The sequence below is a fragment of the Sinohyriopsis cumingii genome, chromosome 12 (assembly GCF_028554795.1).
Source record: "Sinohyriopsis cumingii isolate HCF-2022 chromosome 12, ASM2855479v2, whole genome shotgun sequence".
NCBI lineage: Eukaryota > Metazoa > Mollusca > Bivalvia > Unionida > Unionidae > Sinohyriopsis > Sinohyriopsis cumingii.
The window spans coordinates 121496261-121640439 of NC_142972.1; the positions used below are offsets into that span (position 1 = coordinate 121496261).

Sequence of the window (144179 nt, forward strand, 5' to 3'; positions counted from 1 at the left end):
CTTTAACTACGTGACAGTATTATGAATTAATTCCCCAATAATCCTAAATGTTCTACACAAGTCCAAAAGAACAAAATGTTCGGAAGAATGAATTCCAATAATCTTGAATGTCTTGATGTACCAAGAGTCTCGAATGTCTTGCTGAACCAGAGTGAGAAGGATTTTGAATGAGTTATCAATACTCCCAACGTAGTGTTTTAGTCCAAAAGGTCACTGAGCACTTTGTAATTCCAATAAATAATTTAATTATATCTGAATATATTTGCAAACCCTGATCATAGATTCTCAAAGACTGATATGAAATAGGAATGAATAAGTGTTTACCTAGTCTCCTTTTCACACAGAATGTCACTTGACGCAATAGTATTTTCTGGAAAACTACTGATTTCTATTCGAAAATTAAATCAAATTGCAAATCAAGTTAGGACTTGAACTCAATTTATTTATAAACATATTGTTTAGCACTTATAATTAAGACAAAAAGCAGGTAGCCAAAACATGACAAAAGTCAGGTAAACAATACATAAAAATATGTCGATAGTTGTCTAACTTAATTGCCTAACTTCGGTATGGTGGCATGAACGCATTATTATAAACATAAATTTCAACTTACCGATAAGAAGAAATGTCCATGTTTGCACTGGCTGAATAGTTCAACAAACAAAAGCATATAAAACAAACACAAAAACCCCACGGATCCAATGTATTAATGGAACACAGAAATGCCAGTTAAGTTGAAATTCACTGTGTTAAACAAAGAAACAAAAAAGAGCGAAACCAACAAGTTCAGTAAATTTCAACAGATAATTTATTTCTGTATAATACAAAAATGAAAATTAAAGGAACTTAAATCCCAAATGATCTTCCAAGTTGCATCACAAACACAAAGTACAGATTGTTCCAAGTGAATTCCAGTAATAAGTGTGTTAATGTGTCAGTATATAATCCAGAATGTCCATCAATCATTCAATGAACTCAAAAATAATCCGAAAATAATTATTTAGTCCGTAAGTATATGAGCACTTTGTAATTCCGACGAATAATTTAAATAAATAATCCACTCAAATTATAATTGAACACTACTAAAATACTGATTCTACTAGAACAGATTTTAAAATAGGAATAAATAATTCTATATGAAAATCTAAGTCACAAAAAGAGAACCATGATGTGTGTCATTTTCAAATCAAATTTGTAAACAATTTCGCTTCTAGAACATTCATATTTTTTATTAAAAAGTAGACCTTGTACAAACATCAGTAAACAATCGTTTTTAACTTAAAAGCAATACTAAAAGCAGATACGCCTTCTAGAACCTTCGCAAGTCTGAAGGCCATATCACCATATTTACATTACCCTAAAGTACAATCTACTGTGTAATCATGGATAAAAGTTAGTTATGTAATATGTTGAGTGCAAAATGACGCTTACAATCTGCAATCCTGGACAAAAATTGAACATACACTATAGATGTACATAATAATGGAATAACAACAGTAAAGAAAAGTTTTAAAATTCATTATTAGTTTTATCTGAATTTAAATGCAATGTGAGGAAAGAAATGAGCTATCTCATGCTTCTCTGATGTTTCACAAGAAAACATGAAAGGTGTGTACACTAATGGCACTTGACACATTATTGTCATTTAATTCAACCCCTAAGTATAGGTGCCTGATGCTTATGACAACACAAGAGTCATCCTCAGAAACAGTTAAACTGTTTTAATTGTCCTCGACATTATTTTCATCAGAATTATCTATATAATGTACAGAAGGACCTGGTTGTGTAGATGAAATGATTCTAATCCTAGTTGATTTCATTAGAGCCTCAGATGCTTATTTTGGAAAAATAGGTTTATTTTCTGACTACTTTTAATCCTGCACTTGAAGACCTCACAGATTAGGAGGACCAGTTTTTGACACTCTTACAAGTCCTACTTGCATTGTTTAGGGTAAAATTTGGTATATATTTGTCACTTTTAGAAGCTGTTGATTGCTTTATGAAGATGACAGTCTTCTTCTTTGCTTGACCACCAGCAAAAAGAGGTGAAACAAATTTCGGTCTGGGCTTTTGGTCACCTTTTGTTTTGGTTCTCTAAGAAGTCGCTTAGGTCGTCATCTTTTCTGGTCTTTTGGATTTCGTAACTTCTTACTCGTAAGATGTTTGTGTCAGACTAAAACATAATTACCTGTAGTAAATTCTTTAGGGAAATCTTCAGTTGTTGGTTCAGAGGTTTCAAAAATATTGTCGTACACTTGACTGGCATACTTTATCTGAATGGCAAATGGTGGATGTTCCTACCTGTAAATAAAAATTGTCTTGTTTTGAAATGGATAAGCTCTAATTTGTGCAAAAGCAGAAATTACATTTTCTAGAGACGTTGGCTTCAAGTAGGGTTTGCATATACGTTTTGCGATATCATACTTTCTTGTTTGGATAAAGTTCTTCTGCAAGTACAGTAGCCACTTTCTGTTATGCACGGATTAGAATGATCCATATATACCAATGTCTAGAGATTGGGTAACATGGCGTGTATAGGGTGGAAAAGCAAAAGAAGTTATATAGTGTTTTCCCCTTCTACTTCTTCTTTTTCTTCTTCTTCTTTCTTCTTTCTTCTTCTTCTTCTTCTTCTTCTTATTATTATTATTATTATTAATTATTATCATTAAATTAGATTTTTTTACAGTACATGTATTAAGCTTACTTTTTATGTTGGTGTGCATGCTACGTTTTGTCAGTTTTTGGTTCTTTTGACTAAAATAGAATGAAATAATTCCACTCGCAGCCTTGTTAGGACATGTACGTCACCAGCGGTTTCTGATTTCTAAGCACCAGTTTGCCGACAACACACTGAGGTTATGTCGTAATCGGGACGGACGTACGTGTAATAAGCGTACGTGTAATAAGCGTACGTGTAATAAGCGCAAAGGAGTGTTGTTGGGAGATGGAATTGCACGCACTTTACAAAAAAGTGAAGTTTGGGGTTTTCAGTTAAGACGTACCAGAATTTCAGGTATTTTGGATGAAAATATTAACATGACATATTTGAGCTCTTTTTGGTTATAGCTTTGCGCAGGTAAAATACCACTTAATGGCGTGTGTTCAATTCCTCCAGAAATTTGTTTATATAAACCGTAGTTTTTAAGAAACGAATTTGGTCACTAACCGTAACAGGGTATTGGCATCGCAGTCATTCCTCGAATTGACCTCAGTTTTACACCTATAAATTACTGGCTTAAATATTTATTGTCATCTTGCACATAGGTATATCTCTTTACAGAATGTAAATAAATTACAACTGAACTGCGATTATTGTGCGAAGTGTTATCGAATAAAGTTCATAGCTGTGAAAGAGTTTGAGTATGCTTAGTAAATTCCACCTTAATTGCTCTCTAATACATTTCAAGTTTTGTAAGGAGGCAATCTTTTTGAGTTGCATTGTTTAGGAATGAATATATGACCATAATAAAATTTATGTCGATGAGGAAAAACATTTGCCACTAGAAAAAAAAAACAGGTCGATATGAGTATAAATAACATTAACAATAATACTGAACCACTAGACTAATTTGCCAGCGCAAACATAATTTCGTTTCTTCAAATAGGCTGTTGTATCTGTAAGTTTATTTGCTGGCCAGAGTAATACAAACCTAGGAGCAAATATTTATTGTAGCTGAGTGTGAGAGAGATATGAATGTATGCATCAGTTTTAAGGGTACATCAGCACAAAAATGACTATGATGTAAATCAAAAGTAAAGTTCTAAATATATAAACATGAAAAATTTCCCAAAACCTTTAGGAAGACAAGCCCTTCCAAATCAGTGTCAACACGAAGTACTACAATATTAAAAATAAAGTCAAGATTTAAAAAAAAGGCAAAATGATATATAAAATTCATGAAATTTGTAATATAAACCATATTCCCTGAAGAAAAAAATCAGAGTTTTTCTCAGGTGATAATGAAGTCTACTTATTGAGTTCAGATAAAAGAACTACACTGTCGACGCAAGACAACCACTGGTCAAGTCGACGATCGATGGCAAATCTGATTAATTGACTGATATTTGAATTTTAGCCGTTCGCAATGCAGTCATGTTCTACTATTTTAAAAGTGTGCGCACAGCACACTCTTTAAACACTGTCCGTTCGAGGCCAAGTTAAGAAAAGACATGTCCAGTCACACCAAATAAAGTTTTCCCTGTCATGTCAATTATGTTTTAGCCACATGCTTTCGACGTAATCATTGTAGATAGTTCAAACTGACCTAATTAATATTTTAGATGGTGGGCTGAATCAATCAAAATTAAGTCGGAGTCGAGTCTAGATTTGGAAGACAAAACTGAAAAACCTTAATGCAGTTTTGGTTTTGATGACCCTATGAAAGGCCTTTTGTATGTGGAAGCACTACTCGCATGGCCGGCGCCAAACCCGGCCATACTATCTGGCGCCCTAGGCAAGGTTAGATTCTGGCGCCCCCCCCCCCCGGAAAATATCAGTTTCAAAATTTATAAACAATAAAAAAAAAATTTTAAAAATGCGCCCCCTGAAATCAGCGCCCTAGGCGGCTGCCTAGTTTGCCTATATTCGTTTAAGATGTTCAGAGCAGTCTACGTCTACGCCAGTCGGGGTTCATTCTTGGATTCATAAGGTCATCTATGTATATGTTTTCTGCGTGATTTCATGGTAATCGAACATAATTCAGCAGGCCGAGCTGATTGGTCGGTGAAGAAGACGGTTGATAGCTCCATCAGTAGTGAATGAGGAAACCCAAAACAATGGGACTTCAATGTTAAATTTGATCGTTTGTACCCTACGGACAAGGGGAATTTAGCATGGGTGGGATACTCGACGGACAAGGAAAATTTAACATAGGGAATGTATAGTGACAATGTATTGGGACTGTCTAGGGACAATAGGAATTTAACAGGGGTGACGTTACGGTACTGGCCCCTGACCTCAACAACCGTTGTACTCTACAACCGACTAAAAAACATTTTAGGCAAGAGAGAATATGCATCTTTTCCAGACATACGAGTGTCCCTAAAAAGATCCTCTTTTTGTTGTTGTTGTTGTTTTTTGTTTGTTATATTTTTGTTTGTTTTGTTAACACCATTCAGTTAACATAGGGTGCATCTCACGGGTCTAATACTCTTCCTCAAACTTCGTCTGACATCTGGACCGTAGATTAAGATTCGATTAAAGAAACGAGACATTCATTTTTTCACCACCGAGAATCCCGAAACCAAAGGCAGCATAGTAGAACGTTTTCAACTCACCTTGAAATAACGCATGTGGAAATATTTTACACATCAACACACTCTCAAGTACATCGCCGTCTTACCTCACCTGGTCAAAGCGTACAACCAATCTTACCATCGAAGCATCAGATGTGCCCCCGAAGAAGTGACTCCGGACAACAAAGTGACCGTCTTTGAGCGCCTGTTTGGTACGTCCCCGACTGTGGCTGTCCCCAAGAAAGCTGGAGTGTTGACTACCGGAGATTGGGTACGAATTGGCAAAACCAAACGCACTTTCGACAAAGGTTACTTATCTAACTGGACCACCGAATTGTTTCGTGCCACTGGATGAGTACGTATCCGCCATCCTGCCGTCTATAAATTTGAAGACATGAATGGGGAAGTGCTAAATGGAATGTTCTACTGGTCCGAGTTACAGCGAGTGACCAAACAAGAAGACAAAGTGTACGACATGGAAAGCATTCTCGACCAAAGAACCCGTAAAGTGGGAAAATGACGTGTCAAAGAAGTCAAAGTACGTTGGAAAGGATATCCTCCCAGTTTTGATTCTTGAATCGATCGACGCTTCGCGAGTCATCGACTATAAAAAGAAGTGACCATCATGCCCTTCAACACATCCTCAACAGCAACAGTAACCACTCCTTCTCCGAGTTCTTCTTTGCAAGATCTACAAAAGCAACCCTTGTGGGTGTGGAGTGGAGTGAAACGCAGATCTGTCAAATCGTTGTGGTATATTGTGTGATCGCTAGTGCCATTGCCAATTTGAATTTGCAACAAGGAGACAAACAATTGTGGACCATTTCACTGAGCACTTGCATTGGTTACCTTCACCCCAATCCTTCCCTGAAATACTCTAATGGTAACAACGGGAGTCTTGCGGCCAACGTCAGTCACCCTCCTAACAGTCATCACCAAAACAACGATAATCCTCTTTTGGACACTCATCTGACTTCAAATGACCCCTCGGACAGCAGAACTCTGGATGTGTTTCCCCATAATACTTTGTGCAGTTTTACGGCCAAATTACCTATTTGGAAGTGGCTTTGGTCGAAATAATTCACATACACACATCAAAATCATCACTGAAAATCAAAACACGTTTGAGGTTGAAGTTCTGAACGACCAAGTGTAACAATACTTGAATGAAAACGAAACTGTAGATTCCTCTGTGAAACGACCAGTGTCACCCGATACTCTACGGTACATCTATATGTAAAATTCCTACAGGTTATTATTTTAACTGTCAACATCTGGTGGACACTATTGCTTCTAAATTCAATGCGTTGTTTTGCAAAGCCTTGGACAAAACGAAACGAAGTGTCACCATCGAGTATCATAAAGTGGCTCGTCGCCTGAAATTTTCGGATGCCAAAACGTTGTCCATTATATTTTGTCCTGAATTGTTTGACATTTTGGGTGGAGATCGCAAGATGATCAAGGGTCCACTCATACAACCCATCACAAACAACCTGAATTTATCAAAGTTTTTCCTCACCCTGTAGAACTGAACCAAGGATTAAAACTGATCTTTGTTTACTCTGTGGAGTACGGCGTGGTGGGACACACATCCACACTGTTACTGCGAGTCATTTCTTTCAATGCGGATTCTGACACTATCTGCCCGTCAGTAATTCGTATTTCGACAGTGTCAACACTGGTATAAAAAGAGATCTGAGACAAAATATCCCATTCTCCAAAGGAAAAGTCTCAGTGAAACTTCATTTTTGAAAACGATTCTCTAACGACTTGTAAGTCATGTATCCCGTGTACCGAGGAGTCACTCGACAGCGAGGACATGGTTTAGGAGATATGCTTAAATCTGAGTTTCTCCAAAATGTCATCATCCGCAAACAAAATCCCAAAGAAGCTTTCCTGAGAGCAGGCAAAAATGTCTTGCTTCAAACTTGAGAAGACACAGGGCCGACGAGAAACTCCTATAAATGCAATGGAAGCTACCCAGTCAGGCATTCCTGCTTCCCTGACACCACTGCAAGGACAAGGCAGAAAGAGACGATGAAGACACCCCTCCGGACGACTTCACACACACAGAGCTAGAAAGACCAAGAAAAGAAGAACCGTCATAGAATTAGACATTTTGGATTATTAAACAGAAAAATGACGCACCGAGAGTCTTGCGAATGTTCCAAGTTGGAACTGGATCTGTTTGCCATACCACCCACTATGCTGATTATGAAAGAATCCCATTGGGTTGAATTTCATCCCATCTCCTCTTTGACGACCTCAGCCCCCATCGAATTTGAAATGAAAGGACAGCCCGAATATTACATCGATCTGAATAGCAATCACTTGTGCCTGAAAGTCAAAGTGATCGAAACGGTAGAGAATACCAATCCAGAGGACGACGATAAAGTAGCTCCCGTCAACAATTTCATGCATTCCTTGTTCAGCTCAGTGGATTTGTACTTGAATAACAAACAGGTCAGCAGCAGCATGGATACTTACCCTTATCCAGCGTACATAGAAAATCTCTTGACGTACGGAAAAGAAGCCAAAGAGACCCATCTGGATGATTGCATGGTATGGAAACCTGACACAAATGACAAGTTCACACAATATCGGAATAAAATGTGGGATTTAAAGACCGTCGAAGCAAAATCACACCACCCAACCGCAGTTTAGAATTGATGGACTGCTTGCATTAGGGAGTGTGGTTGCTAGAAAAATATATGCTGAACGGAGTCGATGTCCACCTAAGACTGAATAGAAGCAGTACCGCTTTCCATTTGATGCCTGATGATCCCAATTACAAAATCAAAATCGAGGACGTCAAACTCTATGTGCGTCGCATGGATGTGTACCTAAAGTGGAAAGCGACATCAGTCACACTTTGAGCAGAACGACCGCCAAGTATCCGATATGACGAGTAGAGGTGACAACCTTCACCGTACCCAAGGGACAGCGATCCATGATCGAAGACCATCTGTTCCAAAGACAGTTACCCAAACGTTTAATCATTCGTTTCGTTAGCAATGCAGCCTTCAACGGAGCCTCCGAGAATGAAAAAAATCCTTTCTTCTTTCAAAGTCAGTCTCGATGGCAAGACTTTGTGTACCAGACCATTCGAACCTAAGTCTGCAGAGACGAATTACTTGAGATCGTACTTGTCCATGTACGAAGCAACCGGAAGCCACCGGACAGTTAGGGACCAACACCAGTTACAGCCTTTCGTACGACGATTATGCAGGAGGTTACGCTTTGTGGGCTATTGATTTCATTCCTGACCAAGGCAGCGACGAGGGTCATTTCCACCCTATAAAATCCGGCCAGATTCGTGTGGAACGTCAGTTTTCTACAGCTCTACCCCAGACGGTGATCGTCATCTTGTATACCAAATTCGACAATATTCTAGAAGTCAACAATTTGAGAGAAGTAATTCTATACTATTAGAAGCTGTGGGAGACACTTATCCCTCTTTGAATGGCGGAGCCTCTTTGGAAATGGAATGGGGTGAGTCTTGGAAGCAGAACCAAAAGAAAAAGACGAAGATGCCATGGTATTTTCCAGATGGCCAGAACAAGAACAACATTTAGTCTCCCGTTTTGCTAAACACCTGGCAGAAACAATTACAGGGTTGACCAAGAAACATTGCTATGGATGTCAAAACGATCATCACAGTCAAATTCAACACGAAACATGTCTGATGATGAGCCAAGAAGAACAATTGGACGAGTATCTGGATGACGTTTGGGGTCTCATATCGGAAAAAAGCAGTGTTGCATCAGTGGTATAAAGACTTGCGTAAACCTTCCTCCCCTCAATTGACAGCTCTGGAGATTCGTCGCATAGAATCTCTCTTTGCACAGAATACGCAGACAAAGGTGGTTAAAATCCAAAACCATCATCCCAGTCTCACGAGGAGACACTATTGGTAACAATCAATTTAAAAGCCTTATAAATTATAGCATTTACAGCTCAACACACCGACGGGACGCAGATGTCGAAATAAAGCCATGTCAATTATAGCAGTTACAGCTCAATACATCGACGAGACGCACATGTCAAAATAAAGCCATGTCAATTATAGCATTTACAGCTCAATACATCGACGGGACGCACATGTCAAAATAAAGCCATGTCACTTATGGCAGTTACAGCTCAGCACATCGACGGGACGCAGATGTCAAAATAAGGTTAGAGAACCATACAGAGCACAGAGAGCCAATAAGCACTGATTCAAAATTCAGGCAAGACGACAAAAATTGACGTTTTGAACAAGGGGCAAAATTAATACCAATTAATGTGGATCGTCGCCTGTGGAGTCTTGGGGTCTCTCTTCTTTTCTTTTCCTCCGTTGCTCCATCTGTACCAAACTGACGAGTGAACGGTACTCACATTAAAGCGCACGGGGTGAGGCACTGATTCCCCCCGGTGAGAATAACTTAAGATCCCACGTTGTGGGATTACCGGGTCGCACATGCCCGGATGGACGATGACTACCGTAATTAAAAGACTGTCAGTCAGTCATTCTGGCATCTTAAATGTCAGCCTCTGCCGGAATGCATACCATACCAGTGTCCACTGAGACAGAAGCAGTTTGACGTGAACTGCTTAAAGAAGCTACGACGACTTACCTCCAAGAAATTTTGGACTATTTAAGAGAATGCGGTTTATTCCACAATATTCTAACCACCCTTTAAAAATTCACTGATTTACTATGTATTAACAATTTTTATTTAATATACATTTTACACACGTTTTACCTAATTTTAATATGCTTGCGTATTATATTTTATTTCTTTGTAGTTAATGTTCATGAATAAAATTAATAATGTTCACAGGTGTTATTTTTGTTTGATATTTTCGATACATTTTTCAGAATTTTATCATCTTTACATTTTATATTTTGACAGTAGAACACATTCTTGTCGTCCCGTGAGACAAGTATTTTGACGGTAGAACACTTTCTTGTCGTCCCGTGTGAGAAGTATTTAGACGTGAAATGCTGTAGGAAACTATACAAGGACGTACTAGGGAAGAAAATATTGGACTTTTCAAGATAATGTTATTTATACAAACAATTTTAATCGTGTTTTAATGATTTTAATATTGTTTACTATTAACTTTTTCTTATATACATTTCACAGAATTTTAACATCTTTAAGCTTTTCATTTTTTCTTCTTGTACTCGATGTTTACATTTATTTGGAAGGTTTATCTTTCGGCATTTTTTAAAAAAACGAACAGCTTTTAGATTTTTTTAACTTGACCTTTAGTTGGCACAACACAGTCAGTTTTGTATGTGATCAGGTGTCGTAAAACACTACTAAATACGGACAGGGATTTGAAGTTACATTTATTTGGATGGGTTTATCTGCATGAGTGTTTGTGCAGTTCTCTTTTACATTGTTCAAACTTAAGCTATTTTTGGTACAACCTAGCGACTTTCGTGCCGAGATGCCATCAATACAACTTAATATTGCATACGCGAAACAGGAGCTTACAGAATTGTGGATATATCGTATCAAAGGATGCGTGTCTCTGTCTCTTTATGTTATAACTGACGTAAGTAGCTGACCTTTTATTATAAATATCTAGCTTGTACTGTTTAAGATTTTTGTTGTTTGCTTTTGTTTGCAATTTAAATCTGTGAATGGATAACTTTTCATTATTTAAGCACCTTTTTTCCTTCGTTTGTTAGATCCAACGAATATAAAAGGCAATACCAAACGTCAGTATTTTTTTCCTTGTTGCCTCGACTTATTGTTATTAGGCGCTTGTCCTCAATTTCAAATTGTTTTTGTACCGCTACCTTTTATCCCTTTCGCATATGGTTGAAAAAATAAACATGTCTCTTCTTTAGTGAACAGTATGCTGGAGACGTCAAGATTTAGGATGACATCAGAATTCGTCCTTGCCGTCGGCTTTCTGATTACGCCGTAGGGAAAAGAAGTTCATAAAGCGTGGTCACGTATTTATCATAAAAGATAGCGTTCAATATTTTACCGAACTACGTACGACTCAGAGCTGTATAATGAATATTGGAATGTTGATAAACCAGTAAGCCTTGTATTGATCTACTCGCAGCAAAGATTGATGTGTTGAACTACATATCTAATTAACCAAAGTTATTGGTGAAACCGTGTTATGTAGCTTTTTGTTGCAAACTTTGTTTTCATTCATATAGCCAAACCAATTAGTTATTTACGCCCACCGTTCTCTCTGTCTTCCACAGGACAGCAACTGGGAGGGAAACTGTCAGCCAAGTTTCAAAAGGGTATTTCAGCAAATTATATATGTGAATTGGTAGCTGCCCCACTAAATTTGCAAACTGCACTCACATTTATCATCGTTACCTTTTATAAGGCAATACTTCACGTTTACGCTAACTTAGTAGGGTTCATCGTTCTAACCGTGTATCGGTTCTTTATGTTCGTCTTTTACCTTTTAGTGCTTCATGCTTGCGTTTATTCGGAAGGACTTGTTGAGCGTCAGACCCATAATCCAAAGACCTCTGGTTCGATACCCGGCAAGGCCAGGCCAGGTCTGTTGCTTTCGTGCGTCTTTGGCAAAGGCACTTAATTCAATTACTTTGGCATGATATAGCCAATAATGTGTTGGAGTGCCAATATCATCAGCAATCCAAGCCATATTTGGATGGGTTTGTCTTCTTTTACATTTTTGTGCAATTCTTTATATTTACAATTTTTCGGATTTTAATCGGAAACAAATATCCATGTTTATGTCTGCTGCAAACTTCTAGTTTCATTTCCAATATAACGAATCAACTTGCTATTCTCCATTCCAACCATCTATCTGAAAATTACTGGGACTGGGAAACTGAAAGGTTTGGGCTGACCCGGATATTTCCACAAATTATGAATGTTAAGTGATGACTGCCTCATTCAATTATAAATTTCACCCTATTTTAACATCCTTAACTTTGATCTGGTAGTATATTCGAAAACCTTCCTGACTTTTTATTTTCTGAAATTCTGTATATTCTGCCTTATCTTAAAGTACTTCATTTAGTTGGGAGCGTTTGTTTTCCTAAGATTTTGTGTGCCGAAAAAGCTCTATTGCTTAGACTCTAGTGCAAATGATGTATACTTGACATGGAAGCTCGACCAAGGGCAAGATGGTAAAAGTTGGTAATAATTGTGGTCACCACTTCAAACTGTTGTAGCCTACAAAAACAACGATTACCAAATGGGCCCATCAAGTCAAATTGTGACCGGAAATGTACAAACTTCGATTGTTAAACATCTGACTTAGTCTCATTATGGATGGACCAGGGGAGGCAACTCTCGCACACGCGTACGAAGTAGTTTGCGGTTAACGAAATACCTTATTTTGATTCAAACAAAACTAATATCGTTTACATAACAGCAATCATCTCCAGAAAATATTCTGCACTTCAAGATACAAAACTTAGTTTTGTTCACGGCTTAAGTAAAGCAGCATCTTTGTCATATATGGTAAAATATGTTGCATGAGAACTCGACAGTCCAGCTACGTAATATGAGATTCCACTACTGGATTGTGTCTTCCACCATATAGGACACTGCGATGAAGTGGTATTGTGCACACACACACACATACACATACACACACACACACACACACTGATTCATGCCTGTCTCCTGCAGATGAACCTCGACCAGAGCGCATTCCCTGTCAATGTCCATCGACAGTGGAACACATTTTTGTCGAGTGTGTCGACTTCCACGCTGTGGAAGCTATACAAGGGGCTCAAAATCGATGCAAGTCACAAAATGCGAAAATTGTGACACCATAAAGGAGGTGTAGCTTAAAAATTAACCTGATTCAGATGGGATTAATTTGGTACAATCCTCTGTGGGTAAAGGAATGGTTTTAAAATAAACATATCTGATGTTTGTGTTAAGCGCTATCTTAAAATCCAAATAAAAAATCCATAATTAACAAAAGGTCAAATTTAGGGATGCATGTATCTTCAAATTTCCCATATACTGAAGATATTAGATAGATTTAGTTTCACCATGATACAACTATATATAGCTAGATTTAGTTCCAGCATGGCACAACTATATATAGCGCAGTAAAATTCAGCCTGATTTCTGTTTAAGAAAAAGGTTGCAGGCATTTGAACAGCCTCCGTTGTAAGTCGATGAAATATGTAAGTAAAAAAGCTATGTAACCAATCTCCACTTCATTCGGCCATAACTTCAACAGTAATTTGAATTTTTTCACTAAAATTTTGCTTGTAGCCATTATATATATAGATGTACACCTGGAACAAATTTCATGAAATTCAGAGATGGTCAACCGGGAATCTCTGGGTGAATTGGCCTGGAATGAATATGATTTGTATAATATTTGAAATCAGTGTATGGAATTTTCCATATGGAAACGGGTAACTGACGGAGAGCTTTTGATGTTTTCTTATCCCTTTCATCACCCTTTATAAAAGTACTTGATACTTTTCGAAGAATACGAGCAGATGATGTTTCTGTAATATCTGGGATATTAACATGTTGAGAACTGTCCAAGAAAAAAGGGACGATTTATTGTCTGAAATAAAAGTCTATATCCGTGTGAATGGTCAGCTCTTATTCAGCACCCGTTTAAATCCAACTTAATATGTAGCAAAACTGATTCAATACAAGTCAAAATTCTCTTTTCCTTTTTTTTTTTCCCCTGTCCGTGTTCTGATAAAGGAAAGTTCATAAATCTACACTCGTAAGGAGATTTAAGGTACCTTGATTTATCTTTCTTTAGACTAAATCTCAAATATTTGGTACACGTTTTTGCTGGACTTTGACTCTGACCGCATAGGTTTTGCATTAGAACGCTGTGGTAATCATGCGGAGGAAGATAACCAGAGCATCTGGTTGTTGTTGCTGATGTTTCGGGTCATTTTCATTTGTTGCTGCCATCGCACTGTTTTCATCGACGTACCACACTACATATATATTAAGGAAAAGTCTTCTATTTTACTGTAAGTAAATGTTGTAACCAGAACAGGAGAGATTTTTCATTTACTTTTCAACCTTTTATGTGCAACATTTCTCTGTTCTGGAGCAATCTTTGGTTGTTAGGTAACAAACTTTCACTGAATAACGTGTCTGATGATGGAAAACTGTTTGTTAAAGTCCTTTAATCAGGGACAAGACATTTTTTGCCATTACATTAACGTTAAGAATCCCTTACGATCATCAAAGATTCTTTTTGGACTGAATCTTGCGTAATTAAATACAATTTCTCTATTCGGTTCAAAAAGCAGCCAGAAATGTGCTCAGTCTAAAGAAATCATATAGTGAAACGAATATTCGAGTGTAAATTACGATGAAACCACTGAAGTCATACAATCATGTGCATCAAACCATCTGCTAATTGCTACATTAAAAGGGTCATAATATTTTATTCGAGTATCAACTTTTGTCAAATCTCGAAGATAACTTGAAATCCGAGCTCGAGGGGTGAGAAGTCCGGCACACCCGAGTGACTCAATTGCGTTTTTGCCAGGATAAAACATACATAATCGCTGTTCTTCCATAATGTAAACCAAGCAAAAAAATTAAAAAAATTAAAAACATTTTCAGATGCAATTTAAAGTTATCTGAGCAAAGACGCCGATCCAGAACGCTGGTCGACTTTAATGACTTTTAATTACTGCGCGTGCGCCCTATCATCTGATGTAAAACGGATGAGAGTTTCGCAAAAAGAGCTTTATGTGCTATTAAGAAATAATCCCATCTGTGAATTGTTTAGCATATCTGGCATTTCTGAGGAACAAAGAGACTACCAGATGTCTGGCAGGTAAATTACGTTAATTACTCCGATTCTGGACCCTATTTTGATTTATGCGCAAAAAAGAATGCACGCAGGTTACTTTGGGGCAGACGAGATGAAAATTATCATTTACGTGCATCGCTATTTCTATCGCTCTGGTACCGCTCCGGTGGCCTAGTGATTAGAGCGTCCGCCTCGGATGCGGGAGGTCTCGGGCTCGATCCCCAGCCGAATCATACCAACGACATACAAATGTTACTAGCGGCTGCCTCGCTTGGCGTTTAGCATTAAGATGTTAGTGCTAGGGCTGGTCGGCCCGGTGACAGGATAATGGGACTAGGTGGGACATAATGCTATTTGTCTGCAGCATGAAGCCGCAGTGCTAGACATCACTATATGCTGCCATCGTAGTGATATGACTAAAAAATTGTTAAAGCTACGTTAAAAATCCAAATCTCTCTCTCTCTCTCTCTCTCTCTCTCTCTCTCTCACACACACACACACACACACACACACACACACGCGCGCGCGCATACACTACCGCTCTAGTTAAATATGCTGTATTATGGCGTGTGAATGGGTCTTATTTCTCTACTAGAAAAAACAAGATCTCTTCTGTGCGACTAAAGTTGTATATTTTTATTTAATACAAAGACAATGCGTAATTCTGGGTGAGGCCTGGATAAAATTTGGATATAACAATCCGTCAATGCATCAATTGCTTGTAAAATCCAATACTGATACATGGATATATCCACATCTATATTTGAGAATATTTAAGACTGTCACTCAAGATCTGCCTGTTGACAAATTTAGTAGATTTTACGGCAATATCCACAGTACTCTCTCTCTCTCTCTCTCCAACGGTTCAAAATTATGCAAATATTTTTCCGTCTTAATACATTTTAACTTGAAAACATTTCTATTTACGTAAGAATCGATCGCGTATCATTAAAAAAAAACTTATTTTTAATGATAGTAGATGTAGTAGTCTCGAAGCAATAGTGGTTATAGTAACATGTAATGGAGGTGGGAGTGATGATAGTATCCTACCGATGGCATTTATCAATTCAACATTTTTATAGGATATTGTTAATTACTTCAGATACAATAACATATTTGCGTCATTATTTTTTGAATCACAACTTGTGTTCGTGACCAACCGTGCATCTGTGTCTGTCTACTTTACCAAATGTTGGACATGCCATACCTGTCTTTCTGATTGGGCAGTACTCTAATCCAGTCCGAAATATTGATTTTGTACTTCATATTTTGTTCAGGATCGGTATCAAACGTCCAATAGCGAAGCACGCCTGGTTATATGGTCAAGATATAAAATCCCACTGGCCAACCAATTTGCCTGACTGAAAGCACGAATGCACCCTAGTGATAGTTCAAGGCATATCAAGGTATGGCCACAAACGGTGCCACGTTAAGGCTGTCATCATCCTTTCACATTATGCAGTAAAAATTTCTAATACATAGCTTTATCTTCAACACTGAAACTGCAATATCACTGTTATAAGTCATATATTAAACCTTCAGGATATAAAGTAATTTTATTTTTAACAAATTTTACGAGTTCCCTATAGAAGTAACCAGTGAATTTTTTTGCGACTGGAATATTTACGACTAAAACATTAGTAATTTCAGCAAACGCAACAAAATACAAGATGGAGGAACATTGCTTTGCAAATCTCTCTCTCTCTCTCTCTCTCTCTCTCTCAGCCGTCCATTCTGCGAAATAAATCTTGGGGAAAATTACAACTATTTTGTTATGCAAAGCTGTATTCCCTCTCAATAAAAAGCACCAAATTCGGATAAAAGAATGACACCATTCATTGTCTCTCCCAGTGATTAGTACTTTGCATACTTTTCATAAATGTAAACCAAAGTCACGAACTATGGAGTAATCCACGTGGTGCCACGCACCCGACGACCAGAGATTATTACATGTAATAAAATGGTTTACAGTAGGTTGCTTGTCACGCATGTGTAAGCAAACTGGTGAATAGGTCAGTATGTATCATGCAACTGTGCACATGAAACTTAATATTTTGGACCGAAAGCATGAGAGAGGGTGGAGGGCGATGACTATGCAGAAAAACAATACAGAAAAATCCGAATGCCACGGCACAGTAAGACAAGCAATGAGCAAAATTAATATGATGATATTGTTCAGCAATAATAAATTCGTATTTATTCACATTCCTCACTTAATCAGCATAGATTATACAGCCTGACATATTTAGAACTTAAAGGATGTAATATTATTTGCAGTAATAGGTTATCGTCGGCGTCTCGCATTATGCTGATAATTTAGCTTAAAGATGTGTAAAATGGTTTGTATTTTTTAGCTTTTCAGGAATAGGTTTAATGCTAGCAAAGTGTCTGTGACTCTTAGAAATACATTTAAATCGAAAATTATTGTAATTTTCGTGCAAAGCTAAATTATAACACGTGTGAATAGTTGGGGTTGATCCCAATATATGTCATATAGAATGTAAACAACACCACGCACAAGATGTCTCTGTGGCGCAATCGGTTAGCGCGTTCGGCTGTTAACCGAAAGGTTGGTGGTTCGAGCCCACCCAGGGACGTATTACTTTTTTTTTTTTATCATATATTTTAATAGTGTTTACCTTCTAATAGGACACATTTTTACAGCATTAAAATAGTGTACATATTCTGTTTCATCTTCACTGCCCCAACATAATTCAAACGAAGATCTGATCTATTTGCCTACTATTAAAATGGAGAAGCAAACCGTTCTTTATCCACGACAGAAAGGGCTGTGGATATTGTATATAAATATTATATCGAGAAAGAACGATCATACTTTAATTAAAGAAAGTGATATTCATAAAGTGAACAAAATATCCCACATTATACGATTTCTAAATGTCAACATGAAGACCCACTTCGTGACCTTCTTGAACCTGTAACTCAGAAAATCCTATTTACTGTGTATCTGTTAGAAATCATACAACTAAATACATTATATTAAAGATGGAAATGTATACCTTAAAAAAAAATCTGCATCTTAATCCAAGTTTCCAATTTAGCAAAAAGTTGTCCCACACGTACAAAATCGTCTGCTACCCAACAAGTCAGTTTGCCGCCAGAACGGGATTCTCAAGAAATTTCTCGGCGTATAGTCTGTTTCAAAATTGTTTTGTAATTTTTCCCCATAAACAAGACGCTGTAAACACGTTACATCCTATTCATTGTTGTTTCTCTTCCACATAATATCTTATTTTTATAAAATGACTGATAGATAGATTGACAGGCTTATAGATAGACTGACAGACAGACTTATAGATAGACTGACAGATAGACTGATATTTAGACTGACAGATAGACTTATAGACTGACAGATAGACGGATAGATAGACTGACAGAATGACGGAGAGATAGACTTATAGATAGACTTATATGTAGGCTTATAGATAGACTGACATATAGACTGATAGACAGACTGATAGATAGATTGATAGATAACGAGTTGATAGACTGACGAGAGTTTTGAAAACTGATGTTTTGTTATGCAATAAATAGTTTGATATCTAGAAGACTTGTAAAAAAAAAAAAAAAAAATGCGGATTTTATTTCCTGATATTGAAATCAACTTACAGCGCATATAATTTGGGAAGATTATTTATCAGTTAATAAAGAAAAAATGCTACACAACACATATTCAATTGAATCGGCGGTTGAATTGTTCAAGTCAAAAGTAGTAATTTAGAATTTCTGTTTTACTCTATGTGCTTCGTTTTGTCTTTATGGTAAAAGTGTTAATTTATATATAAATCGTTATTGATCAATATCATACAGTAGTTAGCTTACATTCACTCCATTATTTTCTTTTCTTTCAATATTGGATACAAGAAGTTTTATGAAAAATTGTTCCATAATCAAAGCTCAAATCACCATGAAATGAGACATCAAAATACGGTGGCCCTACAATTGTACCGAATCTAGAAAAGATTGATTTCAAACGGTAAAAACCATCTCCGTTATTTGGCTGTGCATGAGAGGGTGAAAGTGCATGTTTGCAATGTGTTAAAAATATTTCACTTAAGACAACGAGTTGCGATGACACTGTAAGTGGGAGAGGGGGAAACGAATTGAAATTTGAAATGTGAACTTTGTCGTTGGGACAGTAAACTGAATCGACTGTTACGAATCTAGGTATATATATCAGTAGATATCAGTAGATTTAGAATTAGTAGACCGGATTGATCGACATATATGTATGTATGTATGTATGTATGTATGTATGTATGTATGTATGTATGTATGTATGTATGTATGTGTGTGTGTGTGTGTGTGTGCATGTGTGTGTGCGTGCGTGCGTGCGTGTATGTACGTACGTACGTACGTAGTATGTACGTATGTATGAATGTATGTATGTATGTATGTATGCATGTATGTATGTATACATACATACATACATACATACATACATACTACGTACGTACGTACGTACATACACGCACGCACGCACGCACGCACGCACACACACATGCACACACACACACACACACATACATACATACATACATACATACATACATACATACATACATACATACATACATACATACATACATACATACATACATACATACATATATGTCGATCAATCCAGTCCTGATAGATACAGGAAAAGCGGCGTTCACACGTCAGTGTGTTAGTGCTGGTGGGAATTCACTTTGCCTTTACTGCAAATGTTCAATCATTTCACTTGGAAGACGGTAAGAGTTCTGAGAATTATTTAGCATTTCAATCTCATTTTATCACTCTAAACAGTCAATTGCACGACACCTCTACAGGTGTTGAGAGATCTGTGTAGAGCTACCTTAATGGGAATCTCCACAAACCGCCTGGAGCCAGGCAGACTAACAGAGCTAGCTGCACTCTACAAGCAATTGGCATGGGCAGAGTTTCTTTCATAACACTATTTATTTCTGCAGGCAAATTTTGAAGTGACTTTGCTATCAAGAATGATGATAGCTCTTCTGTTAACCTCTGATTCTCATCCGTTCATTTAACGATGAGAATCGACGCCAATTTCCTTGACTGCAAACAGTTCCTGTTTCGATTTACTGGTTGAATAGTTTCTGATCCTTGAGAGACGAGGTCTTCGACTATTGGTTGAGTTTTGTTTGTGTTTTTCCATAACGGAAGAACCTTAATTCGTCACATTTGTTTCCCAGCATCGTCGGGGCCCAACAAGATTTACGCCGTTTGTTCCTCATTGGAAGGAAGTAAACAATGTCGTTTGTTTGTTTTCTTTTGCTAAGAAAAGAAGATGCAAATCTAATTTAACATGAAACGATAACGCACTGTCAATTTATAACTTGTAATGTTTGTTTGGCAAAATGTACTACTGTGTTGATGTCGAATTCCCGAACAGTACAGTTGAACAGACGACGAAATACGAGTGAATTTTATAGTTAGGTTATGGTCTTTAATTAGGTACTTTTGTCATTGTGTTCAGATTCGCAGGTGAATATTCCCACAATTTTTGTATTACTTTGCTATTTTGTATGTTTGACGGTGTGCGAAATATTTGTATATAATATGTTTACTTTAATCATTTCGACATATATTCTGTTAATCTACTCCTTATGATATCTTACAGAACGTATTTGGACACGTGTGACAAAATAAAATTAAAACATGTTTAATCTGTGATATTCCATTCTCTTAAAAGAAGACATTATTTGAAGAAAAATAGTATTTAAGTACTTTTGCAATATTTTCGTTATAAAGTAATATGTTTGCAACGCTACAGGCTAAAACGTAAAAGAAAGACTCAAGAATGGCACCGCAAGATAGTTCATTTTTATGAATGAAAGCAGATGTCGCACATGATATTGCATTTAGAAGTATAGATCGGTGTTTCAGGATATTGACTTAGCTGAGTGGGGCACATTGAAGTGCTAACTTTGAAATACTAACAAATACAGCATTTAGTGAGTGTTCTCTCTCTCTCTCTCTCTCTCTCTCTCTCGCAGTTACATTCATCTATGTGGCGAAATAATATTGAGCGAAGTCCATAGTTTTATCATTTTCAGGAATAGGGTGACCAATAAAACTAGATTTGCAATTTTCACGGTACATGCCAAGTACTTCAATACACTCTAAATAGAATCATATCTCATTAATTAATGATATTTATCCTAGTTACAAAACATGTTTGTATGTCACTAGGCGAGTATATATGTCTATCTATATGTCCCTTTCCTGACCCAATGACATAAATGTAAATTTAAAAAAAAAAAAAAAACATAGCGTCCCATAATGTCAAGTTTCCATTTTACTCCATAGTAGCCAAGAATGTTTATTTCCATAGATTACCATAGTGTTATCCGCGGTGTAAAAAATTCCACAACCCTCTCCAGCATACATTCTATAGTGTTCAAGTTCCATAGTGCTCAGTTTCTATAGACTCCCACAGTGTCATCTGTAATATTAAGTTTAGATAAACTCGATAACATCACAAATCCACCCGTATTGTTCTCTTAACTACTGATTATGATGTCATCCCTATATGCTTTGTGTAAAATGTCAAGTATTGTACTATCGCCAATGTACTTGAAAATCTGATTGAAATCGAGAGCTACGTATGTATGTATGTATGCATGCATGCATGTATGTATGTATGTATGTATGTATGTATGTATGTATGTATGTATGTATGTTTGTATGTATGTATGATTGAATACTTGTATTACATCAGGACATTCAAGATGATTGAATTGCATTCGGACCATTCTATATGATTGGAGTTGTGATAGATCATTTAGGATTATTTGGAATTTAACTGAATTCATTCGGAACATTATATATGTTTGGAGCTGTGATAGAACATTGCAGATTAATTGGAATTTAATTCATAATATCGTGTCTTTTTGAATTTTCATTTTTGTATTGTAGGGAAATTGTTTGTTGATTTTACTTAAATTGTTGGTTTCAATTTCTTTTTGTGTTAGTCTCTCGCGGAGTGTACAATAGTTAAGAGAGACAGAGAGACAAAGAGAGATGATATCGTTGTCATGTATGGAAAATTTAACCTTAAACAGATAGCACAAAGTTTAAGAAACATACCCCTTTCTTTGTGAAATTTGGGACACTAGTGCACTCAATTTCTAAAATATATTTTTCTAAATCATTGAGATGCATGATAAATAGAATTGGCGAAAGATTTTTACCTTGCCTCACACCCTTACTACACTGAAAGAAAATGGATTGCTCTCCTGCATAACTGACACAAGATTTTATTTTATTATACATATTATATATTATTGTACACATTTTCCTGTTAATATTGTTGTCTAATAGTTTCGTCCACAGCCAAATTGCTCAAACCTTGTCGAAAGCGCAACTGAAATCAATAAGAGCACAAAATAATTTTCATCTTGCAAGTTGTTAAAATATTTTATCTGTATATATTCGTTTAATACATTACCATTCGACGGTGTTTTGTTTTTCTTTAGGTTTTCAATAAAATAGATAATTTCTGACTCAACAATTTCTGAATTAAGAATTTCATCATTTGTCATCTATTGTATATTTGTCATATTATTTTTATATTACGTTGTCGGCATTCTTTAAAAAAATATAATTCTTCGAGATTAATATTATGTTTTTGCGCCCCATTTCCTAGGTTATAAATACATACATACATACATCCATACATACATACACACATACACATAAATACACACACACATACATACATACATACATACATACATACATACATACATACATACGTACATACATACATACAATGCATGTAAGCTCTTTGATTTGATTCAGATAACTATATGTGATGGAGTCTAGGAAAACGAATATTTCGAATACAACCATTGGCCGTTTCAAAATATATTTGCCGAGATAGATAACAAGCGAACTATGTGAAAATGACACTTGTTAGGCGATCATATCATACTGTCGGAACGAGGCTAAGTGGACATTAGGTTAAGCTGATAAAGTAGACAAGAGAATACAATGGTTTGGCGTATACGAGCATGGCTTCTGAACGTACTCTACCCACTGGTCCTACTTTCTGCGCCTATAGCCACAGGGTATAGCTCAAAAGCAGATGGTTATGGTAAGACTGGTCAAGACAGCACTGTCTAATTATATAGCTTTTTGTCTGTTTATTTATAGCTTTCTAGTTGATTATTTATGTCAAATAGTCTCGATCAACCAGAATCTCGCGTGGCTTCGTGAGAGATTTGCTATAAGAATGCCTGGTTAAATGTTTCATTGATTTATGTTACTGATAGAAAAAGTTTGTGGTCAAACTTTGAAGAAGTGAAACTTTAAATATATTTATTCGTATCTCAGATATATTTAATAGTACTGTCTGAAATCACTCTAAGCCAAAACCATGTTCTAAGCTTCATTTTGTAAAAATACGCTGATGCAGGAGGCGCCTCTCAATCAGCCAGTGAAACAGTCGCTGTGTACGCGAAAGATAACGTTTTATAATCAACACAACGACGGATTCCGCAATCTCATCTCATCAGCCAATCTGGTCACTTTTCCAGAAGTTATAAAAGCCGCACTATGGTGTTATAAGGAAGAGTTCTGCTTGAAGAAGACAATTTGAAACATTACACATGATCTTCGTCAGTAAACGGTTTACTTTAGGAAATGACACTTAGTCATTTATACAGGATTCTGTATTTCATTCTGTATTTCATAAGTCTGCAATGACTACAAACGTATTCTTGCCAATAAATTTCCTATCAAACACATTTGTTTAATTTTAGTTGAGTATTATTGCAAGTATGTAAGTATTCACAAACATAATTTAGTTGGTTCTCGCTTATTTTTCATTCTGTAGAAAGAAGAAATGTCCGCCCCCTCTCTACACGAGTCGTGAACGGTACTGTTGGCGAACACTGTAGGTGGCCTTGGATGGCGCAGGTGCGTTTCCGGCCTGTAGATCCTGGAAGTGATGCACCAGCTTCGGTTGAATCCATTCCCCTCTGTGCTGGCGTTCTTTTCGATACCGACACGGTCATAACGGCTGCACATTGTCTCCAGCTGTAAGGAAGTATGCTCAGTTAGTAAAGTGTTATGTGTCCAAAATAAAAACATCAACTAAACCTAGAGATTAAAATAACTAAACAGGTAGAAAACTGTACTGATCGTTACTTGTGCCTCTAGCCTTACATACTTTCCAAATGAATATTGAAATATATACGTCATGAAAATGAGGATAGTCAATCGTTTACTCATTAAAGGATCCGATCATTTCATTTTCGAGGAGGGGGCGGCCTGGGATTTTCTTCTCAGCCGAGAATTTGTTCTATCCATTACCTCAAGATAATTAATTTTCACTGACTATTATAATGGATATACTAGATTTTTTGCAGGATAAAGACCACATAACGTGACCGGCTGGTCTTCAAGAAAAAATAACAACGTTTAAAAAAATGTCTCCTACATTCTTTGTGTAGTGAATCTCAATTGTTCGACCAAATTGACTTGATAATTATCTATTAATTGAGTACGAGGTTTTAGTACGGCGTAATCCACTTGACGATTAGATGATTCAAGCGACGAACTCTTAAAGCCCCAGTGCCGCCGTTATATGCAAAAAGTCGTACGTGCCAAATCGTCTGAATAACAAATTGGTCCTAAATATCGTCGGGTGCCATTATTACTAGATAATATCGATGTTTCATCATGTTATAAGCCATACAGTTTCTCCTCCGAAATGAGAAACCATATTTCACATGCATACGAATTACTCCGATGTTGATTGATGATATCCTTGGGTCAGCCGATTTCAGTAGAAAGCTCAAACACAAGATTTGATTACGTCACTGTTTTAAACACAAGAAGCCAACATCCCGCTATATCGGATACGGTAGGTGATCCTTATGTGATACAGTATTCTTATTTTGCGTTTTATATGATTCAGTACCTAACATTCATGAGCATATTCTCTTCAAATGCATAACTAACGTACATTATCTTTGGTAAATCAATGTCGTATGCTTACAAATGAGTATGGAAACCCACAACAGCTGGGTTTGTTTTCAGCCCAAGTTTGTCCTTCAAAGTATTCCAGTGCCCCAGCTGATCACCAGTATTCGCTCGAGCCTCATTTTTATCTAATGCACGCTTTTTCTTCTCAGATCCGATTAAACAGCGAGCCTGCCTGTCTTCATACCCTATCGAATCAATTTGTCAGCCACGTGCAAATATTGTTGTTATTAGATTAGTCATCAATGGGACTTGTCGAATGTATTACATCACTACTTTTGGGAGTACTCCCAATAAAGAGAGGAATTATGAACGACCTCTGAGACTAAATTAAGAGGGGCACCTTCTTATTCTAAACTGAATATTTGAACGTCCTTGAAACCTAACATCATGATTATTTCAGAGAACGGTTAATGCCAGACTGCTTTATTATCAAGTCATTCTTTCCTTCCGAACTTTAGTTAGGTCAAAAGAATTGTGAAATTTAAGAAAAACGGTTGCATTGAGGCTTTAAACAGAAGGGTCTGGCTCAGAATCCTAACTTTTGATCAGCCTGGTCTCTCCTCAGTCATGTTCCTTGGGCACGGCACGTTTTTCTTCTTGCCTAAGCACGATGTAACCGTAAAAAAAGTTGCTGTGCCGCAAAACGCTAACAACCAAAACAGCCAAACCTCGTCCAGTGGGTAGCGCCTTATCGATAAAATAATAAACAGTTATACAGCTATGTAAGCCTCTTTAATAGGGCTCCATTATGGTATCATCTCAAGTCCTTTTCTTTCCATACAGCAACACACATATCCCCGTTCAGTTCGACGTTGTTTTGGGAGAGTTCGATACGCGAGTTAACGAGTCGACAGAAGTGATTATTGATGTCAACCATTATTTCATCCACCCTAGATTTAATACAGAGCACGTTCTCCACGAGGCGACCTCCAACTTTCTATACGGTATTAAAGCTATGATATTTAGAAGATACTATCTTTAAAAAACACTCATCTTTTTTACTTGCCAGTACCGGTAGGAGTAAAGAAACTCAAGCTCCAGTGTTGTTGTTATACAACAATGGTCAGCCGTTAGTGTCTCTGTTATGTCCAAAATTGGTTTCCTCATACGGGTTTATCTAAATTCCCTACTTTTATAAATATTAATTTTCTACTTAATCTATTCAGACAAATACTTTTACTCTACGATTTGTTTTTACTGTATAACTTAACGCGGAGTCGTCTTTCTTTTTCAAATCAGAAGTCATTTTTGGTGTTGTACGGTTTTGGAAATTTCCTAAACTTTGTTCGTGTTGTGTGTTACCTCAATTCACAGCAATAAAAAAAGTTAAAAAATCAAAGAATAGAAGTAAACAGATCGATTGACTTAATAACAATTCACTTACAATTTTTTAAATGATCATTTTTCATGTTTTTGTTTAAATACAGATGACGATATTGCTGTAATCAAGCTGAAAGAAAGACAAAAGTACAACTCGTGTATTTCTCCAGCAAATCTACATGAAAATGGTTCGGATACACTTGTTAGAAAACACTGCAAGATAGCAGGATGGGGCAAGGTGTCTGGTATATTTTTCCTTGTGTACTATATCAAGTTGCTAGCAAGTACCTCGAAATACTGACACTTATATGTTCATTCTTACCATGTGCAATTCTTTAAACTAGACATGTAGGTAACTAAACTAGACATGTAGGTAACTAAACTAGACATGTAGGTGACTAAACTAGACATGTAGGTAACTAAACTAGACATGTAGGTAACTAAACTAGACATGTAGGTAATTAAACTAGACATGTAGGTAACTAAACTAGACATGTAGGTGACTAAACTAGACATGTAGGTAACTAAACTAGACATGTAGGTAACTAAACTAGACATGTAGGTAATTAAACTAGACATGTAGGTAACTAAGCTAGACATGTAGGTAACTAAACTAGACATGTAGGTAACTAAACTAGACATGTAGGTAACTAAAATAGACATGTAGGTAACTAAACTAGACATGTAGGTAATTGAACAGATATTGGACCAATGCCATTATCTTCCTAAATGAAAACATACTGTATACTTACTCTACCTCCATATGTTCCAATATAACACATTTGCCCATGCCTCCATATGTTCCAATATAACACGTCTGCCCATGCCTCCATATGTTCTAATATAACACATCTGCCCATGCCTCCATATGTTCCAATATAACACATCTGCCCATGCCTCCATATGTTCCAATATAACACATCTGCCCATGCCAACATGTACTATATGCTTTAATTACGTTAGTTAAACAGACAACTATTTAAAACTATTACGACTTCTAATTTTAGGTGTACTAAAAAGTTTGTTACTAAACAGCATTAGTTTTGGATACATTATTAGCTGTGTAAAATAAAACGCGATTTCATGGAGAATTGGAAGCACGAAAGTTCGCCTATATACTGTAGCGTATCGATACTATATGGTCGGACAGAAACTTCCACTTACAATGAACTTGAGGATGAAGTAAGAACTTGTCAGCCTAGTCAGGCATCTTCTCAGGGTTATCTCCCTTTTCATCTTTATGTCGATTGCCCCATTTTGCATACACGTGTTTTGGGGTGGGGGTGGGGTGGCGGGGGTTACGTATCATTGGCTCCATCTGTATGCTTTACCTTTAATACTCTGTCGGTACATCATCTTATAATAATGAGGTATGTATAATAAATTTTTATCGATATTTTAAGGATTTTATAACTTTTCCTTGTCTTTGTTCTATACTAAGGAATTTTAACAACTTTATCGTTTACTTTTTCTCTTCTATGACCAGATGTTTACATCTATATGGTTAGATTTATCTTTCAAAAGTATTTTTGGGGAGGGGTGGAGGGGGTACAATTTGATATCTTTACAGTTTTAGAATTTAACTTTTAATCGGCACTAAATAGCCAGTACTGTGCTGGCGTGCCATTAAACCCTACACATGCATACATACATACATACATACATAGATACATACATACATACATACATACATATTTGGCCTTACTTTTGACGAGGGATACAATGACCACCAATTACTACTTGCAAGTTTAATGCTTATTGTTACAAGTACATCGGGGAGCCGCGTTAGCTTAGTTGGTAAAACGCTGGGCTCGTGTTCCAAGGATGTGGGTTCGACACCCTCCCAAACCAGGTGGATCGTTGCGTCCTTGAGAAAGTCACTTCGCTCCCATTTCCTCGGCATGGTATATCCCATAATGTTAAAACTGCCGTTAAATTTAACAAACAACAACAAAAGCAAGAATATATAGACTGCTTCAAACCCTGTTTCAGACATGTAATTTCAGCATTTAGGTGTCTCATATACAATGAAATGGCATTTATCTATTCTTCGTTGATTAGTAGCAATAAATTTTGAATATTCATATTATTTCTGTATTATTTAGAAGAATTTTCTTGATCCTGAACCATTATCGTCTTTAAAAGATAACGAAATGTAGAAATATTGCTCATTTCAAAGAAGACCCACCACCACCACCGCTATTGTTTTGAAAACCGTCTGTAAATCGTGGGGTTATTTAATATTTTCAAAGAAAAGTGGTTTAATATAATCAAGTATTTCATACAACAGACAAAGAAATGCAGTACCCAGTTTTGATGGTCGGCGATGTCAGATTGATCAACCGTGAGGTATGCAGCGATTCTTTACAGCTGAAAGGAGTCCATCTCCCAAAAAATGCCATTTGTTCTTCATCCGATTCAAATGTGGATTCCTGTCATGTAAGTAACTTATTGCACGCCTCAGTTTCCTCAACTTGTCTTAATTTCAGGCATCAACCCGAGACCATTGATTGGTTTATTTCTCATTCGAATCCAGATGTCATCAGCCTGCCATAAAAACAGAAGCGCAGACTTAAGCCCATTGATAGGCGAAGTCACATCGGGCTAATATATTATCCAGACTGCTCTTTAAGTCACATCGGGCTAATATATTATCCAGACTGCTCTTTACGTCACATCGGGCTAATATATTATCCAGACTGCTCTCTAAGTCACAACGGGCTAATGTATTATCCAGACTGTTCTTTAAGTTACATCGAACTAGTATTTTATCCAACCTACTCCATATAAGTCGCATCGGGCTAGTATGTTATCCAACTGTTCCATTTAAGTCGTATTGGGCTAGTATATTTTCCAACTGCTCCAGTTAAGTCACACTGGGCTAATATATTATTCAACTGCTCCATTTAAGTCACATCGGGCTAGTATATTATTCAACTGCTCCATTTTAGTCACATTGTGCTAAAATATTATTCAGCTGCTCCATTTAAGCCACATCGGGCTAGTATATTATCCAAACTGCTCCATTTAAGTAAAATCGGGCTAATATTTTATCCAAACTGCTCCATGTAATTCACATCGGGCTAGTGTGAGAAAGATAGATTTATTAATATTCTTTTATTCCTCCATTTTCTCAACATTTTAAGATAAATTTAAAGAATTGAAATGCAGTACACAAACGTATGGAATGAACAGTTAAAACGTATAAATTAAGTATAAATCAAGACTTAGAAAAATTATAAATAAATACTAACATTAGCAATTACACATGCTTTTAAATATTGCATTTGACTTATACGTATTATTATAGTCACAAATGAAATGTGTTAAATCACTTGCTTTCCCACATCGCGGATATTGCTTTAATTCCTTCCAGCACCAATTAATGTTGCATACTCCAATTTTCTGCCTGCCTGAACGTAAGCGAGTGTCCATAAATTCCTGCATTTTCAGTTCTGGGCAAAATTTAAATATCCACCTAATCCCTCTGACGGATTTTCAATACGCATTTCTTACAGTTTTTCAATAGTTACTTGTCCAGTAACATTCAGTGAAGATAAAGTCGTTGTGATAATCTTGTAAGTCATATCTTTTGAGTACAGTATATTTATTATATATTAAAGAATAGATATGAAGTTTAAAAAAATCAAATTGCCAACAATCCAGAGGAAAATTGTTAGCATTTGAGTTTATCGATGGCATGCACATAAGACCTAAAAATGTAGGTTGTTGCTAATCTATGCGAGCTTCCGTTGTTAACTCATTCTCAAGCATGATGTACTAGATCAAGCTCTACGATCTTTGAAGAAACCCTAGTAGTAGAGTGAATTGGGGATTAAAACTCACATGGTAATGAAATGGGAGAAAAAAATCATAAACCATCAGAAATCCAATCTGAAAGAAAAATATTTACAAAAATCAGAGTCTCAACAGGAGAAATCGAAAGGAATACGAAGATTACTACGACTGGGAGCGGAGAGAAATGGAAAAAGCAGAGTTATCACGGAGAAAACCAACAAGTATTGAAAATGAAACAAACACGTATAGAAAAAACAAGGAAGCATCGTCAGGGAAAACTGACACGATCAGGTGGTGATAGACAAGTATGTCTGAAAGTTGACAAGATCAGTTGGAGTAATGATATAACATACATGCCATAAAAAAATGCATCATTGTAAGATGTCCTCGAAAATGCAAGCATTTTCAAAAATGCAAGTATTTTCACGAAAAGATGATGCAATAAATTCATTGATCGAAAATAGAATTTTTAAATTTGCGCGCATAATTCAAGATGGAAAAAAATTTCACGTGTATCCGCGTGATGAAAATTTTAACGCTGACAGATACGTGGGTAAGTCTAACGTTAATGAGATAATTCCGAGATTTTGTCGGAGAAAACTTACTTTTGATCTTGATCTGAAACCAACAGTTGAAACAGTCAGGGGTTATTTTGAAAAAATACACGGAAAAACAACTATCGCGGAAACCACTAATGGCTATCATGTCACGGTGCTGGAGAAACTTGTAACATTTGAGGAACATCGATCGTTGATGGCGACAGCTGCGCAAGATAAAACTGATTTGGGAGTTGATGTTAGTAGTTAAGTGGGCCACCATAGGGACAATGGGACTTAGCATTAAAAACACCCCTGGGCAACTCTAGGGACAATGGAAATTTAACATGGAGAAAAACGCTGGGCCACTTTAGGGACAATGGGAATTTAACATAGAGTTTGGGTCTGTCTAGGGACAAGGGAAATTAACATGGGAATAGAGTTTGGGTTTGTCTAGGGACAAGGGGAATTGAATATGGGATTTTTTTTTTTTTTTTAAAAGTTTTTTTAAATTTAAATTTAAATTTAGAAAAGGGGTAGGCAATGGAAAGGCTATCTCTTTTCGAGAAATATGGCTGGCCCTGAAAAGGGCCTTTGGGTTTATGTTAATATTAATATTAACATAGATGGCATCTGTCACATCTTCTTCTTCTTCTTCTTAAACTCCTTCTAACTACCGGTCCATACACAAGTACCCTCTTGAGACATCCTTGTCTTTCTATGTAAACTCTCCTCATCCATTGACTAGTATCTGTCCTATCAACAACAGTCCACTTGGACCTGACATACATGAGCATGTCCGTCCTAAACATCATGGAAGACACAAGGGTGGATGACTCAATGAGCGGGTACAAACACAAACACACAAACACAAACACACAAACACAAATACACAAACACATACGCTAAGAAACAATAAACAAATCCATAATCTACTATCCACACAATCGTACGTGAGCGGGTACAAACACAAACACACAAACACAAACACACAAACACAAACACACAAACACAAATACACAAACACATACGCTAAGAAACAATAAACAAATCCATAATCTACTATCCACACAATCGTACGTGAGCGGGTACAAACACAAACACACAAAGACAAACACACAAACACATACGCTAAGAAACAATAAACAAATCCATAATCTACTATCCACACAATCGTACGTGAGCGGGTACAAACACAAACACACAAAGACAAACACACAAACACATACGCTAAGAAACAATAAACAAATCCATAATCTACTATCCACACAATTGTAGGTGAGCGGGTACAAACACAAACACACAAACACAAACACACAAACACAAATACACAAACACATACGCTAAGAAACAATAAACAAATCCATAATCTACTATCCACACAATCTTACGTGAGCGGGTACAAACACAAACACACAAATACAAACACACAAACACATACGCTAAGAAACGATAAACAAATCCATAATCTACTATCCACACAATCGTACGTGAGCGGGTACAAACACAAACACACAATCTCAAACACACAAACACATACCCTCACACTATCTTAAAAAAGAGTTAGTGTTTATATTCACACTACTCTACCTACACATTGGCAAATTGATGGTTATTTCTTTTCTAGAGTATTGGGTAGCCCTGAAAAGGGCTGTTTTTTTGGAACTTCATGGACACCTGGTTAATGGTGGCACCTTCCAGGCCTGGCGCCACATACACATCTTATCCCCCAGTTACTTTTTACTTTTTTGGGGGAGAGAGCAGAGGCAGGATATGTCGCTTCAGAATCCCAATTTTCGCTCTCTGGGATTCTGAAATTTATTCTTCTTCTCTTCTTTTCCTTCTCCTCCTCCTCTTCTTTGTTTCTTCTCTCCTCCTCTTTGTATCTTCTTTCCTCTTCTTCTTCTTCTTTATATCTTCTCTCCTCCTCTTCTTTTTTTCTTCTTTCCTCCTCCTCTCTTATCCTTCCCTCCTCCACAATGGCTTCCGCGGCCAGTTCATTCAACAGGCGCCTGGCATATTCCAGATGCACATGAAGTTCCAACAGTTTAGACAGTCTCGTGTTCATTTTTGGTGTTGATCAATCAACAAGGGTAGCTAGACTGCCCAGCGAGTTTCAATTTATAGTGAAAGCGCGGACGTGAAGGAAAACATCCCCCTAAAAAAACATAAAATTGATGTTACCTACATCATGACCAAAAACAACAACGCGCGGACCTAAAAGAAACACTCACTCACTTTTTTATGCTACCCATCACTATTTTAAAATTTTTTTATAAATCACTTCAATAGACTATCCACATACGCAAAGCAATCCAATCTAACTCCAAATATACACCTCAAACACCAAAAAAAAAATGATTTTAATCTACTATTCATACCAACTTACTTAAGCACTTACTAACACACAAACACATACCCTCACATTTTTTAAAAAAGAGTTAGTGTTTATTTTCACACTACTCTACCTACACACATTGGCAAATCGATCGTTATTTCTTTTCTAGAGTATTGGGGTAGCCCTGAAAAGGGCTGTTTTTTTTTTTGTTTGCTATGGCATTCTTTTTTTAGTTTCTAAGAATGCGATGTCCTCTGAGGATAGACTTTCTGGCGATAGGTCTGCTTCTTCGGAAAGAAAAGAAGAACTCTTTGGTGTCGATACGGCAATCGACAAAGCCTCTGTCAGGTTCAGGTTGCTGCTGCTGCTGCTCTTGTTGTTGTTGTTGCTGCTGTCTCTGAAGTCTGTACTTCTCTGTCCATTCTTCTTTTTCCCTGTTCATTTCTTCTCTGAAGAGCTCTTCTATCAGGTCTTCAGTGATTTTTAACATTCTCACATTCTCTATTTATTCTGGCTTCGGTATCAGACTGTGTCTGACCCTATGCAAATTCACGTAGGCTTCGTTGAGTTTAGCTAGTTTGGAGCACATCTTCTTAGGAGGATGAGTCGACAATGGATGGTTAGACTGGAAACAACCCGGTTCTTAAAGTTAAAGCGCGGACGTGAAGGAAAACATCCCCCACACGGTTTTTGAGTCGCAACGTTTAGTGAGTGTCATGAGAGGGATAGTAAGAAATGAAAGAGCATCAATCCAACATTCTTATAGCTAAACAAAAGACAAAGGCATTTTTTTTTCAAAACACAACATTTTTTATTCAAAAATCACTTAACACTAAACAACAACTCTAACATTTTTAACAATAATCCAACAATATAACATCAAACAATTTTTTTCAAAACACAACATTTTTTATTCAAAAATCACTTAACACTAAACAACAAGAACTCTAACATTTTTTAACAATAATCCAACACTAAAAGTTTCTCCACTAGGTAAAGAGGGATAACAGTCTTCCATGGTTTCTAGTAATCTAGGATGACTTCTCTCAAACTGTTGATTTCTATGGTATTATCGAATTCTGCATACAGGATGACGTTCACCGTTTCATCAGGGTCTCGGTCTTTAAACTGAATTTCCACACGAATCTGGCCGGATTTTATAGGGTGGAAATGTCCCTCGTCGCTGCCTTGGTCTGGAGTGAAATCGAAAGCCCACAAAGCGTAGCCTCCTGCATAATCCTCGTACGTAATGCCGTGACTGGTATTGGTTCCTAACTGTCCGGTGGCTTCGTACAGGGACAAGTACGATCTCAAGTAATTCTTCTTGGTAAAGTCAGGTTCGAAAGGTCGGGTACACAAGGTCTTGCCATCGCGACTGACTTCGATTTTGGACACGCCAAAGTGTTGAAAGTAGAAAGGATTTTTTTCGGCAGCTCCGTTGAAGGCTGTATTCTCGACGATACCAACGATCAAACGTTTGGGTAACTGTCCTTGGAACAGATGATCTTCGATCATGGATCGCTGTCCCTTGGGAATGGTGAAGGTTTTCACTTCCACGCGTCGTATGGGATACTTGGCGGTCGTTCTGCTCAACGTCTGACTGATGTCGTTTCCCACTTTAGGTAACACTTCCACACGGCGTACGTAGAGTCTGGCTTCTAGGATTTTGGTTTTGTAACAGTCACTATCAGCCATCAAATGGAAAGCGGCACTGCTACGATTCAGTCTCAGGCGGACATCCACCCCGTTCAGCAAATACTTTTCTTGCAACCACATGTCCAAATGCAAACGATCCATCAGTTCTAAACTTGTGTCGGCTCCCGTGATTCTCTTTCTTCGTTCTAGAAATCCATCATTGTTGTCTTTCTTTTCATCAGTTTCCAATATTTCAAACTTGGTAGGTTCGTCAGCTTCCCATAGCACACAGGCATTGAGATGAGTGTTCTTGGCATCTATTCCGTACGTCAAGAGATTTTTCAGGTAGACACGATAAGGGTAAGTATCCATGCTGCTACTGACCAGTTTGTTATTCAAGTACAAGTCCACTCCACTGAACAAGGAATGCATGAAATTGTTGACGGGAGCTACTGCTTCATCGTCTATAGCACCTCCAGTCTTATCTAGAATTTTGACTTTCAGGTACAAGTAACTGCTATTCAGATCGATGTAATCTTCGGGCTGTCCTTTGATTTCAAACTCGATGGGAGCGGAATCGGTCAGTGAGGAGACGGGGTGAAATTCCACCCACTGGGATTCTTGCATGGTCATCATGGTAGGGGGCATGGCAAACAGATCCAGTTCCGTCTTGGAACAAGCGCAAGATTCTCGGTGCATCATTTTTTTGTCTCTTTTCTCAATAATCGAAAACGTCTAAGTCTCGAACGGTTCTTCTTTTCTTGGCCTTTCTCGCTTGAAGTCTGGTGAAAGGGCGTTTTCTTCGTCGTCTCTTTCTGCCTTGTCCTTGCTGAATGCTTGACTCGGTAGCGTGCAGGGCATTTATAGGTGTTTCTCGTTGGCCTAAAATGTCTTTGCCCGTTTGCAGCAAGACATTTTTGCCTGCCCTCATGAAGGCTTCTTTAGGGTTTTGTTTGTCGATGATGACATTTTGGAGAAATTCTTTGCCTTGCGTCAGTGCCGCATCTTTCAAGGCGTGCAATCCGCGTGTCACCATCGGTTTCAACACCGGGGCCACCGAACGAAAGGCCGATTTTAACATGTCTCCTAAGCCGTGTCCTCGCTGTCGAGCAACCCCTCGGTACACTGGATACATGACTTAAGAGTCGTGAGAGAACCGTTTTCGAAAATGGAGTTTCACCGTGACTTTTCCTTTGGTGAATGAAATATTTTGTCCCAAATCTCCTTTTATAGCAATGTTGACCGTGTCCAAATACGACTTGCTGACCGGCAAATAGTGAGGATGGACAAATTCGCGGTGGACGTGGTAAGTGTTTCCACCTTCCTCGTCAGTGTTCGTGGCAGAATCCACTTTGAAAGGAATGACACGCAGTAACGGTACGGAGGTGTGTCCCACCACGTTGTACTCCACCACATCGGAATACACGAACATCAAATTCAGTCCTTGGTTCAGTTCTACCGGGGCACGAAAGAACTTGCTAAAAGACTCGTTGTCGTAAACGATGGGTAATTCGTTTTTCTTGAGCATGGTCTTTCTCATGTCCATGTCTCCGCCCAACATGTCAAACAATTCAGGACAAAATAAAATGGACAGGATTTTACTCCGTTCAAATTTCATCAAGAAGCGACGAGCTGCTTTGTGGTACTCCATGGTGACACTTTTGTTGACATGCTCCAAAGCTTTCAGAAACACGACATTAAACCTGGAGGCTATGGTGCTGACCAAATGTTGACCACTAAAATAATAGCCTGGGGGAATGAACAAGTGATAGGTGGTGTACTTTTGTGTACGGGTTTTCTTGTCATATTTGACATTGCTATCCATCCACTGTTGCATTTGCTCGTCATGAACTTCCACATCAAAAAAATTTTGATTGGGAAGGACATTGAGGACTTGGGTCGGGTGAATCATTTCTACTAAAGCCACTTCCCAATGGGCTTCGTGATCTAACTGGATGGCTTGAGGTAATTTGGCCGTGTAACAGCACAACGTGTTCTTGGGAAACACCTCCATGGAACTGTCACTGGGTAAAGTTAAGTAAAATTGGTTTTGGTGACTCATAATTCCAGAGTTCTGTGGCTGTCCGAGGGGTTACTGGACGTCAGAGGCGTGTCTCCGTCTAAAATGGGGTTCTGGTTGTGATTGAAGTGGTGACTGGCACTGGCACTGGACACAAGGTTCCCGGGGTTCCCGTTCGAGGTGAATTTCAGGGAGGGATTAGGAAGCAGGTAACCGATGCAACTGCTCAATAAAATGATCCACAATTGTTTGTCTCCTTGTTGCAAACTCAAATTGGCGATGGCTGCCCCGATGACACAATACACCACGAAGATTTGGCAGAAAAAGACGATTTGCGTTTTAGGCACACGTTCTCCACACCACACCCACAAGGATTGTTTTTGTAAATCTTGCACAGAAGAACTAGGTGAAGGAGGAGTGGTCGACGTAGCTGCGTCTGCTGTGTGAAAGGGCATGATGGTCACTTCTTTTTATAGTCGATGACTTGCGAAGCGTCGATCCAAGAATCGAAACTGGGTGGATATCCTTTCCAACGTACTTTGACTTCTTTGACACGTCGTTTGCCCACTTTACGGGTTCTGCGTTCGAGAATGCTTTCGATGTCGTACACGTCGTCTTCTTTTTTGGTGACACGTTGTAACTCGGGCAAATAAAACGTTCCTTTGAGCACTTCTCCGTTCATGTCTTCCAATTTATAGACGGTAGGATGACGGCCATGCACTCGTCCAGTGACGCGAAACAATTCGGTCGTCCAGTTAGGTAAGTAACCTTTGTCGAAAGTGCGTTTGGTTTTGCCAATGCGCACCCAATCTCCTACGACCAACATTCCACTTTTCTCGGGGACAGCCCTCGTCGGGGACGTACCAAACAGACGCTCAAACACCAACACTTCGTTGTCGGGAGTCACGTCTTGCGGGGCACGTCCGATGCTTCGATGGTAAGATTGGTTGTACGCTTGCACCAGGTGCGGTAAGATGTCGATGTACTTTAGAGTGTGGTGATGCGTAAAATATTTCCACATGCGTTCTTTCAAAGTGCGTTGAAAACGTTCCACGATGCTGGCTTTGGTTTCGGGATTCTCGGTGGTAAAAAAATGAATGTCATGTTTCTTTAATTCTTTTTGGAAAGCTTGGTTCAGAAATTCGGTGCCTTTGTCCGTTTGCCATCGAAGAGGGTGACGACCGCTTTGTTTCAACACCCGTTGCAGGGCTCGCACTAACTCGCTGCTCGATTTGGAAGTCAAGGGTACGACCCAGGCAAATTTGGAAAAGACGTCGATGACACAAAACAAATATTTGTAGCCACGATTGTAGCTGGCCAAATGAGAGACATCGGCTAAATCGGCTTGCCATTGATGATCGATGCCTTCCACTCGGGTGCGACTTCTGGCAAACTTGCGTCGAATGGGTTTGTGTAAAGTGTAGGTAGCTTGTTCTTGTAACCATCGTTGCACTTGAGGTAAACGGAGACTTTTCAGTCGAGTTTTGGCAGCACGATACAATTTTTGAACTCCTGCGTAACCTGCAGGATGGGAGGGATCGTAGTAAATGCTGGCTAAGACTTTTTCCATTTTTTTGTGTTGGTTGGTGTGTTAATAAGACACCCACTCTTGGAGGATGCTACTCTTTTTCTCTTGGGGTATTTGTTGGATTGCAATGCTTTGCGTGTGCGGCCAACAATAGGTGTCAAAGAGGAGAAGGATGTCTGAGCGGGGGATATCGGTTCTTGTTTCACTTCTGTCTTCACTTCTGTCTTCACTTTCTTTTTCTCTTGTGATGAAGAAGGGGTGGCTATCATCTTTTTAATCCATCCGATTCTGGAGGTAGGTGGTGTTGTTAACTTGCGTACCTTTTCTGGTGGAGTTTGAAACCCTTCCTCTTCTTCTCCTTTTTCTGTCTTGGTCACGGGTACTGGTGGTACTGGTACTGGTACTGGTGATGGTGCTGGACTTTTCATCAAGGTCTTAAAATCTTTCAGAGTGGGTAGAGCTGTTTCGTCTAAAGCTTTCTGGTGAAAGAGTTGCAGTCGTTGCAAGAGTTGACCGTACTTTTGCGATTTTTCTGTTTCGGACAAATCTTGGCGATCCATCAAGGACTGCAATTCGTGTTGTAACTGGGACATCTCGCTCAAATGGGGATTGGGAGGTAAATGCGGGGTGTGTTGTTCTTGCCACCGATGGTATTCCATCCATCGTTTGTAAGGCACTAAAGCTAGTTTTCGTCCTTCCATGGGGTTGTCAGGGGTCGATTCTGAGATCTTGGGACTTCCGAAGGCCTTTTTATCTTGCTCCCACCAGTCCTCCCAACATGGTTCCCAAGACTCCTTTCAGTATGGGGCCTAACAAGAGAGGTAAAATACCTCCACGTTGCACTAACATCTTCTTTTTTTGACGAATGGGAATTTTCTTTCGAACCATTTGGCGAAGAACGTGACGATGTTTGCTTAAGCATTGTTTCTGGTGTTTGGACAAAGGGATCGTGCCTTTCAAAACGTTCAAACAACATTCGCACACGGTATCGATGACCTCTTTGGAGGCCGTTTGAATGAGTTTTTTTCGTAGGGGTGGAGAAGCTTTGGACAGGACAGATAACATGTCCCCATGTTTGGCTAAACGTGGTGGCAGTCCTTTCCTTTTCTTTCCTTGGGGTTTTCTGGAGGGTGACATCTTTGAGTCTTCAGGAGCACCAAAAAAACACTGATACCCGACTTGGTCACAGGCCTTTTTTATACTGGAACGCGTCGCCACTGATTGTCTTGACGTCGTATCAGTTTGACGACAGGCATGACACGTCGTGCAGGGGTACGTAACGGACTAAATCGAGCCAGTTCTTGCTTGGACAAATCCAGTAAACTTTGTAACATGCCCGATCTTTCTTGAACTTTGATTTTGGGAGAAGGTACTTTGTGAGCAGCAGCCACTGCCACTAAATTGGAAGGTCCTGCCACTGGGGAAGTTCTTTTGGGGGTCATCAACGGAGAAGTTCTTGGTGTGATCAACGTCTCCAAGTACTCTTCAGTTCTGGGTGTCATTAACGGAGAAGTGGACAAACGTGAAGCTGCCGGAGACGCAGTCACCGCCGTGGCAGGTCGTGGTTTGTGAGTGTAAGGTTGCGTCCTGGCCGAAGTGCCTCTCTTGCGACTAGTTTTCTGTGGACTTTTCTTTTTCTGGGGGCTTCTTTTCTTTTTCCGGGGTGGTGGTGGTGTCTGGTCAGAGGAGGGTCCTGCCACTGGAGAAGTTCTCCTTGGGGACCTGGTCTTTTTCTTCTTGGGGCTTCGTTGGACTTTTGTCTTGGGGATAACTTTGGGGGTATTAGGATCCCATCTTAAGAGTGAGCGAATGATGACCCCTCCTAGAGTACCGCTCCCTCCAGGTTTCAAAATGATTTGTTTTTTGGTTTGAGTGTCGATGCGGGGATCGGCCAGTTGGACCAAAGCGACTTTGTTTCGATCGAAAAAGCGTTTGGTTTGATGAGGAATCTGAATGATTCCTTTGAGTAATTGACGTGCCGTCACCGTGAACCATCGTAAGACTTCTTTGAGACTAGCTTCTAAGACACGAGCTCGTGTTTGTGGATCTTTTTCTCGACTGATGCCATACAAGGCACGAATCAATTTGACGGGAAGATGCGACTGAAGGGACGTCATGTTCGCACTGAGAGTGAGACAGACGAAAAAGGGTCTGAGGTTTTTATAGATTTTTTTATGGGGAGTGAAATGAAGTCGAGGACGGAGACGTGTACAGGACAGGCCCTCCGTCTTGGCACCAGTGGTGAAACAAGTGGATACGAAATCGCAAATCCTCAGGAGTCGTAGGTTTCAAATCGACGAGTAAATAGGCGTGTGGCGTTTGAGTGGCATCGTCGTACGCCTGAGTCAGCCAAGGCGTTCCTAACTGTTTGGCTAAGACTTGCACTTGCGATTTATCTCGAGGGCTTTTAAACAAGACCACGTAATGCGCATTGAGACTGATGGTGCGATGGGCTTTACTTTGTTGAAACAAATTTTGGGTGATGTAAACGACACTGGCATTACGGTGATGCCCTTTGCGCGTGAACCACAGTTTAATTTCTTCTTCGTCTTCTCCTAACATGTCGTCGAAAATGACCAAATGGGTTAGACGGGAGTCAGAGACGATGCCGTCGTCTTCTTTAGGAATGCCTTCCACAAACACGATGGAATCGCCTTGACTTTCTCGCAAGAGGCTGTACGCCGATTGCCACTCTTTGTAACACCACACGATGCGTTGAGGTGGTCGATCGATCAAATGATGTTTATGTTCGATCAAACGTTTGACGAATTCGGTTTTGCCTGAACCGCTAGGTCCAGCAATGAGCATGTTAAAGGGATGGCGAAGATACAAAGCCTCCCAACTGACACGATCTAAGTGTTCGTCGATGACTGTGACAGTAGAGGAAGAGGGAGCAGAGACAGCAGAGGTAGCCATGGTGTGAGAAATGTCACTTGTGACACGAAAAACAAACAAGACAAGAGTTTATATACTTTTTCAGAACACGTTTATTGAATGTTTCAAACATGAATACGAAAGACAAAAATGCATAAAAGCCAAAGGCTTAAGTACAAGAATAAAAGGCACATGATAACCATGAACGTGGAATAAACACAAGTGTCTGTACAACATGTTTTGGGTAAAGTTCTAACCAGTTCTATAGTAGGGGTAAGGTCACACAAGTGTCCTCCCGAAAGGGTCTTTCAGGCCTGTCCACGATAGTCCTGTCCTGGGTGACGGGTTCTTCTGGCACCGTCACTAACACAGGTTGAAAAGTAACTTTTTTCCTTGAATAACTCTCGTGCATACTGGGCCACCTCTTGTGTCCAAGCCTCAAAACCCTGGTCTCGGTGATGTCCAACATTTGACTCCTAACCAATCTGGTTTCTTCTTCGTCAACGACATGGTAAGTTACTTCAATGAACAATGAACTATCGATCTTGCCTAGGGTTCCTTTTCATATACAGACCAATACCGACGTGACCGTACGGTAAGGTGAAGTGATTGGGAAGTCGCACTCGCTTCTGGTATACAATTTGATAGACTTTTTCCAAGGGTCGACTGACGATGTGGTGAGTGGGTAAACGTACAATCTTGTTGGGTTCATAGGTGGTCACTTTAAAGTTTCCATCCTCTCCCGATTGCAAGGCTTCTTTCAATACCCCAAAGTTGACCACTCGACTGGTACGATGATTCAGAGTCAGTCCTTTCACTTTGCACGTCGTGTGCACTTCTCCTTGTTTGTCCCGGTATTCGTAGCCGTAATTTTTGGGACCACCACTGACGAAACTTAGAATCTTGTCGTCGGGATGCTCGTCTGTCCAGGCTCCTAAACGGTCTCCTTCGATGTCAGGGTGCTGTTGAATCGGGTGATGGATGTAAATGCAACTGTCCGTGTCAAAGTACAGGACGCGTTCTTCTAACAGTTCTAAAGCTTCGTACAATTTTAAGCGAGCATGAGCTGTCACGTAAGCCGCAATGATGACGTTTCCAAAAGGGTCGTCTTGTACAAAGTCCAGATCTTCTTCGTAATTGACCAAGATCAAATGCTCGCGAACGACGTCCACGTGTTTCATGTATTTGGTTTTGTCGTGAATCATCTGGAAGTAGCGGGAAGGTTCTGTCAAATATTCCGTCTTGGGTAAACACGGTCGTTGTGCCATTTTACCCCACAAGCAATTTAACATCACTTTGGCAAACGATCGCCTGCCTTCGTTTTTTTCGATGTGGTCTAAAGAGATGCCTTCTTGTGCGTAGTATTTCTCTTTGAATTGTATTTGGTCTTCGGGAGTGTGACACCAGGAAGGATAGCCGCTGGCTTCTTGTTTCAGTTTCAAAAAGGCATCCACGTAGTCGGCGAAAATGCCTTTCTGAGTAGGGTCACCCTTGTGGTACTGTTGTGTCTTGGGAAAGTGGCAAATTTCGTACACTTCTAACAGTTGGTATCCCATGTCCAGAGCTTTGAACAATTCCACGCTGACCCAGGTTCCCGTCAAGGCACGTTCTTCCTGGCTGTGATGGCAAGGTTGGTCCTGGTTGCACGTTTCGGCACAAGTACGGCACAAGGGAAACATCAGTTTGCCTTGACAATGGTGAGGTAAGACGGGATGGTATAGGTTCGTGGGAGGCAAAACTTTACACTTGATCAAGCCTTCGTATTGTCGAATGTTTTTCAGGTCGATGTGTTCCGTGAACAATTGCGGGTGCCCTACAGGAAAGCGACAATATTTGCACACGTAGGGATACAGCGAACACACGTCCAAGTATTTGATTTCTTCTCCTTTCTCTTCGTCGGCTTGGTACAGCAAACAGGTGGCATTGGTCCTTCCTCCGTACAAACTATCCCTCGGGTTCAGGGGGTCCATGAACTGGTAACTTTCCACGAGGCGTTTAAACTCGGGATCGGTTTTCATACGGTGATCGTACTCGTGTTCCCACATTTCCACCACTTGGTAGCCTTGCTGTTCTAACTTTAGGCGTCGCTGACAAGTGTCCTGGTACAAGTCTTCCATGGTTCGTTGCAAAAACTGATTTTTAGTGCCACGGTCAGGGTAACAGACGGGACATCCGTGAAATTAGCAACCGTTAAACTCGTACACGATCTTGGGGTTTTCTAAGTCCCAGCCATCTACCGAATACGTTCCGATGGTCTTTTCGCCTCCTCCGTTGCGGGCATGCTGAATCCATTTGTCTTCCTTGTCGCACAAGTAATGTAACCAACGTAGGGCTTTGACCGAGTATTGACGCTTGACATAGTGGGTCGTTTGAGGACTGATGACAGCCACGGTGTTTTCAGGCATGAATCGTTGGCGGTACACTAAGGAACACGCTTTGGCAATGGTGCAAGCTTCTTTCAAAGGATCGACCCCTCCGTGTTCCATGAACAGTTCTCGAAATTTTCCACAGCAACGCCGTAAAATGTCCACGTCGGAACGACAATACTTTAACATTTCTTCCTGAAAGTCGAAAGGGTCCGAGGCGTGAGCTTGGTACCAAGCGTAGAAAGCTTCTCGTTGTTCGGTACGCATGTTGTCGGGGTCGTAATAGTGAGCCTCAGGCAAATGGGGTAGAACAGCATGTTGATTGGCTTCCGTATTGAAAAAGTGTGGAAAGTACCCTTTAGCCATTTCTGTCATTCCAAACGTTTTAGGCATTCGGCTCAAAGGCATGGCCAAGTAACTCATAGAATCTTTAAACTGTACTTGTCCCACTTGCATGAAAATGATTTTGGCTCCGTTCAAAATCACTTTAGGACGTTCGGTGCCATGTTCCGTATAGTACCTCAAAAGAAACTGTCCATCGTATCCGGAGAAATTGTGAGCCATCACCGTGGCATGACGATGACAATCTCCGTAACGTTCGATGTCCTCTTGGCTCCACGTCTTGTCGATGGGGTCTAAGACCCATTGGGCAAAATCGGCTAACGTGTTTGGTCCCCGAAAGATTTTTTCACGTCCTCCAGGAATCTTGCTGCAGTGAGGGCAATGACTGAAGATAGGTTCTTGAATGCACTTCTCGCACGCTCGATGAGCCACGCACAAATTAGGGATGTGAATGCCATTCTCTTGCATGCATTCGAAATCGAAAAAGATGAAATTACCTTTCTTCTTGTGACCGTCCTCTTTCTCTGGTGGGGGTTGGTATTTTTGCACGTAACATTCGTGTTCCAAGTCCACGATGTGGTGACAAATGTGACATTTTTTATTTCCTCGACATACATGTGCCTTGGCATTGTTGGTACGTATGCCTTGTCTACACGTAGGGCACAATCTCAGGAGTTGACAAGCACATTTCTTCTGTGAACCTTGTGTTTTCAAATGTTGTTGGTAACAGGTAGGGCTGACAAACGTGCGCAGACAAGTCGAACAAGGCACTGGTTCTTCGCTCAGACAGGGTGGAGAGGCCAAACATCCTGGGCATTTCCATCCACAATGCTTGTGTTGCTCTCGATTATTATAACCATAGTCACATTTCTCACAGTAATATCTGTATCCCAGGAATCCGGTGATACTGGTAATGGTATCGAAATGGTCATCGTGATGATAAACATGAATGTATTTTCCGTCCTTAAAGTCTTGGCCTCGAAACAACAGAGACCCGCGCATTTCTTGAGGGTGCACTTTCAAGGTGTAGCGTGGAGCTAGGGCATCTTGCAATTTTTGCATCTCAGGAATGCCACAGGGTGTGTCTTTGGACAGGCCAGCTTGTTGCAACAGGAGTTCTGCTTCGTTTCGTTGTTTGGTTCGGTTCGATTTTCGAATGTTCTCCCAGGTTCTTTTCCATTCTGTCGTGTCGTTCTTGTTGGCATAGGTTCGTCCCACCACGATGGCACGGGCTAAACACATCTGGTCATGAGGATTGTGAATTTGGACAAGACTACGCTTAATGCTGCGAAGCTCGTTCACCAATAACATCTTTTTGCGCCCTGTCCCTTGAGGAAGAGAGACGTGGGCCATTTTCAGTGTGGCTTTACCATCGGTGATGTCAAACTGGTCATTAGATTGTTGTACGTGTTGAATCTTGTCCATGATTTTGGAAGGGGTTAGTTCTGCAGGTCTGGTAAACTCGATCCAAACAGGGGATTTCAAACCGTCGTGATCTATGGATAGTGTCAAGCGATCGTCTTCTTTGGGTTGACATTGTCGCTTGAGTGCGGTGAGCAAAGAATCCCACATCTCGGTGATGAACCCTTCTGCTTTGTCCAAGGGTACGTCGGCCTTGAAATCTTTAAACTTCACCGTGTAGGTGTAAGCCGTGGTTCTAAATTTTCTAGAGGAGCGCTTTTCCGTCTCTCGAATGGAATAGTATTTTTCAGGGTTGACTAAGGGTGACGAACTTGGTTTAGAGGTTTCAAATTCTGGTTCACTCATGTCCTCTTCAAAATCACTGGCATGAATCTGTGCCAAGATTTCAGCCCTGGTACGAGGCGATAGATCACGTTTCTGGCTCTTACTTTCTTCTTCTTCTTTCTTCTCGAATGAATGGGATCGTTTCATCTTGAGTGCAAAACGTCAAATGACTCAAGTTTAAACACCACAGACTAATTTATAGTCTTGGCAAACCAGCGTATATAAAAAGGGTGTGTGTCTTGTCCTTTCACTATTCATTTCACTCTCAAGCTGAGCACAACGATGGAAGAGACTACCCAGATGGAACGTTTCGTCAGAGCTTTGCGAGGGGTCATTAGAAAATTCTCTTCAGACCAGCCTACGGACTACTCTCCTTCCTTTCGAGATAAAAGTCAAGATACTTGCTATATCTGTCAGAAGAAATGGCATTGGTCTTCAGAGTGTCCAGACCGTCAAAAAAGAACAAAAACAGGGGCTAAAAAAGACAAAAGTCAAGATACCTGTTATTATTGTAAAGAAAAAGGACATTGGTCTCCAGATTGCCCAAAAAAGAAACAAGAGGAGTCAGAAGAAAAGAAGGATTCTTCAAAAGAAGAGAGGGATTCTTCGGAAGAAGAGAGGGATTCTTCAGAGGAAGAAGAGGAAGAAAGAAGACAATTCTATTTAAAAGAGGCAAAGAAACAGGAGAAGAAAAGAAGAAGGGAAGAAAATGAGGAAAAAACGGTGAAGAAATTCAAAAAACAGAGAGACTAAATAATGAAAAAGAAGAAGTGTACGAACTTTTTAAAGTGTTCTGTGGTGAATTGTGAATTAGATTGTAAAAAAATGGATAAAAGAATACATGAATGATATAAGGTAAGTGTCTTTGAGTTTTGATTTTAAAATAAGAAGCTACACTCACGCACTCATGCACAGACACGTACTATAAGGGTAAAATGGGTGGGTTTATTTTTGAGTTATTGGCAAATTGAAATTGTATTTCTTTTCGAGAAATGTGGGTGGCCCTGAAAAGGGCCTTTTTTCTTTATGGTGTAGGAGTGAGTTTAACCAATCAACTTTAACTGCCTTAAGCCTTTGCCACGGCCAAGGCCTACTTCTGATGATTGGGTTGAAATCACTAAGGGTGGTACGACAGGCTTAGTCACAGGGTTGGCGTGTTTAGCTCGGGAAGGTCGTATTCTCTTCGGTCGTGATAAAGAAGTCTGATACATTTGTTTCAGACTTCTTAACTCCGCTAAAATGTCCAACAGTACCGTAGCCGTTTGATTTTCACCCTCTTGTTTCTTTGCTGCTACTTCTTCTTGCTGTTTTTGCTGTTGTTTTTTTCTTACCTCTTCTTGTTGCTGTTGCTGTTGCTGTAGGAGAAAAGCTTGTTCCGCTTCCTTTTGTCGTTGCATAAATTTCTCCAATTCTTCTTTCTGTCTCTGTCTAAAATTCTCCACTTGCGGTAATGAAGAAGGTAACGAAGGTTCCGGAACAAATTCTTGCGAGGTAAGAAAATCCACAAAATCCCAATGTACCTCTTCTGAAAGTAAGTCCGGGTTCCCTTGGGCAGTCTCCCCTGCTGGTGCACCCCAATGGATCGTTTTCTGAGTTTCCGTCATGTTGAATCACTGTCGCATAGATTGACTGCACACAAGCGCTAGCGAATCTATATAGACCAACTGACGTCACAGACTACTCTCTTCGGATTGGATGCGGGCTGACTGAATTTTGTAACGCGTGTTTGGATTGGTGAATGAACTCAATCCGTTTCAATCCTGCCTCTACCTATAAATAAGCGCAGTTCAGTGCATTGATTCACCTGTTCTCGTCGCTTCAAGATGTGGACCGATGTGCAATCTTCTACGCTTGTGTCTTCCATGATGTTCCGGACGGACATACCCATGTATGTCCGATCCAAGTGGGCCGTTGTCCACAGGACAAACACCAGCCTGTGGATACGTAGGATCTACGTAGAAAGACAAGGATGCCTGAAAAGAGTGCTGATTTACGGACCAACAGTGAGACGTAGCCTAAGGACAAGAAGAAGACCAATGCGGTACCATTTATGTTAATGAATACATTAACATAAACCCAAAGGCCCTTTTCAGGGCCAGCCATATTTCTCGAAAAGAGATAGCCTTTCCACTGCCTACCCCTTTTCTAAATTTAAATTTAAATTTAAATTTATAAAAACTTTTTTTTTAAAAAAAAATCCCATATTCAATTCCCCTTGTCCCTAGACAAACCCAAACTCTATACCATGTTAATTTCCCTTGTCCCTAGACAGACCCAAACTCTATGTTAAATTCCCATTGTCCCTAAAGTGGCCCAGCGTTTTTCTCCATGTCAAATTTCCATTGTCCCTAGAGTTGCCCAGGGGTGTTTTTAATGCTACGTCCCATTGTCCCTATGGTGGCCCACTTAACTACTGATGTTATAGCCGGTCTTCACAGTTTAAAACTGCAGGGGACAAAATCTAAAAAACCCAGTAGTGTATGTAAGCGATCACTGGATGGCATTTCCGTGTTGGATTCGTTGATCACTGTTCGCGAAGATGTCTTTCTTGACTCGGGAATTGATTTTAGTAAACCAGTAATTGATTCTGGTAATCTGTCCGATGAAGACATCTTCGCGATATCGTCTGCGCTGACTGGCAAAGCAGATCAAATCACTCATCAAGTCTGTGTTAGCGGAAATCGATTAACATTTGCAAGGGCACCGGGACATTTCTGTGTTATCTGCGGGCGGCTACATGGATACAACGCTGCAAGAGATTACATCGAAGAGAAATGTGATAATTTTCTTGTTTATGAGTACGACGACAGATACGAAGTTGTTTGTCCGCACGGGCAAGGAAAAAAAATAATTATCTCGCGAGGCAGTTTAGAATCAAGAATCGAAGATCACCTTGCGGGGAAGTTATACTACGCCAAGATCGCATCAGTTACTGATATCGCTGACGCCGAATACATAAAATATTTATACAAGTACAACAACGATGAGATTTATCCTGGAGAATTTCCATCGAGAAACGCTGATTTGGTTTATACTGAACCGCCGGTGCATCTCGGTGGAAAAGGTTGCCGAGCAATATCTGGCGACTACATGGATGGATCAGCTTGTGGAATGGGGAAAACTGTCGCGGCATGGAAATCAATCGAGGATGGACAATCTGTAGTATATGTCAGTTATAGAATTACTTTATCGATATTAACTTCGGAAACCCAGCAAATTGAAATTTATAATAAAATTCAAGGTGATATTGTGATGAAACATGGACGTTGAATGGTTGTACAACTTGAGTCACTCTCGCGAGTAAAGGGAACCGTTGACGTGTTGGTGTTGGATGAGTTTCACGGGATACTTCGACAATGGTTCAGTGGTACAAAATCCAGTAGAAGAAACTGGGCAACGTTGGCAGGATTGATAAGAACATCTGGACGGGTTATCGTGTTGGATGCTGACGCGAATGATACAGATCTGAAAGTGTTAAAGATGCTCGGGAGGACTGAAATGAAATTTATCATCAACGACTACAAACCGGACCAAGGAAAAAAAATTATCATTGAAAGATCTCATCGGGATAATCGCGACGCGGCAGATGCAACGCTGAAGCGTTCTTCGACGAGTAAAGTTGCAATTTTTACACAGTTGAAAAACGGCGATTATTCCGTGGAAGATAACGCAAAATATTATCTGCAACGGCAATATCCGACGGCGTATTATCACGGTGATACCTCACGGGAACAAAAACTCGTAGATTTCTCTGATCCAGTAAAAGCTTTCAGCGATAAGCGGGTTATCATACACAACTCAAAGATGGAAGCTGGTTGTAACATGGAAAATATTGGAATTACTACACATCATACTATGTCATTTGAAATTGGGTCTGTGGAAGCAAGTAAACAGTCCATACATAGATTCCGAGGCGTTCAAGAACTATATTACTCGGTGAAATCACGAGGTTACACTGAAGCGCCATTGACCCGCGAAGATGTTATCGCGAAAATCATTTCCAATGAGCGAGATTTGGCTGAGGCAGAACGTGATAATAGATTACCAAACACCGCTGACATTGATACCCCTTACGGAGAAGCATTTATCAGCGTTATCGTTGAAGAAAATAATTCAAAGCGTTATTTCACGAAAAGATTAATCGCGATGATGTCGCGGACTGATTATACCGTAGTGAAGTCTCAGCCGGACGATTATGAGACTTGGAAAATCAAGCGCAGAAAAAAAAGGACAATCAAGTTGACCTTTACCAAGATGAGCTTTTACAAAGTAGCATTGGCTAGCGAATCAAAAATGCCGCAGCGATACCAACCTGCGAAGATGATAAAGTTTTGCAAAATTTAAAGAACTCTGCGGTCGCTGATGTTGAACCGGATTTTGATGCGCTGTTGTGCGAGATCGAACAATCACGGAATAGAATTTATCACTACCGATACGACCCTGACAAGAAATCCTCACCGTATCAGCAAAAATTAGATTTCACAAATAGTATTTATCAATGTGATGTTGGTAAACTTACCCCGACGGAGATTGAAACCGCTTACAAGAAAACCCATGCAGCGATAAACCAACACGAAAAGATAATTGCTGACCGGAACAACGGAGCAATCTATGACAGGAAAGTATTTCGTAGTGATAAAATATCACCAAGACAACGAGATGCGATTATTAGTGATATAATCGTGTTGGCAAAGTTACCACCGCTTGTTGATCTAGCAGTGAAAAACGTCACAGTGAAGAATCTCAACGAGGCAGTGTCAGTGATAATAGCAGCACCAGAGAAATATGCTGAACTTATCCAACATTTCACGGATATATTCGAGACAATATTGCAGACCAAAAAATAACACGATGCAGTATTATCTAAAAGTTCAAAAACATTTACAAGCGTTATGGAGCAGAACTAAAATCCAATGATAGCAAACATGCAGATCGTAGCGATTACACGTTATATTATCCAAGTTGGCCGATTCCTGACTGTTTCTACGACAGTGAATGGAGAAACACAATTGTAAAGGAAAATATTGGAGTTGGCGGTGAAGATATTTCAGCGACTGATGATGCCAGTGCATGGTTGAAATTCCATATTTGGAAAGCTAATAGATGGTTCCAGCGATATGATGAAACTGACTAGATGTTTATTTGTCAATCTGAGACCGCTATGTGAGTTTGGGGAAACTATCAGTTACATTATAATATATATATGAAACTGATAGTTTCCCCAAAATCTGATAGAGACGTTTGTTTGCGTATCTGCGGGTTCTACGGGGGATTTTGATGACATGTCAATGTGATGAAACTGACTCGTAGAGACGTCTGTTTGACGATTCAAGACCGTTATCAGACCCTCGCGGTATCGCGGCGGAGTCGCAAAAGTATATCCGCGGTGACAGAACTGTTGGGGAAACTATCCTTGTGATAGATCCGTTATGGCATATTGAAGATAGCGCTGTTATAATAATGGCAAAGACGTTAATCAAACCAATAGATTACCCGACAATGCCGGATTCAACTACTGGTTATTATGTTTTTCCTCCTGGAAAGGTAGCGTTTGGAAGTAACAATGGTGACATTTTCTTTTGTTTTAATAACGATTGTGCAACTCAGGAGGAAATTACTGAACGAGATCTTGCCAGAGAATGTTTTATGGAACATTGTTTCAAACTTTTAGGTCTTCCAGATTACTGGCATCCTGATGAAAAGTATTTTGATATCGTGGTAAAAACGTGGCCTTGTCCAGATAGTTTATTTGCTCCTATAATACCTAAAACATTTCCTTTAGATTCTGTGGAATTTGAATTGGTCAAACTTGCTAATTTTCATCAGAAATAACTAATCCTAAAAAAAGAAAACATTTTCAAATGTTACTAGAAAAGTTAGAGCCTGCTATGAAATATGCCTGCGGAAATGGTAAATTCAATAATGTCCGTCGTTGATTTTCCACATTGTCGCGTTAGTTTTGACCGTCGTGGTTTTTTATGTTCGATGTGAAAACCGCGCCTGTCTATCGCGAGAGAATCGCTTGCGATTCCAGTGCTGGATTTTCGATACCTGAACATGTTATCGTGAAAAGGAATCTTAAAAAATCTGATTACACCGTCGGTGGTTTTATCTTTGGCGGCCAGGAATTCTTCGATGGTTGGAGTTCTCTCTGACCATCCGGTTAAAGATATGACATAACAAATAATCACGTTGAGAAATATCACTCAAGATGAGCTTGAGCGTTTATTGGCTACGCTTGAACAGAGAAGTCCTAACACAACACCGAAAATTAGATAGTCTAGTGCAGGTGTCCGCGTGCCCGATGGTGTCAAATACAAGTCCTCGAAGGCCGATTTGGAAGATTAACGCGAAAATATCAGAGAAAATCTGATTACGAGATTTCCTGATTTATTTTTTCTTTGGCTGATAGTTAGCCAGGAATTCTTCGACGGTTGGAGTTCTGTCAGACCATCCGTTGGACTTTAATTTTCGATGACTGTAATAACTTAACATGCCACGATACGCGTGAGCGCCGCAGCCTTTACAAATTGGTATTTTAGCGCGGATTCCAATACCGCACTTGAGACATGGTCGGGAACCTGCTTTTGGGCTTCTTGCATCAAATAGGCGTGTATTGCACAATGCTCACCGACGCAGGGTTTTTCACAGTTCAACTTTGTACCAGCGAACAACCACTTGCATGTATTTGCAAGTATCATTATATTTATATCATATCTCTAATAAAAATATAACATAAAAAATAATACGTATAACACTCAGACAAATAAAATAACGGTTGTAACAACGCTGGTAAAGAAATAACCCCCAGTGGAGGTATCAGATCAAAAGCTGTTATATGTGAGACTCTGGACTGTCATTGATAGAACCGGTTATTGGTCGGTCTGCTTGTACAGTAAAATTCCAACCAGCCCGCACACAAGAACGATTATCATACTCGCTGGTGTATTTATACACCCGTCCGATAAATGTTTTCGCGTGAAACTAATTTAGCATGTTCTTGATGTTTGGGTTTCGGACACTTGGGAGTTTGGTTGTTTAGACTTGGACACACAAGTTTCGGACACTCTGGCGTTGGACACTCAAGTTTCGGGCATTCAGGCGTTGAACACTTAAGTTTCGGACACTCAAGTTTCGGGCATTTAAGTTTCGGGCATTCAGGCAATGGACGCTTAGTGTTACTTCTGGACGAAGAGCTTCCTCGGGGGTACCAGTGGGGCGGTGTCCCTGGTAGTCTTAATCCTCGTCGTTTTCTCGGTGACGCTGTATCATTATGGCAATATACCACTGTGAATATCACAATCAAGACTATCTTGGTAAGATTGCCCATGTTGACAAGATATCAGAAATAAATTCAGATTTGACTTACTATTAAATGTTTGATTTAAAGTAATTAAATACATATTATATAAGATATAACAGAATGTCCTTCAAAAAGACATCGCAACAACGGCGCCGTGACGCCGTCAACGAATATATACAACTGATGAAATTAAAACCTGAATGGCCGAGATCTAACATTCAACTTGCAGCGTTGCAAGAACGGATTGAGATTCTCAAAAAACAACGACAAGTATTGCAACAATTACAAAGTCAATGGCAGCGTCATTTAAGTGATTTTTCTATCACGGAATCTTTCTCTGGCAGAGATAAATTTATTAAATTTATACCAAGATCGCCGCGTTATAATCGATTTCACGCTGGTGATTTGCGAGCGATTATCAATGCAATAATTCCTCGAGTGCTGGCGAGGCAACCTTCGATAAAGTTAGTTGTCACTTACAACATTGACATACACAAAGCAACTGATCCGTCAGTGGTTTCAAACTGCAGATATTAACGCGCATACTAAAGTTATTTATTCAACCACTGATCTTAATTCGATTGCTGACAGTGCCTATCAAGATATCGCGTCATCGGTTGAAAAATTTACTTCGTTCGGTTCTGGTTGGGTAATATCGGGAATCAATTACATCAAACTGTCCACACACGAATTCACGATGACGTCTGGTGGATCTTATAAGCGTCTTCCTGATAGTGTCGCAGCGACGCGATCTTGTATCAATGTGAAAAATCGCGATAATAAATGTGTGATGTGGGCGCTGTTGTCAGCGTTATATCCAGCTGGTGTCAACGCGGATCGAGTTAGCAAATACGAGCAGTATCAAACCCGCATTGATCTGACTGGAATTAAATTTCCAACGCCGGTCAAACAGATACCGGTAATTCAACGACAAAATCCAGCACTGTTTCCAAGCGGTATTAACGTATTTTCGTTAGATGATTCGTTGAAACCGTTTCCAATGCATATTTCACCGGAATCTAAACACTGCACTGATGGTTCTGTTGTAAATTTGCTATGGTACAACGATCACTACGTGTGGATTAAAGATTTCAGTAGATTTGCAAGATCATCAATAACCGCCCATAAAACCAGGATGTACTTTTGTTATTCTTGTTTGACGGGTTTTCAAGACCAGCAAAAATTGATCAACCATAACAAGTATTGTTACGAGAATACTGCGATGATCACTCCAGCGCGTGGAAAAGATATTTTGTATTTCAAGAAACCCGAGCGAGGTATCAAAATGCCATTTATCATTTACGGTGACTTTGAATCTTTTATTGTTCCAGTGAAATCCCGCTACAAATTTACCAGATTTCCATGTAAGACAACTCGGGTACAAAAACACGTACCAGCGAGTTATTGTGTAAATACTGTTTGTATCGATGATAAATATTCGGCGCTGTCACCGGTATATCATGTCAATGACTTTTCTGCGTTGCCGCCAGAAGTTCACATGCTAAAATATCTCTTTGCGGAACAAGCGCGAATATAGCAGATACTCAGTAACAAAGTTACCAGTAACACAGTTACCAGTGATAAATTTACAACGTTACCGTCGTACAAATCAGCGAAGCGATGTTGTGTCTGCGGCGGTGAAGTTACCAGCGACAAAGTTCCATTTTATGATCCTATTCAGCGTAAATATATCGGTGCTTCACATGAATCGTGTAGACAATTTCAAAAATTCATCCCGGTGGTATTTCACAATCTACGTGGTTATGACGGACATTTTATTCTACGCGCGTTAGGTCATCCAGAAATAATCAAATACTGCAACGACAACAACATCAAAATTAATTGTATTCCCAGTAATTCCGAGCGACTGTTATTGCTGACTATTGGAAAGTTAAGATTCATTGACAGTATTCAGTTTCTGAATTCTTCGTTGGACAATCTCGTGAAAAACTGCAGCAACCTGAAGATGTCACGGAAGTATTTTCCCGCTGAAGTTGTCTCCGCCAAGGGGATATTTTCATACGAGTATTTCACTGGTCCAGAAGTTTTCAGTGATATATCGTTGCCGCGTAAGGAAACATTTTATTCATCGTTGCATGACAACGACATCACAGCGGAACAGCATCAACATGCGACTCTGGTATGGAATTTGCTTGATTGTTAGACTTTCGGTGATTATCACGATGCTTATCTGTGGTTAGATATGTTAACGCTGTCGGATATATTTGAGGAATTCAGAACTACGTCGATGGCACAATATGGACTTGATCCAGCACATTATTTCTCCGCGCCTGGATTGTCCTGGGATGCCGCGTTAAAACATTCAAACGTGGAATTACAATTACTGACTGACGTTGACATGTATTTGTTTATCGAAAAAGGAACCCGTGGCGGAATTAGTGTTGTCACGAAAAAATATTCTCGCGGGAATAATAAATACCTCCACGATTACGATCTAACAATTCCCAGCAAGTATATGTGTTACTTGGATGAAAATAATCTCTATGGTGCTGCAATGTCGATGGCAATGCCATATGGTGGATTTACATGGATATCCCAGGAGAAATTTATCAGCGAAACCAACAACGTCACCGTGGACATGCATGACGATTTGTCGAAGCTGACATTGACTATCCAGCGGAGTTACATGACCTCCATGATGATTATCCGTATTTACCCGAGCATATAGTTATCACCGATGATATGCTATCACGAGAACAAATCGCGCTGAGAACAACAAATTATCAAGCATATCATAAACTAGTGCCAAATTTATTTAATAAACGCAATTATGTGTGTCATTATGCCCTGTTAAAACAAGCTCTTGATGCAGGTTTGATTTTGAAAACCATTCACAGAGTGTTGCGATTCAATCACAGTTGTTGGTTGAAGTCCTACATTGACGCGAATACAACGAGAAGAACAGCGGCAAAATCAGACTTTGAAAAAGACTTCTTCAAGCTGATGAACAACTCAGTGTTTGGCAAAACCATGGAAAATGGCCGCAAGTGCGTCCATGTCGATATTGTAAATGACGTCCGCAGACGCCATAACCTAGTCAGGGGAAACTGTTTCAAAACGAGAAAAGGATTTCTGACAATCTAGTGCTGATTACTAAAAAACAACCATCGTTACGGTTGAATAAACCGATCTACATTGGCGCGGCAGTGCTGGATCTGTCAAAGACGTTAATGTACGATTTTCACGACGGGTTTTTCAAGAAACAATTTCCAACCTCGGAGTTGTTGATGTCAGGCACTGATTCGCTGGTGTATGAAGTACAAACCGACGATTTATATCAGGATATTTATAACCATCGAGAATTGTTTGATCTATCTGATGTCACCGTGATAAGTTTCACGACAACACCAACAAGAAAGTCATTGGAAAGTTCAAAGATGAATTTGCATTCAAACCAGTGCGGGAATTTGTAGGACTGCGCAGTAAAATGTACTCGTTGATCACTGAATCCAACGCGGCAGTTAAAAAAGCCAAAGGAATCAATAGCGGTTATGTGAAAAATAAATTATCATTTGATGATTATTTAGCAGCGTTGCATCGAACACCAGGAATAAATTTACCAACGGTTACCACTCGAGGATTTCGATCTTACTGACATGAGGTAGTAACTGATAAAATTCGCAAATCGGGATTAAATAACTTCGACGATAAAAGATATACCCGTGATGGGATTAACACATTTGCTCTCGGGAGTATTCGCACGAGAGCGATCATTGACCGCCGCGCATAAATAACAGCATCGGATAATTATACCATCGAAAATCCGCAATTATATTTTTTTGCGAACAACAACAACGATATCTCGCTGGAAAATATCACCGATAAAAATATGAAATATTATTACCGCGATAAAATAACTGCAGCGATGTGAAAAATAATCATACCAGGATTAATAATCTGCAACGATGACAAAAAACCCGTGATTGATCAGAAATAATAGCTGTAATTTTCACTGGAATGATTTATCGAAAATAATAGTAATAATTGTGTTAAAATTAATAATAAAACCCAGCAAAAAATGCAGTTGTAATATTCTTCACGGCATTGTTATGTTGTTATTTCTCTTGCCGTTGTTACTTATGCTAATATTTCCGCGACAAAAATTCTTCGATGATAGTTAGTTTTTTGTTGTTGTTACAGTTGAGAATATTTAATATTATTGCTTGTTAATCACGGGAAATGTAATATTCGCAATAAATTTCTATCTCTGATTGACTGATGGTTATTTTTTTGATAATTACTTTTTATTTTTGGTTATTATTATTCTTAATCACGATTATTTCAGTGTTATTATAGTGCAATGCCTAACAAAGCAAAGTACCTAACGCCTCAGCAGGAATTAGAAATAATTGAACTTCGTGGAAAAGAATCTCCGAAAAAAGTCGCCGAGGATTATCAGATTGGTCTTCAGCGGTTATATAAAATTTGGAAAGCCGTATATCCTGATGAGAAATTCATTGGAGGTTATGCAGGGACTGAGCGAGGAAAGAATCTCACAAAATACATTGATCGGATCAAGAAAAAAACCAACGAGAAAAAAGAAGCTTACTTGAAAGAAAAACAACGTTATATAGACCTCGGTAACGCGATCAAACAACTACAAGAAAAATACGAGCAAGGACATAATTATTTTATGGCGTTGGTTCAAAAAAAACAAAAATATGCAGGAAGATATCACCGATCAACAAAAAAATAATAGGCGGCGGTCAATCACTGCTTGAGCTTCAACGGATTATTGCCGACCGTGACAGCATCATCGAGGAACTACACCAACAAATTAGCAAATTGCAACAACCAGACGCCACCGATGATCCCCCCGATGATATTCCCAATAACAAAACCGATGACAACATCATCGACTACAATTTTGATTTTATCGTGGCAAAACCTTTTCCGCCACCGCCATAATAATTTTGAAATCTAAAAATCCCATAGATGGTTAGAAATTCATATATTTATATTTGTATGTTAATGTTGATTGAAAACATAAGAATTTGGAAAACCCTTAAACCGGAAACGTTTCAGATATTTCTAAGACATCATCGTAGGCGTCTTTCTGAAATAAATTTTTAAAAATCCATAACAATATGGACAATGAAATACTTCACGACGAAATTGAAACAGCCCAATACAACATCGTGTCAAGTATTCAAGATCTCACTGATAGAATCGAGAGTCTCGAGAGAACCATGTTGGAATTGATAACAATTATCAAAGCCGAAAAAAATATTCCGTGGTCCCAGTCAGATGTTCCCGAGGAATTTCCGGGGCACTGACTGAAAAAAGCAGTGATATATTATTGGCACAAAAAAATAATTAAATTAATTATTGTTATTAGATAATAAATGCCACATCTTGTGAGCCTTAGCGACGATGACGTCAGCGATATCATTGCCAGCAAAACTAAAATACCAATAGCGGCAATAGCACGTAAATACAAAATAAGTTTTAATCGTATTTCCTCGATCTGGGATGATTCCATTTCGGCACCAGATCACACAACGTGCAAGAGAATAACTGAGGAACAGCGCGCGGAAATCGAAGCTAACAAACAAGCATTAGAAGCCGTAGATGAACTCCTCGAAGAAGTTCGAAGACTCACTGAGGAAAATGCTGCGCTGAAACATCATTGAGCTTCCGTTGCTGATATTTCCGCGTTAATCTTTCTCTGGCAAATCCATCTCGGTCTTCGAGGACTTGTATTTGACACCATCAGGCACGCGGACACCTGCACGAGAATGTCTAATTTTCGGTGTTGTGTTAGGACTTCTCTGTTCACGCGTAGCCAATAAACGCTCAAGCTCATCTTGAGTGATATTTCTCAACGTGATTATTTTTTATGTCATATCTTTAACCGGATGGTCAGAGAGAACTCCAACCATCGAAGAATTCCTGGCCGCCAAAGAAAAAACCACCGACGGTGTAATCAGATTTTTTTAGATTCCTTTTCACGATAACATGTTCAGGTATCGAAAATCCAGCACTGGAATCGCAAGCGATTCTCGCGATAGACAGGCGCGGTTTTCACATCGAACATAAAAAACCACGACGGTCAAAACTAACGCGACAATGTGGAAAATCAAAGACGGACATTATTGAATTTACCATTTCCGCAGGCATATTTCATAGCAGGCTCTAACTTTTCTAGTAACATTTGAAAATGTTCTCATTTTTTAGGATTAGTTATTTCTGATGAAAAATTAGCAAGTTTGACCAATTCAAATTCCACAGAATCTAAAGGAAATGTTTTAGGTATTATAGGAGCAAATAAACTATCTGGACAAGGCCACGTATTTACCACGATATCAAAATACTTTTCATCAGGATGCCAGTAATCTGGAAGACCTAAAAGTTTGAAACAATGTTCCATAAAACATTCTCTGGCAAGATCTCGTTCAGTAATTTCCTCCTGAGTTGCACAATCGTTATTAAAACAAAAGAAAATGTAACCATTGTTACTTCCAAACGCTACCTTTCCAGGAGGAAAAACATAATAACCAGTAGTTGAATCCGGCATTGTCGGGTAATCTATTGGCTTGATTAACGTCTTTGCCATTATTATAACAGCGCTATCTTCAATATGCCATAACAGATCTATCACAAGGATAGTTTCCCCAACAGTTCTGTCACCGCGGATATACTTTTGCGACTCCGCCGCGATACCGCGAGGGTCTGATAACGGTCTTGAATCGTCAAACAGACGTCTCTACGAGTCAGTTTCATCACATTAACATTCATCAAAATCCCCCGTAGAACCCGCAGATACGCAAACAAACGTCTCTATCAGATTTTGGGGAAACTATCAGTTTCATATATATATTATAATGTAACTGATAGTTTCCCCAAACTCACATAGCGGTCTCAGATTGACAAATAAACATCTAGTCAGTTTCATCATATCGCTGGAACCATCTATTGGCTTTCCAAATATGGAATTTCAACCATGCACTGGCATCATCAGTCGCTGAAATATCTTCACCGCCAACTCCAATATTTTCCTTTACAATTGTGTTTCTCCATTCACTGTCGTAGAAACAATCAGGAATCGGCCAACTTGGATAATATAACGTGTAATCGCTACGATCTGCATGTTTGCTATCATTGGATTTTAGTTCTGCTCCATAACGCTTGTAAATGTTTTTGAAATTTGCGATAATACTGCGTCGTGTTATTTTTTGGTTTGCAATATTGTCTCGAATATATCCGTGAAATGTTGGATAAGATCAGCATATTTCTCTGGTGCTGCTATTATCACTGACACTGCCTCGTTGAGATTCTTCACTGTGACGTTTTTCACTGCTAGATCAACAAGCGGTGGTAACTTTGCCAACACGATTATATCACTAATAATCGCATCTCGTTGTCTTGGTGATATTTTATCACTACGAAATACTTTCCTGTCATAGATTGCTCCGTTGTTCCGGTCAGCAATTATCTTTTCGTGTTGGTTTATCGCTGCATGGGTTTTCTTGTAAGCGGTTTCAATCTCCGTCGGGGTAAGTTTACCAACATTACATTGATAAATACTATTTGTGAAATCTAATTTTTGCTGATACGGTGAGGATTTCTTGTCAGGGTCGTATCGGTAGTGATAAATTCTATTCCGTGATTGTTCGATCTCGCACAACAGCGCATCAAAATCCGGTTCAACATCAGCGACCGCAGAGTTCTTTAAATTTTGCAAAACTTTATCATCTTCGCAGGTTGGTATCGCTGCGGCATTTTTGATTCGCTGGCCAATGCTACTTTGTAAAAACTCATCTTGGTAAAAGGTCAACTTGATTGTCCTTTTTTATCTGCGCTTGATTTTCCAAGTCTCATAATCGTCCGGCTGAGACTTCACTATAACCAGTCCGCGACATCATCGCGATTAATCTTTTCGTGAAATAACGCTTTGAATTATTTTCTTCAACGATAACGCTGATAAATGCTTCTCCGTAAGGGGTATCAATGTCAGCGATGTTTGGTAGTCTATTATCACGTTCTGCCTCAGTCAAATCTCGCTCATTGGAAATGATTTTCGCGATAACATCTTCGCGGGTCAATGGCGCTTCAGTGTAACCTCGTGATTTCACCGAGTAATATAGTTCTTGAACGCCTCGGAATCTATGTATGGACTGTTTACTTGCTTCCACAGACCCAATTTCAAATGACATAGTATGATGTGTAGCAATTCCAATATTTTCCATGTTACAACCAGCTTCCATCTTTGAGTTGTGTATGATAACCCGCTTATCGCTGAAAGCTTTTACTGGATCAGAGAAATCTACGAGTTTTTGTTCCCGTGAGGTATCACCGTGATAATACGCCGTCGGATATTGCCGTTGCAGATAATATTTTGCGTTATCTTCCACGGAATAATCGCAATTTTTCAACTGTGTAAAAATTGCAACTTTACTCGTCGACGAACGCTTCAATGTTGCATCTGTCGCGTCGCGATTATCCCGATGAGATCTTTCAATGATAATTTTTTTTCCTTGGTCCGGTTTGTAGTCGTTGATGATAAATTTCATTTCAGTCCTCCCGAGCATCTTTAACACTTTCAGATCTGTATCATTCGCGTCAGCATCCAACACGATAACCCGTCCAGATGTTCTTATCAATCCTGCCAACGTTGCCCAGTTTCTTCTACTGGATTTTGTACCACTGAAACATTGTCGAAGTATCCCGTGAAACTCATCCAACACCAACACGTCAACGGTTCCCTTTACTCGCGTGAGTGACTCAAGTTGTACAACCATTCAACGTCCATGTTTCATCACAATATCACCTTGAATTTTATTATAAATTTCAATTTGCTGGGTTTCCGAAGTTAATATCGATAAAGTAATTCTATAACTGACATATACTACAGATTGTCCATCCTCGATTGATTTCCATGCCGCGACAGTTTTCCCCATTCCACAAGCTGATCCATCCATGTAGTCGCCAGATATTGCTCGGCAACCTTTTCCACCGAGATGCACCGGCGGTTCAGTATAAACCAAATCAGCGTTTCTCGATGGAAATTCTCCAGGATAAATCTCATCGTTGTTGTACTTGTATAAATATTTTATGTATTCGGCGTCAGCGATATCAGTAACTGATACGATCTTGGCGTCGTATAACTTCCCCGCATGGTGATCTTCGATTCTTGATTCTAAACTGCCTCGCGAGATAATTATCTTTTTTCCTTGCCCGCGCGGACAAACAACTTCGTATCTGTCGTCGTACTCATAAACAAGACAATTATCACATTTCTCTTCGATGTAATCTCTTGCAGCGTTGTATCCATGTCGCCGCCCGCAGATAACACAGAAATGTCCCGGTGCCCTTGCAAATGTTAATCGATTTACGCTAACACAGATTTGATGAGTGATTTGATCTGCTTTGCCAGTCAGCGCAGACGATATCGCGAAGATGTCTTCATCGGACAGATTACCAGAATCAATTACTGGTTTACTAAAATCAATTCCCGAGTCAAGAAAGACATCTTCGCGAACAGTGATCAACGAATCCAACACGGAAATGCCATCCAGTGATCGCTTACATACACTACTGGGTTTTTTAGATTTTGTCCCCTGCAGTTTTAAACTGTGAAGACCGGCTATAACATCAACTCCCAAATCAGTTTTATGTTGCGCAGCTGTCGCGGTCAACGATCGATGTTCCTCAAATGTTACAAGTTTCTCCAGCACCGTGACATGATAGCCATTAGTGGTTTCCGCGATAGTTGTTTTTCCGTGTATTTTTTCAAAATAACCCCTGACTGTTTCAACTGATGGTTTCAGATCAAGATCAAAAGTAAGTTTTCTCCGACAAAATCTCGGAATTATCTCATTGACGTTAGACTTACCCACGTATCTGTCAGCGTTAAAATCTTCATCACGCGGATACACGTGAAATTTTTTTCCATCTTGAATTATGCGCGCAAATTTAAAAATTCTATTTTCGATCAATGAATTTATTGCATCATCTTTTCGTGAAAATACTTGCATTTTTGAAAATGCTTGCATTTTCGAGGACATCTTACAATGATGCATTTTTTTATGGCATGTATGTTATATCATTACTCCAACTGATCTTGTCAACTTTCAGACATACTTGTCTATCACCACCTGATCGTGTCAGTTTTCCCTGACGATGCTTCCTTGTTTTTTCTATACGTGTTTGTTTCATTTTCAATACTTGTTGGTTTTCTCCGTGATAACTCTGCTTTTTCCATTTCTCTCCGCTCCCAGTCGTAGTAATCTTCGTATTCCTTTCGATTTCTCCTGTTGATTTTTGTAAATATTTTTCTTTCAGATTGGATTTCTGATGGTTTATGATTTTTTTTCTCCCATTTTATTACCATGTGAATTTTAATCCCCAATTCACTCTACTACTACCCTTGTGCAATCGACAGGCAAAGTATCATTACAGTTTCACGACGGTTTTAATGCCCTGATATGCCGTATTGAACCAGAGTTTTGAGCCATACAAAACAGACGGTAATATAACTCTTTCCCAGACTTTCTCATAACTTATTGGGTCCATTCCAAATGCATGCAGATTTGTTTATTAGACGTTTAGCTTCATCCCAAGAACGATATACACGATCATTTATGTTCATTGACTGGGAAACAGTTACTCCAGCATATTTCACCTTTTTTGATCCAGGAGAATCCTGTAATCCCAAAAGTCATTTCATTTGATGAATAAACTTCCTTGTGCCCACCCGCTATCAGCCAATTACTCTTGCTAGGGTTATATTTCAATTTCAACTTCCGTGCATACTGATAAACTGATTTCACAAAAATACGAGGAAAAACTCAACACGTATGTTTATCTGACCCATTGTTCAACCGCAATTAGTCATTATTAATTAATTCAGTAGATTATTTATGTATAAGAGAAAAAGAGAAGCCCTTGACCAATCCCCTTTCCTAACGGAAATGAGTTTAATAAAACGATACACAAACAATTGACGGTGTAGAAATGGGCGATTATTCACTTGATTTTTTCCCCCCTCAATAGTCCACAATGGCACAGTGAATCAAATGTCTTGTCAATATTCCACAATGGCACAGTGAATCGAATGCCTTGTCAATAGTCTACAATGGCACAGTGAATCGAATGCCTAGTCAGTAGTCCACAATGGCACAGTGAATCGAATGCCTAGTTAGTAGTCCACAATGGCACAGTGAATCTAATGCCTTGTCATTAAAACAGCCTGTACATATGAGGCTTGATTTGTCAACAGTCATGGAGGGTGAATGCAATAGAGATAACTCCAGCCTCGTTACGAAATCCAAATTGATACGGATGTGGACAGCTTATTTGGTTTAAACTTTTGAAATCTTTCCATCAATATTTTTTTCAAACGTTTTCCGGACAAGATATCAGTGTTATGCCACGACAATTCATCAATCCTTGATATCTTTACCATCTTGTTTGCATATTGTAGTGATATAAACAGGTGCCTCACTGGGCATTCAACATTAAGAGGTTAGTGTTAGGACTGGTCGGCATGGTGTCAGGATAATGTGACTGGGTGGCACATCATCCTACATGTCAGCGGCATCATGCCCCAGTGCTAGACATCACTATAAACTGCCACACTGCAGACATCGTAGCGATATGACTGAAACTGTTTTAAAGCTACGTTAAAAATCCAAATCACACACACACACACACACACAGCTATATACATTAGGCAAGTACTTAAACTGAATCATAAAATTTAAAAGAACAGTTAGATGTCTGATTAGATCATTTTTGACAAACTATCGATGCTCGTTGGACACTGAATCAATGCCTGGTGATTTGTTTTTAATTTCAAGATATTTTTATATGCTGCAGTACCTATTTGGTAGGGTCACATTTTATGTTATCAGTCACTAATTTGTTTGGTTCTACATACTGACATTCTCAAAGTCATTATGTTCTTCATTTGTGTATCACTTAATTCGGAAAAAAGACAGTTACCATAAATTTACACATTCATTCGAATTATTGGATTATGCTCCAAGAAATAAAATGTTACCATAATCCAATCTATCCTTCCTGCTTGCCTGTATGACTTTGTAGAATTCTTCTATTCCCAGTTCCATGCTCTTTCTTATTTCTTCAAATAAGCACTTTTATATATTTTATCGAGCCAGTGTTTTTTTCCAAATTCTCTTTTTGCATTCTTGTATTTTCTGTAACTGTTACTATCTATTTGTTGCAATGCTTGAAGCGGAATCATTTTTCAAATGTACGGTCTGAGGAGAGGGACTTCCAAAGAAGATCTTCTACGGCGAAGTGATCCCAGGGTGGTGAGAAGAAACGCTTCAAAGATGTATTCAATCCATCCCTGAAACACTTTAACAGTGATCTTGAGTCCTGGGAAAATCTCACACAGGATCATTCCACTAGGCGTCTCGTCCATACTAGAGCTGCAGACTTTGAACAGAGAAGAATTGCAGGGGCAGTGTCAGGGCAGTGGCAGTGCAGAAATGAGAGCAGCGGAAATCTCAGAACTGCAGGACGTACTCTATTGTTCAAGCAAACAGAACGGATGTCTCCTGTCAGTTGTGCCATATATATTTCAGAGCACATAGTGGCTAGATAAGCCACTCACGGAAACCAAACAGTTAGTGATGGCATAGTCATTTTCTAAGTCGAGGTACAAACAACTGGTACTATCCTGGCCTCTGATTTTTCCTGTTTTTGATCCATTCTCCAGGCGCTTTTCTCGTTTTTTTCTTGGTTAAACATATTGAGTCCATTATTCTTTCAATATAGTTTCAAGTGCGATCTGAATTTGGCTTTTGAAATGTATCTGTTTCAAGTAGTTAACGTTCTTCTAGTGATCAGTTTATTTTAATACTCTGTATCACTCATTGATTTACATTCACGGGTGAAATTCAAGAATGCATCAACGTCACTTTTATTCCTGCTCACTTCTAATGAATTCAGCAAGTTCAATTTAATTGTTGAAAATGTACGTGTTGTTTGCGTATTCTTCCATTCAACATATCTTTCGCAAGTGCTGTTGTAACTTGTAGGTAATCCTGTATTAAAATATACATTCTGTGAGTTTGTGTCTTTTCACGCCACCTCGGATTTTTTTAGGTATTATTACATCCGTGACATGTCTTTTGATCATTATTTGATGTTATGTTCATGAATGTTTTTTTCCATCGAGGTAGGAATGATGTTTCTGTTTTATTCTGTTCCTGGGAATCGGATCTCCTCTGGATGGATTTTTACATAAATGATCTGCATTTATGTATCCTATGATTACGCATGTATTTTCAACAGAATATTTATCATACACATAAAAAACATTATCACAAACTATTTCATAGGCATCATTAGTTCTGTTTGTTAGGAGAAAAAAAAAACTGCATTCCAAATGATGGGTTCCAAACCTCTCATTATGACTTTCACTGCCATAATATTTGGCGACTGCTCCGGTGGCCTAGTGGTTAGAACGTCCGCAGCGGATGCGGCAGGTCGTGGGTTCGAACCCCAGCCGAGTCATGACAAAGACTTATACAAATGGTACTAACAGTTGCCTCGCAAGGCTCTCTTTGCATTAGGAGGTTAGTGTTAGGATTGGTCGGCCTGGTGTCAGGACAATGTGACTACACGTCAGCGTCATGATGCCTCAGTGCTAGACATCACTATAAACTCCCACACTGCAGACATCGTAGCGATATGACTGAAAAATTGTTAAAGCTACGTTAAAAAATCCAAATCACACATAACAGTTGTCAAACCAGTTTGTAAAGTAATTTGCATGACAGTAATCTGTAAAATAAAACAACCCCGCCACTACCTATATACCACTGTGGTATGCTTTCATTAGGAAGCTCTGTAAAATCATCGTGCAACTTATTTAAATAAGCTAGATTCTCTGCACAAGGCAATGTTTAGCGATACGAAACAGATTTGTGTCAGGTACATTTCAATGTTCAATTCAGTTAATTTCTCGTGTTATTATATTGTACCATTATTTCTCGTGTTATTATATTGTACCATTATTTTTGTACCATTATTTCTCGTGTTATTATATTGTACCATTATTTCTCATGTTATTATATTGTACCATTATTTCTCATGTTATTATATTGTACCATTATTTCTCGTGTTATTATATTGTACCATTATTTCTCGTGTTATTATATTGTACCATTATTTCTCATGTTATTATATTGTACCATTATTTCTCATGTTATTATATTGTACCATTATTTCTCGTGTTATTATATTGTACCATTATTGCTCATCTTATTATATTTTACCATTATTTCTCGTGTTATTATATTGTACCATTATTTCTCGTTTTATTATATTGTACCATTATTTCTCGTTTTATTATATTGTACCATTATTTCTCGTGTTATTGTATTGTACCAGTATTGCTCATCTTATTATATTTTACCATTATTTCTCATGTTATTATATTGTACCATTATTTCTCATGTTATTATATTGTACCATTATTTCTCGTGTTATTATATTGTACCATTATTTCTCGTGTTATTATATTGTACCATTATTTTTGTACCATTATTTCTCGTGTTATTATATTGTACCATTATTTCTCATGTTATTATATTGTACCATTATTTCTCATGTTATTATATTGTACCATTATTTCTCGTGTTATTATATTGTACCATTATTGCTCATCTTATTATATTTTACCATTATTTCTCGTGTTATTATATTGTACCATTATTTCTCGTTTTATTATATTGTACCATTATTTCTCGTTTTATTATATTGTACCATTATTTCTCGTGTTAATATATTGTACCATTATTGCTCATCTTATTATATTTTACCATTATTTCTCATGTTATTATATTGTACCATTATTTCTCATGTTATTATATTGTACCATTATTTCTCGTGTTATTATATTGTACCATTATTTCCCGTGTTATTATATTGTACCATTATTTCTCATGTTATTATATTGTACCATTATTTCTCGTGTTATATTGTATGTCGAGATGATGAATATACTTACAATCATGACACAGTGACAAGTCCCATGCCGTGGCACTACGTGTTATATTTATCGTACGTTTCATAAGAAGGGTAGCCCCTTCTCCACGTTCTATTTGACATCCATACCCTCCAGAACTCCAAATGATGGATTGTTCATCATCAGTTCAAGATCTTTCTCCAGTACGTTTAGTCGAAATGTAAATATATATGATCCATTCCACTGAGGTCGTTCTTTTATAAGGCGGCTGAATTTTACTGTTACCTCCACATCCCCCCCCCCAATGTTTGTAATAACTGTATTTACAATATATATGTTCTTTCTTGACTTGACATATTTCGTTTCTTACGACTGGCTTAAAAACATTTGATTCGTGATAAGTTTGATTGGGTCTGGTAATTATAATTTCCATATCTTTCTTCCTGCGTTTCTTCTCGTCGCTCTGAAACGTTATTTGATCTACGTTGATTTGAAAACTACATTTAGTTCTTTATTCGTGCCATTTTTATTTTACGTTTAGTTCTTTCTTCAGATTTTATCATTTTTGGTGATTTTCCACTTGATTGCTCTCTCTTGCATTGTGAGATGCGTCGTCCATTTCCGGTTTATGACTGACATTTGCTGTTTAATTATTCACATTATTCCGTTAAAATGGCGGGAAATGCTGCACATTTAATATAGAGGTATAATTTCCAGACGAATGCAGGCATTTGTGAACCTCTTTTGGACAGGTACTACATATTCTTGATCACCAGTAGACGAATTATATTTATTCTCGCTGCATGTAGGTAACTCCGGATTTCCTTTCATTTGCAAGTATAAGGTTCTTTCATTTTCTCCGTTTCTTTGATTGCAGAAAAACCTGTGTCTTGTGCAAGGTTTTTCTCCCTTTCCCTCAGTACAGCTTTTTGTTTTCGGGATCACATCCAGATATTGTTGTACATGTGTTTTTATCTAATTTTTTTATCGTTTACCCGGGTTGCTATGGACACCATCCCCTGGTATCCCTCATTAGTTTTTCCTCATTTAGTTTAAGTTGTTCTATATGTGCGTTAGCTTTTAAAATTTCTTAGTTTTTGCAAATAGATCTGTCCTCATTCTCTGGACCTCGTTGTCTCTCATAGTGGAGATATCTCCTAGCTGGTTTTCCAGCCTCGACATTTTGTCTTCAAACTTCTTTCATCGTTGCTAGTTGAGCAAATATCGTGCTCATTCTATCAACGTTTTCATGCGTGCTTTCGAAATCATCATCACTGACTGAACGTATCTGACTTTGGGGTATGAAATCATTGCGATGGGAAGTCAAAAGCTGAGATAATGGAGGTTTATAATCATGCTTCAGGGGCCATTTGGATATGCAGTCCTTCGTGTCACTTTCATTGTTGTCTGCTTCAATGAAATGGTCTCTAGTACAAGTATCTCCAGACAAATTATCTGCCAGAGGAGCACTATTTGATGGAGGCAGACGTTCCACTAATCGAGCATCAGGACAATCATATATTTTTCCTTTTTCCGATAGAAAAGAGATTGCAGAGTATCTGCGAGACCTTTCACATCAAGTGCGGTTTCATTTTCCCTGTAAAGTCAATTTTACTGAGTGTTCCAATCATGGCTTCGATTTGCGTATACATGGGTCAGTTTATTTTTCTGCATCACGATCGTGTTATGCCTGTGACGTCGGCGAAACGAATAGCACATTATCATCGACAAACATCATCCTATATAACATCGTCAGTGACATTTTCATTTTTCCTTTCATTTTCCTTTGTATTCCCTATATGATTAACATGTATGACTTTAAATCAGGTTTGGAATAGATATCGTCCTCATCTTCACTATGTAGCATGTATTTGACAAAATATAAATTATTTAGAGACACTCTATCAATGTCCACTTATCCACAAAATCAGAAAGCAGTTTTGTTGTTATCTAAAGAACGTCTCATAATGTATCCAATTATCTATAAAATTATTGTTGACAGCACGATTTAGTCGTGCAACATGTGCTTTGCTAATTTCCTGCCGAATTACTTCCGAACAAGTTCGAACACCTTGGAAAACATAAGGGTATTATGCGTGAGAATTACCAAGAAAGTCTCTGTTAAATCAGATAATTAACTCGGATATCACTGGTCAACAGTGAAATCATTACTGACTTGAAAAGGCCCTAATCTGTAGTATTTTGGTGTGCCGAACACGAATATAACCGTGAAAAATTTGTATTGGCTCTCGTTTTGAAGATATTCATATACCTCATTTTCTATGTTTCACTGTGTAAATTTCTCCAGTAGGACTGCAGCAACATCCGGAATAATGATGTAACATTGCATAATACCATCATGCTCACATCATCCACAGTTGATTGCATCATTTTCTGATGCAATGCAATACTAATGCCATGCGGCTGCTGAAGTAAGTTGACGTCAGCAGTGTACTATACATGTGTAGGCCTATTATACTAATGCCAGGCGGCTGCTGAAGCTGACGTAAGCAGTGTACTATATAAAGCCCAATCAGATAGGTTCAGCATTTAAAATATTTTAGACGTTGTGCGAGACAGTTCAAGCTACTGTTACATAAAACTTATTATTTTATCCATTTATGTACAATAAAGAACAGTAATGCCTCGAAAGTGTGTTAATACCGCGGACAATTTTTGCTATATTTGTGGGGAAGTGACATTTGCCAACCAGAAGAAAAGTATCAATTCTCAAGTGAAGAAGGCATATCATCTTTACTTCGGATGCAAGGTTGGTGACCAAGACAAGCCTTGGGCTCCGCATATATGCTGTGCTACATGTACAACACAGCTTTCACAGTGGTTGAATTGCAAAAGGTCATCAATGCCGTTTGCAGTCCCAATGGTGTGGAGAGAGCCAAGCAACCACCTAAATGACTGTTACTTCTGCTTGGTTCCTCCTCTTTCCGGCGGAATAACGAAGCAAAAGAAGTCGAGAATAGTCTACCCAAACATTCCGTCTGCATTGAGACCAGTTCCACATGGTGAGGGACTTCCTATTCCAGAACCTCCAGCAGAATATTCTCTTGATCCATCTGACGAAGACAAAGGTGAGTCGACCTGTTCTTCTCCTGGTCCATTAGCATGCAGTGATCCAGATTTTCACTGTGGTGCATCATCAACCCCACACAGAATAACACAGGAAGAACTAAATGACCTGATTCGTGATTTGGACTTATCAAAGAACAAGGCAGAATTGCTAGGATCAAGACTCCAACAATGGAATCTTCTAGAAGAAGATGTCACAATTACTGCATATCGAAAGCGCCACCAGCAATTGGAGCCTTTCTTCAGAAAGGAAAGTAATCTGATATTCTGTTCCGATATTGAGGGCCTCATGAATGCTTTAAAAATCACTCATGACCCACAAGAATGGAGACTATTTGTGGACTCTTCGAAACTGAATCTCAAGGCTGTGCTTTTGCACAATGGAAACATTCTTCCATCTATTCCAGTAGCGTATGCTGTCCACATGAAAGAGACATACGATAACTTAAGGCAGCTACTGAATTCCATTGAGTATAACAAGTACAGCTGGCACCTCTGGTGATTTGAAGGTAGTTGCCCTTTTAATGGGACTGCAGCAAGGATATACAAAATACATGTGTTTCTTATGCGAGTGGGATAGCCGAGCAAGGGAAATGCACTACATGAGGAAGGAATGGACTCACAGGTAGAATGTAGCCATTGGAGAGAAGAATATCCAACATCCAGCTCTGGTTGAGGCTCAGAAAATCTTGCTACCACCCCTTCACATCAAACTAGGTTTGATGAAGAACTTCGTGAAAGCCATTGACCGGACTTTGCCAGCATTCCGATACCTGCATGAAAAATTTCCTCGACTCAGCGAAGCAAAGATTAAAGAGGGAGTTTTTGTGGGTCCTCAGATTCGAGAGCTTTTCAAAGATGACCGGTTCAACAACTTGCTGGAAGGTGACGCGAAACAAGCATGGAATGCTTTTCGCCTAGTTTCTACAAACTTCCTCGGAAATGTTAGGGCAGAAAACTATAAGGAACTAGTAGAAGACATGTTGATGAAGTATAAGAAACTTGGCTGCAATATGTCTCTAAAGATTCACTTCCTTCATTCCCATTTGGATTTCTTTCCTAGCAACTGTGGTATTGTTAGTGATGAACACGGCGAACGTTTTCATCAAGATATCGCAACAATGGAACAAAGATACCAGGGAAAATGGTCCACTACAATGCTGGCTGACTACTGCTGGACACTCCTCAGAGATGCTCCCGAACAGCTGTACAAGAGACAGGCGAAGAAATCTAAGATGTAGTCAATGACTTGATTTTTTATAGGTAGGCTATTACAGTTGACCTTTTACTATTGGAATGCATTTCGTTATGTAAACATTAATTTCTTGCAGATTACAAAAAAACTAGAGCCAATTTTGCAATTTGACTGTCATATTCGTGTTCAGCACATAAAAATTGATAAGAATTGACTAATTTTATTTCAGTAACATGACTTTTGTAAAAATTTGTTGTCCAGTGTATTCGGAAACTAATCAAAATAAAGCCAAAAATAAACTAAGTATAGAAGTAAGTTATTTGCGTCACTAATCCAAGTTTGAACTTAGTCAATAGAACAAAAATTACTGAGAAGAAAAAAACTCCTGACCTGCAAGGAAACTTTCCAAAGATAATATTTACACACCTAGAAGGGCCATTGCTTCATGAATATATCAATAACATTTTTAGCAAATACTGGTATGTATCTATAGTGTGTGATGATACTGTTTTCCATGACTGATGGTTGTGACCTACTTGGTTTTCGTAATGCTTCTAAGAAGTAAACAATATGTTTGCTTGAATTTAAAGTTCAAGGTGTGACCTTATTTACGAGTTAGTAAATTTTTCTATTAGAAATTGTCAGTTTACCAGAACATTCATTTGTTTCATAGGCCATTCGCATTTTAAATATATGTTTATAAAACAAAGCCTTGATTCCTGTTTCATATTAGTCTTTGAGACTTTATGATCTCGTACGTATGAAGCAATTGAAAACCCTTACTTTTATTCAAATATTCTATAAAGGCTGGATGGAGGGATTCATGGATGGAAACTTCGACAATTTTTGTTCTGGGGTAGGTGGCATTTTTTTACATTTGAGGTTGTTACGCTTGCAGCTAAATTGATATAACTCCTTTCTTATATCCACAGGGAGATGATGGTGGAATGCTGGTTTGTGCAGACGTAGATGGAAAATGGCTTCTGCTTGGAATCATTATTTCACACGGATGTCATGGAGTCGATCCAACTATCTACGTTAACGTATCTGCTTACTCGGATTGGATAAAGAAACCAGATGCTCAGATTTTGTCTCCTATAGTCGGATAACTGATGCTCAAGAAAACTCCAAGAGGCACATTTCGTAGTCTGTTAATCCAATGGTCAAAATGACAACGTTAAAACTCGTATAGACAGTCAGCGTATAATATATATGTCAACCATTGATGATGAAAGTATCAAATTATGATAATATTGGCTGGCGTAGCACAACTTATCTAGCAAAAAATACTGGAAGCATAATGCAGACTTTTCCATTACTCAGAGGGTACATGTTTAGCTATTATAAATAAAATAGTCATTTCGAAATACACCATTACTGCATGATAAAAACACACGCTAACTTTAGTTTTCCATAGATGTTCACAAGTCAAGTTTATAAAGTGGATGTATAACCTCTGGAAGTTGTAAAACGTTCTGAGAACTAACTCATACTCGGACTAGTGAGATTTAATTTTAAATTCGCTGTAAGAAATATATTTGATAATAAGAAATGTATTTGACAAAATATATAAAATATATAAATATATTTGGTAAAATATATTTGATAATAAATGAATAGAGAATAGTGGCTTCAATCATTAGAACAATTCACAGACATGTGCCAGTACTGTATCCGTCTTATATTGGACATAACAAACCTGACTCGAACATTCCATGTAAAAGGTGAACTTGGACCAGAGTGCACATCGTGAAAGTATCCAGTGGAGAGTGGAACATATTCTGGTAGTTGTGTGTCTAATATATGCGGTTCTATTAGTCCGTCTGTCTGTTAATCCGTCCGTCCGCCATACTTCCGTTTCCGCTCTATAATTTTAAACTCGCATTAGACTAAGGTATGAAACTTGGCAAACAAAAACATTGAACATTTTTATTTGAATTTTGGGACACTGACGATTTAAAACATTTATTAGAGAAGCTTTCATAACGAAAGAAGGTTCAGCTGCCACCTTTCTCGACCCAGAGAAAGCCTATGACCCCACAAGGAAGTAAAGCATAATATCGTAGGTCTAAACTTGACTCTGGTTCAATTGTGTACGGAACAGCTTGTAAATCTTACCTGCACATGCTCGGTCCGATATACGATAAGAGGCTTCGACTTTGTGTGCATTTAGAACTTCCCCTTTAGAAAGTCTCTATCTTAAGGCAAACGAATCAACACTTTTTCTCAGACGAGTGAATACTACAAAACTATTTTCTAATCCATCTAATCTAATCTAATAATCCCACATATAATCTCGTCTTCAGGACCAAATCCAAACACCATTTTATAATCCATCTAATACCGCATATAATATAGTCTTCAAGCCCAAATACCAAAACTATCTTCCAAACCCTTTAATCCCACATATAATGTAGTCTTCGTGTCCAAATCCAAAAACTATCTTTTAATCCATCTAATACCACTTATAATGTAGCCTTTAGGTCAAATACTAAATACTTGCAAGCTAAGAAACCAAATCTATTTCGACTTTCTGGCGTACGAATTCTTATTCGCTTAGAAATAACAATTAGCAGCGTTGTAAATACTGCAAAATTAAAATTTAAAATCACAACTTTTCTTATATCCCATCTCGTCTATCAAAAACAACGACAAAATATTAATCATTGAAAATTTAAAACAAACCCTCTAATTTTTCAGAGTATATTCAATGTAATAAGAGACACATATTGAGGCCATATGTTCCAGGCCGTTCAAAAAAAATGCAAACGCTGAGAGACTAGGTTGGTTTGCATCACCACATGGCAACATACCGAGCAGGATACCGAATCAAGCATCCATTTGTATCTCATAAATGACAGCAATACTGAAATATGTGAACTACATTAAAATCTGTCAGAAAGAAGAAACACAATTTGCTCATACATTCTGTACCGTTGTACGCTAAACACATGGTATTACGGGTGAGAAAAGGGCACACAACGTCACCTGTTTCCGAATGGAAAATTTCATATATTGACTTGAGGTATATTGTGCAATATGTGTGGCATGAAAACTGCACTAACAAGCTCCAGAACGTCAAACCCACTACTGGAGGGAGGCATCCCTCGCATAAAACAAATTACAGAGATGATGTGGTACTGTGTCAATCACATATCGGACACACACAGCTGATTCGGGTATATCTTCTGGAGGATAAACCTGAACCAGAGTGCACACATTACCAGTGTCCATCGAAAGTGGAACGCCTTATTTCTTTAGTGTACTGACATCCACCCTTTTGACGCAAAAGTTCAAAGTAATGGATACTGAATTTTGAACATACGAACTCTATACTATCGGCAGATTGGTTAGTATAGTATTATTAAAGAAGACAGAGTTATATTGTGGATCATGTCAACAGTTAGAGCATATTTTTCCTAAGTTTGTAAGCATTTGAACTTTTATGATAGGTTGTAGTGTATATTTTTATTTCATTGAATCATTTATACCTTGTGTGGCTGGGCCTCATGGTTTGGATTTATCACCAACTTATACCGTCAAATTATTGGACAGAATTTTGTTTTGCGAATATGTTGGTGAACTTTCTTACCTTTGTGTTTTGAGGTTTTTAAATAATCAGGTACCGTATTTTGCGTTTTGCTCTGGTAGTCTGGGAATTAAACAACCTTATATTCATATTATTTGTGTGGCCAGATTAGCGGGTTCTATTGTTAATTTGCTGTAAGTGAACCATTATCTGCCACCTTCTGCGGCGGGGCCTGATGGTTGATGCGTTGGACCACCTTTCGTTTTTAAAATTTTGGGGTCAAATTCGCGGGTTCTTTGGCTAATTTGGTTTAAATGAACCATTCATTGTCACCTTGTGCAGCGGGACCTGATGTTCTTGGCTTATAACCACTGCATAAAGTTTAATTGTTCTTTAGGTTTGGAGAGTTAACTTGAATTATTCCCTGGCAATTCTTCGATACCAATATCCTGACTATTCTACCAAGAAAGAACAAAGAAAGATTCTTTTATACTAAGGTGAGTACTTGCAAGATTTGCTAACATGACTATAGATTGAGATTATTAGTTAAAAATAGAGGTCAGTGAGGTCGTTTTTGTGAATCTTAGGGATCGATTATGTCTTCAGTATTTTGGGGTTTTCCCGTGATTGTCAATTTAGTGGGAGAAGGGGTCCTTTCCCCCAGGAGAGTTAGATTGCTGAAAACTAAGTCCTCACGTGGGAATGTCTACCAATCCCCTCACCAGTGGCTGTACTTCCCCTCATCGATCATAGACATCTGAGATTTTCCCGTATTAACTGCCCTTTAACTGTATTTTGGTTGAGTATTTTGATCCGTTATTTAGGGTGCTACGGGTCTTGGACTTTTCTTTTATGCTCTTTCACAGCTGAGGTGCGTCGCGGGGGCTAGAGAGCAAACATAACCCTATTATCGCACTCAGGGACATGGCGGGAATTAACTCTTCCATCTCTGACTTGCAAACATGCTTGATCATACGTCTTGCTTGCTTTTCTGTTAGTCGAGGGATGCCAGACTGGCAAATGCACTTCTTTATATGCCTAATGCACGAATATGGTGGAAAACATCTCCCGATTCTGGCACGTGGACGTAAATAAAAGCATTATTTTAAAAAATCAACATTTTTAATGATAATAGAAAGCTTCTCTGAAGCAAACACAAATCATCAATCTAATTAACACTGTTTAAACATGAGTGTATTTACAATGTAGACAACACTGTGGATTCAAACTTGACTTCTAGTTGTCTGAGGCAGTCATTTTGACATCGATGGATGCTAAGCATCTGAGCTAAAGATAAGAGATAACCATAACGTTTACAAAACCATCTTTCACCTTTTTCATCGTGTCTGGAGAACTCGCCATCAAAACAAGTGAATAAATGTTCTCAGGGAAATCCAAGACTGCGCTGATAACAAAATACACAAAATATTGTCTGATATTTGTAATTTCACATTATTGAATCGAGTCGATACAGCATTTCATCTCATAAAGTTTGTGATGTCGTCTTCAAGAGGAGGTAATCCATATGAAACTACAGAGTTCACAATGTGATGGTCGGGAAATTAGACTGTTAACCAATGAGTTCCTGGTCGATGGCTGTGGTCTGCGTTAATTGCATAGGCTTGAATTTCTTCAGGTTTGCGATAGGGAAGCTCATTTTTAGCATAAATCTCAGGAATCGAGGAAGCGATCTATGCGTCAGAAGGTAAGGAAGTTCCCAGGTATCCATTTAAAAAAAAATTGTAACAGGTAATAATAAGTCATAGATTCACACCTGGCCTTTTCCTTTAAAGTTTTTGTCAAGTAAGTCCATGAAATACAGCTCGTCTCTGTACTTGTTTTCGCTTGATTTCAATAGAAGTTAAGGAAGGAAAGGAATGGTCACACAAGTCTATATAAATATTCCCTAAGATGAGACTCTTCCAACTTTTTTTCTTGATGCATCATCATGCATTTGTCATGTTGTTTCTGACTAGGATGATCGATTCACATCCATCAAAACAATGTTCTCTGGGCACCTGTAATTATTTCATTCAAGGCCTTAGCAAAAACAGAAAGTAAATGTTGATCTTGTTCTGGCCCTCATGACTGTATTTTTATCTTCTCCTTGTTCATGCTCAAAAACATCATTAGCGCCTGTCTCTATAGGTTCTTCGTGTTCCATCTTTATTTCTTCTAGTCCAGAATCTCTTCTCTGAAACTGTTGATTTCCATAGTAATGTCAAATTCTGCATATAAGACGACGTTCACTGTATTGGTCAGACCTATGGCAAATTGAAGTTATATACAAAGTTGGTCCTATTTTATAGAGTGAAAATGTTCTTTATCGATGCCTTTGCCTGGAGTGAAATCAAAGCCCCACAAAGGATTTCCTCCTGTATGATCCTAGTGCGAAATGCCGTGACTGATGTTGGTAGCTAACTGTTCTGTCGCTTCATAGTCAAGATCTCAAGCAATTTTTATTGGCAAAGTTATTTTCGAAGGGTCTGGTACACTAGGTCGGGCCATCTCGAGTGACTTCTATCTTGGACGCGTTGAAGTGCTGAAAATCTAAAGGATTTTGATCGATGGCTCCGTTGTGCTAATGATACCTATGAGTAATCTTTTGAGTAACTGTCCTTGGAAAAAATTATCTTCGATCGTGGATCGCATTCCAGAGGCAATGGTAAAGATTTTCATTTCCATTCGTCGTAGCGTATACTTGGCTGTCGTTCTGCTTAAAGTTTGACTGATGTCTTTTCCCACCTTGGGTAAGAAGGCGCTTGTATACTGGCTTCTTTGATGACTGTTTTGTACTCGTTACCATTGGCCATCTAATGGAACACTACTATTTCGATTCAGTATCTGGCGTACATCCACTCCATTCAAAGGATACTTGTTTTGCAACCACATATCCGAAATGCAACGATCCGTCAGTTCTAAATTGCGCCCTTGTTTGATTTTATTGTGACGATCGTTACATCCAATATTGTGGGGATCGTCATCCACTGTCAATTCTGTGTAGTTGAACTTCTTTGACGTGTCATGATTCCATACTGCGGAAGCGTCCAGATGTGTGTTCTTTTTTATTTTCCTCACGTCATGAGATTTTCCAGGTAGGTTCATTAAGGTTAAGAGCCGTAGGCTAGTGTGTTATCCAAGTGCAAATCCACGAACAACGAATACGTGCAACTGTTGGCGGCATCTTTCTGGCATCGGCGCGTGGATTGGTGTTATCCACTTTGTAAATTTTTCAGGCCCAAGTAACTGCTTTTTACATCGATGTGTTTTTCCGCCTGTTCTTTGATTTCAAATTCGATAGGGGCTTACATAGTTAAAGACGACACAGGATGAAATTGTACCCATTGGAATTCTCGCATCGTCATCGTGGTGATTATGATGGCAAACAGATTGAGTTCGGACTTGAAACATTCGTAAGAATATTGGAGCATCATTTTTTACGTTTATAATCAAACACATCGAATTCTCTGACTGTTATTCTTATTTACTTATTATGAGATCTGAAGGGGAACCGATGTCTCTTTCTGCCCCGTCCTTGCTGTAGCGTGGAAGATGTAGTAATAACTTGTGTGAAGAGAAATTATAATGTATGTCTCAGCGACCTAAAAGGTCTTTTCCAGTTTGAAGTAACACATTTTTGCATGTTCCAGTTCAGGCTTCTTTGGAACTTTGTCGATAACGACATTTTTAAGAAATTATTTTTCTTGCGTCCAAGCAGCATCTTTTAAAGCATGCACTCCTCGGGTCACCTTTAGTTTTTAAGATGGATGCTACCGTACGAAAAACTGATTTTAAAACATCTCCTAAACCATGCCCTCTTTATTATGCAACTCCTTAGTACATTGGATAGAATCCGCTGGAGAGCAGATTCCGAAAATGTCCTTTTTCTTTCGAGAGATTAGACTATTTGGCCTAGATCTCCTAGTGGGTATGTAAAAATTCACGGTTAACGTTATATCTGTTTCCATCTTCCTCGTGAGCAGCGATGTCAGAATTCACTTTGAAAGGAATGACTCTGAGTAACGAGGGAGCTGTGTTTCCACCACGTTGTACTCCACCACATCGGATTACACTAACAATAAAAGGTGTCCTTTGTTCAGTGTAACGAAAATACTTGTAGAGTCGATCGTTGTTGTCAATGTTGTTAATAGGAAAGAGAGTAGCGTATCCACTCAAAAAAGAAAACAAACCGGGACAAGAAGTAGTGAGTATCGTTCTGCCTTCATACAAATGGATTGTACGACGAAGAGTAGCGTTTATGCTACTTGATCAGCACAGTTGTGTGAATTTCCTCCTTGTTGCTAGTTCAGATTTGTTGTTATTGGTGTTCTTATAAGGTTTAACGCCATTTTTCAGCACAATATAGGCTATACATGGCGGCCAGTATTAATGGTGGAGGAAGAACCCGGGAAAAGCCCGGAAAGAACCACCGACCCACGAGAAGCTACTGGCAAGCTTTCTCACATATCCACACTGGCCGAGCCCGCGACTCGAACCCACGCAGACAGAGGTGAGATGACAGTGATCCGTGACGGAGAGCGCTTTATACCACTCGACCACTCGGGGCCCCATATTTGTAATCACTGCACCGATGACAAAACGTCCACATATATTTGGCAGAAAAAGACGATTCGATTTTTAGGAAAATGTTCTCCACATCACACCCAGAGAGATTGTTTTTGTAGTGGTTTTGTAGTTCTTTAGGAGAGGAAGGCTGAGAGGACTTTACTGCAATGTTTATCAACATGGCAAGTACTTCTACCTCTTTCAGTATTAGATGACAGGCGAAGCTGAGAGCCAAGATTCAAACCTAAGCGAATATCTTTTCAAAGGCAATCTCGCTTTTTTAAGTCGACGTTTGCGCACTTCGTCTGGTTTCGACATTGTACAAGTCGTCTTCTTTTTTGGTTAATATCTGTAACTCAAGCAAGGATAAATTTCCTTTTAAACTTGTCTGTTTATTTCTTCCAATTTATATACAACAGGGTCGCGTCTACACACCTGTCCAGTAACACACACGTCTACACACCTGTCCAGTAGCACGCAATAATTCGGTTGTACAGTTAGGTAAATAAACTTCGTAAAAATGCGTCTGGTTTTTCCAATGCAAACTTAATATCCAGTCTTTAACGCGTTTCTTGTTTTGGTTTGTCACATTCAAAACAACCAATTAAGTACCGTCATTTCGTTTCTGAGGGGTAACTTCGGGTGCACATCCAATGCTACGATGATACGACTGGTTGTAAACTTTGACTCATGGCAACATTTCGACGTGTTTGATCTGTGTTGATGTGTAAAATATTTCCAGATATGTACTTTCAAAGCCCTTTGAAAACGTTCCTCGACACTCGCTTTCATTTCAAGATGTTCCGTTGTAAAACAATTGACTTTCGATTTCGATTATTTTCGAAACGCTGGTGCAGTAATTATGTGCAGCTATTTGCTTGCCATCATAAAGGCTGACAACCACCTTGTTTCAAAACCAGTTTTAATACTCTCTCTACCCTGAACTTGCTTTAGAACACAAAGGAACTACCCCCAGCTGATTCTGAAAATATGTCAATGATATCAAACAAATATTTGTAACTGCGATTGTATGCTGCCGAAGGAGAGACATCTGCTATATCTGCCTGCAATTGATGATCGATGCCATCTATTTTGGTTTCACCTTTGGAACGTTAGGTTTGTGTATGTCGGTTGTTCTTGTAACCATTTTCGCACGTGTTGCAAACGTACACTTTTGAACCTGGTTTTAGCAGCACAATAAAAAATTTAAATTCTTACATAACCAGCAGCATTGACAAGATTTTAGTAAGTGCTGGCTCGCAACGAATTCATGACGGTGTAACTGATTTTGTTGTTGTCGTTTCCGCTTCTCAATAAGTTACCATTTGTTTTTTTTGGCACTTAAGTTGATGTATGTGTCTTATTTTCGTTGGATTGCGATGAGGCCTAAACTGACAGACGATAAATAGAAGTATGAGTAAACATCGTTTGTGGAGTGGTTAATTTTTCTTGATTTCTTTTTTCCTTCTGTCTTCTCTTCTCTCTTTTATTTTCTGCTGAAGAAGGTGTTGACACCATCCTTTTAACCCAAGCTTTCATTTATCTCGTCTGATGAGGTGTCAACAAGGTAGCGATCTTTCTGTGTATTTAAGCAGATGGATTTTGAGTCACATCTCGTATTTTTTCTTCTTCCATTCCTGTGGCTTTGTCTATCTTGGTGGCTTTTAGTTTTTCTTCGCTGTTCATGCCAGTCTTGAAATCTCCCAGAGAAAAGTTTAGTTGTTCAGTCTGAAGCTTTCTGGTCAAATAATTGTAGTCTTTGCAATAACTGCCCGTTGTCTGATGTTTTTCTAATTGTTGTTTCTGTATCTTGACCAAAGGTACCAATCTTTTCAAAACTTTCAAGTAACATTCACACACAGTAACGTTGGAATCTCTCGGTGCTGTTTAATGATTTGTTTTTGCATCGGAGCATTGTATTTGGTCAGCACTTACAAAACATCATAATATTTAGCTAAAAAAAAGGGAGTCACTTTATTTTCCATTCATTTCGAAGACGGTTGTTTCTTGGGCAATGAGAGGGTCGTGTAAAGTTCTAAGTGCCATCTTTGTTGCCGGATCAACAACATTTTAGTGAATGTTACCTGACACTTCTGTCTATACTGGAATGCGTCTCTACTGATCGTCGACCCGTCGTATCAACTTCAATATGGACACCACTTGAATATCGTGTGTTTTCTACAAACTAAATCGTAACAGTTCTTGTTTTGATGAATCAAGCGAAGTTTGCAACACGCCTCTTCTGTCTTGTATCTTTGTCTTAGATAAACCAATTTTAGCTGCCGCGTCAGTGGTAGAACGAGACGTAGTCGCCACCAGAGAAGTAGGCGCTCCTTTAGAAAGGCGCTCCTTTATAAATGTGTTTCTAATTGGTCTAAGGATCCCATTTAAAAGTCACCAAAATAATAATACATCCTACCAGGGTTCAAAATGATTTGTTTGTTTGGTTTGAGTATCGATTCTTAGATCAGCCAAATGCGACAACGCTAATTTATGTTTTTCAAACAAACGATGGTTTGATGGGTTATGCACTACGTGACATGCTGTTAAAGTAGACTATCGAGGTTCTTCTTTGAGAACAAATATGACCATTCTCGTGCATGTTTTACGTCACTGATGGCATATAGTGCATGCAGCAATTTGGCAGGAGGATGATATTAAAAGAATATATGTTGAATAATGTTAGAAAAAAAGAAGTTCATTACATATTTTAGTTTTTATGTATCTTTCTTGGCATCTATTGTGAAAACAATTGGATGATAAATCTCAAATAATATGTAGGATTTAAATCAATGTGTAAATGCACATGAGATGTTTGAGTGGCATCGTCATATGCATAATTCAACCTTGGTGTTCCTAGTTTTTTGGGTAACACTTGCACTTGAGAGTTGTTTCTTTTGGACTTTGTAATGGTTATCGAGACTGATAGAATGATGTGCTTTACTTTATTAAAATAAAATTTGTGTAATATAAAAATACTAGCGTTATGATGCTGCCCTTTTCGTGAAAACCGAAGTTTAATTTCTTCGTTGTCTTCTCCTAGCATGTCATCGAAGATTACAATGTCTGTTTGACTAAAGTCAACAGGATCCAATTGTCTTCACAAGGAATGCCTTCCGCAAATGAAATGGATTCTCATGGACTTTCTTGGAGTAATGTATAGGCCGATTGCCACTCTCTGAAACACCAGACGATATGTTAGGGTGGACGCTCAAACAATTGTGATTTGTGTTCGATTAAACGTTCGACAAATTTGGTTTTTTGCCTGAACCATTCGGTCCAGTAATCAATATGCCAACGAAACAATGCCTCCCAATTTTGACGATCTAATTTTTAGAACTGAGGAGGATATAACTAAAACCATTGATATTTAGAATATTACAACAAAAACTTCTATTTACATTTCAGCGTACAAGATTTAAAGCACATAAACATAAATGATTCCGTGCACAAATTAAAATGACTGCAGCCACGTATAAACCAGTAAGTACACAACTTTCTCGATCTGCTTGTGTCACCTTGAATCTACATACACGCTTTGGTGATCTTTTGCTCTCATTGGAATACATTGTCTCTAATCTCTCCAAAATATCATTTCTTCCTCGTTCTTTTCTGTCTCTACACTACTAATACTACTAGTTTGGTGGCCTTGTAGTATTTATTCCTCTAAGCTGGCTTCTTCTTCTTCTTCCACTGTATTTAAAATTATGTAGAATTATATTTTCTCTCCTGTCATGTTTCACTGACATTAAATTAAATTCTTTTACTGGATCAGTCACACGAGTCTTTGCTATAATGAGCCACCTCTTGTATATAATCATTGAATTCAAGACTTCTTCAGTCACATACATGTTTCCAATATCAAGTCTTTTGCTGAACATCAAACCACACATACGTTTTGGTGCGTGGATAACGCAAGACGAATCATTGATCGGATATTGCAACACCTTTAACAGCATGAGTGTCTCTTGCACTGATAATGTTTGGTGGCCACGTCTTTGGCTTATGCACTGTTCATATATGTTACACAACGAATTTTCTGGCAAACTATTTTCGAGAAACGTTTATATGTTTTCGTAGTTTAAATTTTGTACTTTTGTAAAATTAGATATTTTTTATTGATGGTATTACATTGTCAACGACATGATAGAAACGTTAAACGTGTATGCAATGGATAAAATGTCTTGCATCATTGACTGTAATCTCACATCCACAACATTCGTCGTTCATTTTAATCATATGTGGAAACACTCTTTTGTAAAAAGTGTTTGGTAATATTCTAAGTTTTGAATACTGTTATTGACTTTATTTCTCGGAATATTTTCCAACACTGAGGACAAAAGTAATGGCATGGAAAGTTTTTATGTTAGTCCTTCACTAGAATGTCCATCGTTTTAAGAAAAGAGTCAGTCTTTTATCACGTGACAAATTATACATAGCTGGATCAGCCACTAATTCACACCACACGCATGAAGAAGTCTTTCTTTTTGTTTAGGTTCTAATCCTCGAAGACTTTGTCCTCAGAAATTACATGTACCACTACCGCATTGTAAGTAGATGTCATGACATTTCATAACAACCAGTCATCTTATGGCATTCAATTACCACTGGTTAAAAAGTCTGTCTTAAAAACTGCAATTGGATTTGTTGCGTTTCACTTGAATCTGTGCGAGCTCTTTGTAAATGCGTTCCTGGTTCAGAAGGCAAACTACGAATTCTCTCTTTCAAAGAATCCATTTGGATAACAATGATGCCACCAAAACAAAAGGTAGTGACAGCAAGAATACTCTCTGGAAAATTCCAGGAAAGCTAAGTTTTCAAACTTCCATTCGTGAAACTTTACACCACAACTGAGACACTGTACTTCGTCTCCTTGTCAAGAGTATACATATCCGAATCTTGCTAAAGTATAGGTACTGGGTCATCCCTCCAGATCTTTGGGTCATTGTTTAAACGTATCGAGTCGACTTTCAAAGTCACAAAAGCCAGGCAAAACCACAGGAAATTAGTATTTCTCTTTGATTTGTACATCTCGATTAGCTAGTGGCATCCAGAGTGGTTTGAGTGTGCATGGATGGGATCCATAGATAGGTACACGCACGCCATCATTTTACCAGTAAAACAAAAAGGTCAGGCTGCATCGATTTTAATGGCGAAAATGTAAGGCACAGTAACGCATCGCATTCAACAATACAAGAGCGGCTGAATCGTGATGCATCGCCCACGTCGCAGAGTACGGCATCACTCTGGATGCTAGGCATCGCACTCAATTTCAAATTGACTTTGGAGTCCACAGTAGGTCTTTCACTCGGTTTGCTGTCTCGTATTCGTCATTATTAATGAATGTGTGCTTACCTAAATATGTAACCTGGAATCCATAGTTGGTTCCTCTGTTGCTGTGCTGAATTATTAATCATTTTAGGTCGGGGTTTGTATTCACAATGAAGTGTTTGTCTTGTAACTTTCCCTTTTTTATACTAGACCTAAGCGTGTCCGTACGGTAGACTGTTTTGGTCTTGAACTCGTTTCTGGTAGATAATCTGATAACATTTTATTAAAGGTCAGCTAACGATTAGGTGATATTGTAAACGTACAATTTTGTGTGGATCCCATGTTTTCACGCAAGTCTTGATCTTGCTGGGACTGTAAAGCTTTTTTACGCCGTCAAAGTTGAATACTGGACTGGAACGATATTTGAGTCTCAGTCATTTGACTTTTGTATCTGGTATACACTTGTCGATCTCTGTCTCTGTATTAGTCTCCGTATTTTTGCGGCCACCGCTAGCAAAACTTACAGTAGTGTCTTCTATGTGTTCCTTAGTCCAAGCTTATAAACGATCTCCATCATTGTCTGAGTAATGACTATGAAGGCGATCAATGTGCATAAAACTGCCGGTGTCAAAGTAAAGGGCTATATCTCCTTAAGCTTTCCCAGAGCATTGTTCATATTTTGAAACAAGCAATGGCTGTCACATACAATGCAATGATAACATTGTTAAACTCGTCGGGTTGCAAACTCTGCCACTTCTTCGCAATTTATTGGTCAAGTATTACGCCTTAGGTAAAATTGGACTTCGTTGAAATTGTCCTCATTAACAATTCAATGTGACTTTCGAAAACGATCATTTTACTTAATTCCTTTTCATGTGTTTTTACGTGATGTCTTCTTTATTTCGGTATCGTTTTTTGAATTTGTCTTTTTCTTTTGGAACCTGTCACTAACAAGGACAGCTTCTTGTTTCAGCTTTAGAAATTAGTTGACGCAGCCGGAAAAAATACCTTCATTGTAGTCGTCGTCCTTTCCATACCTTTTTATTGCAAGAAAGTGTCGAACTTTATACTTCGATCATATCATTTTGAAAGTTTATATCCGCCATTTAGAGCATGGAACAATCTGATATTCAGCGACACAACCACGTTCCTGTCAAATGTCGCTATTCTTCCCTATGTTGACAATTGGTATTGATTACGTGTCAGCACAAATGCGGCATAAAGGATATACCCGTTTTTCTTGGCAATTATGTGGTAACACAGGATGGTACATGTTGGTTTAGAACTACACTTTGCAGTGATCTAATGTTTGTATGGAGGAATTACTTCCAGGTCGATATGTTCTGTCAACGTTTCAGGGTGGCCGGGAGGGTTTCAAGAGTGAGTTTGGTACCAAGCGGGAAATGCTTCTCCTTGTTCTGTGTGGATGCCGTTTGGACAATGTGCGAGCACAACGTGTTGTTTAGCTTCAGCATTGAAAGAATGTAAAATATATCGTTTGACATTTCTGTAATTCCAAATGTTATAGGCATTCTACTCACAGTCATGGAATCATTAAACTATACTTGCCCCACGTTCATCTAGGTCAGTTTGGCTCAATTCGGTACCGTGTTCTGCTCAGTATTTTAAAATAAATTGCGCTTCAGCTGTCGTATGTGGGGTCTAAAATCCATATAGTAAAATTAGCAGGAGTACGAGAACCGCCGAAATATTTTTCTCGTCCTACTGGAATATTGATACTGTTAGAACAATTAAAAAATGTAGGTTCTTGTAAACATTTCTCACAAGCAAGCCACAATGAGTTACAAAAGGTCAGGCACGTGAAATCCAGTTTCTTGTGTAAGCCCCAGATAGCGAAAACATATAAAAATCCACTTGTGTCTCTACGACCTTGTTCTGATCTTTCTTTAATATTTACTCAATGTCATTGTTATATATTTCAATGTTGCACTGGTACTCAATGTCATTGTTACATATTTCAATGTTGCATTGGTACTCAATGTCATTGTTACATATTTCAATGTTGCATTGGTACTCAATGTCCACCACTTGGTCATTAAAACAGCATTTTTCCTGTCATGGACAAGGCTGTGCCTTTTTGTTATTCGTTCAGATAAGATTTCCACAAGTGTAGCATAATCTCAATAATTCGCAACCACTTTTATATTGTTCAAAGTGTTTCAGGATGGAATTACAAAGGTTTGCTTGCAAGAAGGGCAAAGACTTCATCCTTTTCTTCAGGAATGCATGGTCGATACGCTAAACATCCACGACACCTATCTTCGCAAAAAAGATACTGATCGCGACTGCTAAATCCTTGTCACATTTCTCACGATAGTATTAAGTATTCTTGAAATCCTGTGAAGGTAACAATGGTATCGAAATGCTCTTTATGATAAATCACATGAATGTATTTTACATATTGGAATTCTGAACCTCGTAACACGAGGGTTCTGCGACGAATTCAGCATTGCTACGTATATTTAATTTACATTGTTGGTTAGTTTTTTATTTATTATATGTTATAGGTTATGTAAAATTATTTCATGTAAAGCTGACCTTCAATCAAGTTCATTGTCCAAATGACCAGAATTTTTTATTTATTATGTAAACAACTAATACATAGCTAATATTTTCTCTTTGAGTATGGGTTTACTATTAAGATCATTATCAATAGAAATAATTTTATTTATCTTGGTCTGAGTCATGGACGTTCTATTTTATAATTTTAGTAACAATTGTATCATGTAACTATTTCGAATCTACTAGAACGAACTTTCCTAAGTTAGAGCTATTATTTCACATATATCTTTAGCTCAACCAACAAGGTTTTGCTGTGTCATCTAAAGTGGTAAACGTTATTTCAGGAAGGGTTAAGGTCCTTCAAAAAGGATGAATTGCTCCAGATTGCCAAAGAATATAATCTTTCTGAAACCAAGATTTCTGTAAAATATTTTGGTCCAATATTTGGTAGTGAAGAATACTTTAGATAAAGGTGCCTTAGGTTTGATTAGTAAGTTTGAATCTGGCTTGTATGTTAAGGAATTGAAATTAAAAACAGAGAATGAAAGAAACCTTGAGCTTCAGAAAGAGAAAGAAGAGAAGCAAATGTAATTAGACAAAGAGAAAAAAGAGAGAGAGGTGAATGCAATTAGAGGAAGAAGAGAGAGAGGAGAGAGAGAGACGTATACACTTACAAAAGAAGAAAAACAAAGGCAGTTGGATTATTTAAAGTGTTTTAATTTGTCAATAATTTTGAACGGTGATAATTTTGCCAGTGAACTATACTTGATCCAGAAAGGAGACTTCAAACTGTTGTGATTGGCGGAGAGTCTCAAAGCGATCGTCATCTTTATCTCTACTCTGTCGTTTCAATGTTTTAAACAATGAATTTCATAATTATATAATGAAAGCTGTTACTTTCTCTGGTGTTACTTGAGACTTGAAATCATTAAATTTCACCTTGTATGTGTAAACAGTAGTTCTAAATGTTCTGGAAGTCACTTTTGCGTCTCTCGAGTGTCAAACTAATCTACAGGAGCTGAACAGTTTCCTTTGTGATTGCTCTTATCTCTCTTGGTCTTGAAGTAGAGGTAGAGTGTGTTGATTCAGGTTCATTTGTCATATTCTACCTCACTGGCATACACTTGTTCTAACACTTCACGTAGCATATGAGACAACTCCTAAAGTCGTTGTATGTTGGCTTTTTGGGGTTTCTATATCGTTTCATATTGATTCAAACATTTTATTTCACTTAGTTTTGCACTTTCTTCCTATACTGAGAGACAGCTTCTCAACCTCAAAGAATATATTCATTCAAATTTCAGACTGTGCACAAGATGAAAGAGTAACAAGTCGCCTTCTTGCCAGAGATTTACAGAGAGTCATTCTAAACTTCACTTCAATTAAGACTACGGATACATGCTATGTATGCAAGAAAACAAGACGTTGGGTTCCAGAATGTTCAGAATGTCCACAACATTAAAGAAGTGGAAAGATAGGAGACAATAGAGGCAGAGATAACGATGAATGTTATCATTGTAAAAAAAAAAAACCTGATATTGGTCATCAGAGTGACCCAAGGAAAAAGAGAACGAGAAGAAGGAGGATAAGCGTACTTCAGAAACCGAAACGAAAGAAGAACATATACTTGTCACGAGATTCAAGGTGGCAAGAAAAATAGCATAAAGTGAAGAGAAAGAAATTTAAAAATAGAGACAGCAAGTGAAAAAAGAAAGAATAAGAAAATTAACTTCTGTGATGTATTGTGAAATTTCATATGTAATTCTTTTTAAAAAAAGAGAATGTAAGAAAGAAAAAGAAACGTAAGTGTCTCTTTGTCTTGATCATTTTTGTGGCATTTTTATTTTGATAAGATACTCAAACAATACTCACACATGCACAACATTTAATCATAAGAAGGAATTAAAGTTTTACTTGAAAATGCAATCATGAGTAGTATCACTTTTCTGAGACATATGGGTGAATCTGAAAAGGACCGTTGGATCTTTTTTAATAACAACAAACGTATGGACATTATCAGCTTTAACTCTCTTAATCCAGGGCCTACTAATCTTGCTGCTGTTTCTACTACAGTGGTAGTAAGTGTTGTTGCTGCTGATAACGCCTCAGCAGCGGTGAACGACAAAGCAGTAATAAAATTTTAATAAATCCTGACAAATGAATGTCTCTTTCTCTTGGGTTGAGCTAAAGAACTGTGCTTCATTAGTCTGAGATACTTTAACTTATTTCAATGAGTGCTGTGACAAACTCACCGTTTCATTTTCATTTTCTTCCTTTTGCCGTTCATAATTCAAAGGCTGCCTCGTCTCCTATTCTTCTTCTCACTTTATTGCTCATTTGATGTTGTTGAGTAAATGTCTTCTGCTTCTTTCTGATGTTGCACAAAACTCTCAAATTCTTCATTCTGCTTCTTTCTGAAATCATTTATCAATGGTAATGATGGAGAAGAGATTAAAGTAGTACTTCCGTCGGCTGCAAAAAAATCCTTCTGGAGACTATAGGAAATTAGCCAAAGCTAATTTGAAGTCATCCTCTTATGGAAGAAAATAGTTATAGCAACAGTAGTAATCGTAATCATGATACTATCGATGCGAATATGCGATATATTCGTAGCAGGCGCACCCCAATGAATGTATTGTCTTCGTATTTTTACCCGGCATAGGTATTGTACTCTAACGGTTCCATAATGGTAAACCATGCGAACGCTTGTCCGCATAAATACTGAAAATTACGTCACTCGTCCACATATAGACTGAATGGAAGAGAGTGCACACGCTCTGACTGCATTTTGTAACACGCGTTTTGATCATAGTGGCTGTTTTTAGGCCGTTGCGGTGTGTTGGATTGTTGATTTTAAAAAATGTTAACATTAAATTATCCCTTGTACCCATAAACTGTCGAACCATTATCGATATAAATTTTCAACCCTTTGTCCCTATCTACATTTATGCACATAATATCATCCCCACGTTAAACCTTTTTTATTTAATTTTTATTATTTCTCCCGTAACCTGGCTGATCGTACGGCCACCACTGATGACTTTGCGACAGTCCCTCTCGATTGTGCCCTGTTCTCCAATGCTCTTCGGGACTTTGAAAAGTCCATGCCTATCTACTCTTTGATGTTATCTTCGCATCTCTTCTTCTGTCTGCCTCGTTTTGTCATTCCTCTCTCTGTGCCCTGCATGCTTGTCTTTGACAAGCCGGGTGAGCGTGGGACGTGATCATGCCATCTTAGTTTGCGTTTCTTTACAATGGTGAGCAGATCTTCATTGCACCTTGGATTCTAATGCGAACCTCCTCATTAGAGATGTGATATGAGATGTTCAAGATCCTTCAATAACATCTCATTTCTAAGCATGGATTGTTCTCTCTGTTCTGATGTCAGGGCCCATGTCCCACACACATGCAGGAATACGGATATGACGAGGGAACGCATAAACTTGATCTTGGACCCAAGCTCGATGTTGCTGTCCTTCGAAATGGACTTCACCCTAACCAGTGCAGCTGTCGTCTGCGCAATCCTGGACAGAACCTCGGGTTTTAATCCTTCATTGGAGGCTATAGGATGCTGATATTTCTAATCTTATCACTGGGCCCAGCTTCACTTTATTTGCTTTTGGGTGCCACTCGTTTATTTGTTGTTATCATAGCTTGTTCTTTTCATCGCTGACCTCCATCTCATACCTTAGTGATGCTTAGTTGAGACAGTTCATTAAGGCTTCATGTTCTTGTTCATCTCCTGCTAAGCCATCGATATCATCAGTGAAGCTCAGGTTGGTAATTGTTCTGCCTACAACAATGATACTGCCATTGTGGTCTTCCTGTGCATCAAACATGATCCTTTCCAGGTTGATGTTGAAGAGAGCGGGTGAGAGTACGCACGCCTGTCTGACTCCTAATGTGGTTCTGAACCATTCTTCTCTATTGCCACTTACGAGAACTGCGCTAGTCGCCTTGTCATACAGGTTTTCTACGGTGATGATTAGTTTTGTGTTTATGTTGTATATCCGCATGGTGTCCCAGAAGGCTGCATGCCATACCTTGTTGAAAGCCTTCTTGAAGTCAGTGAAGACACGATAGAGGTCCTGATGATACTGCACATACTTTTCATAAAGAATTCTAAGGTTGAAAATTTGTTCTAGGTGACTAATGACGCTGATTGTTCGGTAGTTCTGACACAGCTGCAGATTCTCTTTCTTAGGAAGAGTCATGATCAGAGACTGTGTCCATTGGGTGGGTCATTCTCCTATCTGCCAGATTTTGCTGCAGATTGCTTCGAGAATATCTGTCGCGGAGGTGCCCTAGCTGACTTCCCTTTCTTTAGTGCCTTTACTGCAGCCTCTACTTCTACGCTGAGGATCGGTGGTCAACCTCTCTTGTGGTCACTGCGAAGTTTATAATAGCTTGGTCTCCAGAAGTATCCTGGTTGTAATGCTTTGAACAGTATTCGGTCCAGCTGTTAAGAATTTCTTTGTCTTCTGTTAGACTTATACCAGCCTTGTCTGGATCGTGGTAGATCTCCCCCGTTTCTTTGCTGAGGTGCCTTTGACCAACCGGTATGCCTTTTTACTATTATTTTGGTTCAGGCTTTTCTCAATTTTCTTACATTCGTCCTCTGACCACTTTCCAATGCTCTTATTAAGCTCTTCTTAATCCTGCTGTTAATATTCGCGTATTTTTCTGCTCCTTCAATGTCTCCCCGCTTCCTCTTAAGTTTTCACCTAACCTCACAGAGGTCGATGATATATGTTGTGACCCATGGCTTCTTTATCCTAAGATACATGCCAAGATCACGCTGGCTGTGCCCATTACTTTCGTGTTTAAGGTGGAGATCATGGAGTCAGTGTTTATTTCTTCATCTTCCAGAATTGTGAGTGATGCAAATTTGTCTGTTTATGTCCCAAATGCTTGTGCCACTCATGGATTTTAAATTTATAAAATTAAACCTGATCCTAACCTGTCTTGGCTTCTTTGTCTTTCTTAGCAAATTAAAACCTATGGAAAGTTTTAATTTAAGATTTCTACCTTGTCCCCCAAGTGCCCCACAATATAAACCTACGGGCTAATGCTACTTTCAATGGTTCCAGTACCGAGCGATGCCCAATACTTTTACTAATAGCTTTCCATCCCAAATTGATCTTTTTCTGGACCCGTACTGTTCATTTTGTAAAGAATCTTCAGCATAATTGCGGACGCTATATTGGGGATGTATCAAAACTGCCTTGAATACTTTACTGTCTTGAATAAAAATTAATTGCCCTCGTATGCAGACTATTAAAGCACTCAAAGGTTGCTTTAGGTGAAGCTAATGACGTTGATAGAACGTTGGAACAAATGGCATGGCATGGTGGATGCTTTCTAAGCCGAATGAAAACTGAGGAAAGAATATGTCTGTTCCAAAACTTTACAGCATACTGGTATATGAACAACCTTTATGAAACAGACAAAGATGTGTCTAGAATGGCTACCATACACGTCACTTATGTAACTCCCATTTCAATTACAGTCAGTCCTATATGTGTACTATATATTGTTGTGGTACAGCTGTCATAAAATATAATCACAATTGGCATAGACCCAGGCTTCTTTATAAACTTCGATAAAAAAAGCAATAGAAATATACTCTCTCTCTCTCTATCTCTCTCTCTCTCTCTCTCTCTCTCTCTCTGACTGTCAACATAATGTTGTCATATCACTGTATACTGTCTGCACTTATATATTGCATGATAGTGAGCTTATCCACCCGTGCACTAACCCTTTTTGTTTCAGGTAATACTTTTGTTAAAGGCCATTTCACAAGATAGTGGTAATCTGTTTTTAAAAAATAAATAAAACAAAACAAGAGGTATATAAGAAACTTAGAATCTAACATACGATGGTTATTAAAAATTCAGCAATATTAAGATTCAACACTGTCATTATAATGTGACAAAATGTATCATTACGTATATGAAAAAAAGATACGTTTCTTTTTTGTAAGCAACGTATTCTGACATGCAACTTTATTGTAGATTATGATAATAAATTGTATTGATATACACACTTGAAAATTCTTTACTATAATAATTTAATATAAAGCCAGTAGATGTATACTTGTTACTTATCGTCTCTTGTGATCTAACATCCTTGCAGTAAGGAGACGTTACAATTACAGTCTTTTACTAGTGGAATTGATCTAGTACACATCTAATTATCTAATTAGTGATCTTGATGCTAGAACTCAGTAGTATATTTTAGCCCAAACTAATCAACATAGTATGATGTATCTCTATGATGCGAACCAATAAATAATTCTTATCTTGCTGTTAGGAAGCCAGGCCAGCCAAAACCTGCATACTTCCACACTGGATCTACTGTATCATTACTGTTGCAGTGAAGCATCGGTCCACTGACAGTTTCTAAAGGGAGAGAAAATTTCGGTCTTCCAGCTGTAATCACTTTCCTTGTTACACCATCTCGAGTGGTTAACAACAACAACAACACCATCTCGAGTGGTTAATAACTTCGGCAAATATGATGTGCACCATAACGAAACAGAAGTTGAATATGCATAGAGATTAAAATTTACTTAGTTAAAACTGACATGATTTGATAAACATGATTTCCAGATACAACCACCCTATATCTATCAGTGTGCATGAGCGTGGCAAAGGTCATACCTCATTGTTCGATTGGCTATTTAAGCAGGTTCATTCGCCTCCTGACTTGGGGAGTCGAAAACGTGCAACAATTGTTATTTATTCCGCATTGCATACAGGTAAGAATTATTCATTTTCATTACGTTGAAAATATTAAATTTGTAAATATAGTATAAAAGCAATTAGGATATTGTTAAAAATGTATAAAACAGGGTAAAAGTACTTGTACACTAGGTCATTAACCTCTACAGTATCAGAGGTTTAACGCTATACACGGCTGGTAACTTGCATGAATGCGCTGGATTTGTGGTAGAATAAAGACAGCTAGGCAATTGTATTGTAGATGTCAGAAAGGAATGCAAATATTGATTATTATTGTGGGAAAGCTTAGCTTAAAAAAGAAATATAAGACAAACATGAACAAACCTATAACATGGCAAAACTCATTTTAATTTATTCTTTTATCATGAAGATGTGACGCTGTTTTAATTATGTACACTACGATAATGCTACACAATTTCTGTAATTAGATTGTACGTATTTAAAAGAGGTGTCTGACGTCTAAATAGAAGATAATGTGTTCAATTTAATAAAAAAATGCATGTGTGCACTAAAATGTAATGACACTTATTTCAACATAAAAACATTAAATTGTACTCCTGGTGTAAAGAAATTAAGTACCTGTGCACTTGAAAATGTATATGTATATCGTTTATCTACGTAGGACTTGACTGTAGACGTACGGCCTTATCGAAATTTTAGTTGAAATCTCAAAACCAAAACGATCGCTCCAATCATAAGAGATACTTTCAGAAATCTTCCAGCAAAAGTTTCAATCTATGATTCTCCTTTTTTGACAACTTTTTGCATGTATATCCAAATTAACTGTTGTAAATTTTGTTTTTAGAAATGTTATTCCAGGCTGCATTTTTCATCACAGGATACAATTATCTGAACATGATGACATCATTAATAACACCCTGTTGCGCATGATCATGTGTCCTTTGGTACTTGTTGGTGTTTAACAGCCTTCGGCGTGTGTAGTAATTATATTTTCATCCTATACAATTGCCTTTAGACGATATAACTACCTAATAAGGCACATCGAGCGATGATCATTAACAGTGTGTACTTGAAGACCGTTCTCTTAGTAACCGTTAGTGCCTTATTTGGGGCAATCGCAACGCAAGAGCTCCCATTTGTTAAGCTGATCACGCACTACGTATGGCTGACGAGGCTGAATACTTGTACCGAAATTATTATTATTATTATTTAATTGTGTAAATCTTATTTCTTACTTTCTTTTGCTTTATAACCTTTATCTGAGTTAAATATATGTTAAAGAATTTTGGGAGTTTTAAATTCTATATTGTATTGCGTAGGAAGATATATATATATATATATATATATATATATATATATATATATATATATATATATATATATATATATGAAAAAAGGAATCTGTCCATGTGTCAGATAATACATAGAAAAATTAGTTAATGTAACACAAGATCAAAAAAATACCGATGCTTTATTCCTTCGAGCGCTTTCGCATCATCTTCATCGTAAAGATAAAGTATCGAAGGAATAAAAAGCATCGGTATTTTTTTGTTCTTCTATTACATGGAAAAGAGCGAGATGGGCATCTACCTCAATGGAAGAACTTCAGGTTGAATTTGACATACATCTCTTGTGTATGATAATTACCCAAATGTTAGTTTACAGCAATCCTTAACATGCACAGTTACAGGGCAATAAATACACACATATAAGTAAATCGAATGCGTCAGTATTGATCGACACGTACGAATTTACCGTATCGTTCGCCATTCCTGCGCATGCTATCCACTGTACATACATCAGATTGATCACATGGCGTATGATGTAAATGGCGAAGACTGTTCACTGTACATACATCAAATTGATCACATGGTTATGATTTAAATGGCGAAGACTGCTCACTGCACTCAGATCAAATTGCTCACATGGTGTATGATGTGAATGGCGAAGACTGTTCACTGTACATACATCAAATTGATCACATCGTGTATAATGTGAATGGCGAAGACTGTCCACTGTACATATATGGAATTGATCACATGGTTATGATGTAAATGGCGAAGACTGTCCACTGTACATATATGGAATTGATCACATGGTCTTTAATGTAAATGGCGAAGACTGTCCATTGTACATACCACCAAGTTCATCACATGGTGTATGATGTGATTGGCGAAGACTGTCCACTGTACATACATGGAATTGATCACATGGTGTATGATGTGATTGGCGAAGACTATCCACTGTACATACATCAAACTGATCACATGGTGTATGATGTGATTGGCGAAGACAGTCCACTGTACATACATCAAACTGATCACATGGTGTATGATGTGATTGGCGAAGACAGTCCACTGTACATACATCAAATTGATCACATGGTGTATGATGTGATTGGCGAAGACTGTCCACTGTACATACATGGAATTGATCACATGGTGTATGATGTGATTGGCGAAGACTGTCCACTGTACATACATGGAATTGATCACATGGTGTATGATGTGATTGGCGAAGACTATCCACTGTGCATACATCAAATTGATCACATGGTGTATGATGTGATTGGCGATGACTGTCCACTGTACATACATGGAATTGATCACATGGTGTATGATGTGATTGGCGAAGACTGTCCACTGTACATACATGGAATTGATCACATGGTGTATGATGTGATTGGCGAAGACTATCCACTGTACATACATGGAATTGATTTATCTTCCCTGTTAGCTGTTGTATTTTATTTGCGCTATGCCGAGTTCACAATATTGAATATCCTGGGGCCAAGACCTACCCATACTTCATATTTTCAATCAGACGTTCTATCGAGGAAGTTAGTGTAGGTTTGCTGATATCTAAAATCACAGTTAAGGTCTGTTAACTTTTTGAAGGGCTCTTCTTATGAACTAACATAATGATTTTTTTAAAAAGATCTTGTAGCAGTAACAGTAGTAGTAGAAAAGATTTCATCTGTGTAAAGGTGAATGCCTGGGGAGGGGGAGGTGTAATGAAAGCTATTAGAAACAATATTTTGCATGAAATACAATGAAAGCAACGTAAAAGCTTTGTGTTCTTCTAAACTAACATCTGTGATTTATTTTAGCACGTAGGATTGTACAGTAATTTTAGCACGTAGGATTGTACAGTAATCTATTAATCCGTTTATATCTCAACCACTGATTCAAGTATTCGTCAAGTCAGCCTTTTCTCTGATCATCATTCCCACCCAATGCTAGAGAGACAGTCATGTTTTGGTGTGAGGTCACGGGGCATCCCGTACTGAAACATTCAAATTCTTCCAAGTAACATCATCGGGTAGTCGCTTTGGGCAGTGGCTTTCATAATGAAGTAACCTTGTGTCGAACCCTACCTGCCTGGAATCGGTAGGTAGAAATAGTTATCTTCTTTTAAATAGCACAGTTCGAATATCATTTGTAACTTTAATAAGCCCTGCAAGAGCCGATAATCCAGTATTTAAGAACAGATTGTACTTCGCGAGGCAACATAAATGTATAGCCTCGTGATCGCCGGATCTGCCTTCCTGCATATCGGAACGAAATCCGATTATTATCGGCCTTTTCCCTTGATGTGGTGTTTCTATTACGTGGTCATTTGACCTCTGACAGCAAATGTAACCCGAATAATATTGACTTGAATCTAAGGTAGGCAGCATGCAAATGACTGGAATCTAAAATAGGTTGCATAATATTGGCTGGATTCTAAGGTAGGCTGCATAATACTGATTGGAATCTCAGGTCGGCTGCATAAAATCGACTGGAATCTTTGGTAGGCTGCATAATGTTGACTGGAATTTAAGGTAGGCTTCATAATGTTGATTGGAATCTAAGGTAGGCTGCATAATGTTGACTGGAATCTAAGGAAGGCTGCATAATGTTGACTGGAATCTAAGGTAGGCTGCATAATACTGATTGGAATCTCAGGTCGGCTGCATAAAATCGACTGGAATCTTTGGTAGGCTGCATAATGTTGACTGGAATTTAAGGTAGGCTTCATAATGTTGATTGGAATCTAAGGCAGACTTCATAATGTTGACTGGAATCTAAGGTAGGCTGCATAATGTTGACTGGAATCTAAGGAAGGCTGCATAATGTTGACTGGAATCTAAGGTAGGCTGCATGATGTTGACTGGAATCTAAGGAAGGCTGCATAATGTTGACTGGAATCTAAGGTAGGCTGCATAATGTTGACTGGAATCTAAGGAAGGCTGCATAATGTTGACTGGAATCTAAGGTAGGCTGCATAATGTTGACTGGAATCTAAGGAAGGCTGCATAATGTTGACTGGAATCTAAGGTAGGCTGCATAATGTTGACTGGAATCTAAGGTAGGCTGCATAATGTTGACTGGAATCTTTGGAAGGCTGCATAATGTTGACTGGAATCTTAGGTAGGATGCATAATGTTGACTGGAATCTAAGGTAGGATGCATAATGTTGACTGGAATCTAAGGTAGGATGCATAATGTTGACTGGAATCTAAGGTAGGCTGCATAATGTTGACTGGAATCTAAGGTAGGCTGTATAATGTTGACTGGAATCTTAGGTAGGCTGCATAATGTTGACTGGAATCTAAGGTAGGCTGCATAATGTTGACTGGAATCTTTGGAAGGCTGCATAATGTTGACTGGAATCTAAGGTAGGATGCATAATGTTGACTGGAATCTAAGGTAGGATGCATAATGTTGACTGGAATCTAAGGTAGGATGCATAATGTTGACTGGAATCTAAGGTAGGATGTATAATGTTGACTGGAATCTTTGGAAGGCTGCATAATGTTGACTGGAATCTTAGGTAGGCTGCATAATGTTGACTGGAATCTAAGGTAGGCTGCATAATGTTGACTGGAATCTTTGGAAGGCTGTATAATGTTGACTGGAATCTAAGGTAGGATGCATAATGTTGACTGGAATCTAAGGTAGGATGCATAATGTTGACTGGAATCTAAGGTAGGATGCATAATGTTGACTGGAATCTTAGGTAGGCTGCATAATGTTGACTGGAATCTAAGGTAGGCTGTATAATGTTGACTGGAATCTTAGGTAGGCTGCATAATGTTGACTGGAATCTAAGGTAGGCTGCATAATGTTGACTGGAATCTAAGGTAGGATGCATAATGTTGACTGGAATCTAAGGTAGGATGCATTATATGGGTTCTCTATCTGCTAATCTAATGACAATTCATTTTGATATAATTATTTTCCTTTTTCTTAAATAATTTTTGTTATTTGCCCCGTACATTTTTCATCACAACTGTTGTCATCGTTTTTTTCGTGTCATTTAGGAATTCATTGTCTCCAGAAAGAAGGCATGGGACTAGGAGAGAGGAGAAACACGAAAGTTGATGATGATTTCCTCCATGTGAAAGACACAATCGGGTCCAATGGACATCTTCTTTGGGAGCACTCTAATGAAAATGTCAAGTTCAAGAAAAATTTGGGGTTGATCAGCGGAACGGCTATGATCGTGGGAACCATGATAGGTACAGAAATAAGCCTCGCTGCATCACTGTTGTTGGCTTATGTAGTTTTTAAAAAGTTGCAACTATTTTATCTACGTTTTTTAGACGCTCCGGTGGCCTAGTGGTTAGCGCGTCCGCCTCGGATGCGGTAGGTCGTGCGTTCGATCCCTGGCCGAGTCATACCAAAGACTTATAAAAATGGTACTGGTCGGTCTGGTTTCATGATAATGTGACTGGGTGGGACATCATGCTACATGTCTGCATCATGATGGCCCAGTGCTAGACATCACTATAAACTGCCACACTGCAGACATCGTAGCAATATGATTGGAAAAATTGTCAAAGCTACGTTAAGAATCCAAATCACACACACACACACACACACACACACACACACACACACACATCTGAGTTTTTATCATCATCATCATTATCATTATCATTATCATTATTATTATTATTATTATTATTTATGTTGTGGGTGGTAAGCCTTTTAATGCATATTATTGCCATTTAGTGATGCAGACATTGACCTTTGTGAATTCGAAAGGTCCTCAATAAATCTTCTCCTTTGTCAAGTACATTCAATGAAATCAGAGATACCTACCGTAGCCATACCTTCCTACGTACAGACGGTTTAGAAGATGAAAACAAAGTTTGGGTTGATATTGCAACACCCCGTGACACGATCAAAAGGGGTAGACAAATTGCAGCTGCTATTGCAACTCCCCGTGGCATCATCTCGAGCTGGTTTACAATATAAAGCGTACATTTTCACTCCAGAAATGATAGCCATACTCAGAAATTTGAATTATATCTACACCTTTAAAAAGATAAATGCATGTATATCTGGTTGAGGAAGAACCAGGAAAAATTCCGGAAAGAACCACCTTCCCACATAAAGCTACCGGCAAGCTTTTACACATACACATATGACAGGGACCGCATAGGGGTCATCTTCTGGTAACCGATGTTATTACCATAATGGCTAATTTTATCAACTAATCAGATTAAGTCTTATATCTTCGCTTTTGGAGACTGAGTAGTGTGGATGAAGAGCATGAACGATTACGAACGATTTGATTCACTTTCAGATTTTTGAAAGCTGCATTTGCATTGGTAATTCAAACCTCATTTTTTTCAAAACCTTAAGTGATTACAAAGCGCATTCAATCCGTGCAAATGGTTTGAGCTTTCAAATACTCTTTCATTTTTTGGTCGCACATATTTTGACGGGGTAGTTTTTTTCCCGTCTTTTTCAATGTCATAGCCCTTTCTTTGGGACTAAGATTCAGCTATGGGCATCGCAAGAAAATACACCCTAAGCTATTCATTTATTCAACTCTGTGCAATATATATATTTTAAAAGTTAAATACTACACTATTTCAGAAGCGATCAAGGTAGCTCGGACAAATAACAATTGTTAAATTTCACATTATGGATAATAGATGGGAGTTGCACTATAGCGTCTTTCAAGGGAAACAAGGGTGTACATTAAGAAACGTTAGAATGTACAGACGGTTCGTTTAATTGTTACTTAGCATAGTAATGAAGACAAATAAAACGGATATGAAACTTTTAACATACTAAAGTTTCGCGCTACAAAACTTTTAAGTCAAAAATTTACTAAAGCAGAATTTTAACAGTAATAAGTTAATAATTCCGTTACTGTGAGGTATTAAATCGTCAATGATAAGGGACAGCTACTAATTTGATATTGGATCGATTTAAATAGTATGGTACATCTTCTGCTTTTAATTGATTTAAGTGGGCCAGATCTTCAAATTTTGATCATGGATCAATTTAATAGCTTTTAGTGGGACGTGTCTTCTAATTTCAAATAAGTATCGTGTATATCATTATCAGATACATGTAGTCGTAGTGAAATGTATATGTTCCTCTTTAATTAGCTTCTATGTTTCTCTTCAAGGATCAAGTCAGCGTTAAATCCCACAATGCATCTGCCTTAGAACATATATGCATTTATTTATATTTATTTTCATAGGGTCCGGCATATTTGTGTCTCCTAAAGGTGTTTTGTCAGGGTCCGGATCTGTCGGAATGAGCTTTGTGGTCTGGGGAACCTGTGGTCTCCTTGCTACTCTGGGTAAACATTCTGATTTACAAATCTATTAACATGGTTGACGTTGTTGTGATGTTGTGATTTCTATTTTTTACGTAGCTTTAACAATTTTTCAGTCATATCGCTACGATGTCTGCAATGTGGCAGTTTATAGGGATGTCTAGCACTGGGGCATCATGCCGCACACATGAAGCATAATGTCCCACCCAGTCACATTATCCTGACACGAGGCCGACCAGTCCTAACAGTAACCTCTTAATGTTGAACGCCAAGCGAGGAAGCTGTTAGTACCATTTTTGTAAGTCTTAAGGGTATGATTCGGCCAGGAATCAAACCCACGACCTCCCGCATCCGAGTCGGACGCTCTAACCACTAGTTGGAATTTAAAATTGAGAAATCTAAGTACAAATGAGCTTAAATATTCTATAAACATATCCATGAAAAATAATCTTTCATCATCTTTCTCGTGTGACAAGCAACAAATGGCAAATCATCTTTCTTAGATCTCTGTAATAATAAATTATATAATTATTAATAGTCATCAATATGAAATAAAGACTTTGCAACTAGAAATGATGATTTTTAGGCAGGAATGTTGGTTAAAGATTCACAATACTGGAAACGTGTGTGTGTGTGTGTGCATTTGTGTGTGTGTCCTTTATATGCTGAACGTTCTTCATATATATGCCCTTGTCTAATATCATTTCAAACATTTATATTTTGGGTCACGTTACACTTCTCTCTCTCTCTCTCTCTCTCTCTCTCTCTCTCTCTCTCTCTCTCTCTTTCTCTCAGATTTTAAATCAGCACGTTAACATAAATTGTACCTGTCATTACCCTTATTACGAATTGCCTGAATCCATCGTAACCATTACAAGTGTACACAAAGACTGCGCGATAAAGTGGAATATTGAAAAATGGCGTCATACGCTGTCTCTTGTTTCCAAGAGAGAGAGAGAGAGAGAGAAAAAGAATTTTCGAAATCGATTCATTTGTCAAGTAATATAAAACTTGACAGTAAAAATGCACGTATTTATCGTGTTATCTTATATTTGAACAGAAAACATTTTATTGCATAAAGAAAAGAAGTACATCAAGCGAGGAAAATTCGATTGCAACGATTGATTGACTGATATTCGTTTATTCCTTCATTTTCTGAACAATTTTAGTTAGTGTAAAGAAATTCAGTGCATGAAGATAGTCACATTAGTACTTAAGTATGAAGATAGTCACATTAGTACTCAGGTAGTCTTTGAATTATTTATATCATGTCTTCACTCACCGCCAGGCCGTCAACATGGTCTAAAGTCTGTGGCAAAATGATGCAGAATATTATTCTCATAGCATTTTTCTACCTGCATGTACAAATGATGTGTTTATGAGACATTTGGATGAGACAGTAAAGTGCAGATGATGTGTTTATGGGACATTTGGATGAGACAGTAAAGTGCAGATGATGTGTTTATGGGACATTTGGATGAGACAGTAAAGTGCAGATGATGTGTTTATGGGACATTTGGATGAAACAGTAAAGTGCAGATGATGTGTTTATGGGACATTTGGATGAGACAGTAAAGTGCAGATGATGTGTTTATGGGACATTTGGATGAGACAGTAAAGTGCAAATGATTTGTTTATGAGACATTTGGATGAGACATAAAAATGATTATGAGGGCAGTTGAAAATGATTCGTTACATCTTATCCTCAAAGATGCCTCAACAATTTCAAAAATAAGAAGCCTGGAGGCCGGGAAAAATGTTGATTGAGGAAGATGTGATCCAGATCAAAAAAGATAGTTTGTCGCATAAATGTCGGAAGAAGTAACACAGTAAATTACACAATAATAGTTTAAATGATTCCGGTTCCGGTTATATCGTAGGCTGGGTGAATCGAAAAGTATTGGCAGATATAAATCGGGCGCTAAGTGACTTCGATTTCTTTACCAATTTCTTTCACCCATTCTACAATATATGTGGTATCTCATTCGCTGATATCGTTTAACTAACCGGAACATGGTGGGGAAAAACTAACACCTTCTGGTCGAGGTCTTGGTGCTCGGCTGTGTAAGGCAATTACTAATTAGCCCACCTGTGCAGTAAATTCAAACAGATAATCAACCAGGTTTCAAGCTTCACTCAATCAAGAGATCAGGTAGTAATTTAGATCCAATCAGATCCGATTAAGAAGCAACTTTACTAGAATGCAGCTAAGTCTTCATTAAGCCTTGTTGCATTTTGTCCCCTTTTATACCGGTAAGGGGAATGCGGTCTGCGCTTGCAGTCAAATTTCTACGTGGAAATTAACTTTTCAGACACTGTAGACTGTATGATTTAGATGAAACTTGCAATGTATTTGCATCATACAGAGCATGGACTTAATCTACCATTATGGATCAGACTTAACATGCCATTGTGGATCAGACTTAAGCTGACATTGTGGGTCAGACTTAACCTGTCATTGTGGATCAGACTTAACCTGCCGTTGTAGGTCAAGCTTAACGTGCCATTGTGGGTCAGACTTAACCTGTCATTGTGGATCAGACTTAACGTGCCGTTGTTGATCAGACTTAACCTGCCATTGTGAGTCAGACATAAACTGCCATTGTGGGTCAGAATTAAGGTGCCATTGTGGATCAGACTTAACCTGCCGTTGTAGGTCAGCTCAAACTGCCATCGTCAGTCAGACTTAACTTGCCATTGTGAGTTAGACTTAAGGTGCCCTTATGGATCAGACTTAACCTGCCATTGTGAGTCAGACTTAACCTGCCATTGTGAGTTGGACTTAACCTGCCGTTGTAGGTCAGGCTTAACGTGCCATTGTGGGTCAGACTTAACCTGTCATTGTGGATCAGACTTAACCTGTCATTGTGGGTCAGGCTTAACCTGCCATTGTGATTCAAACTTAACCTGCCATTGTGGGTCGGACCTAGTGTGCCATTGTGGATCAAACTTAACCTGCCATTGTGGATCAGACTTATCCTGCCGTTGTAGGTCAGGCGTAACCTGCCATTGTGGGACAAACTTAACATGCGATTGTGGATCAGACTAACATGTCATTGTGGGTCAGACTTAACGTGCCCTTGTGGGTCAGGCTTAATGTGTCATTATTGATCAGACTTAACCTTCAATTGTGGGTCGGACTTAACCTGTCATTGTGGATCAGACTTAACCTGTCATTGTAGGTCATGTTTAACCTACCATTGTGAGTCAGACTTAACCTGTCATTGTGGATCAGACTTGACCTGCCGTTGTAGGTCAGGCTTAACCTGCCCTTGTGGGTCAGACTTAAGGTGACATTTTGGATCAGACTTGACCTGCCGTTATAGGTCAGGCTTAACCTGCCATTGTGGGTCAGACTTAACCTGCCGTTGTAGGCCATACTTAACCTGGCATTGTCAGTCAGACTTAACCTGCTATTGTCAGTCAGACTTACGGTACTATTGTGGATCAGACTTAACCTGCCATTGCAAGTCAGACTTAACCAGCCGTTGTAGGTCAGGCTTAACGTGCCATTGTGGGTCAGACTTAGATTTAACCTGCCGTTGTAGGTCAGGCTTAACCTGCCCTTGTGGGTCAGACGTAACCTGCCATTGTGGATCGGACTAACCTACCATTGTGGGTCATACTTAACCTGCCACTGTGGATCAGACTTAACCTGACATTGTGGATCAGACTTAACTTCTCATTGTGGGTCAGACTTAACCTCTCATTGTGGATCAGACTTAACCTGTCTTTTCTAGGTCATGCTTAACCTGCCATTGTGGGTCAGGTTTAACCTGTCATTGTGGATCAGACTTAACCTGTCATTGTGGGTCAGACTTAACTTGCCATTGTGGATCAGGCTTAACCTGCCATTGTGGGTCAGACTTTGTCATTGTCGATCAGACTTATCCTCTCACTGTGTATCAGACTTAACCTGTCATTGTTGGTCAGGCTTAACTTGCCATTGTGGGTCAGACTTAACGTGCCATTGTGAGTCAGACTTAACCTGCCAATGTGAGTCAAACTTAAGGTGCCATTGTGAATGAGACTTGACCTGCCTTTGTGGATCAGGCTTAACCTGCCATTGTCAGTCAGACATAACCTGTCATTGTGGGTCGGATTTAACCTGTCATTGTGGACCAGACTTAACCTGTCATTGTAGGTCCGGCTTAACTTCCCATTGTGGGTCGGGCTTAACCTGCCATTGTGGGTCAGACTTAACCTGTCATTGTAGATCAGACTTAACCTGTCATTGTGGATCAGATTTAACCTCTCATTGGGGGTCAGACTTAACCAGCCGTTGTGGATCACACTTAAGGTGCCATTTTGGAGCAGACTTAACTTGCCATTGTGGGTCAGGCTTAATCTGTCATTGTGGGTCAGACTTAACCTGCCATTTTGGATCAGGCTTAACCTGCCATTGTGGATCATGATATGACCCACCTTTAAGTCTCGACAACACTACTTTAGTGATTAAATTATTAGCTGAAGAGTTCAATATTTGCTCCTAACAGATGCTGTTAACTAAGAAAAATTGATTGTACGTGTCGATGAATATGACTTAAATATAAACTTAGCCGTATATATTCAAGGTTTACACTTCAAAGAACCATCTGCAGCTTGACTTAATAATCTGTTGTAGGTGCACTCTGCTATGCCGAGCTTGGAACTGCCATTCCTAAATCAGGCGGTGAGCATGCGTATTTAATGCATACATTCGGACGCTATGGCAGATTCATTGGACCAATTCCCGCCTTTCTGTATGATTGGTTAGGAATACTGATCATACGTCCGTCTATGTTTGCCATCATGGTGCTAAGTCTTGGTACTTATGCATTAGAGCCTTTCTTTCGCTCCTGTGAAGCTCCTCCTACGGCCAAGAAAGTTATCGCCATTGTAGTCATGTGTAAGTATTGCATTTTTCTCCATATTACTTTACGTTATTAACAAAAGTACCGAGCAGTTCAAATAACACGTCTCAAACCAAAGGGTGTGCACCTATTTTTGTGCAACACAATTGATATTCTTGGTTATTTATTTATAAAACAATCACATTGTTTTCATATACGAGTACTCAATATGGTTTTTTGAAGAGTCCATCCTTTGCATAGAGCGATTTACCAGTTTTGCTTATCGATTTGATTTGAGCATGAAAATGAACTTCAGTGACCTTGAATTGGCTTCTTATACTGCTTTTAATATTGCACGCCAAGGGAGAGCACTGTAAAAATTGAAAACGAACACCTCTTGAAGTCCACATTCATACAAGAGATATTCACTCGAGATACTCATCGGTGGCTTGATGATTAGCGTGCTAGCTCGTGAATAGAAGGGCAGATGAGCTTATCGAATCCTGTCCAGACCACCCCATGACGACCTCCATATCTCTGTGCAGGCACTTTATTCTTATTGCCACACTTTACGATATAACCTTTCATGTATTGATTTGTCGTTTAACACCAATCAATCAAAAAATCTTTTGTTTGAATACAGTAAAACCTCATTCAACCGCATTATCAACTGTTCCAAACCGCATGCACATCCCCAAAACGTACGTATTTCAGATAAGACAAACTCGCTTACCCTAACTTCCGTTCATTCGAGTGTTCTTTGCCACCCCGAGTATTTCGGATAAATGTGTTTCTTCTGCATTTGTATTTCAGTATTTATCACCTTTGTGAACTGCTTCAGCGTCAAATTTTCATACAGGATCCAAAACTTTTTCACCGCCACAAAACTGATCGCTGCGGCAATCATCGCTGTCGGTGGAATCTACAGCCTCGCCAAAGGTACAGAATATAACACTCTGTGTCGTAGACTCCAGGACAAATTTTTACATTCGTGTAGCCTTACGTCATCAAAATGTCCAAAGGAATAATGCTCTGCTTTATTTCACAACCTTATGCAGGCGTTGGTCAATTGTTTGAGCTGGATTTATCGTAAGCAGCAAGAGCCACGCAACACTTCAAACGCAATTTTTGTTGTTTTTCTTCTTTTTCCGTGCGTAAAACAAGGGGAAAAGTTGTCTCCATTGTGGTTTTCCTTATTTCTAAACGACCCATAATCGTTTCCAGTAGTACATGGGTGTAGAGTGCTGGACCCTCCAAACATATTGATTTTTGTAAATGTGTTAAGTGTTGGGTTGTTTTTGTATGCTGATGACACTAAACTAGTCGCAGATAATCACTCTGACATGCAACAAACACTCAATATGTTCAGTAAATACTGCGATAAGTGGAAACTTATAATCAATACAGAGAAAAGAAAAAAATTGTATTTGAATCAAAACATGTCACACATGAAAATTTAATATGAGAAATATCTATATTAATATGATAGATAAATACAAATACATGGACCTTATACTTTACAAACATAGAAAGTTCTCCAGTGGCTTGAATAATCTAGTGTCCATATGTAATAAAGGTAAGTATTTACTTTAAAGCGTACATACAATTTAGATTTGCCTATTGACTGTAAGCAAACTATATTTGATGACCATTGTAACGATTGTAACATATACTTGTGAAATTGGGGATTTGTAAGATCTGGTATAGTTGGAAAGAAAACTCATTTTTCCTGAGTAGAATAATCAGTTGTGTCCATAATGTAATCTCTTTATATGGAATACGGTGACATTGATCGGTTTCTCTTAATTATTAGCATTCAAACTGGCATGATAAACGATTGGGCTAGATTAATTAGAAGTCATTTAGCAAAAAGTCTTAATTTTGTGTATTCTCTCTTATGAAAACATTTTTCTGATAATTCCTATGACAATAAATTGATACTAGAAATAAACTCTGTATTAGGTGATGTTGGATTTTATTTACACGTGAACGATCAAAGTTTTGTATCAGTTAAATGGTTAACAACATATGCAGAACTACGACTAAACGGTCAATACATTTAGGCAGCAAAAGTCCATATGTCATTTATAGAACTTAATTACATTTTATTTAAAACTAGTTTTGAATTTAGAAAAGATCCGTTTTTCATTATCAAAAAATATGCCTACGGACTTAATTAAGTTCAAAGCTGCAAATCGTACGTTTTTTGTATAAACTGGAAGATGGGTTAGTGTTTCCTATAACGAAAAATATGTTGTACATTGTGCCATTTGCTAGCAATAGGTGATTAATATCACTATATTTGCAAAGAAGAATGTGGCATTGACTTCACTGCTTCTCAATACATTTTCAACGCGCTTACAATGTAACCAATTCACTTTTTGTTGATCTTAGTTAGGTCAATTCTGCATTTAAGGCCAAATCAATAAAAAGAATGTCTTTTTTATTTTAAAACTCTGGTCTGATATATTTTAGAATACTTTCAGGAAACACCGAGACAATGCTGGAAGGTTTCAAAGACACCCAGAGGGATCCAGCTATCTTGGCATTTTCCTTTTACAACGGACTTTGGGCCTACGATGGTTGGTAAGCAGCTGGTAAATACTTACAGTCAGTTATAGGCTGAGATTAAGACGTACCAAATCAAGACAAGTCAGTTAAAATCTGTTTTCGATGTGAAGGAATCCATCAATCTTCATTTCGAACTGTAATCAGCGCTAACTGATCAGTGGCATATATATATAATTGCATACACAAAAACTCCTGGAAATTAAAACCTTCTAATAAACATAAAATACTAAACGATAAAAGTCAAGAAAAACGATGCTAAAATTCTATGAAAGGTACAAACAATAAAATAGAAAGGTAATAAATGAAACGCCTTTAAATGTTTTAGAACAATAAGAGACTCTAATAGGAATTGCTAGGATGACATTACAGGAGAAAGCTTGATGACTCACAGAAAAGTATCGTGTTTTAAAGTATGTAAAGAGTGGTTTACTTCAATGTTTATAAAACTTGATGAAACTAGTATTATATAATAATAATAACAATAATAATAATAATAATAATAATAATGAGGACTTTGTATAGCGCCCAATCTTTAGAAGCTCTAAGCGCTTTACAACATTAGACAACACCTATAAGGTTAAAAAAAAACATATAATGATATGATTACAAAAACAAACACCATGAAATTAGAAAACATTAAAAAAAAACATGCTGAGAATATTTAAGGTAGGAAAATTTATTAGGTCTTTAAGTTTGTTCTTGCAGTCGATATATGCGTGCTTACGAAAAGAGAATGAATGTCTGAGAATGAAACAATGTTGCAGAGAAGTGCCAGTTAACCAGTCATCTATTGATATCTATAAAGAAGACGGGGGAACCTATGGACGCTGTCTAATATTTTCAAGAAGACTGGAAAACCCATGAACACTGTCTACTATCTTCAAGAAGGCTTGTGAACCCATGGATATTGTCTAATAGCTACAATAATACTATACTAGTGACTCCATGTACACTATTTAATATCTTCAAGAATACGGCGAAGGCATGGATACCGTATAATTTCAATGAAAGAACCACCCTGCCAGGAAATCAAGAAGTCTGATCCTGCGTTTAAAAATGAATTTTCACTATCAGTTAATCACATACGACCTTTTAAATACACAATCATCTTTGACTGTTTAACACAAAATTTCAAGCTCAAACTCGGTCTCCTAGGTTTTTAATCCCATGGTGCTCTGACAAATGAGCTATTACGGCTACTAAATTCCGAACAACTAATCCACACCATTCATTACTATCATACATTCGTACAGACCATAGGCATTTAAGAGTTGTATTTTTTAAGTTTAACATATAAAATGTTAGTTGCTGAATCATTGCTGTTTGATTCGGCAACAGACAACTCAATTTTTATAACTCTAATTCTATTTTCTTTTTCTTTTTCAAAATATTTTGTATAAAGTTTATAGACTATTTCAGCATATGAATTCTTTTTGGTAATGCTTATCGTATGTTGATATTTATATAACAGGGATTTCTCCATCAACAACGTAATGCAACGACGCACACTGGTTGTCAACTTTATTGACATGTCACACACTGGTTACCAGTTTTATTGAAACTACACTCTTGTATTATATTATTTGGAAATGACACACACTGGTATCATATTTCAATTAAACGTCACACTGGTATCATATTGCAATGATATGGCACACACTGGTATCATATTTAAATTAAACGAACCACACTGCTATCATATTTCAATTAAACGAACCACACTGGTATCATATTTCAATTAAACGAACCACACTTGTATCATATTTCAATTAAACGACACACACTGGTATCATATTGCAATAAAATGTCACACACTGGTATCAAAATTTCAATCATATGACATACGCTGGTATCATATTACAATCATATGACACACTGGTATCATATTACAATCATATGACACACGCTGATATCATATTTCAATGAAATGACACACTGGTATCATATTTCAATCATATGACACACTGGTATCATATTTTAATGAAATGACACACACTGGTATCATATTACAATCATATGACACACACTGGTATCATATTGCAATCATATGACACACACTGGTATCACATTTTACAGAGATAACACACTGGTATCATATTGCAATCATATGACACACTGGTATCATATTTTAATGAAATGACACATATTGGTATCATATTGCAATCATATGATGCACACTAGTATCATATTCCAATCATATGACACACACTGGTATCATATTTTAATGAAATGCCACACTGGTATCATGTTGCAGTCATATGATACACACAAGTAGTAAAGGGGGATACATTAGCGACAATGGGAATTAGCATTACAGACCCCCCTGGGACAGATTAGCGACAAGGGAAATTTAACATGGAGAAAAATCGTGGGTCAGATTAGCGACAAGGGAAATTAACATGGGAATAAATCGTGGGTCACTCTAGCGACAAGGGGAATTTAACATGGAACTATAGTGTGGGTCTGTCTAGCGACAAGGGGAAATTAACATGGGAATAGGGGACTGTATAGCGTCAAAGGAATTTAAACAGGGTGGGTCTGTCTAGCGACAAGGGGAAATTAACATGGGGAATAGAGTTTGGGCTTTTGGGATTTTTTTTTAAATTTAAATTTAAATTTAAATTTAAAAAAAGGGGTAGGCAATGGAAAGGCTATCTCTTTTCGAGAAATATGGCTGGCCCTGAAAAGGGCCTTTGGGTTTTCTTCTTCTTCTTCTGCTTCTAATTTCTTCTTTTTCTCCACCAAGTTCTTATTTTATCTCCAACACTCTTTCTCTTCTTCTCTTTCTTTTTCTCCTGCTCTTCTTTCTTCTTCTCTTCCTCCTCTTCTTTCTTCCTCTTCTCATTTTCAATCTTTTCGTTCCATTTGCTTATTCTTATTCTTTCCTCTTCATCCTCCTTCTCCTCCTTTATCTCTTTCATGACACCACTAATCTTGTCCTTTACCTTTTTTAAGTTATTAATTTCCATCTTTACACGATGGGGACTATAGGAATAATGGTCTTCAACCAGTCTTATCAACATCTGCTCCATCATTCCTAAGTTGTCTAAAACGTCTTGTAATGTTTGTATTTTGTCCATTTGGTTAGAAGCCATCTTCTTTTTTTATTCTTTGCAGAATGGTTTGAACGACGAATACTGTGGGTTCTTATACTTAAAGCGCGTACGTGAAGGAAAACATCCCCCTAAAACGTAAAATTGATCTTACCTAGATCATGACCAAACAACGCGCGGACGTGAAGGAAAACATCCCCTACTTTTTCATTTCATATAATAAAACCCAAACTATACTCTCCACATACGCTAAGAAACAATAAACAAATCCATAATCTACTATCCACACAATCGTACGTGAGCGGGTACAAACACAAACACACAAACACAAACACACAAACACATACGCTAAGAAACAATAAACAAAATCCATAATCTACTATCCTCACAATAGTACGTGAGCGCTTACAAAACCCAAACTATACTCTCCACATACGCTAAGAAACAATAAAGAAACCCATAATCTACTATTCACACAAACATACCTGAGCTCTTACAAGCACCAACACACAAACACATACCCTCACACTATCTTAGAAAAGAGTTAGTGTTTATATTCACACTACTCTACCTACACATTGGCAAATCGATCGTTATTTCTTTTCTAGAGTATTGGGTAGCCCTGAAAAGGGCTGGTTTTTTTTGAACTTCATGGACACCTGGTTAATGGTGGCACCTTCCAGGCCTGGCGCCACATACACATCTTATCCCCCAGTTACTTTTTACTTTTTTGGGGGAGAGAGCAGAGGCAGGATATGTCGCTTCAGAATCCCAATTTTCGCTCTCTGGGATTCTGAAATTTATTCTTCTTCTCTTCTTTTCCTTCTCCTCCTCCTCCTCTTCTTTTTTTCTTCTCTCCTCCTCTTTGTATCTTCTTTCCTCTTCTTCTTCTTTATATCTTCTCTCCTCCTCTTCTTTTTTTCTTCTTTCCTCCTCATCTCTTATCCTTCCCTCCTCCACAATGGCTTCCGCGGCCAGTTCATTCAACAGGCGCCTGGCATATTCCAGATGCACATGAAGTTCCAACAGTTTAGACAGTCTCGTGTTCATTTTTGGTGTTGATCAATCAACAAGGGTAGCTAGACTGCCCAGCGAGTTTCAATTTATAGTGAAAGCGCGGACGTGAAGGAAAACATCCCCCTAAAAAACATAAAATTGATGTTACCTACATCATGACCAAAAACAACAACGCGCGGACCTAAAAGAAACACTCACTCACTTTTTTATGCTACCCATCACTATTTTAAAATTTTTTATAAATCACTTCATTAGACTATCCACATACGCAAAGCAATCCAATCTAACTCCAAATATACACCTCAAACACCAAAAAAAAAAAAAAAAACCATGATTTTAATCTACTATTCATACCAACTTACTTAAGCACTTACTAACACACAAACACATACCCTCACATTTTTTAAAAAAGAGTTAGTGTCTATTTTCACACTATTCTACCTACACACATTGGCAAATCGATCGTTATTTCTTTTCTAGAGTATTGGGGTAGCCCTGAAAAGGGCTGTTTTTTTTTATTTTTGTTTGCTATGGCATTCTTTTTTTAGTTTCTAAGAATGCGATGTCCTCTGAGGATAGACTTTCTGGCGATAGGTCTGCTTCTTCGGAAAGAAAAGAAGAACTCTTTGGTGTCGATACGGCAATCGACAAAGCCTCTGTCAGGTTCAGGTTGCTGCTGCTGCTGCTCTTGTTGTTGTTGTTGTTGCTGCTGTCTCTGAAGTCTGTACTTCTCTGTCCATTCTTCTTTTTCCCTGTTCATTTCTTCTCTGAAGAGCTCTTCTATCAGGTCTTCAGTGATTTTTAACATTCTCACATTCTCTATTTCTTCTGGCTTCGGTATCAGACTGTGTCTGACCCTATGCAAATTTACGTAGGCTTCGTTGAGTTTAGCTAGTTTGGAGCACATCTTCTTAGGAGGATGAGTCGACAATGGATGGTTAGACTGGAAACAACCCGGTTCTTAAAGTCAAAGTGCGGACGTGAAGGAAAACATCCCCCATACGGTTTTTGAGTCGCAACGTTTAGTGAGTGTCATGAGAGGGATAGTAAGAAATGAAAGAGCATCAATCCAACATTCTTATAGCTAAACAAAAAACAAAGGCATTTTTTTCAAAACACAACATTTTTTATTCAAAAATCACTTAACACTAAACAACAACTCTAACATTTTTAACAATAATCCAACAATATAACATCAAACAATTTTTTTCAAAACACAACATTTTTTTATTCAAAAATCACTTAACACTAAACAACAAGAACTCTAACATTTTTTAACAATAATCCAACACTAAACGTTTCTCAACTAGGTAAAGAGGGATAACAGTCTTCCATGGTTTCTAGTAATCTAGGATGACTTCTCTCAAACTGTTGATTTCTATGGTATTATCGAATTCTGCATACAGGATGACGTTCACCGTTTCATCAGGGTCTCGGTCTTTAAACTGAATTTCCACACGAATCTGGCCGGATTTTATAGGGTGGAAATGTCCCTCGTCGCTGCCTTGGTCTGGAGTGAAATCGAAAGCCCACAAAGCGTAGCCTCCTGCATAATCCTCGTACGTAATACCGTGACTGGTATTGGTTCCTAACTGTCCGGTGCCTTCGTACAGGGACAAGTACGATCTCAAGTAATTCTTCTTGGTAAAGTCAGGTTCGAAAGGTCGGGTACACAAGGTCTTGCCATCGCGACTGACTTCGATTTTGGACACGCCAAATTGTTGAAAGTAGAAAGGATTTTTTTCGGCAGCTCCGTTGAAGGCTGTATTCTCGACGATACCAACGATCAAACGTTTGGGTAACTGTCCTTGGAACAGATGATCTTCGATCATGGATTGCTGTCCCTTGGGAATGGTGAAGGTTTTCACTTCCACGCGTCGTATGGGATACTTGGCAGTCGTTCTGCTCAACGTCTGACTGATGTCGTTTCCCACTTTAGGTAACACTTCCACACGGCGTACGTAGAGTCTGGCTTCTAGGATTTTGGTTTTGTAACCGTCACTATCAGCCATCAAATGGAAAGCGGCACTGCTACGATTCAGTCTCAGGCGGACATCCACCCCGTTCAGCAAATACTTTTCTTGCAACCACATGTCCAAATGCAAACGATCCATCAGTTCTAAACTTGTGTCGGCTCCCGTGATTCTCTTTCTTCGTTCTACAAATCCATCATTGTTGTCTTTCTTTTCATCAGTTTCCAATATTTCAAACTTGGTAGGTTCGTCAGCTTCCCATACCAGACAGGCATTGAGATGAGTGTTCTTGGCATCTATTCCGTACGTCAAGAGATTTTCCAGGTAGGCACGATAAGGGTAAGTATCCATGCTGCTACTGACCAGTTTGTTATTCAAGTACAAGTCCACTCCACTGAACAAGGAATGCATGAAATTGTTGACGGGAGCTACTGCTTCATCGTCTATAGCACCTCCAGTCTTATCTAGAATTTTGACTTTCAGGTACAAGTAACTGCTATTCAGATCGATGTAATCTTCGGGCTGTCCTTTGATTTCAAACTCGATGGGAGCGGAATCGGTCAGTGAGGAGACGGGGTGAAATTCCACCCACTGGGATTCTTGCATCGTCATCATCGTGGGGGGCATGGCAAACAGATCCAGTTCCGTCTTGGAACAAGCGCAAGATTCTCGGTGCATCATTTTTTTTGTCTCTTTTCTCAATAATCGAAAACGTCTAAGTCTCGAACGGTTCTTCTTTTCTTGGCCTTTCTCGCTTGAAGTCTGGTGAAAGGGTGTTTTCTTCGTCGTCTCTTTCTGCCTTGTCCTTGCTGAATGCCTGACTCGGTAGCGTGCAGGGCATTTATAGGTGTTTCTCGTTGGCCTAAAATGTCTTTTCCCGTTTGCAGCAAGACATTTTTGCCTGCCCTCATGAAGACTTCTTTAGGGTTTTGTTTGTCGATGATGACATTTTGGAGAAATTCTTTGCCTTGCGTCAGTGCCGCATCTTTCAAGGCGTGCAATCCGCGTGTCACCATCGGTTTCAACACCGGGGCCACCGAACGAAAGGCCGATTTTAACATGTCTCCTAAGCCGTGTCCTCGCTGTCGAGCAACCCCTCGGTACACTGGATACATGACTTAAGAGTCGTGAGAGAACCGTTTTCGAAAATGGAGTTTCACCGTGACTTTTCCTTTGGTGAATGAAATATTTTGTCCCAGATCTCCTTTTATAGCAATGTTGACCGTGTCCAAATACGACTTACTGACAGGCAAATAGTGAGGATGGACAAATTCGCGGTGGACGTGGTAAGTGTTTCCACCTTCCTCGTCAGTGTTCGTGGCAGAATCCACTTTGAAAGGAATGACACGCAGTAACGGTACGGAGGTGTGTCCCACCACGTTGTACTCCACCACATCGGAATACACGAACATCAAATTCAGTCCTTGGTTCAGTTCTACCGGGGCACGAAATAACTTGCTAAAAGACTCGTTGTCGTAAACGATGGGTAATTCGTTTTTCTTGATCATGGTCTTTCTCATGTCCATGTCTCCGCCCAACATGTCATACAATTCAGGACAAAATAAAATGGACAGGATTTTACTCTGTTCAAATTTCATCAAGAAGCGACGAGCTGCTTTGTGGTACTCCATGGTGACATTTTTGTTGACATGCTCCAAAGCTTTCAGAAACACGACATTAAACATGGAGGTTATGGTGCTGACCAAATGTTGACCACTAAAATAATAGCCTGGGGGAATGAACAAGTGATAGGTGGTGTACTTTTGTGTACGGGTTTTCTTGTCATATTTGACATTGCTATCCATCCACTGTTGCATTTGCTCGTCATGAACTTCCACATCAAAAAAATTTTGATTGGGAAGGACATTGAGGACTTGGGTCGGGTGAATCATTTCTACTAAAGCCACTTTCCAATGGGCTTCGTGATCTAACTGGATGGCTTGAGGTAATTTGGCCGTGTAACAGCACAACGTGTTCTTGGGAAACACCTCGATGGAACTGTCACTGGGTAAGGTTAAGTAAAATTGGTTTTGGTGACTCATAATTCCAGAGTTCTGTGGCTGTCCGAGGGGTTAGTGGATGTCAGAGGCGTGTCTCCGCCCAAAATGGGGTTCTGGATGTGATTGAAGTGGTGACTGGCACTGGCACTGGACACAAGGTTCCCGGGGTTCCCGTTCGAGGTGAATTTCAGGGAGGGATTAGGAAGCAGGTAACCGATGCAACTGCTCAATAAAATGGTCCACAATTGTTTGTCTCCTTGTTGCAAACTCAAATTGGCAATGGCTGCCCCGATGACACAATACACCACGAAGATTTGGCAGAAAAAGACGATTTGCGTTTTAGGCACACGTTCTCCACACCACACCCACAAGGGTTGTTTTTGTAAATCTTGCACAGAAGAACTAGGTGAAGGAGGAGTGGTCGACGTAGCTGCGTCTGCTGTGTGAAAGGGCATGATGGTCACTTCTTTTTATAGTCGATGACTTGCGAAGCGTCGATCCAAGAATCGAAACTGGGTGGATATCCTTTCCAACGTACTTTGACTTCTTTGACACGTCGTTTGCCCACTTTACGGGTTCTGCGTTCGAGAATGCTTTCGATGTCGTACACGTCGTCTTCTTTTTTGGTGACACGTTGTAACTCGGGCAAATAGAACGTTCCTTTGAGCACTTCTCCGTTCATGTCTTCCAATTTATAGACGGCAGGATGACGGCCATGCACTCGTCCAGTGACGCGAAACAATTCGGTCGTCCAGTTAGGTAAGTAACCTTTGTCGAAAGTGCGTTTGGTTTTGCCAATGCGCACCCAATCTCCTACGGCCAACTCTCCACTTTTCTTGGGGACAGCCCTCGTCGGGGACGTACCAAACAGGCGCTCAAACACCAGCACTTCGTTGTCGGGAGTCACGTCTTGCGGGGCACGTCCGATGCTTCGATGGTAAGATTGGTTGTACGCTTGCACCAGGTGCGGTAAGATGTCGATGTACTTCAGAGTGTGGTGATGCGTAAAATATTTCCACATGCGTTCTTTCAAAGTGCGTTGAAAACGTTCCACGATGCTGGCTTTGGTTTCGGGATTCTCGGTGGTAAAAAAATGAATGTCACGTTTCTTTAATTCTTTTTGGAAAGCTTGGTTCAGAAATTCGGTGCCTTTGTCCGTTTGGCATCGAAGAGGGTGACGACCGCTTTGTTTCAACACCCGTTGCAGGTCTCGCACTAACTCGCTGCTCGATTTGGAAGTCAAGGGCACGACCCAGGCAAATTTGGAGAAGACGTCGATGACACAAAACAAATATTTGTAGCCACGATTGTAGCTGGCCAAATGAGAGACATCGGCTAAATCGGCTTGCCATTGATGATCGATGCCTTCCACTCGGGTGCGACTTCTGGCAAACTTGCGTCGAATGGGTTTGTGTAAAGTGTAGGTAGCTTGTTCTTGTAACCATCGTTGCACTTGAGGTAAACGGAGACTTTTCAGTCGCGTTTTGGCAGCACGATACAATTTTTGAACTCCTGCGTAACCTGCAGGATGGGAGGGATCGTAGTAAATGCTGGCTAAGACTTTTTCCATTTTTTTTTGTGTTGGTTGGTGTGTTAATAAGACACCCACTCTTGGAGGATGCTACTCTTTTTCTCTTGGGGTATTTTCTTGGATTGTAATGCTTTGCGTGTGCGGCCAGCAATAGGTGTCGAAGAGGAGAAGGATGTCTGAGCGGGGGATATCGGTTCTTGTTTCACTTCTGTCTTCACTTCTGTCTTCACTTTCTTTTTCTCTTGTGAGGAAGAAGGGGTGGCCATCATCTTTTTAATCCATCCAATTCTGGAGGTAGGTGGTGTTGTTAACTTGCGTACTTTTTCTGGTGGAGTTTGAAACCCTTCCTCTTCTTCTCCTATTTCTGTCTTGGTCACGGGTACTGGTGGTACTGGTACTGGTACTGGTACTGGTGATGGTGCTGGACTTTTCATCAAGGTCTTAAAATCTTTCAGAGTGGGTAGAGCTGTTTCGTCTAAAGCTTTCTGGTGAAAGAGTTGCAGTCGTTGCAAGAGTTGACCGTACTTTTGCGATTTTTCTGTTTCGGACAAATCTTGGCGATCCATCAAGGACTGCAATTCGTGTTGTAACTGGGACATCTCGCTCAAATGGGGATTGGGAGGTAAATGCGGGGTGTGTTGTTCTTGCCACCGATGGTATTCCATCCATCGTTTGTAAGGTACTAAAGCTAGTTTTCGTCCTTCCATGGGGTTGTCAGGGGTCGATTCTGAGATCTTGGAACTTCCGAGGCCTTTTTATCTTGCTCCCACCAGTCCTCCCAACATGGTTCCCAAGACTCCTTTCAGTATGGGGCCTAACAAGAGAGGTAAAATACCTCCACGTTGCACTAACATCTTCTTTTTTTGACGAATGGGAATTTTCTTTCGAACCATTTGGCGAAGAACGTGACGATGCTTGCTTAAGCATTGTTTCTGGTGTTTGGACAAAGGGATCGTGCCTTTCAAAACGTTCAAACAACATTCGCACACGGTATCGATGACCTCTTTGGAGGCCGTTTGAATGAGTTTTTTTCGTAGGGGTGGAGAAGCTTTGGACAGAACAGATAACATGTCCCCATGTTTGGCTAAACGTGGTGGCAATCCTTTCCTTTTCTTTCCTTGGGGTTTTCTGGAGGGTGACATCTCTGAGTCTACAGGAGCACCAAAAAACACTGATATCCGACTTGGTCACAGGTCTTTTTTATACTGGAACGCGTCGCCACTGATTGTCTTGACGTCATATTAGTTTGAGGACAGGCATGACACGTCGTGCAGGGGTACGCAACGGACTAAATCGAGCCAGTTCTTGTTTGGACAAATCCAGTAAACTTTGTAACATGCCCGATCTTTCATGGACTTTGATTTTGGGAGAAGGTACTTTGTGAGCAGCAGCAACTGCCGCTAAATTGGAGGGTCCTGCCACTGGGGAAGTTCTTTTGGGGGTCATCAACGGAGAAGTTCTTGGTGTGATCAACGTCTCCAAGTACTCTTCAGTTCCTGGTGTCATTAACGGAGAAGTGGACAAACGTGAGGATGCCGGAGACGCAGTCACCGCTGTGGCAGGTCGTGGTTTGCGAGTGTAAGGTTGCGTCCTGGCCGAGGTGCCTCTCTTGCGACTAGTTTTCTTCTGTGGACTTTTCTTTTTCTGGGGACTTTTTCTCTGTTTCTTTTTCTGGGGGCTTCTTTTCTTTTTCCGGGGTGGTGGTGTCTGGTCAGAGGAGGGTCCTGCCACTGGAGAAGTTATTCTTCTTGGGGACCTGGTCTTTTTCTTTTTCTTCTTGGGGCTTCCTTGGACTTTTGTCTTGGGGATAACTTTGGGGGCATTAGGATCCCATCTTAAAAGTGAGCGAATGATGACCCCTCCTAGAGTACCGCTCCCTCCAGGTTTCAAAATGATTTGTTTTCTGGTTTGAGTGTCGATGCGGGGATCGGCCAGTTGGACCAAATCGACTTTGTTTCGATCGAAAAAGCGTTGGGTTTGATGAGGAATCTGAATGATTCCTTGGAGTAATTGACGTGCCGTCACCGTGAACCATCGTAAGACTTCTTTGAGAGTAGCTTCTAAGACACGAGCTCGTGTTTGTGGATCTTTTTCTCGACTGATGCCGTACAAGGCACGAATCAATTTGACGGGAAGATGCGACTGAAGGGACGTCATGTTCGCACTGAGAGTGAGACAGACGAAAAAGGGTCTGAGGTTTTTATAGATTTTTTTATGTGGAGTGAAATGAAGTCGAGGACGGAGACGTGTACAGGACAGGCCCTCCGTCTTGGCACCAGTGGTGAAACAAGTGGGTACGAAATCGCAAATCCTCGGGAGTCGTAGGTTTCAAATCGACGAGTAAATAGGCGTGTGGTGTTTGAGTGGCATCGTCGTACGCCTGAGTCAGCCAAGGCGTTCCTAACTGTTTGGCTAAGACTTGCACTTGCGATTTATCTCGAGGGCTTTTAAACAAGACCACGTAATGCGCATTGAGACTGATGGTGCGATGGGCTTTACTTTGTTGAAACAAATTTTGGGTGATGTAAACGACACTGGCATTACGGTGATGCCCTTTGCGCGTGAACCACAGTTTAATTTCTTCTTCGTCTTCTAACATGTCGTCGAAAATGACCAAATGGGTTAGACGGGAGTCAGAGACGATGCCGTCGTCTTCTTTAGGAATGCCTTCCACAAACACGATGGAATCGCCTTGACTTTCTCGCAAGAGGCTGTACGCCGATTGCCACTCTTTGTAACACCACACGATTCGTTGAGGGGGTCGATCGATCAAATGATGTTTATGTTCGATCAAACGTTTGACGAATTCGGTTTTGCCTGAACCGCTAGGTCCAGCAATGAGCATGTTAAAGGGATGGCGAAGATACAAAGCCTCCCAACTGGCACGATCTAAGTGTTCGTCGATGACTTTGACAGTAGAGGAAGAGGGAGCAGAGACAGCAGAGGTAGCCATGGTGTGAGAAATGTCACTTGTGACACGAAAAAAACAAACAAGACAAGAGTTTATATACTTTTTCAGAATACGTTTATTGAATTTTTTTTTTTCAAACATGAATACGAAAGACAAAAATGCATAAAAGCCAAAGGCTTAAGTACAAGAATAAAAGGCACATGATAACCATGAACGTGGAATAAACACAAGTGTCTGTACAACATGTTTTGGGTAAAGTTCTAACCAGTTCTACAGTAGGGGTAAGGTCACACAAGTGTCCTCCCGAAAGGGTCTTTCAGGCCTGTCCACGACAGTCCTGTCCTGGGTGACGGGTTCTTCTGGCACCGTCACTAACACAGGTTGAAAAGTAACTTTTTTCCTTGAATAACTCTCGTGCATACTGAGCCACCTCTTGTGTCCAAGCCTCAAAACCCTGGTCTCGGTGATGTCCAACATTTGACACCTAACCAATCTGGTTTCTTCTTCGTCAACGACATGGTAAGTTACTTCAATGAACAATGAACTATCGATCTTGCCTAGGGTTCCTTTTCATATACAGACCAATACCGACGTGACCGTACGGTAAGGTGAAGTGATTGGGAAGTCGCACTCGCTTCTGGTATACAATTTGATAGACTTTTTCCAAGGGTCGACTGACGATGTGGTGAGTGGGTAAACGTACAATCTTGTTCGGTTGATAGGCGGTCACTTTAAAGTTTCCATCCTCTCCCGATTGCAAGGCTTCTTTCAATACCCCAAAGTTGACCACTCGACTGGTACGATGATTCAGAGTCAGTCCTTTCACTTTGCACGTCGTGTGCACTTCTCCTTGTTTGTCCCGGTATTCGTAGCCGTAATTTTTGGGACCGCCACTGACGAAACTTAGAATCTTGTCGTCGGGATGCTCGTCTGTCCAGGCTCCTAAACGGTCTCCTTCGATGTCAGGGTGCTGTTGAATCGGGTGATGGATGTAAATGCAACTGTCCGTGTCAAAGTACAGGACGCGTTCTTCTAACAGTTCTAAAGCTTCGTACAATTTTAAGTGAGCATGAGCTGTCACGTAAGCCGCAATGATGACATTTCCAAAAGGGTCGTCTTGTACAAAGTCCAGATCTTCTTCGTAATTGACCAAGATCAAATCCTCTCGAACGACGTCCACGTGTTTCATGTATTTGGTTTTGTCGTGAATCATCTGGAAGTAGCGGGAAGGTTCTGTCAAATATTCCGTCTTGGGTAAACACGGTCGTTGTGCCATTTTACCCCACAAGCAATTTAACATCACTTTGGCAAACGATCGCCTGCCTTCGTTTTTTTCGATGTGGTCTAAAGAGATGCCTTCTTGTGCATAGTATTTCTCTTTGAATTGTATTTGGTCTTCGGGAGTGTGACACCAGGAAGGATAGCCGCTGGCTTCTTGCTTCAGTTTCAAAAAGGCATCCACGTAGTCGGCGAAAATGCCTTTCTGAGTAGGGTCACCCTTGTGGTACTGTTGTGTCTTGGGAAAGTGGCAAATTTCGTACACTTCTAACAGTTGGTATCCCATGTCCAGAGCTTTGAATAATTCCACGCTGACCCAGGTTCCCGTCAAGGCACGTTCTTCCTGGCTGTGATGGCATGGTTGGTCCTGGTTGCACGTTTCGGCACAAGTACGGCACAAGGGAAACATCAGTTTGCCTTGACAATGGTGAGGTAAGACGGGATGGTACAGGTTCGTGGAAGGCAAAACTTTGCACTTGATCAAGCCTTCGTATTGTCGAATGTTTTTCAGGTCGATGTGTTCCGTCAACAATTGCGGGTGCCCTACAGGAAAGCGACAATATTTGCACACGTAGGGATACAGCGAACACACGTCCAAGTATTTGATTTCTTCTCCTTTCTCTTCGTTGGCTTGGTACAGCAAACAGGTGGCATTGGTCCTTCCTCCGTACAAACTATCCCTCGGGTTCAGCGGGTCCATGAACTGGTAACTTTCCACGAGGCGTTTAAACTCGGGATCGGTTTTCAAACGGTGATCGTACTCGTGTTCCCACATTTCCACCACTTGGTATCCTTGCTGTTCTAACTTTAGGCGTCGCTGACAAGTGTCCTGGTACAAGTCTTCCATGGTTCGTTGCAAAAACTGATTTTTAGTGTCACGGTCAGGGTAGCAGACGGGACATCCGTGAAATAAGCAACCGTTAAACTCGTACACGATCTTGGGGTTTTCTAAGTCCCAGCCATCGACCGAATACGTTCCGATGGTCTTTTCGCCTCCTCCGTTGCGGGCATGCTGAATCCATTTGTCTTCCTTGTCGCACAAGTAATGTAACCAACGTAGGGCTTTGACCGAGTATTGACGCTTGACATAGTGGGTCGTTTGAGGACTGATGACAGCCACGGTGTTTTCAGGCATGAATCGTTGGCGGTACACTAAGGAACACGCTTTGGCAATGGTGCAAGCTTCTTTCAAAGGATCGACCCCTCCGTGTTCCATGAACAGTTCTCGAAATTTTCCACAGCAACGCCGTAAAATGTCCACGTCGGAACGACAATACTTTAGCATTTCTTCCTGAAAGTCGAAAGGGTCCGAGGCGTGAGCCTGGTACCAAACGTAGAAAGCTTCTCGTTGTTCGGTACGCATGTTGTCGGGGTCGTAATAGTGAGCCTCAGGCAAATGGGGTAGAACGGCGTGTTGATTGGCTTCCGTATTGAAAAAGTGTGGAAAGTACCCTTTAGCCATTTCTGTCATTCCAAACGTTTTAGGCATTCGGCTCAAAGGCATGGCCAAGTAACTCATCGAATCTTTAAACTGTACTTGTCCCACTTGCATGAAAATGATTTTGGCTCCGTTCAAAGTCACTTTAGGACGTTCGGTGCCTTGTTCCGTATAGTATCTGAGAAGAAACTGTCCATCGTATCCGGAGAAATTGTGAGCCATCACCGTGGCATGACGATGACAATCTCCGTAACGTTCGATGTCCTCTTGGCTCCACGTCTTGTCGATGGGGTCTAACACCCATTTGGCAAAATCGTCTAGCGTCTTTGGTCCCCGAAAGATTTTTTCACGTCCTCCGGGAATCTTGCTGCAGTGAGGGCAATGACTGAAGATAGGTTCTTGAATACACTTCTCGCACGCTCGATGAGCCACGCAGAAATTAGGAATGTGAATGCCAGTTTCTTGCATGCATTCAAAATCGAAAAAGATGAAATTGCCTTTCTTCTTGTGACCGTCCTCTTTCTCTGGTGGGGGTTGGTATTTTTGCACGTAGCATTGGTGTTCCAAGTCCACGATGTGGTGACAAATGTGACATTTTTTCTTTCCTGAACATACGTGTGCCTTGGTATTATTGGTACGTATGACTTGTTCACACGTAGAGCACAATCTCAGGAGTTGACAAGCACATTTCTTCTGTGAACCTTGCGTTTTCAGATGTTGTTGGTAACAGGTAGGGCTGACAAATGTGCGCAGACAAGTTGAACAAGGCACTGGTTCTTCGCTCAGACAGGGTGAAGAGGCCAAACATCCTGAACATTTCAATCCACAATGCTTGTGTTGCTCTCGATTGTTATAACCATGGTCACATTTCTCACAGTAATAACCGTATCCCAGGAATCCAGTGATACTGGTAATGGTATCGAAATGGTCATCGTGATGATAGACATGAATGTATTTTCCGTCCTTAAAGTCTTGGCCTCGAAACAACAGAGACCCGCGCATTTCTTGAGGGTGCACTTTCAAGGTGTAGCGTGGAGCTAGGGCATCTTGCAATTTTTGCATCTCAGGAATGCCACAGGGTGTGTCTTTGGACAGTCCGGCTTGTTGCAACAGGAGTTCTGCTTCATTTCGTTGTTTGGCTCGATCGCATCGTTGAATAGTTTTCCAGGTTCTTTTCCATTCTACCGTGTCGTTCTTGTTGGCATAGGTTCGTCCCACCACGATGGCACGGGCTAAACACATCTGGTCTTGAGGGTTGTTAATTCGGACGAGACTCTTTTTGGTGTTGCGAAGGTCGTCCACCAATAACATCTTTTTGCATCCAGTTCCTTGAGGAGGAGAGACGTGGGCCATTTTCAGTGTGGCTTTACCATCGGTGATGTCAAACTGGTCATTAGATTGTTGTACGTGTTGAATCTTGTCCATGACTTTGGAAGGGGTCAGTTCTGCGGGTCTGCTAAACTCGATCCAAACAGGGGATTTCAAACCGTCGTGATCTATCGATAGTGTCAAGCGATCGTCTTCTTTGGCTTGACATTGTCGCTTGAGTGCGGTGAGCAAAGAATCCCACATCTCGGTGATAAACCCTTCTGCTTTCTCCAAGGGTACGTCGGCCTTGAAATCTTTAAACTTCACCGTGTAGGTGTAAGCCGTGGTTCTAAATTTTCTAGAGGAGCGCTTTTCCGTCTCTCGAATGGAATAGTACTTTTCAGGGTTGACTAAGGGTGGTGAACTTGGTTTAGAGGGTTCGGATTCTGGTTCACTCATGTCCTCTTCAAAATCACTGGCATGAATTTGTGCCTAGATTTCAGCCCTGGTACGAGGAGATGGATCACGTTTCTGCCTCTTACTTTCTTCTTCTTCTTCTTTCTTCTCGAATGAATGGGATCGTTTCATCTTGAGTGCAAAACGTCAAATGACTCAAGTTTAAACACCATAGACTAATTTATAGTCTTGGCAAACCAGCGTATATAAAAAGGGTGTGTGTCTTGTCCTTTCACTATTCATTTCACTCTCAAGCCGAGCACAACGATGGAAGAGACTACCCAGATGGAACGTTTCGTCAGAGCTTTGCGAGGGGTCATTAGAAAATTCTCTTCAGACCAGCCGACGGACTACTCTCCTTCCTTTCGAGATAAAAGTCAAGATACTTGCTATATCTGTCAGAAGAAAGGGCATTGGTCTTCAGAGTGTCCAGACCGTCAAAAAAGAAAAAAAAACAGGGGCTAAATAAGACAAAAGTCAAGATACCTGTTATTATTGTCAAGAAAAAGGACATTGGTCTCCAGATTGCCCAAAAAAGAAACAAGAGGAGTCAGAAGAAAAGAAGGATTCTTCAGAAGAAGAGAGGGATTCTTCAGAGGAAGAAGAGGAAGAAAGAAGACAATTCTATTTAAAAGAAGCAAAGAAACAGGAGAAGAAAAGAAGAAGGGAAGAAAATGAGGAAAAAACGGTGAAGAAATTCAAAAAACAGAGAGACTAAACAAGGAGAAAGAAGAAGTCAATGAACTTTTAATTAAAGTGTTCTGTGGTGAATTGTGAATTGGATTGTAAAAAAATGGATAAAAGAATACATGAATGATATAAGGTAAGTGTCTTTGAGTTTTGATTTTAAAATAAGAAGCTACACTCACGCACTCATACACAGACACGTACTATAAGGTAAAATGGGTGGGGTTTATTTTTGAGTGATTGGCAAATTGAAATTGTATTTCTTTTCGAGAAATGTGGGTGGCCCTGAAAAGGGCCTTTTTATTTTGGTGTAGGGGTGAGTTTAACCAATCAACTTTAACTGCCTTAAGCCTTTGCCACGGCCAAGGCCTACTTCTGATGATTGGGTTGAAATCACTAAGGGTGGTACGATAGGCTTAGTCACAGGGTTGGCGTGTTTAGCTCGGGAAGGTCGTATTCTCTTCGGTCGTGATAAAGAAGTCTGATACATTTGTTTCAGACTTCTTAACTCCGCTAAAATGTCCAACAGTACCGTAGCCGTTTGATTTTCACCCTCTTGTTTCTTTGCTGCTACTTCTTCTTGCTGTTGTTGCTGTTGTTTTTTTCTTACCTCTTCTTGTTGCTGTTGCTGTTGCTGTAGGAGAAAAGCTTGTTCCGCTTCCTTTTGTCGTTGCATAAATTTCTCCAATTCTTCTTTCTGTCTCTGTCTAAAATTCTCCACTTGCGGTAATGAAGATGGTAACGAAGGTTCCGGAACAAATTCTTGCGAGGTAAGAAAATCCACAAAATCCCAATGTACCTCTTCTGAAAGTAAGTCCGGGTTCCCTTGGGCAGTCTCCCCTGCTGGTGCACCCCAATGGATCGTTTTCTGAGTTTCCGTCATGTTGAATCACTGTCGCATAGATTGACTGCACACAAGCGCTAGCAAATCTATATAGACTACGTGACGTCACAGACTGCTCTCTTCGGATTGGATGCGGGCTGACTGAATTTTGTAACGCGTGTTTGGATTGGTGAATGAACTCAATCCGTTTCAATCCTACCTGTACCTATAAATAAGCGCAGTTCAGTGCAATCACTCACTCAGCTATTCTCGTAGCCGCAAGATGTGGACTGACGTTGAATCTTCCACCTTCGTGTCTTCAATGATGTTCAGGACGGACATGCTCATGTATGTCCGATCCAAGTGGACCGTTGTCCACAGGACCACCAGCAGTTTGTGGATACGAAGAGTCTACATAGAGAGACAAGGTTGCCTCAAGAGGACTCTGATGTATGGCCCTGCTGTAAGACGCAGCTTGAGGACAAGAAGATGCCACAGATGCCCTTTATGTTAAGGGCATATTAACATAAATCCAAAGGCCCTTTTCAGGGCCCCCATATTTCTCGAAAAGAGATAGCCTTTCCATTGCCTACCCCTTTTTTTAAATTTAAATTTAAATTTAAATTTAAAAAAAAATCCCAAAAGCCCAAACTCTATTCCCCATGTTAATTTCCCCTTGTCGCTAGACAGACCCACCCTGTTTAAATTCCTTTGACGCTATACAGTCCCCTATTCCCATGTTAATTTCCCCTTGTCGCTAGACAGACCCACACTATAGTTCCATGTTAAATTCCCCTTGTCGCTAGAGTGACCCACGATTTATTCCCATGTTAATTTCCCTTGTCGCTAATCTGACCCACGATTTTTCTCCATGTTAAATTTCCCTTGTCGCTAATCTGTCCCAGGGGGGTCTGTAATGCTAATTCCCATTGTCGCTAATGTATCCCCCTTTACTACTCACACACTGGTATTATGTTGCAACCATATGATATACACTGGTATCATATTTTAATGAAATGACACACACTGGTATCATATTGCAATCATATGACACACACTGGTATCATATTACAATCATATGACACAAACTGAAATCATACTGCAATCATATGACACACTTTTGATACCATATTTTAATGAAATGACACACTGGTATCATATTGCAATCATATGACACACACTGGTATCATATTACAATCATATGACACAAACTGAAATCATACTGCAATCATATGACACACACTGATACCAGATGTTAATGAATGACACACACTGGTATCATATTTTTATCAGTTGATACACAATGGTATTTTATTTAATTACACTATATGACACGTTGGTATTATTAAAAACACATGCAAATTTTCACTCTTTTATCTACAGTACTAGCATGTATGTAATCCACTAGACTTTTAAAAAAAACCCAGTCATTCCGTATCTATCTGGCCTACATACGGACCACACAAAACTCTTCTCCCAGAAAAGCGGTAAAAACATAAGTTGCTATCATATGCAGTGTGTCAATAAAGCGAAACAAAAGCAGCGAGATTGTGAGTTTGGTTATACATTGCAGAAGGTAAACTTCATTTGTTTATGTGTTAAATTAAGTTTTGTGACGTTGAAATTTTATGTTAATGGTACTATTCTGTGTAACACAAAGGTACAAGTTTACATCTTGAGTCATGTTTCATCACTGGCTTTAAGAACTTTCGATTCTTGATAGAAATCTTTTATGATGCAGGAACAACTTGAACTTTGTGGTAGAGGAACTGAAAAACCCACATAGGTACGTCTAATTACTTTTTGTTACGTCTTTTAAGAGGCAGTGAAATTTTTGGAACATTCTTATTTTGATCGAATAAAAAAGTGACATTATTTCAAGAAATGATGCTAGTGTCATAAAGTAACAAACGATGAAACATAGTCTTCCTTCCTTGCATGAATATTGCACATAAGATGGCGTTTTGTTCTTACAAAGGGGTAAGAGCCTATACAATTTTCAATTACTTCATTTTTTCTATTTGTAAAAGAAAATGTTTAGGCAGTTTCTGTTCTTCTTACAATCATTTGTACTGTCTGCTTCGAAATAAAAGACGTAGTTAACTATATAGAGGTCAATATTAACTTAGTCTCCGAAGCACAGGACATGAACCGATGGATTTATATAGCACGAATTTAGGGCCGTATCAAACATACGGTCCAAGCCCTGTCTCAAGGGCAATCCATAAATCCTTTGTATTGACTTGACATCTTTAACTATCGGTTTTATTATATTAAACATGTTTTTGCCATAACAACATATAAATCTTTAACTTGATTTGGTAAATCAGTCCATATTAATGAAGCAATAGTCTAGAATACGTGTGACAGACAGAGCACATACAGCAGAATAGTTCATGCGAAATTTTCTTTCTGACGTGTAATAATTTTCAGTAGTAGATTGCATCCTAATATTTTTCAACGACTTTAATTGTTTTTTATATTTGTATGCTTCATGCTTCACTGACATGGCCTTTCAAGACTATATCGTGTTTTTGTATCGTTAAACTCTAGTATAAGCATTTAATATTCGATAGAGATCGACATTGTCATAAATAAGAATCATTTTAAAACATTATCTGTCTTTTACCACAGAAATCTTCCTTTATCCATTCTTATTGGAATCCCGTTGACGACGGCAGTGTATCTTCTGGTGAACATAGGCTACTTCGCGGTACTCTCAAAGGAGGAAGTTTTGCTCTCACACGCTGTGGCAGTGGTACGTCATGGTACCCTAGAATATAAACATGACTGATAAGTTTCTGGCGATATGTGTCTAACCTTATCATCACTATCATCTTTATTATCTTAATTATATTTCTGTTAATATTCTTATTTTGTTAATTGTTTACCCTTAATTGTTGCAACAAACAAATATTCTTTAGGTATTCCATCTTTATAAGTTTACCATCGAATGTCCATTCGAGCCTCTTTCAACCTGATGCTGACCAACCCATAATTTATAATTTCATGGAGGGTTTTTGTGGAGTGGGGTGGATTTTTGTATAGGTACAGAGGAGAGATGATCAAGTTTCATTTGTACGTAAACGTTTAGTAATCAATATCAAGTATTATCGTTCGAAATGGATTTGGTCTGGTTTGATATTTTAAGGTTCAGCAACCTATTAATGTTGCATATTGACAAGGCTTTTGGAGTAAAGTCCATTGCCCAGGGAAAAACAATGGGAGCCATCCGGGATTGATCCGATAGTAGGATTCAAATACGTACACTTCTGGTCCCAAGCCTAGGGCCCTGACCACTAAGCCTCCATCGCTGCTCTTCTTTGAATAATAAATGCCGTCATCAGATTCACAGCCAACTTTGCCGACTTGACAGGCCACATGACTTCAAACGTCTTTAAAATAAGGACATTTCATCTACACATAACAATTCAGTAACTTGCTACTTTGTACGACTTCAGATCTGACATTTCCATTTTCTTCCAGACGTGGTCTGAGCGCATGCTTGGCGTCATGGCATGGGTTATGCCCATCCTGGTTGTGATGTCGTGCTTTGGTGCTGCCAACGGTTCTATATTCGCAAGTGGCAGGTACGTTCATTCTCACCCCCTTGTATATTATCGTCATAACAAACATTGTGAACATGGGTTATGCCCATTCTGGTTGTGATGTCGTGCTTTGGTGCTGCCAACGGTTCTATATTCGCAAGTGGCAGGTACGTTCATTTTCACCCCCTTGTATATTATCGTCACTTTCCATAACAAACATTGTGAACAACTGGACCGCAAACAGCGCCATGATGCGTCTGTTTCGTGATCTTTTCTCTACAGGTAACCTTGAACTTCGAACTAGGGACTTAACCATTGTATGCTAAGGTGTAGATCTGGGTAACGTTTCATCAAAATATTTGTAGTGGTTAAATAGTTACAGTCTGGATAAAGAACCAGGAAATTACCCCTGTTTGCGACCTTGACCATGTGGCAAGGGGTATGACAGTGAATGCGTGAGACTCTTTCAACTCAAGATATATAAAAAGTTAAAGTTCATTAAAATATCTTGATTGGTTTAAAATTTATAGCCTTTAACGGATAGGGGTGGCTGATTGTAGTTTCCCTTTCATGTGACCTTTACCTTCAGGCAGGGGCATGGCTTTGACATGTGATACATTGTCCTGTCTTGATACTTACTGGTTCATGTTTCATTCAAATAACATCAGCGGCTCAAAAGTTTTAATCCAGACAATGGTACAAATCAGATGTTATATATCAATTGATGTGTCATTCACTTTAGGGCATAGGGTCTTTCTATGCTATGCAACACACCGTCTATCCATGATACAGAATTTACTAAAGTTTCATTAAAACGTCTTTATGCGTTCCATATTTATATTCCAGACACGGATACAAGTCACTGAATTACATATTCCTTTGCCAATACCATGACTCTGAGACGGGGGAGGGGGGGCCTTCTTATAATAGGCAACACAGCGTCTAGTCGTGATATATTCTTGAGTAAAGTTTCATACAAATATTTCCAATGTTACAAAATTATGGACCGGATAAGCAAATGGCAACGAATGGACGTAACATAATTCGCCTGATTTTTCTGTTGGCGGACTTTATATCTAGATTTATGTGGGTGGACTTTATATCTAGATTTATGTGGGTGGACTTTATATCTAGATTTATGACGATGAAATATTATATCTTTATTACTAGCTCAGTTTTGAGGCTGGATATTGAGATATCATTCCCTAAATAAAGGCTTGCCTGGGTTCGATGCTCTCAAGTTGAATTCCATATTCTCGTGATATCCGTATTTTCTATGTACATAAAGGACATTTCACGTTTATTTAGACTGTTTCGACTACCATAGTGTAGCAAACTTGCAGCGGCGAAACAAAATACCAGGTAATAAAATTTCTTCTTTAAAACCACCCGCTTTTGCATCTTTTTATTCAGGTTAGTCCAGTCAGCGGCGATAGATGGCCATTTTCCAGAAGCTCTCTCCTACATCCAGTTCAAAAAAAGTACTCCCGTTCTGCCCCTTATGTTAACGGTGAGTATCTTATATGCAGTTCTCTCTGAATTACAAAAACATTCACCGACACTCAGCTCAAAGTCCGACATCTCATTGGTGGATGATCTGGCTGTAGCCAATCAAACGTGAGATGTTTAAAATAAAATCTGGATTGTAATGCTAGATCTTTTTGTAATATGAACCTGATTATATGTTTCATGTGACAGCATTATGTGAAAGATATTTAATATAAATTTTGTTCCAAAAGTTAAAATGTTTCCCGAATCTTGGCAAGCCGCAGATCTTCTTAGACAAGACTTGAGTAAAAGAAGTGCCATTCTTCATGTAGCATAAGGGCTATGGAAGTAATTGTTAAAGACTAAAATTTGAGTGTTTGGCACGTAAACGGGTCTTTCTTAAGCCAGAATATGTATGTACTGTAACAAACGTATACAAATGCAATAAATATTCAAATAAAATGTAAAAATTTATTGTATATGTGGCAATTATTATTGGTTTTTTTTTTCTCGTTTTACATTTACTTGTAGCTAATAATGATATGTTGTCATAACTTGAAACGGGGAAAAAAATGTGTTTTTTACAATTATAGTACGTTTTACATTGTTATATACTAGGGAGTTAAACTGAGAAAATTCGATTAACAGATCAAGTACTATAATGAGTAACAACTACTACTATTACTATCAGACTATTTACTATTTACAAAACATCTTAATTGTCATTTTGTTGACAGAAATCTCTTGCTTTAAACTACTATACCAAGTACATGACTGTTTATATGTGTCCAATAGTACACATTACCATGGATATGTGAATGTAAACGTACCCAATAATTGTACAGATCACCAGGGATACATGCATGTAAACGTACCCAATAGTACAGATCACCAGGGATATATGCATGTAAATGTGCCCAATAGTACACATCACCATGGATATATGCATGCAAACGTACCCGATACTACACGGCACTAGGAACATTCGAAGTGTATGTGCCCGACAGTACATAGTACCAGGGACAAGCGCATGTAAATGTGCCCAATAATACATAGTACTAGGGACATACACATGTAATTATGCCCAATACTTCACAGTACCAGGGACATGCATGTGGATATTTGCACAACAGTATACAGCAGTGATGAATCACATAAACATCTATTTCGGCAAATCAATGTTGATAAAGAATACTTTGAAAAATAAAGAATTCATTATTAGAATTAAACATTACGTGTATTATAAATAGATCAATATCCAGTAATGGATTGCTGTCATATTCTTCCTTGTTGTGTTGAAAACGTTATATTGGGTTCCACGTACTTTGGCATATCCAGCAAAAGAGTTTTCGGCACAATTTAAACTCGTACGGTAAAATTCCATAATGTAAGTAAAAAGACCTCTTTAATACTAAATGATAAAAAATCGTTTTGTCAAATAAAAAAGCAAAAAATAAAAAGAAGTAATAAATCCCCAAAAACGTCATTGTGTTATCTTAAGCAAATTCGTAATGACCGATATTTTAGAAGGCATCTCGAAGACCTGTCTCTACACCAGTGTGTGGAGTCCGTCATGCATCGTGCACCCGTCCGTCAAGAATTGTTGGCTACCACTATGGAATCCGTATTTCTGATTCGATTTCAATCAAAGCTGGAATGTTGGTTTATACTGTCAAAATCTGAGAAGAGATCGGTAATGAACGAGGTCAATGCATATTAATTAGGCGATCTGGCATCTGATTGACTAACTTTATTTCCAATCTGAAGGCCATGTGTCTGATCCGATCTTTATCAGACTTATCAGGTATCCATATATCATTAAGATCTCGGATGAATTTGAAAATCAGCGAGATCCACGCATATTAATGAGGTGATAATGCGTGTGATTGACGTAGCCCGTAATCCATATTGAAGCCATATTTCTGATCCGATTTTATCAAACTTAAAATATAGGCTTTAATCATCAAATTTTTAGATGGTCTCGATAATGACTAAGTTCCACGCATATTAATGAGGTAATCCTGTATGTCAATGTATTACCACTCTGGAGTTCCAGGCAGCAGTGGCTGCCACTGAAGGGTTCCAAAACGCGCTAATAACACAAAATAATTTTCTTCTAATTATACCAAGAACTGTGCATTCACGAGACTTTCGTTTACATCTGTAAGGTTTTTCTTACTTTACGCTAGTACCATTTATAGGTAAATGAATCTAAGCCGTAGATCGGTATTTCACGCCACATAACACAAAACTGGCCCCCAACACCTTATACACGAGATTATTCATCTCTCTACTTACTACTATCCCTAGAAACCCATAGGGTAAGAATTTTTACAAGAGACAATTTACAAAACAAATTCGTATTTCCACAAATTCCGGTGAATATGGTTCAGTATGACGAATGTGCCAACTAATTAGCTAATTAAATGTACTTAGTTTAACTATCTTCCCGCTAATCCCCATACTGACATAACTACTCAGATCTACCAAATCTATAACGGAGATGTAAATGCCAGATAGCACATACCCTTGGTTTACCAACATAATTAAAACAAATTGTGATCATTCGCGCAAAACCTTTAACAGTAGAACACACGCAGATAACATGTGAGAATTAATGTTATTTGCGACTTTAAAGCCCAATTATCAACAGTGTGTTCAAGACAGCGTGTCCACTTATCAAGACTAAATAGTGCAAATATTGCGACAGGTGTCGGATGCGCAGAACCGGATCTATTGTTGTGTATTGCACAGACGATCTAGTTACATGGCTTTTTAAAAGACCTATGTAAACATGTAGACCTTAACTGCCGAAGAATATGCGGATCCCGTATGTTTTTAATTTTAGCCTCTACTGTATAGAAATAGCAACGTTACGTCCAGCGGACACGCGACACGTCTGTTTCTCCATTAGGCAGCTATGCTAAGCATACACTATTTAATACAGATCCATAGTTCTGTCACGATATCCATTTATTAAAATCCAATCATCACATTTGTAAAACTCAAATCGTGATTTTCTAATATACTCATAAAAATATTTATATTTTATGATTAGGAAGAATGTATTCAGTTTAATCTTCATAGGTAATATCGTTGGTTTTTTTATCACATGGTTAGCAGCAGGGAGGGCGAACCATACAAACTTTAGAAGGTTCCAAATGCCGAAATAAGGTCTCCACAAGGAGGGGTTTCAACCGGAAATAACGTCGACTACGTTTTAAGAGGAACTCTCGGAGAGATAAGCCTCTTTGGGAGGTCCTCCTGAGTTAGTCCAAATGTGGTTTCTGGTTGAAAACCCATTAATGGCGCTTCGATTACAAAAAATGAACCAATTCGTTGACGTCGCCCTCCCTGCTGCTATGAATTAAAAATGTATGTTATTGATAATGGCCACCATTGGAGAAGCATATACCAATAGATTAGCTCGAGAGCGACTAGAAGCAATCCAAAAATTTCTTCCTGTGAGAGATTCTCTAAGACAAAAATTACAAGCGCGGAGGAAGCAAAGTTGAATATGCTACAGGCACAGAACAATTATTTAAACCCGTTACAACAGCTACTGAAAGGGCTGCGGCGGTCACTGAAAGAGCTTTTTTGGGAGATATTAAGGATGAGGAAGCTGAAAAAATAGCAGCGAGAACTAAAAAAACAAAAACGATTTTACGAGATCTTCCAACTGATATAGCTGCAGCTCAACCTCCACCCCTCGGCGAAGAAATACTTAAAGGCATCAGCGAAATTCGTACTGAAATCGCTGGCGTAAAAGAAAAACTCGCGCTTAAACCCAAACCAGTAAAAGAAAACATTAAACTGAGTGCAAAATTTAACGAAGATGTTATTAAGCAACTCAGAGAAATAAAAGAAGATTTACCCACTATAGTACTATCCAATCTGAGTCAAAAAGATAAAATTTTAAAACCAGAATATGCCACCATAGGTAATGAAAAATTTATAAAATGGATATATCGCGTGCATTACGATAAGGCGCGAGTCCAAAGTAATGATCAAAAATATGTGGATTTGTTAAAGGAAATGACACGACTTGATAAACTAGCATCAAAACCGCCACCGCCTCCCTATTCACCACCTGAGCAAGAGTCTCATCGACTTCCTCCGTTGCAGCAAATAGGACAACAAACATCTCAACCCAAATTTCCATCATATCCTGCAGAGATGTTTACCGAAAAAACTCGTGAAAATTTTACCAAATACCCATCGCCGGGTAGATTAGTCACTATTGTTGTGGGAAAATATAATGATAGAAACCAATATATGAAACCTGAATATGTTGAAAAAGTAACACCTGAGGATTGGCCTGCTGCAATATATTTTGCAGCCAATAAATCGCATATTGATTTAACCGATTCCAAATACCAAACATTTATGAGAAATGTCGAAAAAAGGCGGAGCGCAATACAGCAACAACCACAGTCTCCTGGTGCTACTGGCAGTGGTTTGGGAAGTGGTTTTATTCCCTGTCCTAACAATATCTTCAATGATGCGCAACGGCTAGAAGTCCTCATAGGAGGAAAGCGAGCTGGGAATAACTCACCGGAAATAATTAATGAAGCAGCTGATATCTGTCGGCGATTATTTCAAGATGGTATCATGGATATCGATATTTACCGAGAGTTTATTAATGAGCTCGTTGATGACTATCATAGTGACTAGTTGTTAGATAAATGAATAATTAAATAAAATGATCGTACACAGTTCTCATCGTAGACCAGTTATGGTTAGGGTGGTAAATTCACGATTGCCAGTATACAGAATGACTTACGGAAATGGATTCGGTGATGTTGTTCGGGGTTTATTCGCGAGGATGGCCCCTAAAGAAATACCGATCGCAAAACAATTATCAATAAAAGCTATTGACGTTGTTCGTGATAAAGCTCCTGGTACTATTGGAAACGTTACCAGTAAAGCATTCATGGCAATCAAGGACAGACTAGCACGATTAATACGCAGACAATCACCACCGGTGAAATTACCAAGCACCGAAGTGATGCCCGCAGATGTCAGTAAAGTAATAAATCAAGCCGTAAATCAAAAACTAGCAGCGCTGATAAATCAAGGGGCTGAACAAATAAATACAAGTATGGTGTCGGGAGTGGTCTTCGTTTTAGAGGATAACAAATTATAATAAAATGTTTAAACGCGAATCCGACACAGCGTTCGATATAGACGAACCGGTTCTTAAAAAATGAATCAGTGCGTGATTTTCAGTATTATTCTTATGGCATACAAAATCCAAATCAACGAGGGCGAATTGAATTACAGGTTCAAGACACAAGTAGATAGTTCTTGCCCGCTGAAGCGTTTATCGAAGTAGAAGGTGAAATCTTAAGAACAAATAATACAGAATATGGAGTTGATTTTAAAGTCGGTTTTGTCAGTAACGGAATTATGGCATTGTTTGAAAGCGCTGCGCATCTCACTGACGGAAACAAAATTGAGTCATTTGAGAATAATGTTGACGTGGCTACAACAATAATAGGTTTAGTAAGATATTTTGATGATTATACAAAATCAGCTGGTCCATCAATGATGTTTGCCAAGTACACTTCTGATTTTCCTAACAGTAATCCGCATGATGCTAGACAACCAAGAAACCATGCCGGTGACGCTAACGCTGATGTGGTGGCGGTGGTTCATGGTTCTAATACAGAATTTAATTTAGGTTTTCATACACGTAGACAAATGTTGAAAGGGGGTAATAGAAGATTTTCTTGTGCCATTCCGCTGTCGCAAATATTTGGATTTTGTAGAGATGTCCGAAAGGTAATTTATGGAGCAAAACATACGGTTGTACTTTTTAGAAAATCTGATGACAATGATGCTTTATGGTGAGAAGCTGGTGGTGCTGGTGATGTTGGCAAAGTATTACTAACAAAACTTTTGTTGTGGATGCTAGTAATGGCTCCGGCAATTGCTGAAGAACAGCGACTACTTTCTTTTATGGATCAAGGTGGTAAATTGTTGTTATCATGGCTTACAGTAACCACAGATAGCGCTCAGAGTACCGTTAACGGTTTATTTACATGGCGTGTAGCATCACAGCAGGAGGTTTCTGCACCGCGACATATTTTCATTGCTCTTCAAAATATTGCACGAAGAAACTCACAATTACAGAGTCACATGATATTTGATCCACTCGGTGTTACTGACGTTTCTTTAAAAATAAACGGGCATCAAGAACCATCTGAAAATATACAATTAAATTTTACTAATAATCATGTTGCGCGTGTGTATCATCGTTTGACAAAATATCTATCGCGTGATCTAAATATTGATACTGGTTTGCAAATATCGCAATTGGATTTTAGGACATATTATCCAATCTATTACTTTTCACTACATCTTGATTTAACTAGACAGTCTGTCGTTGATGTGCACTTTCGAGGTCAAGTGACAAAAGGGGCTATATATGAGTATAGAGCAATTGCTGTTATACTCAGCGATAAGGCAATGTTACTTGAAGGTGTTGGTGGCCGAATGAGAGTCGTTGATGCGCCAGTAGAAAACATGTAAATTGTTAAAACAGTGTGTAGACAATTAGATCAATCTCATTAATTATAAAAAGGTCATACAGTCACGTTTATGTCACTCTGACTCCTGGTCAGGCGAAAAAATTACAATCAAAAAACGCGAGCGCATGTGGGACAACGATAACACTAAAACAAGATCAAATTGCTAATGGTGGCCCAAACAAGTTATCGCTGACTAAAACCCAACTAAAACATTTAAATAAAGCAAAGCAAGTAAAAACCGGAGTTCACTTTGATTTCGCTCCAAAAGCCATCAAGAACATGGTTAAAACCGGTGGTATATTTCCACTCCTCGCACCAATACCAGCGCTGATAGCTGCTGCTGCCCCAGCTGTCGCAAAAGCAGCCGCGTTAGGTGTTGTTGGACCGCTGCTGGAATGGGATTAAAGAAAGCAACTGGAAAAGGATACAAAAAAAAGGACGGGGTCTAAGACTTCCAGGAACTCCGCCCTCATGGTACGGACGCGGCCTAAGACTTCCAGGAACTCCGCCCTCATGGTATCCCAAGCGCCGTTGACACCAATGTCAAATTTTGATTTGCTCGATGCTGCTAAACAATTTAAAATAAAAAAAATTCAGAGGTGTTTTTATGAGAGATCAATTACCACAACAACCGAATAATCCAGAAACTGGAATTATTAATCTCGATAACAGCTATGGTCCATGCACTCATTGGGTTGCTTACGCGATACACCCACGTGGAATTATCTATTTCGATTCGTATGGGTTAGCACCGCCAGCTGAATTTCTAAAATACGTACAAGGCACTCCCATTCCAGTCTGGTATTCAACGCTACCAACACAAACACTAACCGATCCACCAATATGCGGCCGTGAAGTAATGTGCTTGACGCGTTATCAAAATCAACAAACCGTCTCATAAAGTCGTGCACGAGTATACCGCGGACCGATTTAACATTTTAAACAATCCCTAAAAAGTAATGGTTGATATTTACGGAAGATCTCTCAGCGCAAGGGGTAAAAAACGCGACGCTATAGATTTATCAAAAATATGCAACCAAAGATGAAATCGAGAATCTTTTAACGTTATCCGGGATAGACCCAGATGAAGTTGTTATTTTTCAGGACCGATACGGAATACTAAAAACCAGCAATATCAAGTGGAATGACATAGTTCCCAGGGTTCTTGGAGCTACCCCGGATAACATCCCCGTGTTTACTGACAGCGGAAAAATCAGAGACTCAAGTATATCGTTTACAACCATCAGAGATGAAATCATACAGAGAGTTGCTAATCGCTTAAAAAATACCGGCGACACAATGACAGGTGAACTCAACATGAACGGAAACAAAATAGTAGCTTTAACAACTCCAAAATTCGACAACGACGCCACAAACAAACTATACGTCGACAACATAAACAGTAAATTATCCACGCTGCGGGTTGAGTATGACGTTCACGTAGGCGCTTTTGCAAGATTTCGCAGAAATTTTAAAAAAACCGATGAAGCAATAGATAAATTCTTCGGCACACCGCTCACCGTTGACGCAAAACTTTCTGATATCAAAACCAACATTGACATGATCAAACAAACACAGCAAGATATCGTAAGTGGGATTCCTGAGATCGTTAACAAAATTAATCTAATTAAAATCCCACCTGGAGTTACTCCCGGGCACATTACCAATATCGTATACACGGTGTCATCTGGATTTGCAACATGGTCAAAACAAAATAATACTATCAAATATACCTCAACAGTCACTGGTGTGTACAGGCTGTCTGTGATCAGTGATGCAAAATTTGAGATTTTCACAACATATCCCTGGCAACATTCCACCGACAAGTTTTCCGGGGTTGTGACTAACATATTAAATAGCGGAACCGAAGAAGAATTTATACTGGAAGCAGCCGATAAGAAATTAACCGCAACATCTTACTGGTGGTGTTTGGAATTCGTAGCTGAAACACCTCAATTGGTTACTGCGTAAAATAATAAATGACCCTGACAGCGTCAACGACAACAGAGTTAAATGTCCAGCAATATAGATACGATCAGGTACGCGAATGGCAATCAGAGTTAAAAACCCTCATCGACAAATACGCAACAAAAGTAGAGAAATATAAGCGACGAACAGTCATTGTAGACGTTGCAGTATACTCGGTATCCGCGTTAGTTGCATCCACCGGAGGAGTATTATCAGCGCTAACGCCAGTAACAACTGCAATCTCAGCAACAATATGCGTTTCATCATCAGCGGAAATCGCAGGTGTTTTTAATATAATCGCGAAAAAGATATCAACGTGCACGAGCACAAAATTGCATGATTATGTCATGCGGCTAAACACAGCAACAGCAGCATACTCAAAATTATCGTCGCTGATATCATCAAGCCTCAACGACAAAACAATATCAGATTCCGAATTCACAAACATGGCAAACACATACGCAGACTGAAAGCAGTCCGAGTCTCACCATTTGAAAACAACGAAAATGAATAATGACAGAATTACTTCAACAGATAGCCGAAAATACAAGGCCCAAGAGAACTTCAATGATAACAGTAAGCTCGACTAAACCAGAATTCAGTATTAATTTTCCAACTGCGAGTCCGGTGAAAGAAATCGCACAAGCACAATTACGAGTATATTACAGCTGGCCCAATATTAGATCAAAATCATTTGGTGGATTATCAGAAAATAATTCCTTTGTGTTTGCAAATAAAAACCGACCAGATGGGTCACCCGACTGGAACGTTGTTGGAATACCAACCGTAAGCTATCAAATCGAAGAAATCAATGAGGAATTACAACGTCGAATAAAAAATATCACCGGGAAGGAAGCTAAGATAAAAATAACAGCACATGAACCAACACTGTCATCTGCGATCGAAATAAACACTCCTGACTACGCCGTTGACATATATCAGAGTTCGATCAGAACAGTGTTAGGATGGCCCGAAATACCACCGCCGGCGCCACCGATACCACCAGAACCTAAAAGGTCTGATTATACTTCAAATAACAGATCATATCATGAAATTTTCCCATCATACAAAAACCGTTTACATGAAATACAAAGCACAAAGTAGAGCATTAGATTTACCTTCGGCGATGAGGATCGTGGAACTTGGTCTTTTATTCAGGAACAGTTTCCTGGAGGAGGATTTTTATCTCTGTATATAAGTGATATTATTGAATTTTTTAAAGAAATTAATCGTGAACACAAAACACAACTAGAGCGACTACGGCAACTCTTTCAAGAACATCTCTTTGATATAACTGGTTCACGCAGCGAAATCATTTCACGAATCGAAATATTAAATCAGCTTTTAATAGACATGGAATTTATTCGCTATATAACATTTCGGGGAGTAATTGACGATAAAACCGGCGCTAAACAAAGATTTTTAGAAGCATATTCGATAGAGCCAGATGTACCGAAGTTTAAACTTCCCAGGCATCCGTCAGTGATATCATTGATGAGTTCTTTGATGACATACTCGCACAGTACAAAAAAATAATACCACCGGCAACTATTCTCCGACACAACAATAGCTCCGAAGGGACAGGGCGACATGTGTCTCCGGAAATCGTAAATATAACTTCTGTGGTCGCGGTCAATCTAGTGTGTGATGTAACTGATGGCCGCTACAGCACGGACACAGCAGTATCAAATCAAGCCCAGAAAGGATTTGTTCTTTATTCATTCACACCAAAAGAGCCACCAGGATTTCTGATTGTGCAAGAGCCGATCAATCCAGTCTATCTACGATGTCATAATAGTCTGTTATCAAGAATAAATTTCAAACTAACTGACCAGTCTGGCCACCTTCTGGATTTGAGGAATGAAATAGTTAATATTAATTTACTTGTGAAATCCTAGAGATTTTCGATCCTAAAAATCTACGATTTTCAAGGATCTCATTCAAGAAAACAGTAAAAGAAAAATGATTCTCCTGACAGACAAGGTGGATATTTTTTTACTGTCGCTCAGAATTATAAGAAATTTATTTTTTACTGAAAATCTGTCAAATTTCTCAATTCTGATAGGGTATTTACTAGTCAAAATCATGGAAATCGACCGATTTGCTAATTCTGAAGGGGTAATTACTAGTAAAAATCATGGAAATCGACCGATTTGTTAATTCTGATAGGGTATTTACTAGTAAAAATCATGGAAATCGACTGAAATTCACAAGCAAGTATAATAATTTTATTTTTGTGCACGAGCAACAGTAAAAATATTTTATTTATATATATTTTGTGCACATCGACCGAGTTGCTAATTCTGATATGGTATTTACTAGTAAAAATCATGGAAATCGACCGATTTGTTGATTCTGAAGGGGTAATTACTAGTAAAAATCATGGAAATCGACCGATTTGTTAATTCTGAAGGGGTAATTACTAGTCAAAATCATGCGAATTCAACGGTTTTCAGTAAAAAGGAAAAAAAATATTTATTGACATCTGCAAGAAATTTACTTTTTACTGACAGGCCTTGATTTCTAATTAATTGAGCGAGT

The 144179-nt window shown here is 39.0% G+C and overlaps 2 protein-coding genes and 1 non-coding gene across 4 annotated transcripts in view; all 3 read left to right on the forward strand.

The window, feature by feature from the left end:
- The first annotated feature begins 10695 nt into the window (after positions 1-10695).
- LOC149787359 (proproteinase E-like) lies at positions 10696-73594 on the forward strand. Of its 2 annotated transcripts, none has more exons than XM_089978374.1 (6): positions 10696-10782; positions 23858-24062; positions 25795-25955; positions 26439-26576; positions 28622-28770; positions 72997-73594. In XM_089978374.1, exons 2-6 carry the CDS (start codon positions 23932-23934, stop codon positions 73171-73173), a joined length of 756 nt encoding a protein of 251 aa, XP_089834500.1. In that variant the 5' UTR covers positions 10696-10782; positions 23858-23931; the 3' UTR covers positions 73174-73594. The 2 variants fall into 2 exon arrangements, with proteins under 2 accessions (XP_089834500.1, XP_089834499.1); XM_089978373.1 differs by lacking the exon at positions 10696-10782 and adding an exon at positions 22969-23116.
- Positions 17518-17591, forward strand: Trnan-guu (transfer RNA asparagine (anticodon GUU)). Its single transcript has one exon. It is a non-coding gene; the product is annotated as a tRNA-Asn (tRNA).
- A 26394-nt stretch (positions 73595-99988) lies between the features above and the next one.
- Positions 99989-144179, forward strand: part of LOC149787361 (b(0,+)-type amino acid transporter 1-like) — a 54797-nt gene continuing 10606 nt past the window's right edge. Inside the window, exons 1-9 of the mRNA XM_089976092.1 lie at positions 99989-100160; positions 102146-102247; positions 106848-107111; positions 107869-107994; positions 109542-109641; positions 129843-129887; positions 130736-130859; positions 131588-131691; positions 133063-133159. Coding sequence (XP_089832218.1) covers positions 99989-100160; positions 102146-102247; positions 106848-107111; positions 107869-107994; positions 109542-109641; positions 129843-129887; positions 130736-130859; positions 131588-131691; positions 133063-133159 — 1134 coding nt within the window. The remainder of the gene's footprint in view (positions 100161-102145; positions 102248-106847; positions 107112-107868; positions 107995-109541; positions 109642-129842; positions 129888-130735; positions 130860-131587; positions 131692-133062; positions 133160-144179) is intronic.

What these genes read in the sequence shown, in the direction of transcription:
- LOC149787359 (XM_089978373.1), top strand. Translation starts at nt 23,014, where the DNA reads ATGGTTTGGCGTATACGAGCATGGCTTCTGAACGTACTCTACCCACTG. An exon ending in GCTGCACATTGTCTCCAGCT is followed by an intron (nt 24,063 to 25,794) that starts GTAAGGAAGTAT and finishes CTTTCCATACAG; the next exon opens with CAACACACATATCCCCGTTC. An exon ending in CAAATGTGGATTCCTGTCAT is followed by an intron (nt 28,771 to 72,996) that starts GTAAGTAACTTA and finishes TTATATCCACAG; the next exon opens with GGAGATGATGGTGGAATGCT.